General features: G+C 40.3%; 1 long non-coding RNA gene and 2 pseudogenes across 2 annotated transcripts; all 3 read right to left on the bottom strand.

The window, feature by feature from the left end:
• Window positions 1-3,053: 3,053 nt before the first annotated feature.
• Window positions 3,054-86,301, bottom strand: LOC134484046 (uncharacterized). 2 transcript variants are annotated; one of them, XR_015646942.1, is made up of 3 exons: window positions 86,190-86,301; window positions 7,820-7,932; window positions 3,054-3,310 (listed from the first exon to the last, which is right to left on the bottom strand). It is a non-coding gene; the product is annotated as an uncharacterized LOC134484046 (long non-coding RNA). The 2 variants fall into 2 exon arrangements; XR_015646943.1 differs by lacking the exon at window positions 86,190-86,301 and adding an exon at window positions 8,051-8,146.
• On the bottom strand, window positions 16,513-17,124 carry Rps9-ps3 (ribosomal protein S9, pseudogene 3; annotated as a pseudogene).
• Window positions 57,211-58,346, bottom strand: Akt2-ps1 (AKT serine/threonine kinase 2, pseudogene 1; annotated as a pseudogene).
• Window positions 86,302-121,896: the final 35,595 nt, after the last annotated feature.

Raw genomic sequence — 121,896 nt, 5'->3', positions numbered from 1 at the left:
CAGGAACTGCAACTGAACATTAACCTTAACAAAAATGTTGATAATTATCAAAGCCTTATTGAAGTTGAGTGATTGATTCCTTATACTACTCGTAGCAGTATAAGCCTCCCTAATTTTATGTACATTTGAAGTTTCCCATAATGTTAGAAAAGCTCAAAGCAAGCTTTGTTCTTACTGTTAAAGGAGGAACAGTGGGACAATAGGGGGAGAGGTCCAGGAAACTATATTGTTTAAGCTGGAGAATCAGAGGAATTTTCATGCAAAAATGTGAATTTAAACAGAAGCTAAACAGATATAAAGGGTAAGTAAGATTATATTCAAGTTCTGAAGGTCTTAAAGTTTTTATCACAAAACAGGGAGCTATTCTAATAGCTCGTTCTTAGGGGCTGTCAAGATCTCAATGAGACCAGCGGGAAATAGAGATTTTAAAAAGGCACCTGGAATTACTCTACCACCGGTGAGACTACAAGAAAACACTGTAGGCAAATCACTTCCCTCAAGGTGTTCATAGCCATTAGAACCTGTGAATACTGCAATCATATTTACATGATTAAAGCGAAATCTCGGGTATTATTAAGGATATGGACAGCAAGATAGGGAGATGGGACTAGATTATCCAAGTAGGCCCAATTTCATGATATCCTGAACCCCTAAAGGTAAAGAGAAAGAAAAAGACTGCAGAAAAGGAGAAATGGCAGAAGAGAAGTCGGAGAGACTAAAGTAGTATAGAGGATAACTATAAAGATGACAGAGAGTCTGCCTCTAGGAGCTAACTGTGGTCCTCAGCTGACAGCCAACATTGAAACAATCCTTAGTCTTACCAATGAAAGAGTTTGGGTTTGGAAAACAATCCAAAGAAACTCGAAAGCAAATCCTCCTTGAGCCTCCAAATAAGAGGCCAGATGGCTGATACCTTGATACTGGAAATCTGTTAGGGCAGTACACTCTTCTGGCACTAAAGAAACCTGAGAAAGTACACTCATATTTTAAGCTTCTAAATTTGTAGTGATTTGTTATACTAATAGGAAACTAAAACTATGTAACATTGTATTGGGTAGGTACATAAAATTTGAAGACACTTAAGGGAAAACTAAGAAGCTAATTGTAAATTATATTATATATTTTATACAGTTTTCAAGGCAACCCAATTAGGAGCTGGAAAACAAGTATAGCATGTTTTTGGGAGCACATATTAGGCACATTTTATGACTAAGATAAGAAAACAGGAAAGAAGAGACCTATTTGGCAGTGGGTAGGGGAGGCTATGCAAGTCAGTAATAGACTGCATTAAGCCTGGAATTGAGGAATTGAATTTAGTAGGAGACTATCTATTGGTGAAATTATCCAGTATTGCCTAGGTAAAAATCAACAAGAATGTTGAGCAACAGATGAATTTTCAAGAACCAGAATGTCTTGGTTGTATAAATTTCTCAAAAATAAATCTCACAAGAGATAGAGGGGTTTGCCAGGGAATCGAAAGACTGGGTCTGAAAGCAAAACGAAAGAAAGAAAAGAGAGGGTTAGAGGCGTACTTCATTGATAAAGTCTCAAAGGGTAAAGGGAACAGGCAAGGGAGAGAAAAGAAGGGGCAGGAAGGAAATGATTACATTGTGATTCAAAAGGTAGTAGCTATCAGGTCACATTCTGCTAATTATCCTCCAGTATCCGTTCTTGCCTTCTCAAAGTGCAGACGGTTCCCGACTTATGATAATTTGATTTAGGACTGCTGAAATTTATGATGATACAAAAGCTATATACATGGTTAAAGCCACACTTTGAATTTTACTTTTGTGTGTGTGTGCTGCTGAAGACTGAACTCAGGACCTTGCACACAACAGACAAGTACTTTATTACCCAGCTACTCCTGAATTTTTACTTTTGATTTTCTTTTTTTTTTAAAAGATTTTATTTTACTGTATATGAGTACACTGTAGTTGCCTTCAGACACACCAGAAGAGGGCATCAGATCTTATTACGGATGGTTGTGAGCCACCATGTGGTTGCTGGGATTTGAACTCAGGACCTCAGGAAGAGCAGTCGGTGCTCTTAACCACTGAGCCATCTCTCCAGCCCTACTTTTGATTTTCAAACTGATGTGGTATGATAGTCTTTTCTTATTCTGGGAAGTTTCCAGTCAGGATAAAACAACTGATACTTGTCAGCAATTTTTTAATGTTTTATTTTGTGTTGTCTACAAAAGGCCCAAGTGAGTTACTGAGTTTCTTGCTCTTAGTGAAAAGAGATGGTTTTTTTTTAATTCTCTAAAAACATTATTAACATACAAGTACTTTCATCTCTCTCTCTCTCTCTCTCTCTCTCTCTCTCTCTCTCTCTTTTCTTTCATGGACGGTGTTTTCTCTTGAGATGAAACTCAAAAAATTGGTCAGAATAAAGAGGGCAAGCCAGCATAGCTATTGTGTATGAGTGAGAACTTTCATGGTTGATTATCTCAACTGTTTCAAAGGATAAGAAGTGAACCTTGGGAGCTGTAGAGATGACTCAGCAGTTAATTAAGAACACTGGTTGCTCTTCCAGAACCCACATGGTGACTCACAACTGTTTGTAATTCCAGTTCCAGGGGATCTGACACCCACACATAGACATACATGGAAACTAAACAACAATGCACAGAAAATAAACAGGTAGGTAGGTAGATAGATAGATAGATAGATAGATAGATAGATAGATAGATAGATAGATAGATAGATAGATTTTTTTAAAAAAAGAAATGAATTTCTCTGTGTGGGTGAAGGTGTCTTCTGTTGATCCTGACAATCCGAGTTAGAACCCTAGAACCCATGTGCTAGAAGGAGAGAACCAACTGTATAGAGTTGTCTTCTGAGCTCCACATGTGCTGCGTACTGTGGTATGTTTCTGAACTTTTTGGCATCAAAACTGAAAAGATTTTTTGGTGACATGCTGATCAAATCAGAGGAATAAAGAAGTAAAAAGGTGAGACAAAGAGGGAAGTTATACATGAAACCCTAGGAAAGTACACAATAAAGAAAATGGTTATGATTTAAACAATGGACGCCATAAAGTCACACCATATGACAGATCTCACTTGGGAGGTTTATTAGGGATGGGGTACGCAGAGGTTGCCTCTGAGCAAGGGTGGAAAGAAAAAGAGCACAGGGCGAGGAGGGATTGGCCTTTTACAAGGTGATGTACAGGGAGAGGATATGTGACTCCTGGCAACAGTGGGAATGTGTTACATCTTGGCAGCTAGTGATGAAGTCTGCTGTTGCTGGGTCACTGGGGACAGGCGGTAGAAATGCCTGGTTGCTGACATTTACTTCTTAGTAGGAGCCTAGAGTGTTACAGAAAGTGAAGGTCAATTATAATAAGCTCTTCGTAAGTGTTGATAGGCAGATACAGGGTATTCTTGTTTATTATCAAGCTATACAGGCAAAACTTATCTTTCAGAAAAACAATATACCTGATCTGTCAGCAAATGCTAATAAGAAGAGATAAAAATTGATGGCTTTAGACTGTGTGATGGTAGCTCAAACCTTTAAACCCAGCACTTGGGAGGCAGAGGCAGGCGATTCTCTGAGTTTGAGGCCAGCCTGGACTACAGGGTGAGTTCCAGGACAGCGAACATTACATAGAGAAACCCTGTCTTGAAAAAAAAACAACAAAAAGAAAAGTAATGACCTTCTATCTACAGCATTCTCATCATCCAGAAAATGAATTTTACCTCAACACTTCCAATATTTTCTAGGCATAGTCTGCTTCCAGCTGATAATGTTAACAGTGAATGGCCATATAACTGTCCTATTTTTCACTTCAATCAATAAATTACATGAACTATCATGTATTATTATATTATACACATCTGTTATCATATTAATATATAAATAACATAGAATATATTTAATACAAGTTATTTCCCTTTCTTCCAGCAGTTATCAATTGCCAATAGCTCTTTAGTTAAGAGTGGGACTTTATGTGTACCTTCCCTCTCCATGATGGGATTGGCTATGGTTTGCAACACCTGCTCATACATGTTTATTGCTGGTCTATTCACAATAATTAGGAAAAGGTAATATTCTAGATGTTCTTCAATTGATGAATGGATTGGGAAAATGTGGTACATTTACACAATGGAATATTATTTAGCTGTTTAACAATCTCTTATCTCTTTTGTACATAAAGCCATGAACTTGGCTGTCTAGTAGCTCAGGCCCCTTTCTGTTAGTCTTTACAAAGTATGTCCCTCTTGATGGAGCAGGCTGGTGCCTCAGTTGAACCCAGGTGTCTCTCTTTTTGGCTTCCTTTTTTTTTCTTTTTTCTTTTTTTTCGGAGCTGGGGACCGAACCCAGGGCCTTGAGCTTGCTAGGCAAGCGCTCTACCACTGAGCCAAATCCCCAACCCCTTTCCTTTTTTTTCTGACCCTTTTTCTTTATCTATTTCAGGAAGGTTTCTTCACTCTTAGAGTGTTTAATATGCTCAATCTACATTTATACAATTAATTTTCTTGGCAAGAGTCTTTCCCTTGACTTATTTGTTTACAGTAATGCTAAGTTGACATTGTGGGCAGCTTCTTTTGCCATAGTGATATTTATGGGGCAGTTCCTTTTTGAACAGTACACATTTTCCTGATGTTTATAGTATCACCTTTCTTGTAGATTTATATACATGTGGCCAAAGGAACAACTCCATGTTTTCAAAAAGGCTTAGAGAATATCGAACATGTGCCTCTCCACTTTTCCCTTTGTACCTGTCATCTGATGAATTACTAGAAGATGGCTGCTATGGTTGAAAAAATTTATAGACAAGGATATCAATGTAAATGATGGTTAAATGGAACACATTAGTTCTAGCTATAATTTTTTTAACTTGTCAAAAGCAAGTATAACAAAATATCTACAATTCTGATTGACAGGAATAGAAAGTTTTACTATATTATTCTTTATTATTATGAAGCTTTTATTTTTATTTTATTTATCTACTTATGTATTTTTGTCTTCTTTTTCAAAGATTTACTTACTTATTTATTATATATAAGTACACACTGTATCTGTCTTCAGACACACCAGAAAAGGGCATCAGATCTCATTACAGATGGTTGTGAGCTACCATGTGGTTGCTGGAATTTGAACTCAGGACCTCTGGAAGACCAGTTAGTGCTCTTAACCACTGAGCCATCTCTCCAGCCTGTATTTTTGGCCTCTTGAGGCAGGGATTTTTAACATAGCCCTGGCTCTCCTGGAAATCACTACTTACACCAGGCTGACCTCAAACTCATAGAGATCCACTTGCTTCTGCCTCCAGATTACTGGGATTCAAAGTGTGGACTACCACACCCAAATCGTTCTGAAGCACTTAAAATAATATTTTAATGTATTCCTTAAGAACTTTATGCATATATACGATGTGTTTTAATTTTTTTCCACCCATCATTTTCCATTTCCAGCTCCCCTTAGGCCACTCTGTAGTAACAGTCTCCCCCCCACCCCCAACTTTTCTAAAGTTTTTACACTTCTCACAATTAAAAGGAAAGAGGAAGTTTGGCCTACTTCAAAGAAGAAGGGCAGCCTTAAGAGTGAACAGAAAGTGTGGTTTCTGCCTGGGTATGGAGATACTGTAATGACTACACTCTAGAGATGGACAATAAGTTCCTAAGATTTGAACCAGTCTGGACTATATTCTGGCCTCTGTATTCCGAGCTGGCCTGGGTATTATGGTGTAGCTCAGGATGGCCTTGAATTCAGTCTGGTACTCTAGCCTCAACCTTCTCAAGGTTGAGCCACCACATCTAGCTTCTCTGAATGTTTCTTTTTTCCTACCAAGTGGAAAATATACTGCAACTACTGTTCCTCAGCCTTGTCTAAGTCAACTGCCTTAATTTTGCTAATTCAGTACATTTTCAATGTTCTAACACCTAACTTCTGTTCATATTTTTCTGAATGACCTAAAAATACCCCTCATAATTTTATCCAGATCAGTAGTCAATCCAGAAATACATTTCATATGATTTTTATGTCCTTTAACATCTGCTTTAATCTAAGCGAACCAGCATTTTTAAGGATTCTGACTTAACAATTGTATCAAGCTAATCTTTCTGTGGGATATTCTATTTACTGCATTTCTTTGGTTGCCCCTTTGCCTCAGTTTTTTTTCTAAATTTTATACATGGGGCATTGGTCCTGAGAAAGTTCTATGAGCCCAATTTACTTTTGCACCTATTAGAAATTGGGACATATAATAATTTTACAGATGGACTAATTCTGTCTTGGAAGTCCTGCAGAAATGTCACTAATTCCAGTAGACAACAGCTCAGGATGTAATTTCTGCCTATGTCTCAGAGCGAGACCCTTCTAACTGAGACCGAACTCCAAAAGAAATTGAAAATGAAAGGATTGGGACTTAAATTGCTTCTAAAAAACTCCACAAGTAGGGAGAAATCATATTGCTCACGCTTTGAACATCCATCTATTACTTGAGACATATTTGTGCTGTAATTTGATCTGACTGCAACTTCTTTTTAGTTCCTTTGGACAACATGACTGCCCATAACTTAGAATAGGAAAATGGTGGAAAATAAACTCTATAGCCAAAGATACAGAAAAGAATTTGGAGTTTATTTAGCTAATGTTCTGTTGTGAACCAGAACTTCTGGAGGCAAAACAGAATTACTCAGTGTTGGTCGTAAGAGGAACAGTAGCTGGGCATGATGATGCATGACTTTAGCCCAGCAGAGGAAGCAGAAGTGGGTAGATCTCTGTAAATTCAAGGTCAGCCTTATCTACATAGTAAGTTCCAGGATAGTCACAACTATGTATAGAGACCCTGTCTCAAAAGCAAAGCCAAACAACCAATTAAACAACAACAACAACAGAACCAGGGACAGGGTTAGTATTGGGAGGATGCTTTCGTGGACGTAGACCCTGAACTGCCTTGTTGAACTCTTATCTATTCTTTTTTTTTTTAAATCTTTTTTTTTTCTTTTTTGGAGCTGGGGACCGAACTTGCTAGGCAAGCGCTCTACCACTGAGCTAAATCCCCAACCCACTCTTATCTATTTTTAATGCACAGAACTACATTGCTGAACTACCAGGAGTTTGCTTATTAAACTTAAGGTCAAGATGTAAAAAAAGAGTTTGAAAAGTATTAGAGGAACTATGGTTTCCCTGGTTGACTATTGTCTGTTCAAGTTTTATATTGTGAAAAACCCCATCTCTAGTGTTTCAGAATATGTCTGTATTTGGGAACAGGATCTCTAAAGAAGTGCTACCCAGATTGCAACTGTAGCCAGACCAACTCTGAAACCCCCTTGGCATTACACATCGAGGCAGGAGGCATAATATCAGGCACTTACAGCATCATGTCATTTGCAACACTCATAATCAATTAAATTCCTTACACTTGAATAGTCTATTTCCACACAATTGAAATCATCTTATGAAAAGAATCCGTTTGCCGAAATCAGGTCTACTATATAAAGAACATCATGAATCTGTTTATTTTAATAAGTATTATAAAGTCTTTTTCCAGAGCAAAAGCTCTTTGAACAGGATGCAGGTTTCCTGCATTGCTGAACACATGCAGCCGCAGGCACTGAATTAGATGGTGTGGGAAAACAGTGGGTAGACTTATAGTCTTTAATTTTACTATTCACAACAAAACAGATATCTACAAAGATTTTTCTTCAATAGAAACTCTCCCTGGAAATATGGTTCCTTTGGTGTTCTCAGAAGTAAGACAAGCCTTTAAAGGAAATACAGGCAGCTAGTAGTGTAGATCTTCGAGTACATAGAATTGGACTCTGTGTGATTTAAGCAGCAAAACAATTCATTATAAACGTGCTAAGTACCTTCAAGATCCAGTAGGCAGGCTAAAAATAGGCAGGTTTGCATCCAGGATCAGCACTCAAAGCATAATGCAGGACTGGTCTGGTGAGGGACCCACAGCAGCACCTTGGCGGCTCTGGAGCAGAGAGAGAGAGAAAAAAAAAATCAACTCTTGCTCTTTCCTCAGTTCTTTGCCCCTAACACTTAAAACAAAGTCTAGAGTGACTGGACTAGGTTAGGCCTCAGAACCCTACCCTGGGAGGAAATTGAATGAGGCACTTTTGTCTAAAGGGAGAGATGGGTTCTGCCACCTTCCAAGAATCACGATGGGAAAGTCCCCAACCAGAGGAAATAGGTTTAAGTAAACACCCAGAAATGAAATGAATAGTACATGACCTTTGCACAGGCTATTTTGTGTCATGTGGTACTAAATTCTTCATTGTTAACTCAGGGGGAACAGAGGAAAGCAGAATAGACTGAATCAGAGGTGAGGAAAGTAATAAAAAAGAAACAGAAGTTCTATTTTTTCCCAAGATCTTACTTTGCTGTGAGATCAGAGGAAACTAGAAAGGTCTAAAGAGCTCGGAAGCTGTACTGACCCTGTATAAGCCAGATAAAGCCATTGGTGGTATTTGAATACAGGCTAGAGACTACATAATGACTTGGGGGGAAATCTGCGGACAAATGAATAGTGGTGATGTGGAGAAAAGACATTTTAGGAGTGTTTTTCTTCTCATCAAGTTATTGCCTTTGATCATGAATATAACAGGGACAAATTCAGGCACCACTGCATATTTTCTATCAAGTCTACAGGAATTTTACTCAGTATCCTTTAAAAATGATTACATCTATTTGTGTGTGTGTGTGTGTGTGTGTGTGTGTGTGTGTGTGTGTGTGTGTGTGTGTTGAAAATGTGCACATGCTACTACATACAGATAGAAGTCAGAGGACAACACATGGGAGTTGTTTCTCTATACTGTGTGAGTCCCAGAGATAGAACTCTGGTCACCAGGCTTGGAAGAAAATGCCTTTACATACTGAACCGTCTCACTGGCCCTCACTCAGTATTCTACTACTCTTGAGTCCTACGGGCTAGCAAGTGCTGATTCTCATCTCAACAATATAAAGAAAAGGCAAGGGTAGCCATAACGTGGCTGAGTGCTGTTATGAAAACTAGAGTTCTATGAGCAATAACAAGACAGCTACTCCCTCGCATTTGGTAAGGGACTTAGGTTCCTCTAATGTACAATGTATAAACAGAAAATGAGACAAGACCAATAAAGTGAACCACCCAAATAATATCTGCACACAGACATTATTTAGGAAAACTATTTCTTGGGCTGGAGAGATGGCTCAGTGGTTAAGAGCACCGTCTGCTCTTCCAGAGGTCCTGAGTTCAATTCCCAGCAACCACATGGTGGCTCACAACCATCTGTAAAGAGATCTGATGCCCTTGTCTGGTGTATCTGAAGACAGTTACAGTGGACTTATATATAATAAATGAATAAATCTTTAAAAAAAAAGAAAACTATTTCTTTATATTAGTGAGGAGACGGAATACGCCCTGCTTTCTTCTAGAAGAGAAGGAAGGAACAGAGTCCTGTAGAGCTTTCTTTCTTCCTTCCTTCCTTCCTTCCTTTCTTTCTTTCTTTCTTTCTTTCTTTTCTTTTTTTTTTTTGAGCTTCGCTCAAATTTGAGGAATTTAGTATTTAAACTGAGAGTAAAGGAGCTGGTTAGTGAGTTTGAGTGAGGAGATAGCCAGTCACCTGTCAAAGTGTCCACCCACTCACAACCCTCTGAATTCCTGTGTAGCACCCTTGAACCAAACACCACAAGGAGGGAACCTGGATATAGTTGTGTAAAGAAAATGATTCTGGGTGACTGCTTTAATCTATCGTTCCATCTCCTTCCTTGCTGTTTTTGGTCCTGTTGTAATCACGTGTTTAGGAAAAGAGTCCTATCTCAGGACTATATTGGATGATGGTAGAATTTGAATAGTCAATCAGAAGTATGAATATACTCATTCTCCTTGCTAGTGGCTAGCTTAGGTGTGTGTGTGTGTGTGTGTGTGTGTGTGTGTGTGTGTGTGTGTGTGTATGTGTGTATGTCTGTGTGTCTGTGTGTGTGATTTTGTCTTAAGATCTGAAAAGAAGTCTTCTGAGAAACTTTTGGGAAAGATCTCTCTGAATAATAAAAAGAAATGTATGGGAAGGAACTTCCCTTATGCTGGCACTGTTATAGCTACCTTGCAACCAGGATGCTGTGAGCAGAGAAGATCAGGGAAGAAAAAAGAAGAAAAAGAAGAGGAAGAGGAGGAGGAAGAGAAGGAGAAAAACCCATATGCCTTTAATGGTACCATTTGACACTGATTCTGAAAGCACACAAGTTTTTTTTTTCTATTTCTAAAAGATGACCACTTTTTTTCTTCTTTCTCTTTGAGTGAAGTAGTGTGTGTGTGTGTGTGTGTGTGTGTGTGTGTGTGTGTGTGTGTGGTGTGCTAGTACATTGTAAGAGCTCAAATTGTGACATACGCATTGTGGGAAGAAGCTCTTAAGTACTTGCAGACTGAAAAAATGTGAAAACATTTACTGGTCCCTCAGGATCATGGAGGCTAGCTACACATCTGTTCAGTGGCCTGAAAACTGCCTGGATACCATATCATGAGGAGTAGTGACATGAGAAACATTAATTCGGACCACAGAACTAAATCTAGAACCACAGAAGATAAACCTCAAGTTCATTTAGTTCATGAATGGGAACATAGCCTTACTTGTGTCTTAGAACTTGTCATAGGAGCATCTGTTAATGCAGGAAAGAACAATTGTCTTGCAATGTATAGTAGAACCTTACCTTTTGCAACCCTTTTGCTCCATGAATGGAATCAATATACTTTCTGCTTCAAAACCTTGACTACATCATCTAGTTAATACATTAGATATAGAACCTGAAGAGTCACTTTCAGGTAACCCTAAATATCTACTGGTATCAGAAAGAAGCGCTCATATCTACATTTTGAAACAAAGATTGGGGTGTGCTAGTATATTAGACCTCTAACAACTGAAATGTAGGTCTCACAGCAAACCTTATAAAAATCAGTAGTGATGGGGTTGGGGATTTAGCTCAGTGGTAGAGCGCTTGCCTAGGAAGCGCAAGGCCCTGGGTTCGGTCCCCAGCTCTGAAAAAAAGAACCAAAAAAAAAAAAAAAGAACCAAAAAAAAATCAGTAGTGATGTGATTATTGAAATTATATTGCTGCATTGTATTATAGAGTGGTCACCCAAATATAGGACGTGCATATGATTATTACATCTAGATTATCATCAAAATTAAAATATGTTCTGATGAATCATGGAGAATTGAGGATACTTTTTGTTTGTTTTATGACAATCTTTTTTTTTTTTTTTTTTTAAATATTTTATTTATTTATTATATATTATGATTACACTGTTGCTATCTTCAGACACACCAGAAGAGGGCATCAGACTTGTTTCAGATGGTTGTGAGCCACCATGTGGTTGCTGGGATTTGAACTCAGGACCTTGGGAAGAGCAGTCGGTGCTCTTAACCACTGAGCCATCTCTCCAGCCCGTTTTATGACAATCTTGATATATAGTCCAGGCTGAACTTGAACTCACAATCTTCTTGTCTCCAACTACTGAATGTTGTGATTATTAGTTTATTTATATGGGTATCTTGGTTGCATGTAGAGCTGTGCATTATGTGTATGTCTGGTACCCTTGGAGGGCGAAAGAAGGTATTAGATCCTGTGGGACTGCAGTTACAGATGGTCTTGAGCTACCGTAGGGGTACTGGAAATTGAACCTGGGTCCTCCACAAGAGTAGGCTTAGCTGTTGAGCCAACTTTCCTGCCCCATGAATGTTTTTAAATCTAACATGAGCCCTAATTTGAAAAATATAGAGTCAAAAGAGTCTCAAAGGAGATTATTAATATGAGAGGAAATAATATTAAAACTACAGTTAGATTTCCCCTTTTTTGGAGCGTCTTTCTATGTAGTCCAGTCTGGCTTAGAACTTGTAATTCTCCTGTTTCAGTCTCCAAACGGTTGGTATTATAGGTGGGTGGGTATCATTACACCTGCCTTTAGGTCTACTTTTATTTGTTTTGTTTTGTTTTTTTTTGAGACATGGTCTCTCTACTAGCTCTGGCCCTCCTACAACTCACTGTGTAGACCAGGCTGGCCTCAAACTCACAGAGATCCACCTGTCTCTGTCTTCTTTCTGAGTGCTGGGATTAAAGGCATGCACTACCATGCCCAGCTAGACCTACATTTTCTTTTAAAAAATGATTTTGAACATAGGAGTGATGGTTCCATGTAGGCTTCATCTTATTATACTTGATCTTGTTATGTTTTGTTGTTATCTCTTAAAAGTCTGTTCTTTTCTAGTGAGAAACAGAAAGGGGGTGATTCCATAGTGAAGGGAAGGTAGGAAGGAACTTGGGGAAGTAGAAGAAGGGGAAACTTGGGTGGTGGCACACATCTTTAATCCTAGCATTTGGGAGACAGAGACAGGTGGATCTCTGAGTTAGAGGCCAGACTGGTCTACAGAGAAGAAAGGGAAACTATAATCAGGATATATTGTATGAGAAAAGAATCTATTTTTCGATAAAAGAAAAAAATGGAAAAAATTAATTTTTTAACAATACTAATAAAATTTTATCTACTTAGAAGCATTCAGATTGTCAACAAAACAGCCTCAATTTCTTTTTTCAATTACAGAGTGGTACTCAGCTAACAGAACAACAGTTATCTTTGTGTAAGCTGCATCAGAGACAACTGAAGATGAAAAACAAAACCCTCAAAAAACAAAAGAAAAAACCTTCTGCCCCATATATAACTAATTTGTGCTGTGCACCAACAAGAACCTGCTTTAAATTTCCATGCCAATTTACAACCCCCAGACTGTACCAGGCAAGGTTAGTGGCTATTGAAAATACCACCAGGACAGGGCTAGCTAAAGACACACTCCTTAGTGTGTTAGCTATACAAAAAGACACTGTACAGTTTAAAAACAAATCCTACACAGCCTTACATTTCAATTTTTTTCTTTAAAAGGAATGAGTTGTATACAAGGGGGTTAAATGCTTTATAGACAAGAAAAAACCTGCACTAGAGCCAAGTTAATTATCATCATCATCATCATCATCATCATCATCATCATCACCACCACCACCATCATCATCAATTTGAACTTCATCTTCATCTTCGTCTTCTTCCTTCTCATCTTCCTCTTCCTTCTTTTTCTTGCTCTTTTCAGCCTTGATCACACCATTTTTCACTGCATCAGGTTTTCCTTTAGCTCTGTAGGCAGCAACATCCTTCTCATATTTCTTCAGCTTGGTGGCTTTCTTCTCATAGGGCTGCTTGTCATCCGCGGCAGCGTTGTTCCACATCTCTCCTAGCTTCTTTGCAACATTATCAACAGATAAGCCAGGATGCTCGCCTTTGATTTTTGGGTGGTACTCAGAACAAGAAGGAGGAAGGAGGCCTCTTGGTGGATTGGGGTCCTTGAACTTCTTGTTGGTCTCCTACTTGGGCAGCGGGGGATGTAAGTTTTCGTTTCTTTATAATGAGCTTTGTCAGCCTTTGCCATATCTTCACATTTCCCCTTTTCTTTAGCAGACATGATCTTCTACATCTCTGAGCACTTCTTGGAGAACTCTGAGAAGTTGACAGAAGCATCCTGGCAGGTTTGCACAAAGAACAATATGAGGACATTTTGCCTCTCGGCTTCTTAGGATCTCCTTTGCCCATGTTTAGTTGATTTTCCTCCGCGAGGCACAGAGTCGCCCAGTGCTGGTCCAGCTCTTGCTTGCCCTGACTCTGTCCCTATGGAGCTCAATGCACTGCAATGGCCGTGTCTTGTTTTTGTTTTTGAGATGGGGTCTCAGTATGTATCCTTGGCTGTCCTGGAACTTACTATGTAAACCAGACTGGCCTCAAATGCAAAGAGATCTATATGTTTTTGCCTTCTGAGAGCTGGAGATAAAGGTTTGAGTCAGGGCCTGCATTGGTCTGCCCAAATGGAAGATTAGAGGTAAAAGAAGTGGAGGACTCATGCCTCCATCCTTAACCCAGAAGCTATCTCCAAACGATAACCATTTGCAAATGAAAAATTAGTTTTCCCCAAGGGAAACAAACCATTCTTAAGGGTAGGCCACATGCCTGGCAATGGCCAATACAAAATGAACTCAACAGCGTCTTTGGAGGTTGCCTCATAATGTTAATCAGGAAATTTTTTTAACCTTACAAGTTCTTTGCATATTTCTGTCTATGTACATTTCCTGTGCTTTTCCTTTGACTCTTTTTCTTGTTTTGTTGTTATATTATTCCAATTTGTTTGTTTTCATTTATGTCTTATTGGGTCTTATGTATTTTATTATTACTCCTTCTAAAGAATTCCTTCTCATTTGTTTTCTAAGAAAAGACAGAAAGCCTATGGATGGAAGAGTAGGTTGGGAGGGGACTGGAAGGTGTTGGAGGAGGGGTGTTGAAGTTAAGTTCTAGTTCTGCCTCTCAGCCACATGCTTCCAGAAATGAGACTCAGACTCAAATTATATTCACAAATATCTTGGCCATAGTAGCTAGGCTCTACTCTAACTAGGTCATAATTTTTTTAATTATTTATTTGTTTATTTTTATGTTATGAATATACCGTTTCTGTCTTCAGACACACTAGAGAGGCCATTTGACCCCACTATAGATGGTTGTGAGCCACCATGTAGTTGCTGGGGATTGAACTCAGGACCTTTAGAAGATCGGTCAGTGCTCTTAAATGCTGAGCCAATTCTCCAGCCTAATATCCATTTATTTTAACTTATATTTTGCCATGTAACTGATTACTGAGCTCAGGTACCAGGCAACCATCTTGTCACCTCTTTAAAAGGCTACTCTCTGTCTCCTTCTCTCCCATGATGCTTTCTTCTCCCAATGTCCCACCTCTACTTCCTGCCTAAGCCACAGGCCATAGACTTTTTAATTGACAGATGAGACATCCATACAATACACAAGATGGTCTCTCTACAATTCCCCACTTTAGTCCAATAAAAGGCTCCTTTTTCAGATATAAGTTAAATATAATTGTACCAATTATGAAAATTATAAGGGATAATATACATTTATAACATCCAGTCCATTATATCTGGCAATTTAGATAAAGTATTTTATCATCTATCTAATTTTGGTGAGTTAGAGTTTTGTATCTAAATTATTTTTCTTAACTTGTATTACCATCCTAAAAAACATCTTTTAAAATCCTAAACAACTTAAGTTTAATTGTGAGGATATAACTATCTAGTCTTCAATCCCATCAGAGATTTGAGAAGGAATAAATGTTTTTGAGTGTGCAAGAAGTACAGGAATGCAGCTTTCAAAAGTCATAGAAATGTTGGAGACAGCTTACTGCCTGGACAGTGCCCAATATGCCTTATACACTCTACAGATAATAGGTAGCTGGAGACAAGCAATGTTTGCTTGTTCAGATATGCTATAAAAAGCATCTGAGGTCCAGAAAGTGCAGCATTTAAAATCACTTTATTAATTTAAGATCTTTTTTGATGTTGAGACAGATCTCCACTTAACACTACCCCCTCTTCCACTTCAAAAAAAACATGAGTACAAGTGATCTTCATATGGAGTTACTTCAATTATGGCAAGATAGCCACTGTGCAAAAAAAAAAAATACCTTAACTTTTCTGCAGAAAAAAATGCCGTCCAGAAAGGACAAATGGATGCAAGATCATTGACTGCTAAGCTCTGCAAAAACAGGGTAAAGCCAGTCCTTCATAATTCCTGCTTCATTTAAGGTCTGTCAGATGTTTTGGGCCAGAAGGCTGAAGATAAATGCTCCAATGTTATAGAGGGGAAAGTGTAATCAGAATATATTGTATGAAAAGAATCTATTTTTCAATAAAAGTAAAGGTCACCATACCTAGCTTATTGTGGATAGTTCATGAATGTGGTTTCTCTGTCAACTGTAGAAGATATTAACTTGTTGATCATGTGGCTCTTACAGTCTTTTATTTTCTTTATTTAAAATTATTTTTATCTTATGTGCATTGATTTTTTTTGCCTACATGTTTGTGTGTATTAGGGTGTCAGATCTCCTGGAACTGGACTTACAGACAGCTGTGAACCTGGCTCTTACAAAAAATTTTTTTAAATAAAATTATTTTTACTTTATGTGCATTGATGTTTTCATGCATCTATGTCTGCGTGAGGGTGTCAGATGCCTTGGAATTGGAATTATAGCTGTGAGCTGCCATGTGCTGTGAATTGAGGTCCCAGGTCCTCTGGAAAAGCAGCCAGTGCTCTTAATCATTGAGCTATCTCTCCAGACTACGGATTGTATAATCTTTTGGTGCCCTCTTCCACAATGTTCATTGAGCCTTACATGTAGAGAATGTTTTATAAATAAATTCACCGGAACTGATAACTTTGCTTTTCATAGTGGTCTCATTCCTGCCTCATTCCTGATTTTAGTGGAATTGCTTCAAGTTCACCTCCATTTAGGATAATGCTGGTTGTGTGTTTGTCATACATAGCTGTTATTATGCTGAGGTATGGTCTCTCTAGTCCTAATCTCTAGGAATTTTATTCTGAAGGCATGTTGGATTTTTCTTTTTCTTTTTTTTAATCAACCCTCTTTCATTGGTCAACTGGAAAACTAGACAATCCTCCAATGCAACAAGGTATTAATTAATCCTCCTCCTCCTCATCAACAGCTCCAGCATCACCCTGGCCTTTCTTGGCATTCTTCCTCTTCACTCGGCCTGGGCGGTCACCACCATAAGGAGGCCTGGGTGGCCACACTATAAGGAGAACAGAGGGAGAAGTCAATGTGCTTCTGGGAGTCCAGACAAACAATGAAGGATGGGATGTTCATCACCTGCTTGTGGACCCTGATGTGACGTTGGCAGATGAGCTCACGGGCATGATGAATAGATTTGGTTAGGCCCAGCTCAAAGACCTGGGTCTGCAGCTGTCTCTCCAAGAAATCTCAATCTTCAGGCCCAGGATGTAATCCAGCTTCATCTTGCCCTCCCTCATCCAGCACCCCAAGGCGAACAAGTTGCTTCAATAGAGCACGTGTTCAAGCAGACACTGAGGATCCTTCTAGTCCAGCATCAACAGCTCTGGGGCAGCCTTATGGATCTTACACAGGGTAAATTTGACCCTCCACACCTCACGTTTGTTCCGTAGTCCATACTTTCCAATCAACTTTAGCTCCTGGTTGAGACACGATTTCTCGAAGGGTCTCTGTGGGGTCACATAGGTTTTGAGACAAACCAAGCTTCTGGAGACTGGCATGAAGACTTCACTAGGCCGCTGCACCTACGAACTCAGGTCCATGACAAAAAGAGCCACGTTGGAATTTTCAAAGTCCTTTTTTGCATATATTGAGATGATTGTGTGGTTTATTAAATTAATTGACTTGCTCTATTGAACCATTACCAAGCTAAATCAAGAACCACACGTACTCTAAAAAGACCAAATTTTCAAATTATAGGCATAGATGAGGGAGAAGACTCGCATATCAATGATGTAGACTATATGTTCAATGAGATCATAGAAGAAAGCCTCCCCCAAACTAAAAAAGCCATAACTATACAGTCACAAGAAGTACACAAAACATCAAATAGAAAAGAAGAGAAAAGAAATACTCCACAGCACAGTATTTTAGTTAGCATTCTACTGCTACAAAGAGGCACCAATGACCAAGACAACTTATAGAAGAAAGTATTTAATTGGGAGGATTGCTTGCCGTTTCATAGGGTGAATTCACGACCATCATGGCAGGAAGAAACATGGCAGCAGGCTGGCAAGCATGGTGCTGGAGCAGCAGCTAGGAGCTTACAACCTAATCTGCAAGCAGCAATTGTTGGAGGGAGAGACAGGCAGGCAGACAGACACAGGGGCTGGTGCAGAGAGACAGAGACAGACAGGCAGGTAGACAATGAGACAGAAACAAACAGAGAGACACAGAGAGAGGTAGAGAGGAACAGAGGCAGAAAGATTGGGCCTGGTATGGGTTTTTGAAACCTCAAAGTCCACCCCAGTGATCCAGCTCTTCCAATAAGGCCATACCTCCTAAACTAAACAATTAGGAAGGAAACATTCAAATATATGAGGCTATGGGGGCCATTCTTATCCAAACCAGCACACATAGGATAGTTAAAACACTAAGTATACATTACATAGAAAGCATATTGAAAGCTAAATGAGAAAAACACAAGTCACATATAAGGAAAAACCCATCAGAATAACATTTAATTTCTCATTAAACTCTAAAAGCTAGAAGGGCCTGAAATATTGCACTCCAAGTTCTAAAAGCCCATTACTGCCAACCTAAACTATTGTGCCTAATAAAACTATCTGTTGTAGTAGAAGGACAAAAAAAATGCTCCATTGTTCAAATAGGCTAAAAGAATTCCTGTGCAGCAGATCAACCCTAAACATAATACAAAAAGCAATACATTAGGGTAAACAAAGGAATAAACATAGCTAAGAGAATGTACAAAGAAAAAAAATGAATCCATAATTACTGAAACACAAAGCCTGACTGAGACAACAAAGCCACCACCAACAAAATGAGAGCAACTCACACATATCTTTCAATAATAACTTTAAATATAATGGCCTCAATTCTACGAATGAAAGATGCAGGCTGGCAACATGGATTAAGAAACAAAATCCATGTTTCTATTTTCTGTAATAAACTCACATCAAATCTAATGGTTGGCACCACCTTAAAATGAAAGAATGGAAAGAAATATTCCTTTTTAAAATGTATTCATTTAATGTATGAGTGCTCTGTTGCACATATATTGAAATGCCAGGAAAGGGCATCAGACCCCCTTATAGATAATTGTGAGCCACTATGTGGTTGCTGGGAATTGAACTCAAGACTTCTAGAGGAACAGCCAGTGCTCTTAACTGCTCAGCTATCTCAACAGCCTGAAAGACATATTCCTCATAAATGAGACCAAGAATCAAGTAGGCATCACCTGCCTAATGGCTGATCAAACTAAAACTAACCAGAAGAGATAAAGAGAGACATTTCATCCTAATCAAGGGAACAATTAACCAAGAGAACATAACTACTTGAAATATATATGCAATAAATTTGTCTGTACCCAAGTTCATACAAAGAGTACACTCGAATTAAAGACAAAGATTAATATTGACCCATTGATAGTAGGTGACTTAATATCCTACTTTTGGGCCAGGCAATGATGGTGAATACTTTCAATCCTAGCACTTTAGAGGCAGAGGCAAAAGGATCTCTGATTTTGAGGCCAGTCAGGTCCACAGAGTTCCAGGACAGCCAGAGCTATACAGAGAAACCCTGTCTTGATAAAGAAAGTAAATATCCTATTTTCTCCAATAGATATATTATCTGTACAAAAAATAAACAGAAATATCATAATTAAATGACATCATACATCAAATGGGCTTAACAGATATCTACATAATAAATTCTCTCATGAGTACAAGCAAACTTTTCTAAAACAAACCACATCCTGGGACACAAAACAAAACTTCACAAATTCAAAAGGACTTAAGTCTTATCTGACCATAATGCAGTAAAATTTATAATTGACAGTGCAAAAAAAGTCTAGTAAATATGCAAACTCATGGAGACTAAAAACTCATTCCTGAATGATGAGTGGGTCAAAGAAGAAACCAAGAACATTTTTTTTAAATTTTCTGGAACTAAATGAAAATGAAAACACACACACACACACACACACACACACACACACACACACACACACACACACATCTGGTACACATTGAAAGCAGTCTTATGAGGGAAATTTATTGCTTGAAGAGCCTACATTAAAAACCAGAAAGAGCACAAATAAATGACTTCATGAAACCAAGAATTTGGAAGAACAAGAACAAACCCAAATCCAGGAGATGGTAAGATTAAAAAAAAAAAAGCAGAGCTGGAATTAATTAATAGAAACAAAGAAAACAATCCAAAGAATCTCTCAATCGAGAACCATTTGAGATCTGCCTACCTCTGCCTCACGAGTGCTGGGAGTAAGCTGTACACCACTGAGCTTAGAATTGTTTGCAGGTATTTTATTTTTGAGAAAATTTATGTCTACGTTCATGGACATTGATCTGTAATTTTCTTATTTGTTATTGTGACTTTTATTCTTTTACGTTTACTGATTTTTTACTTATTTTCCAAGGTCCTAAAAGTGCATCATCAAGTCATTACCTTTAGATCTTTCTGAATTTTTAATATAGACATAGATGGAGTTAGGAGCTTCCCTCTAAGGCCTGCTTTCATTGCATCTCATAAATTTTTAGGAAGAATGTGGGAGTTTGGAGCCGAGTTCAAGAAGTTCTGGAATGCTGTAATCAGAACTTAATAGGTCATTCTGCTGTAAATTTGGAAGACCAGAAGAAATGAGGATATGAGGATGATTTGACTCATGAAATTTCAGAGAACAACTGTCCACAGTATCTTCACTAAGAGGGTCTTACCTTTAAGTTCTAGGGGGCAATTAAGGGCACTAGCAACAGCCTGTAGTGTTTGGAGGATTTCATGGACTCCTGTGACCAATAAGTCAAAGGGAGACTACATATTTTGCACCAGGGTTTTCCTTAGATAGCCAATGGATCTTCTGGGGAGCATTATTCTCCTGTATGGTTTAATTTCATTTAAACTATATGTAAATATAATTTATATATGTATACATTATATGCATTTTAAGTAAGCTTGCAAAATATCATGTTTCCTTATGGCTTTATCAAATAACCTTAATGTTATTTATTTCTCTTTCTTCCCTCTCTCACTTTATTATCCTTCCTCAGTTCTTCGCAGTTACAATACCTCCCCTGTTATTCTCATTACCAACCTTATAGCACCTGACTCCTACTATTCTCTTTCCTAGAGCTCATTTCCCCACTCCCAACTCTATAGTCCCCTTCTTCTTTCCTGGCTTCTTTGGCTACTTGAGGTTACATATTGACTGCTAAAGATTTTGAGCTGGAATGCACAAGCAAGAGAGAACACATGTTATTTGTCTTCTAGATCTGGGTTATCTCCCTCAGAATAATATTTCCAGTTCCATGAATTTACCTGAAGACTTCATTTTTTTACATCTGAATAGAATTGTGTTGTGTATATGTACATGTTTTCTTTATCCAGTTGTCAGTCAAAGGGCATTTTGTTGTTACAATTTGTTAGCTGTATTTACTGAGCAAGTAATTGTGGAGTAGAATAATGGATCCCTTGGGTTTAAGCCAAGGTATGTTATAGTCACATTGCATGGTAGCTCTATTTTTAACTTTTTGAGACTTCTCCACATTGGTTTTTGCATCATACTATACTTGGCCCTGAAATTGTTCATGTATTGTTGTAGCTGACCTCTGGGATAAATGGGTGAGGAATCTTTTTTTTTTTTTAAATACTGTTAGTATCTTTTCTCTAATTTTTAAAAAAGAGTATTTTTAGATTTCATTTTTGCTGATTTATAGATATGTGTGTCTGTGTCCATGTATGTCATGCCTGCCTGCCTGCCTGCCTGCCTGCCTGCCTGCCTGTCTTCAGTAACCATCAAAAGGTTTCAAATCCTTTGGAACTGGAGTTATAGGTGCTTATGAAAGAACTAACAGAAAATTAATGTGTTTTCTGGAATAACAACAAGTGCTCTTATGTACAAACCCATTGTTCCAGCCCACAAGTCTTCTCTCTTGATCAATTATGTGAGAAGACTGAACACCCTGTCCTCTCAGATGACCAGTATTGGTGTTTTGTAATCTCAGCTTTTGTGTATTAAATTCTCCCGTATTGTCTTGCCACTTATTTCATTCTTTGTTCTTTTTGTAATTTTCTAGCCTCTTAACTCTAACAGATTTTTTATTTCTTTTTTAATTGGATATATTATATTTACATTTCAAATGTTATTTCCTTTCCTGTTTTTTTTTTTTTCTTTTTTCTTTTTTTCGGAGCTGGGGACCGAACCCAGGGCCTTGCGCTTCCTAGGCAAGCGCTCTACCACTGAGCTAAATCCCCAACCCCCCTTTCCTGGTTTTCTGTCCATAAGCCCCCTATTCCATGCCCCATTCCCCCTCTTCTATAAGGATGTTCCCCCTCCCCAACCAACCCTCCTTCCCGCCCTGACATTCCTCTACATTAGGGGTTCCAGCCTTGGCAGGTCCAAGAACTTCTCCTCCCATTGGTGCCCAATACATATGCAGCTGGAACCATGGGTCTGTCCATGTGTATGCTTTGGATGGTGGTTTAGTCCCTGGGAGCTCTGGTTGTTGGTGTTGATGTTCTTATGGGGTTGAAAGCCCCTTCAGCTGCTTCTATCCCTTCTCTATCTCTTCCAATGGGGACCCTGTTCTCAATTCATTGGTTTTCTGCTAGCATTCACCTCTGTATCTGTCATGCTCTGGCTGAGTCTCTCAGGAGACAGCTAGATCAGGCTCCTGTCAGCATGCACTTCTTGGCATCAGCAATATTGTCTAGGTTTGGTGGCTGTATTGTAAATGGGCTGGATCCCAAGGTGGGGCAGGCCCTGAATGGCCATTCCTTCAGTCTCTGCTCCAAGTTTTGTGTCCATATCACTTCCTATGATATTTTTATTCATCCTTTTAAGAATGACTGAAGCATCTGCACTTTGGTCGTCCTTCTTCTTGAGCTTCATGTGGTCTGTGGATTGTTTCTTGGGTAATTTGAGCTTTTGGGCTAATATCCAATTATCAGTGAGTGCATACCATGTGTTCTTTTTTTTATGATTGGGTTACCTCACTCAGGATATTTTCTAGTTCCATCCATTTGCCTGTAAATTTGTTTCATGAACAAATGTCATTCTTTTTCTTTTTTTAAAATTTTTATTAGATATATTTCTTTACTTACATTTCAAATGTTATTCTCCTTCCTGGTTTCCTGTCCATAAGGTCATTGCTTTTCATAGCTGAGTAGTACTCCATTGTATGGATGTACCACACTATCTGTTCTCATTCTTCTGTTGTAGGGCATCTGGGTTCTGTTGATTCTTTGTATAGTTCTTTTTGTTTTTACTTGGTTGATTTCAGTCCTGAGTTTGATTATTTCCTGCCTTCTACTCCTCTTGGGTGTATTTGCTTCTTTTTTGTTCTAGAGCTTTCAGATGGGCTGTCAAGCAGCTAATGTATGCTCTCTCCAGTTTCTTTTTGGAGATAATCAGAGCTGTGGTGCTTTTCTCTTAGCATTGCTTTCACTGTGTCCCATAAGTTTGGGTATGTTGTTCCTTCATTGTCATTAAATACTATGCTCTCTACAATTTCTTTTTGGAGGCACTCACAGCTATAAGTTTTCCTCTTAGCACTCTTTCACTGTGTCTCTTAAGTTTAGGCATGTTGGGTCTTCATTGTCATTAAATTCTAAAAGGTCTTTAATTTTTTTCTTTATTTCTTCCTTGACCAAGTTATTGAGTAGAGCGTTGTTCAACTTCCATGTATATGTGGGTTTTCTGTCATTTTTTTGTTGTTATTGAAGACCAGCCTTAGTCCATGGTGATCTGATAGGATGCATGGGGTTATTTCAATCTTCTTACATCTGTTGAGGCCTGCTTTGTGACCAATTATATGGTCAATTTTGGAGAAGGTACCATGAGGTGCTGAGAAGAAGGTATTTTTTTGTTGTTGTTGTTTTAAGATGAAGTGTTCTATAATTATCTGTTAAATCCATTTGGTTCAGAACTTCTGTTAGTTTCTCTATGTCTCTGTTCAGTTTCTGTCCATTGATGAGAGTGGGGTGTTGAAGTTTTCCACTATTATTGTGTGAGGTGCAATGTGTGCTTTGAGCTTTAGTGAAGTTTCTTTTATGTATGTAGGTGCCCTTGTATTTGGAGCATAGATATTTAGGATTGAGAGTTCGTCTTGGTGGATTTTTTTTAATGAATATGAAGTGTCCTTCCTTATCTTTTTTTATAACTTTTGGTTGAATATTTTATTCAATATTAGAATGTCTACTCCCCTCTCTCCGCCCCGGGTCGCAGTCGCTAGTGCTGAGTTTGGGCTCAGCAAGCCTAAAGCAAAAAAGAGAAAAAGCTTAAAAAAAATTTAAAAAAGCCTCAAAAAACCTTAAAAAAAAGAAAAGAAGAATAGAATGTTTACTCCAGCTTGTTTCTTGGGACCATTTGCTTGGAAAATTGTTTTCCAGCCTTTTACTCTGAAGTAGTGTTTGTCTTTGTCACTGGGGTATGTTTCCTGTATGCAAGAAAATGCTGGGTCCTCTTTACATATCCAGTCTGTTAATCTATGTCTTCTTATTGGGGAATTGAGTCCATTGATGTTAAGAGATATTAAGGAATAGTGATTGTTGTTTCCTGTCATTTTTGTTGTTAGAGGTGGAATTATGTTTGTGTGGCTCTCTTTTTTTTGTGTTTGTTGCAAGAAGTTACTCTCTTGCCTTTTCTACAGCGTAGTTTCCTTCCTTGTGTTGGGCTTTTCCATCTATTATCCTTTGTAGGACTGGATTTGTAGAAAGATATTGTGTTAATTTGGTTTTGACATGGAATATCTTGGTTTCTCCATCTATGTTAATTGAGAATTTTGCTGGATATAGTAGCTTGGGCTGGCATTTGTGTTTTCTTGGGGTCTCTGTGACATTTTCCCAGGATCTTCTAGCTTTCATAGTCTCTGTTGAGAAGTCTGGTATGATTCTGATAGGTCTGCCTTTATATGTTACTTGACCTTTTTCCCTTACTGCTTTTAATATTCTTTCTTTGTTTTGTGCATTTGGTGTTTTGACTATTATGTGACGGGAGGAGTTTCTTTTCTGGTCCAATCTATTTGGAGTTCTGTAGGCTTCTTGTATTTAAACGGCATCTCTTTCTTTAGGTTAGGGAAGTTTTCTTCTATAATTTTGTTGAATATATTTACTGTCCCTTTAGGTTGGGAATCTTTGCTCTCTTCTACACATATTATCCTTAGGTTTGGCCTTCTCATTTTGTCCTGGATGTTTTGGGTTAGGAGCTTTTTGTGTTTTACATTTTCTTTGATGGTTGTACCAATGCTTTCTCTAGTATCATCTGCCCCTGAGATTCTTCTGTCTCTTGTCTTCTGTTGGTGATGCTTGTGTCTATGACTCCTAATCTCTTTCCTAGGTTTTCTATCTCCAGGGTTGTCTTGTTTTGTGCTTTCTTTATTGTTTCTATTTCCATTTTTAAATCCTGGATGATTTTGTTCTATTCCTTCACCTGTTTGGTTGTGTTTTTCTGTAATTCTTTAAGGGATTTTCGTGTTTCTTCTTTAAGGGCTTCTACCTGTTTACCTGTGTTGTCCCGTATTTCTTTAAGGGAGTTATTTATGTTCTTCTTAAAATCCTGTATCGTCATCATGAGATGTGATTTTGAATCCAAATCTTGCTTGTCCAGTGTGTTTGGATATCCAGTATTTGCTCTGGTGTGAGAGCTGGGCTCTGATGATGCTGAGTAGTCTTGGTTTCAGGTTGTCTCTGGTGTTAGCTGGTCTTGCTGTCTCTGACAGTGTCTTGACACTACTGTAAGCCTGTATGTCAGCACTCCTGAAGACCTATTTTCTTACAGCTGGATCTGAGTCCAGAGAGCTGTGGGACCGGTTAAGCTCCAGGCACAGGAAGAAACCGGAAGGGTCCTGTTCCAGCCTGCTCCTGGGTTTGTGTGTCCTGAGGCCTTCAGTTGGGTCACTTGGAGCAGAAGAGTTGGTCTTACCTCTGCTCTCAGGTGTGTCAGCGCTCTTTAAACTCTGGGCGCAGGCAGAAACTGGAAGGGTCCTGCCCCTGACTGCTTCAAGCTTCCTGTGCCCAGAGGCCACTAGGCAAGTTCCTCTTAGGCCAGGAATGTGAGCAGATGTGGCAGTCTCTCCTGAGCTCTCAGGAATTTCCATACTTCTGAGAGTCCAGCTCTTTCCCCCAGGGGATTTGTGTACAGAGGACTGTGGGACCCGCTCAGTTCCAGGCACTGGCAGAAAACCGAATGGTCCTGTCCCAAACTGTTCCTGGGCTTGTGTGTCCTGAGGCCTGTAGGTTCCTAACATAGATTTCAATGTCCAAGATTAATCGTTTGGAATGACAGTTCATATCATTTTAACGCATGACATTTTATTATTATAAAGCATACATCTTTTCTGGGTGGGGATATAGCTCACTAATCACAAAGCTCTAGGTTCAATATACCACAGTACGGAATAAGAAAAAGCCTTTACTTGCTGGAGTAGTCTATTTCAGCTACTTGTGAGATTGATGAAGTAAGATCTTGTTGAAAACCTGCCTATGTAAGTTAGACATTGCCTCAAAATTAAAAAAGCAAACAAACAAAAAATGAGGACTGGGCCTGTAGGTCAGTAGCAGTGAACATGGTAAGTTCAAGGCACTGGGGTCAATGAACATTATGGCAAAGAAAAAATTATAATATTGACCATAGCTTCTTTGTCCTATAAATTATTCCATGATGTAGTTTTAAAATTTCATATGACCAATGTGGAATTGCATACCTTTAATCTCAGCATTCAGTAGGCAGAGACAGATGGATCTATTTTAGTTCAAGGACAGCCTGGTCTATCTACATAGCAAGTTCCAGAACAGGCAGGACTACATAGTAAGCATAATAAAACCTATCTCAAGAAAAACAAGCAAACAAAATAAAACAAAACAAGAAATAATCCTTCTGTAGATCTGTAGAATGCAGTTCAATGGTAGACCACTTTACTATTGTGGTCTAGGTCCTGAGTTCACTCATTTAACATGACAGAAATAGAAGAAATCTGGGCACAGAGGCACATTGGTGATATCCAAACCACTGTAAGTTCTAGGCTAGACTTGTTTACAGTGTGAGTTCTGAAGGAAAGCCAGGGCTAGACAGAGAAACCCTGTCTCAAGAAATAATAAATAAATAAACAAATAAATAAATAGAAGTTCTTATATCCAAGCTTTTTCTAATTTTTAAACTGATTCCTAACTAAACTAAATAGTGGCAAGGAAAGTGATTTGCGTGATAAATCCTTTACATTTTGCTAGCACTGACTTCAGAGTATAGTGTTGGGCCAATTTACTAAATGATCATGTGAGGCTGAAAATAATGTATATTTTCCAGTGGTCCAATGCAAAACTCACTGCAGTCAGAGCATTAACTGTAATGTTCAGTTTTGCATTTCTTACTGCTTTCTTGCCTATATTCCTAGGTGCTCAACTTATAATTAAAAATTGTATCACCCATAATTTTTCTGCTATGACTATACATTACACTTATTCTTTTTGCTCTTTCCAGGTTTGCCAGTTTTTTGTTTTATATATTTTGAAACTAATGTTACTAGAAGCAAACAAGTTTAACAATATCTGTCTTCTTTGTGAACCAAACCTTTTAACATCTTGTCTTGGTTTCCTTTGAGTGTAATGTCTTCTGTTGCTATAAATGAATACCACAGACTGATCAATTTGTTAGGAAGGCAGTATCTTTTCTCGGTATTCTTTCTTTTCATTTAAATATAGTTATATCATTTCCCTTTCTTCTTCCCAATCTCTGCCATGTCTTCCCTTACTTACTACCTCTAAAATTCATGACCTAGAAAAAGAGATGTGTTTGCATCATGGGTTTGAGAGTTAGGAAGTTCAAGACTGGGCAGCCAGATGTCATAAGGTCCTTCTTGCCCTTCTTGCCAGTATAGAGCCTGATGGCACGGTAACCCACTTTGCTTCTTGTCTTATAAAGCTATAGACCCATTGAGTTAGGGAATCCCACACATTGGCTCACTTAACCATAGTTATATGTGACAGGACCCACTTTTTTTTTTTTCCGGAGCTGGGGACTGAACCCAGGGCCTTGTGCTTGCTAGGCAAGCGCTCTACCACTGAGCTAAATCCCCAACCCTGAGGGCCCACTTTCAAGTACTGTAGTTATACTAAATTCAAACCTGCATTAAACTTCCATCTTCTTATCAGGGTGTGTGTGGCACATGCCTTTAATTTCAGCACTCGGGAGGCAGAAGCAGGCTGGCCTCTCAATTCAAGGCCAGTCTGGCCTACAGAGTGAGTTCCTGAATTCAAGGCCAATCTGGCCTACAGAGTGAGTTCCAGGACAGCTAGGGCTACACAGAGAAACTCTGTCTCAAAAAATCAATCAAAACAAATTAGGAAAAATAAATCCTCATCTTGTTTCATAACAGAGTTTAAACCTTACCACAAGTTTTGGTGGTGATATCCAAATCATATTAGATACCTTTTTTTTTGTTTTAGAATTTATCTTCTATGATAGTGGCTGCAGCTGTAGCTCGGTTTGTAGAGTGTTCTCCTCGTTTCTATGAAGCTGTGAGTTTGATCCCAGCACAGGAGGTGAGGCAGGATAAGCAGTTTATTGGCTACAGAGTGGTGACACAGAACATGTGGAAATAACAAAACAGTGTCTGGTTTGATCTAAGGCCCACTCCATGAGATGGAACCAATATCTGATCCCCTCCATACACACTCATGCACAAACATAAATATTACCTGCTAAACTCATTTTTGTTGTTTGTGTATATCTGGTTTCAGGGCTGACCACTTTACATTAGATAACCAATCAGGGGGCTCATCCCTAGGAGAGGTTAATTCTCTCTCTCCCAGCAGTCATTAATTACCCTATAGTTCTTTGTCTAGGGGTGGGATACCCTCTCCCTGTGAAAATTTCCCTCTTAGTGTTTAGCATGTCTATTGATATTGATATTGTTCCAATCTTGTTTATGCAGCCATTTCTATTTTGTTTTGTTTGGTTTGGTTTGGTCTTGTTCAAGACAAAGTCTCTTTATGTAACCCTGCTTGTCCTGGAACTCACTATGTAGTCCATGCTGGCCTTGAACTCACGGAGATACACTAGTGCAGCTATTCCTAGGAGAGACTATTTCACAGCTATCTCCCTGTTATTCTATCCCTTACAATTCTTACTCCCTCAATGTTCACTGGGCCATAGATGCAGGAGCTGGGATGTTGAAGTATTTACTGGGGATGGGATCCCAATGATCCTTTGATCCATGTATTAAGTTCAGGGTAAATATTAAATAGTAGGATTCCTTAAGGATTTGTCCCTTATCTCTCTTCCTTCTTTATTGACATCCCTCCCCCTCCCTAGGTGGAACCCTCTCCCAGTTTTTCAATTTCATACTTCATATCACCTGTATTCCTTTCTGAAATGTCCTGCTCCAACCCTACCTATGGCTCCTTTATGCTTTCCTCTTTTATGTAGTTATTCATGTTGTATACTCCCTTCTGAAGATTTGGATCTAAGAACTGCAGATGACAGAGAACATGTGGCATTTGTCTTTATAGATCCAGGTTACCTTACTCATTATAATATTTCCCAGGTCCATCTATTTAGATGAAAATGTCATGATTGTTCACTTGTCAGATGAAGACATTTCAGTTCTTTTCATCTTCTGGCTATTATTACTAGACATCTAGCAATGACCATGACTGAATGAATAATTGTGTAGTAGGACAGTGAATCATTTGGGTGTAGGCCAATGAGTGACATATCTAGGTCACATAGCTTTTTGAGACTTCTCCACACTGATTTCCAGTATTATGTTATGTTTTGCACTACAATTGTACATGTATAACTGACCTTGTGGTAATGGTTGTACATACTTCATTCTTAATACTGTTTGTGTTTCCCCTCTTGGCAGCAGGCACCTTTTCCAACTGAACCACCTAGCTGGCCCACAAGTGGACTTTTTGATTTGTTCTTTAATTCACTTTTCAACTATTTTGTTGAGAATTTTGCATGAATCTTCATCAAGGAGATTTGTCCATATGCAAATATATGGGATTTAATAGAATGGCGTAGAAGCTGTGGTCCAGCTCGTCCAGCAATGGCTGTTTCCCAGAGGAAAGGCCAAGAATTTGACAGTTCTTAAGTTCATAAGGCTGGGTGTCTTATCAGCCCCAATCTGATACTGGAGTGGTGGTGAATTCCCAGAGAGCTGAGCTACTCGTGTTTAGCCTATGTTGGAATCTTGAAGTAGATTTTGATGCTAGAGAAGGAATGTCTCAGCAGCAAGACAGAAGAGCTTGCCACCAAGAATGAAGGCAAGCAGGCAAAAAGCAAAAGCTCCCCTCTTTCATAAAAGGACATCTTCCATGTCCTTTTATGTGGGCTTCAACCAGAATGCATGGCCCAGATTTTGGGTGGATCTTCCAACTGCATATGATCCAATTAATAAATTATCTCACTAGCACACTGACACAAGCATGCCCAGCTGCTTAGGTTTTATTTGATTCCAGATGTAGCAAAATTGACAACAAATGTTGGTCATCACAAGTCAACCCATTGTCAACTTGACATAGATTCACATCTTATGTCATACTTATTTCCAAACAAAAACAATAACCAGGTCATTATTCTGCTATGATATAACTATCCCACATACAACTGTAAATTACATATTTTAGATGGTGGCAATATCCCTTGAGGAATGCTTAGTCTTTCGGCATCTCATAACTTAATATAATGACCACTGGTCTTATCTCAGATAAATTATACATACATATAAAGAAATAGAGGAAAGGAAACAAATATCTGCTTAATATATGTACAGACACATGTAGTTTTTGCAACTGGTTATGTGGCCTTAGCTGGTATTTATAAGTACCTTCTTCTACTACTCATTCTGTATTTCCTCCACCCTCAGCAGGTCTAGGCTCTTTCCCTTTAGGACTGTCCATACCTTCATTCCTGAAGAGTCTTTGCCCTTTGTCATCTTGCCTTGATTAGCATGTTTAATCACAGGACATAGTAGCACCAAGAGATGTTCTAAAGGATCTCCTGCACTCCAGACATAAGTCATCGTTCTTTTTGCTTCCATCGAGGAGAATCAGTCCAATTTCCCCATGGTAATCCTGGGCTCACTGCCCCTCTCCTGATCACCCCCTCCCACAATCCTTTCCCCATACTATCTTCCCTTCTCCTCTGAGCATACTGGTCCCCCTGGGTATCCCTCCATCCTGGCACATCAAGTCTCTGCAGGGCTAGGCGATAATATCCTCTCTCACTGAGGCCAGAAAAGGCAGTCCAGCTAGAAGAACGTATCCCCTGACAAGCAATAGCTTTTGGGATAGTCCCCATGCCAGTTGTTCAGGACCCACATGAAAACCAAGCTGCCCATCTGCTACATATGTACAGGGAGGACTAAGTCCAGCCAATATATGTTCTTTGGTTGGTGGTTCCATCTCTGAGAGCTCTAAGGGTCCAGGTTATTTGACTCTGTTGGTCTTCCTGTGGAATTCCTATCCCCTTAGGGGCCCTGCAATCCTTCCTCCTATTCTTCCTGAAGAGTCCCCAAGCTTCACCCACTTTGGCTGTGGTTGTCTGAATCTGTCTGAGTCAGCTGATGGGTGGAGCCTCTCAGAGGCAGCCATGCTAGACTTCTGTCTGCAAACATAACAGAGTATAACTAATAGTGTCAAGGATTGGTGTTTGCCCACAGGATGGGTCTCAAGTTCGGCCGGTGATTGGTTGGCCATTCCTTCAGTCTCTTCCATCCTCTGTCCCTGCATTTCTTGTAGACAGGATAAACTTTGGGTTAAAAGTTGTGTGGGTGGCTTGGTGTCCCTATCACTCCACTGAGGTTCCTGACTGGCTACAGGAGGTGGCCTCTTTGGGTTCCATATCCCCACTGCTGTGAGTCACAGATAAGGTCACCCCCATTGATTCTTTTTTTTTCTTTTTTTCGGAGCTGGGGACTGAACCCAGGGCCTTGTGCTTGCTAGGCAAGCGCTCTACCACTGAGCTAAATCCCCAGCCCCCACATTGATTCTTGGACACCTCCCTTATCCCAGCCTCTGTCTAGTTCTGGAGATGCTCCCTTACCCCTTGCTGTCAGTTGCAGATTTCCATTCATTTTCATGGCCATCTGGCCATGTCTCCTGTCCCTCCCCACACCTGATCTTGAATACCCCCATTCTCCTCCCTATTCCTTCTCTCATCCAGTTCCCTTTCTCCATCTGCCTCTTATGACTATTTTATTCTCCCTTCTAAATGAGATTCAAGCATTCTCGCTTGTGCCTTCCTTCTTGTTTAGCTTCTTTGGGTCTGTGGAGTATAACATGGTACCTGTTTATGGCTAATGTCCACTTATAAGTGGGGACATACCATGCATGTCTTTTTGGGACTAGGTCATCTCACTCAGGAGGATATTCTGAAGTTACCATCCATTTGCCTGAAAATTCCATGATGTCTTTGTTTTTAATAGCTGAATAGTGTTCGATTGTGTAGATGTATCACATATTCTTTATTCATACTTCAGTTGAGGGACCACTTCCATTTGATAATGGATTACTACTGTCTGGTTTGATAAATCAAGAAATACCCAGCTCACTATGGACAGCTCAGGTCACATAGTAACTCGGTGACTCATTGTCAAATGCTCAGTTTTCCCTAAGACCCAATAGAAGGCCAAGAGCTATCTCTCAAAGGGAAGATAGTTGTCTGCAGATGCATTGCTCCATAATCCCAAAGTTCTCTGTGATTTACCTATAGTATCTTGCCTAAGGCTCCAAAGAGTATCTTTCTTTGCCATTGACACCTCGAGTACCATTGGATCTGTTGGATCATATGGTTCAACTGATATAACAGCTTTCACAACTGCCTGAGCCTGTTGAAGAGCCTTTTCCTGTTCTAGGCCCCACGCAGAGCTAGCAACTTTATGAATCATTTGGTATATGGGCCAGAGTGACACACCCAAGTGAGGAATGTGCCGCCTCCAGACTCTGAATAGGCCCAGTAAGCATTGTGTTACATTCTTGGTGGTGGGAGGGGCCAGTTGCAGTAACGTCTCCTTTACTTTACAAGGAATGTCTCTGCATGCCCTACACCACTGAGCTTTTAGAAGTTTCAATTCAAGAGAGAAGTTTCTAAAATTTTGGTTGGATTTTATTTCTTACCCTAATATGCATACCAACCAGTCTAAAGTGGTTGCTATCTTCCGCTCATTTTCTTCAATCAGCATAATGTCACTAATGTAATGGACCAGTGTGGTATTTTATGTAAGAGACTGATGATAAAGTTTCCTCAGAACTAAGATATGACACAAGGCTTGAGGGTTAATATCCCCTTGTGGTAAAACTGTAAAGGTGTACCGCTGGCCTTGCTAGCTGAAATGAATTTGCTTCTGGTCCTTATGGACAGGTACTGAGAAAAAGGAATTTGCTAGATCAATAATAGCTGCATACCATGTGCCAGGAGATTTGTTAATCTGTTCAAGTAAGGATTACACGTCTGTCACAACAACAGCATTGCCTTGCCTTGATTAAATTTCTAATAGTCCACTATCATTCTCCACAATCTACTTGTCTTCTGCACAGGCCAAACAAGAGTGTTAAAGGGAGATATGGTGATAATTATTAATTTCATGAAAGAAATACTATTATATATAAAACAATAGATTGACCCTCAACACAGTGATAGCAATTTCAACACCCCAATCACCAGTAGATAAGTCACCTGGAAACAAACTAAACAGAAAAACTCTGGGATTAAATTACATCATAAATCAAATGGACCTAATGGATTTCTACAGAGCATTCTACCCAAACATTAAAGAATAGACTTTCGGGGCTGGAGAGATGGCTCAGCGGTTAAGAGCACCCGACTACCCTTCCAGAGGTCCTGAGTTCAATTCCCAGCAACCACATGGTGGCTCACAACCATCTGTAAAGAGATCCGATGCCCTCTTCTGGTGTATATGAAGACAGCTACAGTGTACTTATATATAATAAATGAATAAATCTTTAAAAAAAAAAGAAGAATAGACTTTCTTCTCAGCAGTCTATAGAACTTTCTCCAAAACTAGCCACATGTTAAAATACAAAACAAGATTCAACAGATATAGAACCTGAAATAAATCCTGGCATTGTATCTGACTACAGTGGAGTAAAGATGGATATTTAAACAACAATAGAAAATACAAAAAGTATACAAACTACTGGAAACTAAAGAAAGTACTATTAAGTAATAACTCACAGAAGGAAGAAATAAGTTAAAAAATTCTCATAATGGAATTAAAATGGAAATACAACACAATAAAATTTGTAGTACACAGCGAAGGTGGTCCTAAGAGGAAAGTTTATAGCACTAAGTGCCTACAGCAAAGACTTTTGAGAGATTTCAAAATAATAAATTAAGGATGCATATGAATACCTTGGACAAACAAGAGCAAATAACATCCCAAAAACAGAAGCTGGGAAGAGATAATCAAAATCAGTACCAAACTAAATGAAATATAAACAAACCATACAAGGAATCAATGAAACAGTTGATTCTTTAAATGGTTTAACAAGATTAACAAACCTTTCCTAAACTAACTAAAAGAGAGAATCCAAATTAATTAAAACTGGGGACAAAAGAGAAACATTTCAACAGACACTGAGAAAATTCAGAGATTTATATTGTCATCTTTAATAATCTGTATTCCATCAAACTGGATGGAATTTAAATCTAAAAGTAATGAATGAACCTCTAGAGATGCATGGCCTACTAAAGCTAAACCAAGATGAAATAAACAGTTGAAAGAGACTCATGACATCAAATGATATAGAAGTAGTAATTGAAAAAAAAATCTCTCAACTAAAAAGCACAGAACCAGAAGGATCCAACTCAGAATTTTATCAGACCCTCAAAGAACTGACATCACTACTCCTCAAATTATTACACAAAATAGAAAAGTTCCAAGTTCTTTTTTATGAAGCCAGTGACATGCTGACACAAAACCCAGACAGACACAAAAATAACATTATCAGCTGTATCTCTGATGAGCACAAAAATTCTGAGTAAATACTTGCAAACCAAATTCAAGAACACATTTAAAAGAGTATTTACCATGATCATTTCAGTTTCATCCCAGAGATGCAGGAATGGTTCAACATATGGACATTAATAAATATAATTTACCACATAAAAAGACTCAAAGACACAAACCACATGATTATCTCACTGGATGGAGAAAAGACTTTTGACAAAAATCAATCATCACTTCATGATAAAAATCCCCAGATAATCTGGGAATACAAGGGACATAGTTCAACCTAATAAAGGCAACTATGTAGCAAACCTAAAACCAACATCATGCTAAATATAGAAAAATGAAAATAATTTCTACTAAAATTAGAACAAGTCAAGGATGTCTACTTTCTCCCCTCTTGTTTAACATATTACTGAAAGTCTTTATTTTTTTGTACAATATATTTTGATCATATCGTTCTTCCTGCTGCCTGCAAATCCAGATGTAGAACTCTCGTTATTTTTCTAGAACCATGTCTGCTTTCATGACACCACGCTTCCTGCTATGATGATAATAGACTAAGAACCTTTTAACTGTAAGCCAGCTCCAATTAAATGTTTTCCTTTATAAGAGTTGCTGTGGGCAAAGTGTCTCATTGCAGCAATAGAAACCCTAAGACAGAAGTTGATAACAGGGATTGGGCTACTGCTGTGAGAAGCCTGAATGTGCTTTGTTTGGAGGAATGTGGCCTTTGGATTAGATAAGCAGTTGAATGCTTTAAGTGCACCTTAATGGGTTGTACTAGTAGAAGCACTGAATACAATGGAGCTAGGAGGGGATTTGAATTGTGGGGCTTGGCTCAAGAGGTTTCAGAAGAGAAGAATAATATTATGTGGCCTAGACACTCTTCTTGTGATATTTTGGCAAATAATGTGGCTACTTTTTGCTCTTGTCCAAAAAAAAATCTGCCAGAGGCTAAATTGAATTTAGTTGGAAATTAATAGCCCTGGCAGAGAAAATTTCAAAACAGCCTAGTAGTATATGTTGTGTTGCTTGGTTATCAGTGGTTACACTTATGCAGATCTAAAATGAAAAGGATCAAGCTGAACAAGGAAGAATAAAAAATGCACAGTTTGAAGAGAAAAGGACCATCAGAAAAAGATTTAAAGAAAACTCTGGTCCTAAAGGGAATAAAGGGAGTGGTGACCTCAGGGCAAGACCTCACCTAGCTAAGCAGCCAACTTGTGAAAGAGAAAGAAAAGTTTAGGGCTGGATGTGGTGGTGCACTCCTTTAGTCCCAGCAGTGAGGAGGCAGAAACAGGCAGCTCTTTGGGTTCAAGGCAAGCCTAGTGAACAGATCGAATTTCAGGACAGCCAAGCTTGGGCAATGAAAGACACTATCGAAGCCAGAAAGTTGATGAAAATGTATTTGAACGAGGGGGCCATGTTCCATGCCAGCAAGCAAAACCTTATCAGCTTTGGTCAGTCAGGTGGCTTTGCATCAAGGATACAAGAAAGGGACTATGGAATCTCTATGACTAAGAAAAGCCTCTCAGGCCAGGCATGTTTCAGGGGTGTCCCTGGCATGGAGGCCTACAGAGGCTATGACAGTAAAGCTTGGATTGCTTTCAAGATCCCAAAATGTTAGAAATGCCAGAGTCATGGGATACCTGCTAAGAAGAGGTGCAGGGAGTAGAAGCAGCCCAAGAGAATGAAGTGTTTTGAAGGCAACAAAGCTAAAAGGAATTGGAGATCTGAAGAGAGCTTTGATATCAGACATGGAGATGCATAGTTTGGAGTTTGCCCAGCTAGTTTTCAATCTTTCTTGGGTCCAATATTTCCTTCCTTCCTGTTTGGAATGGTAATGTATATTCTGTGCCATTATATATTGGAAGTATGTGATCTGCTTTTTTTTTTTTTTACTTTTTAAATTACTTTTTTATTAAAAAGCCTATGTCTACACATAATTGCCTCTTTTTTTATTTTTGATTTGCTTTTAATTGGTGAATAGTATTTTATGTTTTGAGTACAAATGTGATATTAAATACATGCACATATTGTCAAATAATCAAACCATGTATCTATTACCTCATGCATTTTTCATTTCTTTGTGAAATTCCAAGTTCTCATAAGTAATTTTTCTTAGTTGAAATGTCTGAAACATAATCAGAATATATTCTATATGCACCTTGTGCTTTGAAGAATATTCTGTATCTGGATTTTTTTCCTACTGGAGAAGCCATTGTAAGTGTGAGCAAGATGGACACATCAATATTAACTCTTTTTTTTTTTTTTTTTTTTTTTACAGTTCTGTTACTCTTGTGGTACCTGGCACCATTTTTTTTTAAATTAGCTTCTCAATCATCATCTGGAAAGAAAACATTCTGAGCAACATCATAAAAAACAGCTCTGATAAAGCACGGTCACTACTACGTACCATAAAGCAGGTACAAGCTATTTTACATCCACAGGGGTATGATACAGTACTGTCCTACATCTATAATACTAGAGGATACAATTTAAAAGGCATTATTTGAGACTTGATTCTACTTTTCCAGCAGAGGGCCCAAAGGATGGTGTGACACAGCTTTGTAAAGAAACATACTCTAGACAGGATTTCCTTTCACTAGTGGCACACTTCTAAGGATTCATTCTCTCCATGAATGTCAGCTAAAACCGTTATTAAAAAAATGAAATATCCCTAGAACAAAACCGTATAACCACCGGATTCACATGAAGATGACCTAGTGGAGACAAGCTGGACCTCACCTTACCAACAAGCTATCAAATCTGTTATGTTTAAACAGTGAGACCTCCAAGGAAGGAGATGCCAAGTAGTGCTTCAAAGCTTCGGACCACAATCAAACACAGCATCCTTTTCAACAGAAGCAGAAGCTCATCTGAATATGCTCATGGATGCTGACATCAACATTTAATCATCTCCTCACTCATCCAGGAAGAGGGGGAGATCAGTTACTACTGTACTTTATTGTGTTCAACCAAATCACCATGTTACAAAAATAGCAAGCTGCCATAATAAAAAATAAGGCTCCTCTATCCAGCACCAGATAGCATCATTTTACTTTCAAGCCTAGAAATTGCACACTTGTATATAAACCAATCGAAGATGAGGATTGAGAGTTCATCTTGGTGGATTTTTCCTTTGATGAATATGAAGTGTCCTTCCTTATCTTTTTTGATGACTTTTAATTGAAAATTGATTTTATTTGATATTAGAATGGCTACTCCAGCTTGCTTCTTCTGACCATTTGCTTGGAAAGTTGTTTTCCAGCCTTTCACTCTGAGGTAGTGTCTGTCTTTGTCTATGAGGTGTGTTTCCTGTAGGCAGCAGAATGCAGGGTCCTCATTGCGTATCCAGTTTGTTAATCTATGTCTTTTTCTTGGGGAGTTGAGGCCATTGATGTTGAGAGATATTAAGGAATAGTGATTATTGCTTCCTGTTATATTCATATTTGGATGTGAGGTTATGTTTGTGTGCTTTCATTCTCTTTGTTTTGTTGCCAAGCCGATTAGTTTCTTGCTTCTTCTAGGGTATAGCTTGCCTCCTTATGTTGGGCTTTACCCTTTATTATCCTTTGTAGTGCTGGATTTGTAGAAAGATATTGTGTAAATTTGGTTTTGTCATGGAATATCTTGGTTTCTCCATCTATGTTAATTGAGAGTTTTGCAGGATACAGTAACCTGGGCTGGCATTTGTGTTCTCTTAGGGTCTGTATGACATCTGTCCAGGATCTTCTGGCCTTCATAGTTTCTGGCGAAAAGTCTGGTGTGATTCTGATAGGTCTGCCTTTATATGTTACTTGACCTTTTTCCCTTACTGCTTTTAATATTCTTTCTTTATTTTGTGCGTTTGGTGTTTTGACAATTATGTGACGGGAGGTGTTTCTTTTCTGGTCCAATCTATTTGGAGTTCTGTAGGCTTCTTGTATGCCTATGGGTATCTCTTTTTTTAGGTTAGGGAAGTTTTCTTCTATGATTTTGTTGAAGATATTTACTGGTCCTTTGAGCTGGGAGTCTTCACTCTCTTCTATACCTATTATGCTTAGGTTTGATCTTCTCATTGAGTCCTGGATTTCCTGTATGTTTTGGACCAGTAGCTTTTTCTGCTTTACATTATCTTTGACAGTTGAGTCAATGATTTCTATGGAATCTTCTGCTCCCGAGATTCTCTCTTCCATCTCTTGTATTCTGTTGGTGAAGCTTGTATCTACAGCTCCTTGTCTTTTCTTTTGATTTTCTATGTCCAGGGTTGTTTCCATGTGTTCTTTCTTGATTGCTTCTATTTCCATTTTTAATTCCTTCAACTGTTTGATTGTGTTTTCCTGGAATTCTTTCAGGGATTTTTGCGATTCCTCTCTGTAGGCTTCTACTTGTTCTCTAAGGGAGTTTTTTATGTCTTTCTTGAAGTCCTCCAGCATCATGATCAAATATGATTTTGAAACTAGATCTTGCTTTTCTGGTGTGTTTGGATATTCCGTGTTTGCTTTGGTGGGAGAATTGGGCTCCGATGATGCCATGTAGTCTTGGTTTCTGTTGCTTGGGTTCCTGCGCTTGCCTCTCGCCATCAGATTATCTCTAGTGTTACTTTGTTCTGCTATTTCTGACCGTGGCTAGACTGTCCTATAAGCCTGTGTGTCAGGAGTGCTGTAGACCTGTTTTCCTGTTTTCTTTCAGCCAGTTACGGGGACAGAGTGTTCTGCTTTCGGGCGTGTAGTTTTTCCTCTCTACAGGTCTTCAGCTGTTCCTGTGGGCCTCTGTCTTGAGTTCACCAGGCAGGTTTCTTGCAGGGGAAAAGTTGGTCCTACCTGTGGTTCCAAGGCTCAAGTTTGCTCGTGGGGTACTGCCTAAGTCCTCTCCGCGGCGGCAGCAACCGGGAAGATCTGTGCCGCTCTTTCCGGGAGCCTCCGTGCACCAGGGTTCCAGATGACGTTTGGTGTTTTCCTCTGGCGTCTGGATGTGCACAGAGTGCAGTCTCTTCTGGTTTCCCAGGCGTGTCTGCCTCTCTGAAGGTTTAGCTCTCCCTCCCACGGGATTTGGGTGCAGAGAACTGTTTATCTGGTCTGTTTCCTTCAGGTTCCGGCGGTGTCTCAGGCGCAGGGATCCTGCCGCTCCTGGGCCCTCCCCTACGGGAACCCAGAGGCCTTATACAGTTGCCTCTTGGGCCAGGGATGTGGGCAGGGGTGGGCAGTGTTGGTGGTCTCCTCTGCTCTGCAGCCTCAGGAGTGCCCACCTAATCAGGCGGTGAGGTCTCTCTCCCACGGGGTTTGGGAGCAGAGAGCTGCTGCGGGCCGGGATCCACGGGTCGTGATCTGCTTTTTTAATTTGATTTTGATTTTTACAGGGGATTATAGTTAATGTATTGCCATGTGTACTGTCTGGTTTTGTCTGTCAATTTGACACAAGCTGGAGTTATCACAAAGAAAGGAGCCTCCCTTGAGAAAATGCCTCCATGAGATCCAGTTCTAAGGCATCTTCTCAGTGATCAAGGAGGGGAGGGCCCCTTGGGGGTGGTACCATCCCCGGCCTGTAGTCTTGGGTTCTTTAAGAGAGCAAGCTGAGCAAGCCAGGAGAAGCATGCCAGTAAGTAACATCCATCCATGGTCTGCAGTGGCTCACTTGCTGTTCCTGCTGCCTGCTGATGAAGATGTATAACCCCCAGCTACCTCTCCAGCACTATGTCTGCCTGAGGTGCCACCATGCTTCTTCCCACCATGGACAAAACCTGTGAATTGTAATCTATCTCCAATTAAATGTTGTCCTTCATTAGAGTTGCTATGGTCATAGTATCTCACCACAGCAATAAAACCACCACTAAGACAAAGGGTAAAAGGAAAATAATGGGATTATTATTAGTGTTGAATGTGGAGGAAGATTAGAAGGCAGAGGGGGGCATACAGGGAGGGAAAACTATCATTAACATTTTTTGAAAGAGATTGTGAAAATATGTGTATACACACATATGCAAAAGAGTTCAAATGGAGTCATGGTGAAACAGGTTGATAATTATCCTATTAAAAATTATCAAAAGGATAGCAAATCAAAGCCTAGTGCCAGGAATGGGCTATCCTGTTTGAAGTTGGTAGCCAGTTGGTCCTACAGTTACTCAAATGATACAAGCTTTTGTCAGTGGAGTTGATTACATTCCTGAATTTGTCAACAGGGCCTATTGTTAAAGACATCACATACTTGAGCCATAGGGCGTGAAGAAATCGAGCTGGTACTCTACTGGAAGTTTCATTCCTATTTCATAGTACTGAAAGCTGAGTAGAAAAGGAATCACAAACCTTGCTCAAATGTGAAACTTCTGAGGCAATAAATGATCATTCTGGAAAGACATGTTCACTGGTGCCATAATGGCCCAGAATTATGGGAGTAACCAAGAACTTTCTGACTATATTTAAGGCCTGGAACCTGTGGCTAGACAGGTCATATGCCATAGATGAGAACCTGCTACTATTATTCTGCTAATGGACACACTAATAAACTAATTCCTAATGATACATCTTTAAACCCCTAGATTAGTGCTTCTGTCATCCCTCATCGAAGAAACTTTTTCTTGTAGTCAATGATTAATATAGATACCCACAACCAATCAGGGTGCAGAAAACAAGATGACCAGGGAAACCTGAGCCAATAAGTGAGACATCTATGTCACATTCCCTCCTCCTAACGTTCAAGGATCATTGTGGAGAGGTGGAAAGATTGTGAGATCCAGAAGAATGAGAAAACTGTAAGAAAACAGTGTTTGCTGGCTATAACTGGACCATTTCACATATAAAATCACAGCAGTTGAGACAGCTTGCACAAAACTTATTGAAGCTTAAGCCTGACAAATTCCAGCTTGGAAAATAGAGGCGGGTGGGTGGAGAGATGGCTCAGAGGTTGAGCGAAGTGACAACCTTTCCAGAGGTCCTGAGTTCAATTCTCAACAACTACTTGATGGCTTATAACCATCTGTAATGAGGTCTGGCATCCTTTCCTGGAATGCAGGCATACATGCAGGCCTAATACTGTGTACATGATAAATAAATAAATCTTAAAGAAAAGAAAAGAACAGAAAAGAAAAATAAAGGTGTGAACTCCCACACCTAGATATGTCAAAGTTTTTGTCTTCTCTCATTGCAGTAGGTACCTTTTCCAACTGAGCCTTCTAGCTGGGTTTTGTGACTGGGTTGGTGTCCCATGCCTCACACTCTGAGGTAGGCAGAAGTCTTGAGTATTCACAGAGCCTTCCAGGTCAGATGGCAGTATTTACCCATCTGGAATATGAGGCTACCAAATTAATTCTCTAAACCTAACTGTATGATGTTGAAAGCTATGACTAGGTCTCATGCTATTGGTAGTCTAGTCACAATTGTTAGATAACCATCAGAACAGGTTGTGTTGTGACAGGAAATATAGGTTGTCCATTACATTCAGTAATTTGTTGTCTTCACATTTATTTCAGTCCTGGTATTCAAGCTGTGGGTCCTGGTACATGTTAAGTGAGCACTGTACCAGTAAGCTACAATCCTAGCTAAAGATTTTAATATCAATAACAACATACTAATCTATTGGATTTAATATTGTCCCCCTTAGAATGAAAAAGCTCTATTGTTTTGCTTATAGAAGTTTTCTGGTAAAAAAAAATTAGAGGCATTTTCCACAAATGCAGTGCCTTTTTGAAGACTGAAAATTGGCCTCTAACAAACATGGTATGCAGTCACTTATAAGTAAATATTAGTCATTAAATACAGGATAACAATGTTACAATTTACAGACTTAAAGAAGCTATGTAATAAGCAAGGACCAAGGGAGGATGCTTGAATCTCACTCAGAAGTGGAAATAAAATAGTTATTCAAGGTGGAGGGAGGGAGGGACCTAAGTGGGAGAGGGGATGATTAGGGGAACGAGGTGGAAAGAGGGGTGGGGTAGAGGTAGAGATCTGGGAAAGGGAACTGGAATCCATGTTGGAGGGGCATCTCTGGGTTGAGCTAGAAATCTAGGACAATAGAAACTTCCAGGACTCTATGAGGATGACCCTAGCTAAGACTCTGAGCAATAGGGGATATGAACCTGAAATGGCCACCTCCCATAACCAGGTAAGACATACAATGGAGGGATGGGACACCAACCCAACCACAAAACCTTTGACCCATAATTTGTCCTGCCTACAAGATGTGCATGGACAAAGTTGGAGCAGAAATTGAGGGTATTGCCAACTAATGACTGGCCCAACTTGAGACCCATGCTATGAGAGGGAGCCTATCCCTGACACTATTAATGATATTGTGCTATACATTCAGACAGAAGCCTAGTATAACTGTCATCTGGGAGGCTTCATACAGCAGCTGATGGAAACACATACAGAGACCCACAGTCAAAAATCAGGTGGAGCTCAGGGAATTTTGTAGGAGAGGGGGAAGAAGAATTGAGGAACCAGAGAGGTCAAAGAAACCAGAAAAAAAAAACTACAGAATCAACAGACCTGTGGGTCCTATAGAGACCCACAGAGTTTGAACCACTAACAAGAGAGCATGCATGAGATGGACCTAGGCCCTCTACACATATGTAACAGTTGTATAACTTGGTCTTCATGTGGGACATCTAACAGCAGGAGCAGAGGTTGTCTCTTACTCTGTTGCCTGACTTTAGATCTCTTTTCTTTAACTGGGCTGCCTTGTCTAGCCTCAATAGAAGATCTGAGTAGTGCTACTGCAAGTTGATATGCCAAGTCAGGTTGATATCCATAGGAGGTCTCCCTTTCTGCCCAGAGGATGGGAGGAGGATGGGAGGAGTTGAGGTGAGAGGGATGGACTGAGAGGAAAAGAGAGAGAAGCTGTGATGGGGATGCAAAATAAATAAATAAATTAATTAATTAGTGGGAAAAAAGAAAATAGGTCTCTGAAAATTGGGTTTTAAAATATCCAAACTTACTGAATAATACAGCTATTTTATTAGAGTATTAGAAAATTGGAATATTTTTAAACAAAACTTGCTTTAAGTAAAATAAGAGGTATGGATAAGTAAGCCATCATAACTAAAACATGATTAAAAAAAAAGACATCATCCTCATTTGCAGGTTTCTAAAGCTGACATCATTATGATTCTTACCATTTACAACATTATATAAAAGATAAATTCTACACACAAAGACGGCAGCAATCTGGGACAGGACACTTCCAGTTTCTGCCTGTGCCTGGAGCTGAACCGCTCTTACAGCCTTCTGTACCCAAATGCCATGGAGAAGAGAGCTGGACTCTCAGATGTTGGACAATCCTGAGAGCTCAGGGGAGACTGCCTCTTCTGTTCACATTCCTGGACTAGGAGGAACCCACCTAGAGCCCTCTGGACATAGGAACCTAGGAGCAGTAGGGGCAGGGCACTTCCTGTTTCTTCCTGCAAAGCCAGTCGCCAGGAGCATCAACATACCAGAGAGCAGAGGTAAGACCTAGACTTCTGCTCCAAGCGTCCTTCCTGGTGGCCTCAGGACACATAAAGGCGGAAGTCGTCTGGGACAGGACACTTCCGGTTTCGGCCTGTACCAGGAGCTGAACCATACCCACAGCTCTCTGCACCCAAATCCCGAGGTGGAGAGAGCTGGACTCTCAGAAGTACAGATATTCCTGAGAGCTCAGGGGACACCACCACCTCTGCTCACATTCCTGGCCCAAAAGGAACCTGCCTAGTGCCTCTGGATACAGGAACCTAGGAGCAGTCAGGGGCAGGAAACTCCTCGTTTCTGCCTGAGCCCAGAACTAAAGTCAGTTGCCTGGAGCACTGACATACCTGAGAGTAGAGGTAAGTCCAACTCTTCTATTCCAAGTGACCCACCTGCAGGCCTCAGAACACACAAACCCAGGAGCAGCTCTCTGTTCCCAGATCTGGCTGAAAGAAAACAGGTCTATAGGAGTGCTGACACACAGGCCTACAGGAGGGTCAAGGCACTGTCAGAGTCAGCAAGACAGCACCAGAGACAACCTGATAGTGAGAGGCAAGAACAGGAAACTAAGCAACAGAAACCAAGACTACTTGGCACAATCAGAGCCCAGTTCTCCCAACAAAGAAAATACTGGAAAATACACATCAGAAAAGCAAGCCTTGGATTTAAAATCACATCCTCTGATGATGATAGAGGACTTTAAGAAGGACATAAATAACTCCCTTAAAGAAATACAGGACAATGGCCTTTCCTTCAGTCTCTGCTCCAAACTTTGTCTCCATATCCTCTCCTACAAATATTTTGTTCCCCCTTTTAAGAAGGACTGAAGCACCGGAAGTTAGGGACACTGGAGCTGCAGGTCCCCTGTGCTCCAGACACTGCCGGGACCTGAAGGGACCAGATCAACAGTTCTCTGTACCCAAATCCCGTGGGAGGGGGAGCTAAACCTTCAGAGAGGGAGACACGCCTGGGAAGCCAGAAGAGACTACACTCTGCCCACATTTCTGACTCCAGAGGAAAACATCTAGTGCCATCTGGGAACCCTGTGAATGGGGGCTCCCAGAAAAGGCGGCTCAGGCCATCCTGGTTGCCGCCCTCATGGAGAGCTCAAAAGCAACACCCCATGAGCAAACTTGAGCCTCGGGACCACAGGTAAGACCAACTTTTCTGCTCCAAGCAACCTGCTTGGTGAACTCAGGACACAGGCCCACAGGAACAGCTGAAGGCCAGGAGACAGGAAAGACTACACACTTGAAAGCAGAACACTCTGTTCCCATAACTGGCTGAAAGAAAACAGGAAAACAGGTCTACAGCACTCCTGACACACAGGCTTATAGGGCAGTCTAGCCATGGCCAGAAAGAGCAGAACAAAGTAACACTAGAGATAATCTGATGGTGAGAGGCAAGCGCAGGAACCCAAGCAACAGAAACCAAGACTACATGGCACCATCGGAGCCCAATTCTCCCACCAAAGCAAACACTGAATATCCAAACACACCAGAAAAGCAAGATCTAGATTTAAAATCATATTTGATCATGATGCTGGAGGACTTCAAGAAAGACGTGAAGAACTCCCTTAGAGAAACGCAGGAAAACATAAATAAACAAGTAGAAGCCTATACAGAGGAATCACAAAAATCCCTGAAAGAATTCCAGGAAAACATAATCAAACAGTTGAAGGAATTAAAAATGGAAATAGAAGCAATGAAGAAAGAACACATGGAAACAACGCTGGATATAGAAAACGAAAGGAAGAGACAAGGAGCTGTAGATACAAGCTTCACCAAGAGAATACAAGAGATGGAAGAGAGAATCTCAGGAGCAGAAGATTCCATAGAAATCATCGACACAACTGTCAAAGATAATGTAAAACGGAAAAAGCTACTGGTCCAAAAGATACAGGAAATCCAGAACTCAATGAGAAGATCAAACCTAAGGTTAATAGGTATAGAAGAGAGTGAAGACTCCCAGCTCAAAGGACCAGTAAATATGTTCAACAAAATCATAGAAGAGGAGGCTGAAGAGATGGCTCAGTGGTTAGGAGCACTGACTGCTCTTCCCGAGATACTGAGTTCAAATCCCAGTAACTACATGGTGGCTCACAACAATTTGCAATGATATCCGATGCCCTCATCTGGTGTGTCTGAAGAAAGCGACATACTCACATACATAAAATAAATAAATCTTTTAAAAAAAATCATAGAAGAAAACTTCCCTAACCTAAAGAAAGAGATGCCCATAAAAATACAAGAAGCCTACAGAACTCCAAATAGATTGGACCAGAAAAGAAATACCTCCCGTCACATAATAGTCAAAACACCAAATGCACAAAACAAAGAATATTAAAAGCAGTAAGGGAAAAAGGTCAAGTAACATATAAAGGCAGACCTATCAGAATCATACCAGACTTCTCGCCAGAGACTATGAAAGCCAGAAGATCCTGGACAGATGTCATACAGACCCTAAGAGAACACAAATGCCAGCCCAGGTTACTGTATCCTGCAAAACTCTCAACTAACAAAGATGGAGAAACCAAGATATTCCATGACAAAACCAAATTTACACAATATCTTTCTACAGACCCAACAAAGAAAGAAAACTTCAGACCAATTTCCCTTATGAATATCGACGCAAAAATACTCAATAAAATTCTGGCAAACCGAATCCAAGAGCACATCAAAACAATCATCCACCATGATCAAGTAGGCTTCATCCCAGGCATGCAGGGATGGTTTAATATACAGAAAACCATCAACGTGATCCATTATATAAACAAACTGAAAGAACAAAACCACATGATCATTTCATTAGATGCTGAGAAAGCATTTGACAAAATTCAACACCCCTTCATGATAAAAGTCCTGGAAAGAATAGGAATTCAAGGCCCATACCTAAACATAGTAAAAGCCATATACAGCAAACCAGTTGCTAACATTAAACTAAATGGAGAGAAACTTGAAGCAATCCCACTAAAATCAGGGACTAGACAAGGCTGCCCACTCTCTCCCTACTTATTCAATATAGTTCTTGAAGTTCTAGCCAGAGCAATCAGACAACAAAAGGAGGTCAAGGGGATACAGATCGGAAAAGAAGAAGTCAAAATATCACTTTTTGCAGATGATATAATAGTATATTTAAGTGATCCCAAAAGTTCCACCAGAGAACTACTAAAGCTGATAGACAACTTCAGTAAAGTGGCTGAGTATAAAATTAACTCAAATAAATCAGTAGCCTTCCTCTACACAAAAGAGAAACAAGCTGAGACAGAAATTAGGGAAATGACACCCCTCATCATAGTCCCAAATAATATAAAATATCTCGGTGTGACTTTAACCAAGCAAGTGAAAGATCTGTACAATAAGAACTTCAAGTCTCTGAAAAAAGAAATTGAAGAATATCTCAGAAGATGGAAAGATCTCCCTTGCTCATGGATTGACAGGATTAATATAGTAAAAATGGCCATTTTACCAAAAGCAATATAGAGATTCAAGGAAATCCCCATCAAAATACCAATCCAATTCTTCATAGAGATACAAAGAACAATTTGCAAATTCATTTGGAATGACAAAAAACCCAGGATAGCTAAAACTATCCTCAACAATAAAAGGACTTCAGGGGGAATCACCATCCCTGAACTCAAGCAGTATTACAGAGCAATAGTGATAAAAACTGCATGGTATTGGTACAGAGATAGACAGATAGACCAATGGAACAGAATTGAAGACCCAGAAATGAACCCACACACCTATGGGCACTTGATTTTTTTTTAAATATTTATTTTATTTATATGTATACACTGTAACTGTTTTCAGACATACCAGAAGAGGGCATCAGATCCCATTACAGATGGTTGTGAGCCACCATGTCGTTCCTGGGAATTGAACTCAGGACCTCTGAAGAGAAGTCAGTGCTCTTAACCACTGAACCATCTCTCCAGCCTCCTGGTCACTTGATTTTTAACAAAGGAGCCAAAACCATCAAATGGAAAAAAAGATAGCATTTTCAGCAAATGGTGCTGGTTCAACTGGAGGTCAACATGTAGAAGAATGCAGATCGATCCATGCTTATCACCCTGTACAAAGCTTAAGTCCAAGTGGATCAAGGACCTCCACATCAAACCAGATACACTCAAACTAATAGAAGAAAAACTAGGGCAGCATCTCGAACACATGGGCACTGGAAAAAATTTCCTGAACAAAACACCAATGGCTTATGCTCTAAGATCAAGAATCGACAAATGGGATCTCATAAAACTGCAAAGCTTCTGTAAGGCAAAGGACACTGTGGTTAGGACAAAATGGCAACCAACACATTGGGAAAAGATCGTTACCAATCCTACAACAGATAGAGGCCTTATATCCAAAATATACAAAGAACTCAAGAAGTTAGACCGCAGGGAGACAAATAACCCTATTAAAAAATGGGGTTCAGAGCTAAACAAAGAATTCACAGCTGAGGAATGCCGAATGGCTGAGAAACACCTAAAGAAATGTTCAACATCTTTAGTCATAAGGGAAATGCAAATCAAAACAACCCTGAGATTTCACCTCACACCAGTGAGAATGGGTAAGATCAAAAACTCAGGTGACAGCAGATGCTGGCGAGGATGTGGAGAAAGAGGAACACTCCTCCATTGTTGGTGGGATTGCAGACTGGTACAGCCATTCTGGAAATCAGTCTGGGGGTTCCTCAGAAAATTGGACATTGAACTACCTGAGGATCCAGCTATACCTCTCTTGGGCATATACCCAAAAGATGCCCCAACATATAAAAAAGACACGTGCTCCACTATGTTCATAGCAGCCTTATTTATAATAGCCAGAAGCTGGAAAGAACCCAGATGCCCTTCAACAGAGGAATGGATACAGAAAATGTGGTACATCTACACAATGGAATACTACTCAGCTATCAAAAACAATGACTTTATGAAATTCGTAGGCAAATGGTCGGACTGGAAAATATCATCCTGAGTGAGGTAACCCAATCACAGGAAAACACACATGGTATGCACTCATTGATAAGTGGGTATTAGCCCAAATGCTTGAATTACCCTAGATGCCTAGAACAAACGAAACTCAAGACGGATGATCAAAATGTGAATGCTTCACTCCTTCTTCAAAAGGGGAACAAGAATACCCTTGGCAGGGAATAGAGAGGCAAAGATTAAAACAGACACAGAAGGAACACCCATTCAGAGCCTGCCCTACATGTGGCCCATACATATACAGCCATCCAATTAGACAAGATGGATGAAGCAAAGAAGTGCAGGCCGACAGGAGCCGGATGTAGATCTCTCCTGAGAGACACAGCCAGAATACAGCAAACACAGATGCGTATGCCAGCAGCAAACCACTGAATTGAGACTAGGACCCCCGTTGAAGGAATCAGAGAAAGAACTGGAAGAGCTTGAAGGGGCTCGAGACCCCATATGTACAACAATGCCAAGCAACCAGAGCCTCCAGCGACTAAGCCACGACCTAAAGACTATACATGGACTGACCCTGGACTCTGACCTCATAGGTAGCAATGAATATCCTAGTAAGAACACCAGTGGAAGGGGAAGCCCTGGGTCCTGCTAAGACTGAACCCCCAGTGAACTAGATTGTTGGGGGGAGGGCGACAAGGGGGGGAGGATGGGGAGGGGAACACCCATAAAGAAGGGGAGGGGGGAGGGGGTTGTTTGCCCGGAAACCGGGAAGGGAATAACACTCGAAATGTATATAAGAAATACTCAAGTTAATAAAAAAAAAAAGAAAAGTGGACATTGAACTACCTGAGGACCCAGCTATACCTCTCCTGGGCATATCCCCAAAAGATGCTCCAACATACAACAAAGACACGTGCTCCACTATGTTCATAGCAGCCTTATTTATAATAGCCAGAAGCTGGAAAGAACCCAGATGCCCTTCAACAGAGGAATGGAGACAGAAAATGTGGTACATCTATACAATTTCATATTACTCAGCTATCAAAAACAATGACTTCATGAAATTCACAGGCAAATGGATCGACCTAGAAAATACCATCCTGAGTGAGCTAACCCAATCACAGAAAAACACACATGGTATGCACTCATTGATAAGTGGCTATTAGCTCTAATGCTCAAATTACCCAAGATGCACAGACCACATGAAACTCAAAAAGGATGACCAAAATGCAGATGCTTCACTCCTTTAAAAGGGGAACAAAAATATCCATAGGAGGAGATAGGGAGGCAAAGTTTGGAGCAAAGACTGAAGGAACGGCCATTCAGAGCCTGCCCCACATTTGGCCCATATATATACAGCCACCAAAAACTAGATAAGATGGATGAAGATAAGAAGTGCATGCTGAGAGGAACCGGATATAGATCTCTCTTGACAGATGGAGCCAGAACATGTCAAATACAGAGGCGAATGCTAGTAGCAAACCACTGGACTGAGAACAGGACCCCCGTTGAAGGAATCAGAGAAAGAACTGGAAGAGCTTGAAGGGGTTCGAGACCCCATATGTACAACAATGCCAAGCAACCAGAGCTTCCAGGGACTAAACCACTACCTAAAGACTATACATGGCGGGTTGGGGATTTAGCTCAGTGGTAGATCGCTTGCCTAGGAAGTGCAAGGCCCTGGGTTCGGTCCCCAGCTCCAAAGGAAAAAAAAAAGACTATACATGGACTGACCTTGGGCTTCAATTGCATATGTAGCAGTGAATATCCTTGTTGGGGCATCAGTGGAAGGGGAAGCCCTTGGTCCTGCCAAGGTTGCACACCCTGTAGGGGATTACTGGGTGGGTATTGGGGGGACGATAGGGAGGGGAACACCCATATAGAAAGGGAGAGGGAGGGGTTAGGGGGCTGATGGACAGGAATCCGGGAAAGGGAATAACATTTGAAATATAAATAAGAAATACTCAATTTAATAAAAATTGAAGAAAAAGATTATGACCCCCACTAACCACTCCTGAGAATATACTCAAGAGATATTTGCATATCTGTGTTTATCACTTCTTTAAAATGAAAGTTTAAGGAAAATGGATGGAACTGGGAAATATCATACAAAGTAAGATAAGCCAGGCCTAGAAATACAAATATCGTATGTGGATTCAAAACTATTGATTTTTATGTTTGACTTGGCGTACCTGATGATGGGGGAGAGGAAGAATCGTTCATAAAGGAGGGAAATGGCAGAACACAGGCAATGTTGAAGCACAAATGGGAAATTAGGGAGTGTTTTTTTTTTAAAGATTTATTTATTTTATGTACAGCATTCTGCCTGCATATGTGATTACAGGCCAGAAGAGGGCACCAGATCTCATTACAGATGGTTGTGAGCCACCATGTGGTTGCTGGGAATTGAACTCAGGACCTCTGGAAGAGCAGTCAGTGCTCTTAACCACTGAGCCATCTCTCCAGCCCATAGGGAGTGTTTTAGTTTAGTTTCTATCACTGTGGTGAAGACAAACTTGGGGAGAAACGGGTTTACTTAGTTTATACTTCTGCCTCACAGTTCATCATTAGGGGAAGTCAGGGCAATAATTCAAGTAAGAATCTAAAGGTGGAAACTGAAGCAGAGGCTACAGAGGCTTGCACTCCATTGCTTTTTTAGTTACCTTTATCATAGCCTCAAGGCCATGTGGGCCTCCAATCAGGCCCACATCAGCCACCAATCAAGCAAACACCCTATAGCTTTCCTTATAGCTCAGTCTCATAGAAGCATCTTCTCAATCAAGGTTTCCTCTTCTGAAATGTTATGTTAAGTTGACAAAAAAAATTCACTAGCACAGGGGGCTTTAAAAGGTTTGATAGGAGATGGAGGCAGGTGACGAGGGAGAGGAAGAGGTAAGGGATAAGTCAATGAAAACTAAGGCTTTATAATCTTTATGATATACACTACTTTGCAAGCTAATTTAAAATATACATTAAAAACAAAGCCCGATGGAGTTTAAATACAGGAACACTGCAAATGGAGAGAATCCTGCTCCCAGAAAACACGGGTTATTAAAAAAAAGGAATCTCAGTGTCAGGCATGGTATACTTTCTTATGAGTTGTGCACCTTAATTAACATAGGCTATTGCCAGCGCAATTCACCATAACTACATAGTAAGACCCTATTGCTGAACAGTTTGACTAAAGGATATAGAAAAATCAATCCAGAACTAACCAGGAAGCTTCCTCCCTTCTGGCTAGCATTCATAGTGCTGGAAGGTACTATGAATTAGCTTTGCAAAGGCAGGCATTACTTTTTCTAAAGGCTTTTGTGTTAATTATCTCTCCTCTATTCTATCCTCATGCTCTCCATCACAATTAAACCTTTCTTGTTTCATTATTTTCCTTTAACTCTTTATACCATTGCATTTTATTTTCCCCCATAAGAGCCCATGATCCCTTACTAACTGCCTGATCTCTATGGGTATTCCAAATAACATACACATGTCTGAAGATCTAAAGCTAACTACGGTAAGTAAGAGAAAGCATGCAGAATTCATCTCTCTGGGTCTCGATTATCTCACTCTGAAATATTGTTTCCAGCTCCATCCATTTACCTGTGAAATTTGTAATCTCTTTGACAGGGTACCTCTAAGTAGTCCTTGTTCTGGAGCTTGTTATGTAGACCAGACTGACCTTGAACTCAATAGAAATCCCCCTGCCTTTGCCTCCTGAGTATTGGGATTAAAGAAGTGTTACTCGTGAAATGTTCTTATATATCCATTAATTTTAAGAAATAATTTTGTTGAAGACAACAACCTTTGTTGACAGCTCAAGTAGCTTGCCAAGCCTGGGGTATATCTAAAAGCTATCCTGGTTTTTAGGTTGCCTATAAGCAGAGTGATGTTATACTGATTTTTCTGTCTTAATAGGCGATTTGACATATATCTATTATATGTTTTAATATAGTTTCTTGGCTGTGTAGTTTGAAATTTTGGATGTGCTGTGGAAAGGGTTTTAATCTTGCCCTGTCTACTTGGAACTCTAAACGAGTCTTGTGTTTGGATGCCCATTTTTTTTCCTCTAGGTTTGTGAATTTCTTGTTAATTTTATTATCTTGTCTCTTGTCTCTGCACAGTATTATATTTGACCTCTCAAATACATCCCCAAGTTCCTGGAAGTTTTTTGTCATGTTTGTTAATTTTCCTTTTTTATATGTTAATAATGTACTATTGTATAGACCTTGTCTTCCTCCAAATTCCTTCTTCTGCTTGGTTTTGTCTGTTGGTTCTACTTTTCACTGTGTTTTTATTTAATTGGTTGACTCTTGTTTCTAGCATTTCTGTTCAGTTCCTTTTCAGAGTCTCAATTTCATTTTTGATATTTTCCCCTGTGTTTGAAGATTTCTCCTATAAATTAGGAAGCATTTCATTCATTTTGCTACCTATCTCTTTTGCATCCTGAATTGATTTTCTTACTTTACTCATCTGTTTGTTTGACTCTTCTATATGGTCATTGATTTAAAAAAAATGATTCATGGGCTGGAGAGATGGCTCAGTGGTTAAGAACACTACTCTTCCAGAGGTCTTGAGCTCAAATCCCAGCAACTACATGGTGGCTCACAACCATCTGTAATGGGATCTGATATACTCCTCTTTTGGTGTGTCTGAAGACAGCTACTGTGGGATCATATTCATAAAATAAATAAATATTTTAAAAAATGATTCATTTTATTTTAAATATGTCTCTCTGGGTTATGTGCATGAGTTTGGGTGCCTGCAGAGGCCCGAAGAGGACATCAGACCCCTGGATCTGATGGCAGTTGTGAGCCACCTGACATGGGTACTGGGAATTGAAGTAGGGTCCTCTGGAAGAACAGCAAATGCTTTTACTTTTGGAGGCATCTCTCCCACAAATCACTGATTATCTTTTTTTTTTTTTTGGTTCTTTTTTTTTCGGAGCTGGGGACCGAACCCAGGGCCTTGCGCTTCCTAGGCAAGCGCTCTACCACTGAGCTAAATCCCCAGCCCCCTGATTACCTTTTAAAGTAGGATTCAACTATTTTTCTGGCACTTCATTGTCTTTGGTTTCTAGCATTTTAGGAGCTATCAAGGTGTTTTAGTGGGCCAATGTCTCACAGTTTTGTTTCTTTCTTGTGTTTTACACATCTCTTGGGATGAAGATTTCCTCCAGTTTTTTTTTTAAATCTTTTCTTTCCCATTTTATGTATGTATGTATGTATGTATGTATGTATGTATGTATGTATGTATGTATGTATGTATGTATCTATCTATCTATGTATCTATGTATCTATGTATGTATCTATGTATGTATGTATGTATGTATGTATCTATCTATCTATCTATCTATCTATCTATCTATCTATCTATCTATCGTTGTTGTTTTGTCCTCCTTGTGAATTATCTTTATTTCATTTTATGTTTCTTATTTCTTCTCTTCAGAGGTGAAACCAAATACAGTAGCTATAAATGGATGCTTTCAACCTTTATGGTAGATTTTAGAAGGTTGCTTTCAATCTCTTTATCTGCTGCTTTTAGTAAATGATACATTGTTCTGGGTCAGGGGCATGGAATGATTCATATCTTAAGATTACAGCTAAGCATTAGCTTAGGTTGTAAAAGTTGATTACATGGGAAATCCAGGACTAGCAGGATTGGTTGCTACATTGTTCTCTTAAAGGCACATTATATATACAAATGAGATGAGTACACAGCAAGATAGCAGTCTTAAGAGACCTCAAGTGTATTATTAACTTCAGCTATGAGGTCCAGCAAAAGTTCCCGTCTCCTAGAATGCAAGATCTATTTTCAGAATATTGTATCACCACACTTTCATTTTAGAAACAAGAGCTATTGTTTTTCTGTCTTAACTTTCTTTTCATCCAGTCTCACAGACGCAGACTCCAACTGACTGTCTTACTTAAACTTTTCTAGTCCCCTGATATTTTAATACATCTTTCTATGTCTCTCCTCAAATTTGCTAATGGATTGTGTTGCATGGCTAAGGTCTCCGATGTGAGGTACACACTTGTAATTGTAATCACTTTTTTGGTGACGTAACATCTTTTTTTAAAAAAAGAAATTTTATTTATTTTATGTATGTGAGTACACTGTCGCTGTCTTCACACACACTAGAAGAGGGCATCAGATCCCATTACAGATGGTTGTTAGCCACCATGTGGTTGCTGGGAATTGAACTCAAGATCTCTGAAAGAACAGTCAGTGCTCTTAACCACTAAGCCATCTCTCTGGCCCCAATACCCTTATTTCATAATGCCTTTTTTGTCTCTTTTTCCAGTTTTTAAGTGAAAAATCTTTTTGTTGGTATAAAAGTAGCTATTTACTCTCTTTTGGTTTTCATTTGCATTGAATTTATTTTTATATTTTTACAACCTTTCACTTTATGGTTGTCTTTAAAGTGCTAGTCTTTTGTAGGTATATAAGTATCATTTATATATACATATGCATGCATACGTGCCACATGTATGCTTGGTAGCCATAGAGGCCAATTCCTGGGCATTGGATTCCCCAGAACTAGTGTTACAGAGTCAGTTGCCATGTGGGTGCTGGGAACCAAACCCTGAGTCCTCTGCAAGAGCAGCAAGGGCTCTTAACTGCTGAGCCATCTCTCCACTGTACCTAGTCTTGTTGCACCTTGTTATACCCTGTTTGGTTGAGATCCCTAGGAGGCCTGCTCTTTTTTGAAGGGAAAAGGAAGAGCAGTGGATCTAGAGGAAAGGTAAAGTGGGGGAGGGTCCAGGAGGTGGGGAGGGGAGGCTGCTGTTGGAATGTATTGTAATGAGAGGAAAATAAAGGAAGGAAAAGAAAAAGAAAAACGGCATTCAATTAAAATAGTACAATTTTCTTGAAGTGTTATTATCTCCAGCCTATTACACTTTGTATTAGTAGAATAACAAGTAGTACGCCGAGACTTTAAAGTCATACTTGCACCAATTTCTTTTGAAATGCGTGTCTTTATTACTTGTACCATACAAATACGAGGAGTAAGGAAAGGCCAATAGGGATGGGAGAAAACTCTCAGATAAAGAGACACGCATAAAAAGAAAAAAGCAGACGACCCCCATAAACATCCCCTGCCACCCCACCCTTCCTTTCTGAAATCCGCCTATTCTGGAGGTGTGGTGGGAGAGCAAAACCAGGAAAACTCATTTCAAAACATCCAGAGAGATTGAGGAGGGAGAGACATGGCCAGAGCAGCAGGCAAATCGCTGCACTTGCTGCCCCGCATGGGATCAGACACTCAGGCTGGGTTTGGAGCCCAAGCCCACTCACATAAGTGCTGCAGACAGCTGTGGGCACCAGCATCCCAGGAGCCTGAGATGCTCACTGCTAAGCCAGGGTGCACACTCGCACCCATAGCACTGACACAACTCTCACTCAAACATTCGCTTTAAGGCCCCAGAACAGGGGCTCTGGAGATGAGGCGGCCTCCACCCCACTGTGTATCAGAGACACCTGTCCCCATCTCTGTCCCCTCTCAGACCCCAGTCAAGTCCAAGGGACCCAATACTGTCTGGGTGTGAGATGTGTAACAGCCAAGGTTGGCCTCCCTCTGCTCCAGGCAGAGAATGGAGCCATCCAAAGGGGCCCAGAGGGAGGCAATGCTGGCTAGAAGGAAGCCCTGGTAAGGCACTGGGCTGTGGGCAGGAGGGCTGCCCCGGAATGTTCCTCCTGCTTTATCGAGAATCAAGAGAGCAGCTTGGGAGGAAGACGCAGGTGCAGGAGGCAGTTCCTGCTCCTGGATCCCCCATGAGGACACCAGGACTTGGTTCCATTTTCCATGGAACCGAACCCAGATGCCTCAGCTTCCAAAGGCTTCTGCCTGTCCCTGGACATTATTGCTTTTCTGCCCCAGGTGGGGTGGCAGCAGGTAGACTGCCCAGATGACAACATAGAAGGCAGCTGGGGTGCTGGGGGTGGGGGCAACTTTTAGATGTGTTCTCCGCTGGCTTGCCTCCAAATCTAGGTGACTCCATGGCTCCCCACTTTACCCTTTTGAAGGCTGGTGGTGATTAATGACCTCACTCTCCATCCTCCCAACAGCCTGTCCTTGGGCAAGTCCCCAGCACTCTTCTGGGAACAGAGGAGAGGGTCGCCAGGACCGCTAAGTCTGAGCAAGAACTGAAGAAGAAACTGGGTATGAGATGAGGGCACAGGGAAGGGAACACAAACCAAAAGGCAAAGTAAAGTTTTGTTTTGTTTTTTTAAAGCTACCCAGGCAGTGGATGAGGGCCATGCTTATGTCCTGTGGTGGCAGAGGGCTTCTCACTCTCAGATGCTGGCTGAGTAGGAGAACTGGGGGAAGTGTGTCTGCTGGTCTAGTTCCAGCGAGCCCAGGCTGTCATATCGCTCTGGGGGTGTGATTGTGATGGACTGGGCGGTGAATTCATCATCGAAGTACCTTGTGTCCACTTCGGAAGTGACCTGAGGTTCGAAGGGTGGCAGGAACTTTTCTTGTACCACATCCTGCCAGTTGGTGCTGAGGAAGAACCTATGCTCCATGCCTTCTGTTGCATCACTGGAACCTCCACCGAGCCTCTGCTTAGGGCCCTTCTTCAGTAGCCCAGCCAGCAGGGATTGGCCTCTGACCCAAGTGTGTGTGGGAAGCAGATCTCCATAAGGATGAGCTCGAAGAGGCGCTCATGGTCCTGGTTGTAGAAGGGCAGGTGGCAGCACCAGTCCACTCCACGTCCGTGGTCATTGTCCTCTAACACCTCAGGCGCCAAGTACTCTGGGGTACCACAGAAGGTTTTCATGGTGGCCCCATCACTGATGCCCTCTTTGCACAAGCCAAAGCCAGCGATCTTGATGTGGCTATCTTTGTCCAGTATAAGGTCTTTCAGCTTGATGTCATGGTACACCCCATCCCTTGAGTGCAAATACTCCAGAGCTGACACAGTCTCCATAAAGGTGCATCCGATCCTCCGTGAAGACTCGCTCCCTAGAGAGGTGAAAAAGCAGCTCATCCCTGTTGGTATGCTCCATCACAAAGCATAGGCAGTCATGGGTCTGGAAGGCATACTTCAGGGCTGTAAAGAAAGAGGGCCTGGTATCCTGCAAGACCCGCTCTCCTTGACTGTGTGGACGACTTCATTCTTTGCAATGAAGACTTCCTTCTGCAGGATCTTCATGGCATAATAGCGGCCAGTGGCCTTTTCTCAAACTAGAATGACTTTGTTGAAGGTGACCTTGCCGAGGAGTTTGAGATAATTGAAGTCACTGGGGGAGCCATACTTATGATCCATGGCATTCTCACCTGGCACTGCTAGCCATCTGGATAGCTCGTATCCACTCTTCCCTCTCATCTGGAGAGGCTACATGGAAGGTCCTCTCGATGACTGTGGTTCACTGCAGGCAGTATATGACAAAGGTCGTGGGCTCTCATTCTTCATCAGCTGGCATTCTGCTATAGAGAAACTGTTGGGGGGCGGGGGGGGGGGCTCGGGACTCTCCTTATACCCAATGAAAGATCCATCACTCTTCAGAAGGAAGTACCAAGGCCTCTAGGTCTTGATGTATTTACGTTTGTGGAGCTGAGCTCATTCCTGCTCCTTATTTATTAACTGGCAACTGCCGGCAGCAGTGATGTCTTCTCAGAGTCAGGCCCAAAGGCTACTGCTCCCGAGCGCGCTGTCCCTCCTCCCAGTGAGACCCCCACCCCGCCCACTCCATAATTGCACCAATTTGAAGGGAATAAAATTATCACTGATTTATTATCATTTTACAATTTACCACGTTTATTATGTATTTCTCTTTTAACGAGGAACACATGATAGGTCTTTTAAGATAGATAAACCTCATTACTGCCATTTTGAAAATTATTTTGTTTGCTTTGTAAATTGTTGGTTACTTTCTTGCTTTTCCTTTTTGCCTAGTTTTTTTTCTAGTAATATGCTTTAGTACCTTACGTTTTACTTTTTGGTATTTGTTATAAAATTTTGATTTGTAATTATTGAGGCTTATATAAAGTATCTAATAGGGGACTGGAAAGATGGCTCAGAGGTTAAGAGCTTTTATTGTTCTTCCAGTTCCATGCACCTACATCACGTAGCTCACAATCCTTTAAAAACGTAACTCCAGAGGATATGGTGCCTCTGGCTTCTGCAGTCTCCTACACTCACATAGTGTGCAGACACACACCCCTATATATTATTAAAACAATAAAAGTAAATACATTTTTTCAAAATCCAAGTTGTAACAAGAGAGTTTAATCTTGTAATTTCAATTGCATGAAAACATTTTTATTTCATTCCCCCCACATATGCTTTGGTGTTAAAATTTACATATTTAAAAAAGAAAAGAAAAATTACATATTTTATATTGTATTTCCCTTAACAAATCATGATAACTAGCATTATTCTAAATAGTTTTAGTCTTTATATTAAAAATATTTATTTATATGTCCATTATAATATTTGAATATTTTTGAACTGGGTAATGAACTTACTATAACCATTGTACTGTATTTTAAATATTTTGTATGCTCATACTATTTGGCACCATTTTCTTTCAGCTTGACACATTCCCTTTAGAATTTTTTCTTTTCTCTTTCTTTTTTCAATACAAGGTTTCTCTGTGTAGTCTTGGCTATCCTGGAACTTGCTCTGTAGACCAGCTTGGCCTCAGAATCAATCTGCCTGCCTCTGCCTCCTGAGTGCTGGGATTAAAGGTGTCATGCACCCCGCCCTGCCCCCTTCTTTAGCATTTTTAATAAGTTAGGCATGCATTCCTCAAGCTTTTCTTTGGGAAAATCTTTTCCTTGCATTCATTTACTTTCCTTGCCAGCACACACTCTCCAAGCCTGTATTAGTCACTTTTCTCTTTTGAAGAAATAACCTGACTAAAATAATTCAAGAAAGAAAGAACTTTCGAGCTACAGTTTGAAGGGACACTGTCCATCCTGGTAGGGAAGGCACGGTGGTGAGAGTGTGAATGAATAGTTCCCATGCCTGCTTCCTCCCACAGCCAGGAAGCAGGGCTGATCACTAGTGCTTAGCTGGCTTTCTCATTTCCGCCCATCTTAGTCCCTCTGGGGACCTAGCTCAAGAAAAGTGTTGCCCATGATCATGCTTATCTTCTTTGGAACACCCTTACAGACATATTTAAATCTGTGCCTTATTAATGCTCTAGGTGTTTCCTAATCCAATCAAGTGTGTGAGTGTATGTGTGTGTGGGGGTATATATTTGTGTGGTACATGCACTTACGGAATGTCTTCTCATTTCACTTTCCACTTTCTTTTTGGAGGCATGATCTCTCATTGTGCTGGTTAGTTTTTGAGAACTTCACACAAACTAGAGTCACTTGTGAAGAGGGGACCTCTCCTGAGGAATAGCCTCTATCATAATAATCCATAGGCATGTCTTTGGGTCATTTTGTTTTTAATTAATGATTAATGTGAAGGGATCTAGTCCATTTTGGGCAGTGCCATTCAGGACAGGTTGTCCTAGGTTGTATACAAAAGCAACCTGAAAAAGCCAGGAAAAGTGAGCCAGGAAGCAGAATTCCTCTTCGGTCTCTGCTTCAGTTCCTGCCTCCAGAGTCCTGACTTGAAGTCTTGCCTTAGCTTAAAGTCCGACATGACTCTTAAGCTGTAAGATGAAATAAACTGTTTCTTCTCCAATTTGCTTTTTTGGTTATGGCATTTATCACAACAACAGAGAAGTAAACTATGACACTCAATGAATCTGGAACTCACCAAATTAACAACATTAGCTGACCAGCAAATACATCCATAGACTCCATGATGGGATTACACAGATGTGCCACCAAGCTAGCATTTTAATTATTTTTAACATGAGTTGTTAGCTAGGATCTGGAATCAGGACCTTCATCTTGTATGCCAAATACTTTACCAATTAAGACATTGTCTTAGGGTTTCTATTGCTGTGGCAAAACATCATGACCCAAAGCAACTTGGGGAGAAAAGGGTTTGTTTGACTTACACTTCCACATCACAGCCCTGAGGCTAAACCTGTACTAATGGCCTCTCATGGTACAAGCTTTAGTCAGTCTCTATGACCTCTTCATGCCTTCAAATCTAGTACCATGTGGGAAATATCACGTTACCAAGTTTGGCTGCCACCATGAGGTACAGTATTGTCCCTTTAGCTTCTATGTGCTGACCCTGAGGAAATCCCAGATTTACTATCCTCAGTGATGGTGACCTCTTTTTTTTTTTTCTTTTTTCTTTTTTTCGGAGCTGGGAACCGAACCCAGGGCCTTGCGCTTGCTAGGCAAGCGCTCTACCACTGAGCTAAATCCCCAACCCCTGGTGACCTCTTTTTAATCACCACCAATTTCTCAACTCCAGGTAGTGAGCATCAACGTCAAACATCCTAGCAATGCAGAGATTTTACTTCAGTGCTGCTGGTCTCTTGTTAATCAAGGGTGAATTTTCAGCCCCAGCTAGTCACTCTTTTTTTTTTTTTATTCACAATATTACTCAAATGTCCCTGTACAGTCTTTGCTTCCCTTGGAAATGTCATAGGTAGGCATCCATTGTCTGAGTTGCTCTCAGCATTATCTTACAAGATCCCATAGAGCACCCCATTAAGCTCTGAGAACAATGGCTTTTTCAGAACAGTTCTTTCCAAAACAAAACAATTGTTTGCTACAGCAATATTCCAGGATCCTAGTACCAATTTCTGTCTTAGTAAGGGTTTCTATTGCTGTGGAAAGCAAAACAAAACAAAACCAAACATGACCAAAAGCCATTTAGGGAGGAATGGATTTATTTGGCTTACACTCCCACATCACAGGTCATTATCAAAACCAGGACAGGAATCCAGAGGCTAAAACTGAAGCAGCAACCATAGAGAAATGCTGCTTACTGGCTTGCTCAACCTACATTCTTATCCAACACAGGACCACCTGCCCAGGAACAGCATTGCTCACCGTGAGCTGGGCACTCCCCCATCAGTCATTAATCAAGACAACGATCCACAAGCTTCCCATAGGCCACTCTTATGGAGGCATTTTCTCAGATAAGATTCCCTGTTTCCAGATATGACTGGATTTGCGTCAAGTTGATGAAAACCAACCAGCACTTCCATCTCCCCCGCCTCTCTGTTGCATTTTATATCTCCTTCATTGTATATATTCTTAATGTCCAGAATTTTTGTCTTATCCTTAAAACCCGGTGCTTTCTTTTTGGGTCTTTTCGTTTTTGCTATTATTGAGTCACTTCTCTGCTTTCTCTTAGAACTTGATGTTTGATGAACAATGATTTTTAGATTTTCAATCTTTACAGATTAAATTTCAATCTAATTGGTGTTTTGGTGAGTTCATGTTTCCTTGATGTTTTCTGTTCCTTCAAGTCCTGTCTGCTGTTTCCAAAGGAGAAGTCAAATCCTCTAGGTGTTACTGATTGGTTTTGAGAGGGAAACAACTTCACCGCTCAGTCCATCTAGGAATTCCTAAAATCTTTCTGACCTTTACTTTAGATATGCCGGCTCATGCTGATTGGTTCTTATCTGAAGATAATTTTTAACCATGTATGCTTTTTCTTGATTGTGGATGCCCGAACTAGTTCTCAAGAGATTCTTAACTCTCACACACAGCCATAACATGGAACCCTTAAATGCTTAAGTTTGTGTGCTTTCTCCAAATCTTACAGAGCTGACCTGGCTGTGTGAGGCATCTTTGCCATCCATGGAGTGCATGGGATCTGGCCTAGGAAGTCTAATACATGAAGAACATTTGGGATATCCTTGGGTTATCAGGAATTATCTGAAGGTAAGCTATTCCAGAAAGTTTAAGATTTTACTTTCTCATGCAACCCAAGTAGAGTATTTAGTCTTTATGGCTTCTTTATCTTGCTCTCAGCAAGTTCTAACCTCTTTGATGCATTATTACACTAATAATATGGATAATGCAATAAAGCAGTGAATATCTTGAATGGCATCTTGAAAAACGGGAGATGCCAGGCATTTTAACTCATTTTATTCTTATCACAGAGAGGAATTGCATTATCAAAAGGTCTGTCTTGTTTTGACCTATTCTACAATATGTGGAGTGAGATTAATAAAGTGATAAGCTTTTTTTTAGCCTCTTAATGCATCTATGCTTAGATTTTCTGACCCAGTTGTACAGCAGAACATCTTTGTGGACTTTGTGCTCCTACCAGAGCAGTGCTGGAGAACTCACCCTGGTGATACAGATAAGGGAAATCTGGTGGGCTGACAAGTTCAGCTTCCACACAGGGTCAGATCCAGGGCTCTGAATTGGCCCAGGCCAACATCTATATTATCTGTGAAAGGTTGGGACATATAAAAGGGCCAGTCTTGCTGTTCCAAAGCTGTAAGATTTCCATGACACAGGGCAACAACAGGATAACTGGGAGGAATCCCAGTGAAGTTCCAATATTGATGGTGTCACAGAAACAAGAGATCTTGAACCAGATCAATATAGAAATGAACATTTGCAAGTGAAGATGTGTGGACAGAGGGATATACTGTGGGACGTACTGTGACATACTACAGCTTCCACAATGAGATATTTTCTTATGCTTTTTTGTTGTTGTTTGTTTATTTGTTTTTGTGTATGTGCTCATGTGTTTTATTTGAGAGGGTTGCAAAGGTGAAGGATGAATATGAGGGAATGGGGAGATGTATGATGTAAAAATCATAAGGACTCAATAAGAAGCTAAAAAAACCAAATAACCCAATTTTTAAAATGGGGTATAGATCTAAACAGAGAATTCTCAACAGAGGAAACTCAAATGGGTGAGAAACAAAGAAATGTTCAACATTCTTAGCCACCAGGAAAATGCAAATCAAACATACTTCAAGATCCCATCTTATACGTGTCAGAATGGCTAAGATCAACAACACAGCGACAGCTCATGTTGAGGAGGATGTGGAGCAAGGGGAACACTCCTCCATTGCTGGGAGGGTATGCCACTATGGAAATCAGCATAGCAGTTTCCCAGAAAGTTGGAAATCAAGCTACCTCAAGATCAGCTATACCATTCTTGGGTGTACCCCAAGAATATGCCATCCTATCACAAGGACACATGCTCGACTATGTTCATTGTGGTTTTATTCATAATAGCCAATTATTGGACACAACCTAGATGTCCATCAAAAGAAGACTGGATAAAAAAAAGGTGGCATATTTACACAATGTAGTATCACTCTGCAGTTAAAAAAATGACAACATGAAATTTCCAGGCAAGTGGATGGGACTAGAAAGAAAATCATCCTATCAGTATGAGGTAATCAAACCCAGAAAGACAGATATAATATGTATTCACTGATAGATATTAGCTGTTAAGTAAATGATAATAAAGCTATAATCCAGAGACCCAGAGGGGTTAGATAAGGAAAAGGGGTCTAGATGGGTTGCATGTATTTCCCTTGGAGGGGTAATGGAATAGATTTTACAGGTGGACTAGGGGACTATGGAGGATAGGAGCTGGGGAATCAGGTAGAGCAGATGGGGTGGACACAAACCCAGCTGCAAAAACTTTGACCTACAATCTGTCCCGCTTTCAAAATATGTTAGGGCAATATCCAAAATATATAAAGAACTCAAGAAACTAGATATCAACAAAATAAATATAGAGTTAACTAACATTATAAACCAAATTAACTTAACAGATATTTGCCAAATATTCTGCCTAAATACAAAAGAATATACCCTTTTCTCTGCACCTCACAGAACTTTCTCCAAATTTGACCACAAAGCAAATCTCAATAGATAAATTGAAATAGCTCCCTGAGTCCTATCAGACCACATGGATTAAAGCTGGACATCGACACAAACAACAGAAAGCCTTCACACTCATGGAAACTGAACATCTCTACTCAATAACACTGGGTCAAAGAAGAAATAAAGAAGAAAACCAAAGATTTTCTAGAATTCAATAAAAATGAAGGCACAACATACACAAATTTATGGAACATAATGAAAAGAAGTGCTAAGAGGAGAGTTGATAGCACTAAGTGCCTTCATAAAGAAATTGGAGAGATCATGCACTAGCAACTTAATGGCACACCTGAAAGCTTTAGAGCAAAAAGAAACAAACACATCCAAGAGAAATAGACAGCAGGATATAGTCAAACTCCAGGATGAAATCAACCAACTAGAAACAGAGTACATTCCAAAGAATCAACAAAACTAAGAGCTGGCTCTTTGAGAAAATCAACAAGACAGATAAACCCTTAGTCAAACTAACTAAGGGTAAAGAGAGAGCATCCAAATTAACACAATTAGAAATGAAAAGGGGGACATGACAACAGACACTGAAGAAGGAGAGGGAGTGGGGGGGAAGACTGTGGGAGGGGGGACAGGGAGGGGGACAGTGAGCAGGATGTAAAGTGAATTAATGATAAAAAGAATTGCAATAAGTACATACAGTAGTGTGTGCTTTACACTTCAGGCTCTGGTCTTGTAGGGATGCATATATCTTTAGAGTTTGGAAGACCCTTAGTTTCCCATGTTAATGTCATTGAGAGCCATGCCCCACCTCCTGCTCTGCAGGCTGTGCATACTGGTCTCTCTGTCCAGAGAATTTTAGCAATTAAACAGAATTATCATTTTGATAAGTTTTTTATTGTGTGTTTAAATATTATACTGCCTTCCTCAGCCTCTGCAGGTAGAACCATGCAGGAAGTTACTACAGCACTGTGGCATTTACAAAGGCATGCTTTTAAAAACTAAGGTTAGCAAATGTCTAGATCTTATCTGTTACTGTATTCTCATTTTAAGATGCTTTATTTACCCTATATCATAGTTTAAAATAATTGTTAACAAACATTTAATTTCTGGTTAAAGAAAAAAAACATACACAGAGGAAATCCAAAAGATCATTAGGTCTTACTTCAAAAACCTGTACAACACAAAAATGGGAAAATCTAAATGAAATGGACAATTTCTTGTTATATACCACTTACCAAAGTCAAATCAAGATCAGGTAAACAATTTAAATAGACATATAACCCCTAATAAAATAGAAGCAGTCATTTAAAGTCTCCCAACCAAAATAAGCTCAGGGCTGGATTGTTTGTATTGCAAAATTCTACAAGACTTTCAAAGGAGAGTTAACGCCAACACTCCTCACCATATTTCACAAAATAGAAACATAAGGAATATTGCACAACTCATTTTATGAGGCCACAGTTACCCTGACACCCAAATCACATAAAAATACTCAACAGCCTGAATTACAGACCAAATTCCTTATAAATACAGATGCAAAAATAATAAAATACTTGCAAACTGAATCTAAGGACACATAAAAAAGATCATTCATAGTGATAAATAGGCTTCATCCTAGAGATGCAGGGATGGTTCAACATATGAAAATCAGTGAATGTAACCCACCACGAAAACATACTGAAAGAAACAAACCACATGATCATTTCATTAGATTCCAAAGAAGCCTTTGGCAAAAATCTAACAACCCTTCTTGATAAAAGTCCTAAAGAGATCAGGGATACAGGGGACACACCTAACTATAATAAAGGGAATTACAGCAAACCTGTAGCCGACATCAAATTAAATGGAACGAAATCCAAAGCAATTCTAGTAAAAATCAAGAACAAGACAAGGTTGTCCACTATTTCTTTATCTATTTGATACAGTACTTGAAGTTTTAGCTAGAATAATAAGTAACTGAAGGAGCTCAAGAGGATACAAATTGGAAAGGAAGAAGTTAAAGTATTGTTATCTGTAATATGTTGCAGTATGATAATATTCATAAGTGAGCCTAAAATTTCTACTAGGGAGTTCCTACAGCTGATAGACACTTTCAGCAAAGTGGCTTGATACAAGACTAACTTAAAAAAAAATCAGCCACCCTGCTATATACAAATGGAAAATGGACTAAGTAAGAAATCAGAGAAACAACACCCTTCACAATAGCTTCGAATAAGATAAAATATTTTGGGATAACTCTAACTAAGCAAGTGAAAGACTTGCATGATGAAAACTTCAAGTCTTTGAAGAACGAAATTGAGGAAGACTTCAGAAGATGGAAAGATCTTCCATGGACATGTATTGATAGAATTAGCTAGTAAAAATGGCAATCCTACATACCAAAAGCAATCTACAAATTCAACACAATCCCCATCAAAATGCCAACATAATTCTTCACAGACATTGAACGGAAAATCTTAACTTCATATGGAAACATAAAACCCCAGATAATTAAAACAATCCTGAGCAATAAAAGAACTGCTGGAGGTCTCACCATTCCTGATTCCAAATTGAAGTATAGAACAGAACAATAGTAATAAAAACCACATGGTACTGCCATGAAAACAGACAGGTTGCTCGATGAAATTGAATTAAATATTCAACCATAAATTCATATACCTATGGATACCCAGATTTTTGATTAACAATCCAGATATTGACATTGGAAAAAAAAGCATCTTCAACAAGAGCTGCGATCTAACTGATGTCTGCGTGTAGGAGAACACAAATGGATCCATATTTATGACCTTACACAAAATTCAAGTCCAAATGGATCAAAGACATCAACATAAAACCAGACACACTGGCCATGATAAAAGAGAAAATGGGTAATAACCTTGAACTTATGGGAGATACTTTCCTGAACAGAACACTAATAGCACAGGCATTATGATCAACAATTAATAAATGGAACTCCGTGAAACTGAAAAACATCTGAAAGGCAAAGGACACCATCATGCAGACAAAGTGGCAGCCTACAGAATAGGAAACGATTTTCACCAACTCCATATCCAATAGAAGAATAATATTCAAAATATATTAAAAACTCAAGAAATTAGGTGTTTAAAACCTAGTTTTAAAATGGGGTATAGATTTAAATAGAGAATTCTCAACGAAGACTAATAGCCAAGAATCACTTAAAGTAATGTTCAACATCTTTAGTCATCAGGGAAATGCAAATCATACCTACTTTGAGACTCCGCCTTACACGGGTCAGAATGGCTATGATCAGCAACACAAACAATAACTCATGCTGGAGAGGATATAGAGCAAAGGGAACACTCCTCCATTGCTCATGGGAGTGCAAACTTGTACAGTCACTATGGAAATCAGTATGATGGTTCCTCAGAGAGCTGAACATACTTCAAGATCCAGCTCTACACACTCTTAGGCATACATCCAGAGAACGCTCCATCTTAACACAAGGACACTTGTTCAAGTACAGTCATAGCAGCTTCATTCATAATAGCCAGTTATTGAGAACAACCTAGATGTCCTTCAACTGAAGAATGGGTAAAGAAAACATGGTATATTGACACAATAGAGTATCATTCTGCAATTTTTAAATAATGACCACGTGAAATCTTTAGGCAAATTGATGCAAGTAGAAAAAAAATCATCCTGAGTGAGGTAACTTAGATGCAGAAAGACAAATATGGTATTTATGTATAATTGGATATTAACTCTAAAGTAAATGATAATCAAGCTATAGTCCAGACACCCAGAGAGGTTAGGTAAAGAGGAGGGCTATGACAAGTGGGAGAGCATGGGATGAGGAAATAGATTCTACAGGTGGACAATGGGCAGGTGGAATGGTCACATTGTGAGGACAAACAGCTAGAATTGGGTGGCATTTAGGTGATGGTGGTGTGGAAACCTAGTGCACTGGAAACTTCCTGGGAACTATGAGAATGACCCTCGTGAAGACCCCTAGTAATGAAGGACATGGAATTGAATTGGCCATTTGTAGCCAAGCAAGGCCTCTAGTGATAAAACTGGGTTACATTTGGATGAGCTGTTGGCCAAGGAGGTCCTGAGGAATGAGATCCATAAACAACCCAGTTTGATGCTAGGACAGAAGATCACTTTCTGAAAATTGATGGCGGGGTCTGATTTCCAAGGACAATTTCCTCACAGTTCACTGAAAGTAGAAAGGGTGAGGTGGTGAAGGCTTGGAGCCTTCACCCCTATTTCTAGCCTTTTTGGTGCAAGAGGTTACTCTGCAGGCTTTAGAAATAAAACCTTGGACACCAACCCAGCCAAAAAAACCTTCCACCTACAATCTGTCCTGCAAGCAAAATATGCTGGGGCAATGGTGGCACAGATCTTGTGGGAATGACCAACCAATGTTTGGTATAATTTGAAGCCCACGCCATGAAAGAGTCCATGCCCTACACCTCCTGGATGGCCAGGAACTGGAGACTGGACGTCTCAAAGACCTAGGGTAGAACCAAATACAACTGGCAAAAAAAATCAATGCAATATAATTCCTCAAGATATTCTTCTATACTCATAGATCAATGCTGTGTCCTATCATCATCAGAGAGGCTTCCTCTAGCAGCAGATGGGAGTGGGTACAGAGACCCACAACCAGATATTATGCAGAGAGTCTAAATCAGAGTCTCCATAGGGTTACTCCTCTTGGATATTGGGAAACCCTGTGGAAGAGGGGGAGGAAAGGTAGGAGTCAGAGTGGAGAGAGAACACCAGGAGAATGTAGCCTACCCAATCAGCTAAGCAGGGCTCATCTGGGCTCACAAGGAATGAACCTGCAAGCATGGCCCACGTGGGTTTGCACCAGGTCCTCTATGTAAAAAATGTTGTGTCTGTGAGTTTGGTGTCGTGGGACTCCTAACAGTGCAAGCGGGTATGTCTCTGACTTGTCTGTCTGCTCCTGAGACTCTTCTTCCTATTGGCTTGCCCTGGGGCTTTCATCTTGTCTTATTGTATCTTATTTTGTCCTATTTGGCTGTCTTCTCTTGGAGGCCTGATCTTTTCTAAAGAGGAAATGGAGGGGGATTGTATCTGGAGGCACAGAGGAGGTTGAGGGGAGCTAGGAGGAGTGGAGGGAGGGGAAACTGGTTGAGATGTATTGTGTAAGGGAATACTATTTTCAAGGAAAATAGATAGATAAATGAAAATAAATAACCTAGTTAAAATGGGGTAAAAATCTAAAAGGGAATTCTCAAAAAAGGAAACTCAAATGACCAGGAAACAAAGAAATGTTCAACATCCTTAGCCAACAGGGAAATGCAAATCAAAACTACTTTGAGATTTTATCTTATATCTGTCAGAATGGCTAAGATTAACTACATAAGTGACAGCTCATGCTGGTGAGGATGTGGAATAAGGGAACTCTCATCCATTGCTTGTGGGAGTGCAAACTTGTACAGCCACAATGGAAATCAGTGTGGTAGTTACTCAAGAAGATGGGAATTGATCTATCTCAACATCTAGCTATCCCAGTCTTGGGCATATGCCTAAAAATCACTTCATTCTACCAGAGAGACACTTGTTTAACTGACTTAATTGGTGTTCTGTTCATTTTAAAAAAATATTCCTTATTTAATGTATATGAATACACTGTAGCTATCTTCAGACACACCAGAGGGCATCAGATCCCATTACAGATGGTTGTGAGCCACCATGTGGTTGCTGGGAATTGAACTCAGGACCTCTGGAAGAGCAGTCAGTGCTCCTAACCGCTGAACCATCTCTCCAGCCCTGGTGTTCTGTTCATAATAGAGAGAAACTGGAAACAACCTAGAGGCCTTCAACAGAACAATAAAGAAGATGTAGCACATTTATACAAGAGAGAATTATGAAGCTATTAAAAAAGAAAATATGAATTTTTCCAGGTAAATGGATGGAACTAGAAAGAAGTCATCTCGATTGAGGTAACCCAGACCCCAAAAGATAAATATGGTATATATTTGCTTATATGTTGATATTAGTTGTTAAGGCAATAATAGTCAAGCTATAATCCATAGAACTATAGATGATAGGTAAGGTACTGGAGGTAGATCAGATAAATCTCCCTCGTAAAGGAAAATAAAATAGATGTTATAAATTGATGGGAAACTGGAACGAGAGGATTAAGTGGATTTGGGGAAGGAGAGGAGGGTTGTGGGAGTGAATACAGGGAGAGACAGCTAAAATTAATGGCCATTTGAGGGCTAGTATAGAAAGGTAATACAGTAGAAACTAAAAAATATATACATATATGAAAGCAATCTAAATAAAAATCATCAAATACAGAGCCTCAATGAAGTCCAGTGGTAACCCCTAAACAACCCAGACTATTGCCAAGACTATAGGTTGCTGTCCACAAACTGATGGCAAGGCCCCATTGCTGAAGGCCACACCTACCCAACTCATTGAACACAGGGAAATTGAGCTGATACCTACATAGGATCTTTGTCTCTATGTGCTAGTGTCTTTGCTACTAGAGGGTACTCTGCAGGCTACCAAAAGAGAAACATAAACACTAAAGCAACCACAAACCCTTTATGCACAATGGTGGACTATCTATAAGATATGCTAATGCAATGGTGGCACAAAGCTTGTGGGAATAACCAACCAATATCTGGTTTGACTGAAGGCTCTCTCTAGGAGTTGGAATACTGCTTGGATGACTAAAAACCTGAGACTAGCCCAGGAACTTAGGGTATAACCAGATACTAATGTTATATTAAACGAATGTGCCAATAAAACGGCTCCTAATGCATTCTGCTATACTCATAGGTTCGTGTCTTGCTGAGCCATCATTACAGAAGCTTCCTCCTGCAGTAGATGGGAACAAATACAGAGACCACAGCCAGACATTGTGAAGAGAGTAAGAGACCTAGAAATTCTCAGTCCTAAATGAGGTATCTCCATCAAATTCCTTCCCTCAGGCCTCAAGGAACTCCACAGGAGAGGAGGCAGAAAGAGCCAGAGAGGGCAGAGGATGCTGGGAAAACGAGGCCCTTTATCTAAATCAACAGGATTAATGCAGATATGAACTCACAGAGACTTAGGCAGCAAGCACGGGTCCTGCACGGGTCTGCACCAGATTAGGTCCTAGAGCTGTAAGGAGAAGTGGATACCCCCTCCTCTGCAATCCCCCTGCCATTTTTAACCCAGAAGCAATAATCGATAACCACTTGCAAATGTAAATTTAGTTTTTTCACTGGGCTCTCAGCAGGCGAAAACCATTATAATAAAGGGTAGGCTACATGCCCAGCAGCAGATGCCAACAGAAAACTAACTCACTGGCATCTTCGGAGGTTCCTTGTCACTTAATGTTGTGTTAGGGCTCTTCCTTGTTTGAAAACATTTTTTATATTCTTATTTTATCTTTCATTTTCATTTTATTTATATGTCTTTTGTTTCTCTTTATACCCTATAGGTAAAGGGAGAAAAGAGAAAGCCAGCTGGAATATCAGCATCATCTGTCTGTGGGTGCAATGTGAGCCACCACCTTGTTCTTTTGCTACTACATCTTCCCTGTACCTTCACACTGTGAGCCAAATAAATCCTCTCATCTTAAATTGTGTTTGTTGGGTATTTTGCCACAGCATTGAGAAAAGTGGCTAATACAGACATCCCTACGTGTGATTGAAGGGGTTACAGGGAAGCGGTATGTGACCAGAATATGTGTGCTTTTGAAGGGCATCAATGGCCAAGACAGTTGAAGCAATATTGCCATGGGAGGCTCTATCTTGGCAGTCAGGACAGAGGCCTAAAGAGATCTATAGTCTCAATCTTAGAACTTCTTTGTGATGCCCAGGTTGTTTTAAACCACTCTGGGTCCTAGTTTCCCCTAGGAACAACACCACCAAAAAGGCAGGCATGTATTGTGGGGGAAAATGGACAAATTGCTCTCAAGAGCTTATTTACTCCAGGTTATACAGTTCCGCCTCACAAGTGCTTTAAAGAAAAGGTGTGTGTGTGGGGGATTGTGCCCTGAAGAGCCTAGCAGACTCGGGATCCATCCTTTCTACTTGAACACTACCTCCCTTCTGGCCTGTGCCTTCTGCAGGGGCAGATCATTAGATTGCCCCCCTGAAGACCCCACAGTCTGAAAGCCTCCTGGGAGATCTGCTACAGCCAGGAACACAGGACTCCCAGGAGACCTGCAACAACCCAGGAACACAGGAAGCAGGTTCCAGATAGAGACACCCGGACCACTTAACACCAGAGATAAGCAGATGGTGAGAGGCAAGCACAAGACCATAAGTAACAGAAGTCAGTATACTTTGGCACCTAATTCTCCCACCACAGCAAGCTCTGGATACCCCAACACACCTGAAAACCAGGATGCTGACCTAAAATACTATCTCATGAAGATAATACAGTCCTCTAAGAAGGATATAAATAACTCACTGAAAGAAATACAAGAAAACACAGGTAGACACCCGCGGATCCCGGCCCGCAGCCGCTCTCTGCTCCCAGATCCGGTGAGAGAGAGACCCAACCGCCTGGTCAGGTGGGCACTCCTGAGGCTGCAGAGCGGAAGAGACCACCAACACTGCTCACCCCTGCCCACATCCCTGGCCCAAGAGGAAACTGTATAAGGCCTCTGGGCTCCCGTGGGGGAGGGCCCAGGAGCAGCAGGACACCTGCCTGAGACACCACCGGAACCTGAAAGAAACAGACCGGATAAACAGTTCTCTGCACCCAAATCCCGTGGGAGGGAGAGCTAAACCTTCAGAGAGGCAGACAAGCCTGGGAAACCAGAAGAGACTGCTCCCTGCACACACATCTCGGACGCCAGAGGAAAAAGCCAAAGACCATCTGGAACCCTGGTGCACTGAAGCTCCCGGAAGGGGCGGCACAGGTCTTCCTGGTTGCTGCCGCTGCAGAGAGCCCCTGGGCAGCACCCCACAAGCGAACCTGAGCCTCGGGACCACAGGTAAGACCAAATTTTCTGCTGCAAGAAAGCTGCCTGGTGAGCTTGGGACACACGGAAGCAGAATTTCTCTAGGACCAGGCACGTTCTGTGTTTACCGGAAGTCCCACACCCGCGGATCCCGGCCCGCAGCAGCTCTCTGCTCCCAGACCCGGTGAGAGAGAGACCCAACCGCCTGGTCAGGTGGCCACTCCTGAGGCTGCAGAGCGGAAGAGACCACCAACACTGCTCACCCCTGCCCACATCCCTGGCCCAAGAGGAAACTGTATAAGGCCTCTGGGCTCCCGTGGGGGAGGGCCCAGGAGCGGCAGGACCCCTGCCTGAGACACCGCCGGAACCTGAAAGAAACAGACCGGATAAACAGTTCTCTGCACCCAAATCCCGTGGGAGGGAGAGCTAAACCTTCAGAGGCAGACAAGCCTGGGAAACCAGAAGAGACTGTTCCCTGCACACACATCTCGGACGCCAGAGGAAAAAGCCAAAGACCATCTGGAACCCTGGTGCACTGAAGCTCCCGGAAGGGGCAGCACAGGTCTTCCTGGTTGCTGCCGCTGCAGAGAGCCCGTGGGCAGTACCCCACGAGCGAACTTGAGCCTCAGGACCACAGGTAAGACCAAATTTTCTGCTGCAAGAAAGCTGCCTGGTGAACTCAAGACACAGGCCCACAGGAACAGCTGAAGACCTGTAGAGAGGAAAAACTACACGCCAGAAAGCAGAACACTCTGTCCCCATAACTGACTGAAAGAGAGGAAAACAGGTCTACAGCACTCCTGACACACAGGCTTATAGGACAGTCTAGCCACTGTCAGAAATAGCAGAACAAAGTAACACTAGAGATAATCTGATGGCGAGAGGCAAGCGCAGGAACACAAGCAACAAAAACCAAGACTACATGGCATCATCGGAGCCCAATTCTCTCACCAAAGCAAACACGGAATATCCAAACACACCAGAAAAGCAAGATCTAGTTTCAAAATCATATTTGATCATGATGCTGGAGGACTTCAAGAAAGACATGAAGAACTCCCTTAGAGAACAAGTAGAAGCCTACAGAGAGGAATCTCAAAAATGCCTGAAAGAATCGCAAAAATCCCTGAAAGAATTCCAGGAAAACATAAATAAACAAGTAGAAGCCCATAGAGAGGAGACACAAAAATCCCTGAAAGAATTCCAGGAAAACACAATCAAACAGTTGAAGGAATTAAAAATGGAAATAGAAGCAATCAAGAAAGAACACATGGAAACAACCCTGGATATAGAAAACCAAAAGAAGAGACAAGGAGCTGTAGATACAAGCTTCACCAACAGAATACAAGAGATGGAAGAGAGAATCTCAGGAGCACAAGATTCCATAGAAATCATTGACTCAACTGTCAAAGATAATGTAAAGCGGAAAAAGCTACTGGTCCAAAACATACAGGAAATCCAGGACTCGATGAGAAGATCAAACCTAAGGATAATAGGTATAGAAGAGAGTGAAGACTCCCAGCTCAAAGGACCAGTAAATATCTTCAACAAAATCATAGAAGAAAACTTCCCTAACCTAAAAAAAGAGATACCCATAGACATACAAGAAGCCTACAGAACTCCAAATAGATTGGACCAGAAAAGAAACACCTCCCGTCACATAATTGTCAAAACACCAAACGAACAAAATAAAGAAAGAATATTAAAAGCAGTAAGGGAAAAAGGTCAAGTAACATATAAAGGGAGACCTATCAGAATCACACCAGACTTCTCGCCAGAAACTATGAAGGCCAGAAGATCCTGGACTGATGTCATACAGACCCTAAGAGAACACAAATGCCAGCCCAGGTTACTGTATCCAGCAAAACTCTCAATTAACATAGATGGAGAAACCAAGATATTCCATGACAAAACCAAATTTACACAATATCTTACTACAAATCCAGCACTACAAAGGATAATAAATGGTAAAGCCCAACATAAGGAGGCAAGCTATACCCTAGAAGAAGCAAGAAACTAATCGTCTTGGCAACAAAACAAAGAGAATGAAAGCACACAAACATAACCTCACATCCAAATATGAATATAAAGGGAAACAATAATCACTATTCCTTAATATCTCTCAATATCAATGGCCTCAACTCCCCAATAAAAAGACATAGATTAACAAACTGGATACGCAACGAGGACCCTGCATTCTGCTGCCTAAAGGAAACACACCTCAGACACAAAGACAGACACTACCTCAGAGTGAAAGGCTGGAAAACAACTTTCCAAGCAAATGGTCAGAAGAAGCAAGCTGGAGTAGCCATTCTAATATCAAATAAAATCAATTTCCAACTAAAAGTCATCAAAAAAGATAAGGAAGGACACTTCATATTCATCAAAGGAAAAATCCACCAAGATGAACTCTCAATCCTAAATATCTATGGCCCAAATACAAGGGCACCTACATATGTAAAAGAAACCTTACTAAAGCTCAAAACACACATTGCACCTCACACAATAATAGTGGGAGATTTCAACACCCCACTCTCATCAATGGACAGATCATGGAAACAGAAATTAAACAGTGATGTCGACAGACTAAGAGAAGTCATGAGCCAAATGGACTTAACGGATATTTATAGAACATTCTATCCTAAAGCAAAAGGATATACCTTCTTCTCAGCTCCTCATGGTACTTTCTCCAAAATTGACCATATAATTGGTCAAAAAACGGGCCTCAACAGGTACAGAAAGATAGAAAAAATCCCATGCGTGCTATCGGACCACCACGGCCTAAAACTGGTCTTCAATAACAATAAGGGAAGAATGCCCACATATACGTGGAAATTGAACAATGCTCTACTCAATGATAACCTGGTCAAGGAAGAAATAAAGAAAGAAATTAAAAACTTTTTAGAATTTAATGAAAATGAAGATACAACATACTCAAACTTATGGGACACAATGAAAGCTGTGCTAAGAGGAAAACTCATAGCGCTGAGTGACTTCAGAAAGAAACAGGAAAGAGCATATGTCAGCAGCTTGACAGCACACCTAAAAGCTCTAGAACAAAAAGAAGCAAATACACCCAGGAGGAGTAGAAGGCAGGAAATAATCAAACTCAGAGCTGAAATCAACCAAGTAGAAACAAAAAGGACCATAGAAAGAATCAACAGAACCAAAAGTTGGTTCTTTGAGAAAATCAACAAGATAGATAAACCCTTAGCCAGACTAATGAGAGGACACAGAGAGTGCGTCCAAATTAACAAAATCAGAAATGAAAAGGGAGACATAACTACAGAGCCAGAAGAAATTCAAAAAATCATCAGATCTTACTATAAAAACCTATATTCAACAAAATTTGAAAATCTTCAGGAAATGGACAATTTCCTAGACAGATACCAGGTATCGAAGTTAAATCAGGAACAGATAAACCAGTTAAACAACCCCATAACTCCTAAGGAAATAGAAGCAGTCATTAAAGGTCTCCCAACCAAAAAGAGCCCAGGTCCAGACGGGTTTAGTGCAGAATTCTATCAAACCTTCATAGAAGACCTCATACCAATATTATCCAAACTATTCCACAAAATTGAAACAGATGGAGCCCTACCGAATTCCTTCTACGAAGCCACAATTACTCTTATACCTAAACCACACAAAGACACAACAAAGAAAGAGAACTTCAGACCAATTTCCCTTATGAATATCGACGCAAAAATACTCAATAAAATTCTGGCAAACCGAATTCAAGAGCACATCAAAACAATCATCCACCATGATCAAGTAGGCTTCATCCCAGGCATGCAGGGATGGTTTAATATACGGAAAACCATCAACGTGATCCATTATATAAACAAACTGAAAGAACAGAACCACATGATCATTTCATTAGATGCTGAGAAAGCATTTGACAAAATTCAACACCCCTTCATGATAAAAGTCCTGGAAAGAATAGGAATTCAAGGCCCATACCTAAACATAGTAAAAGCCATATACAGCAAACCAGTTGCTAACATTAAACTAAATGGAGAGAAACTTGAAGCAATCCCACTAAAATCAGGGACTAGACAAGGCTGCCCACTCTCTCCCTACTTATTCAATATAGTTCTTGAAGTTCTAGCCAGAGCAATCAGACAACAAAAGGAGATCAAAGGGATACAGATCGGAAAAGAAGAGGTCAAAATATCACTATTTGCAGATGACATGATAGTATATTTAAGTGATCCCAACAGCTCCACCAGAGAACTACTAAAGCTGATAAACAACTTCAGCAAAGTGGCTGGGTATAAAATTAACTCAAATAAATCAGTTGCCTTCCTCTATACAAAAGAGAAACAATCCGAAAAAGAAATTAGGGAAACGACACCCTTCATAATAGACCCAAATAATATAAAGTACCTCGGTGTGACTTTAACCAAGCAAGTAAACGATCTGTACAATAAAAACTTCAAGACACTGAGGAAAGAAATTGAAGAAGACCTCAGAAGATGGAAAGATCTCCCATGCTCATGGATTGGCAGGATTAATATAGTAAAAATGGCCATTTTACCAAAAGCAATCTACAGATTCAATGCAATCCCCATCAAAATACCAATCCATTTCTTCAAAGAGTTAGCCAGAACAATTTGCAAATTCATCTGGAATAACAAAAAACCCAGGATAGCTAAAGCTATCCTCAACAATAAAAGGACTTCAGGGGGAATCACTACCCCTGAACTCAAGCAGTATTACAGAGCAATAGTGATAAAAACTGCATGGTATTGGTACAGAGACAGACAGATAGACCAATGGAATAGAATTGAAGACCCAGAAATGAACCCACACACCTATGGTCACTTGATTTTTGACAAAGGAGCCAAAACCATCCAATGGAAAAAAAGATAGCATTTTTGCAAATGGTGCTGGTTCAACTGGAGGGCAACATGTAGAAGAATGCAGATCGATCCATGCTTATCACCCTGTACAAAGCTTAAGTCCAAGTGGATCAAGGACCTCCACATCAAACCAGACACACTCAAACTAATAGAAGAAAAACTAGGGAAGCATCTGGAACACATGGGCACTGGAAAAAATTTCCTGAACAAAACACCAATGGCTTATGCTCTAAGATCAAGAATCAACAAATGGGATCTCATAAAACTGCAAAGCTTCTGTAAGGCAAAGGACACTGTGGTTAGGACAAAACGGCAACCAACAGATTGGGAAAAGATCTTTACCAATCCTACAACAGATAGAGGCCTTATATCCAAAATATACAAAGAACTCAAGAAGTTAGACCGCAGGGAAACAAATAACCCTATTAAAAAATGGGGTTCAGAGCTAAACAAAGAATTCACAGCTGAGGAATGCCGAATGGCTGAGAAACACCTAAAGAAATGTTCAACATCTTTAGTCATAAGGGAAATGCAAATCAAAACAACCCTGAGATTTCACCTCACACTGTGCGATTGGCTAAGATCAAAAACTCAGGTGACAGCAGATGCTGGCGAGGATGTGGAGAAAGAGGAACACTCCTCCGTTGTTGGTGGGATTGCAGACTGGTAAAACCATTCTGGAAATCAGTCTGGAGGTTCCTCAGAAAATTGGACATTGAACTGCCTGAGGATCCAGCTATACCTCTCTTGGGCATATACCCAAAAGATGCCTCAACATATAAAAGAGACACGTGCTCCACTATGTTCATCGCAGCCTTATTTATAATAGCCAGAAACTGGAAAGAACCCAGATGCCCTTCAACAGAGGAATGGATACAGAAAATGTGGTACATCTACACAATGGAATATTACTCAGCTATCAAAAACAACGAGTTTATGAAATTCGTAGGCAAATGGTTGGAACTGGAAAACATCATCCTGAGTGAGCTAACCCAATCACAGAAAGACATACATGGTATGCACTCATTGATAAGTGGCTATTAGCCCAAATGCTTGAATTACCCTAGATCCCTAGAACAAACGAAACTCAAGACGGATGATCAAAATGTGAATGCTTCACTCCTTCTTTAAATGAGGAAAAAGAATACCCTTGGCAGGGAAGGGAGAGGCAAAGATTAAATCAGAGACTTAAGGAACACCCATTCAGAGCCTGCCCCACATGTGGCCCATACATATACAGCCACCCAATTAGACAAGATGGATGAAGCAAAGAAGTGCAGACCGACAGGAGCCGGATGTAGATCGCTCCTGAGAGACACAGCCAGAATACAGCAAATACAGAGGCGAATGCCAGCAGCAAACCACTAAACTGAGAGTAGGTCCCCTATTGAAGGAATCAGAGAAAGAACTGGAAGAGCTTGAAGGGGCTCGAGACCCCAAAAGTACAACAATGCCAAGCAACCAGAGCTTCCAGGGACTAAGCCACTACCTAAAGACTATACATGGACTGACCCTGGACTCTGACCCCATAGGTAGCAATGAATATCCTAGTAAGAGCACCAGTGGAAGGGGAAGCCCTGGGTCCTGCTAAGACTGAACCCCCAGTGAACTAGTCTATGGGGGGAGGGCGGCAATGGGGGGAGGGTTGGGAGGGGAACACCCATAAGGAAGGGGAGGGGGGAGGGGGATGTTTGCCCGGAAACCGGGAAAGGGAATAACACTCGAAATGTATATAAGAAATACTCAAGTTAATAAAAAAAAAAAAAAAAGAAAACCCAGAAAAAAAAAAAAGAAAACACAGGTAAACAGGTAGAAACACTTAAAGAGGAAACAAATAAATCCCTTAAAGAAATACAGGAAAACACAATAAAACAGGTGAAGGAATTGAAGAAAGTGGTCCAAAACCTAAAAATGGAAGTAGAAACAATAAAGAAAACACAAATGGAGGCAATTGTGGAAATGGAAAACCTAGTAAAGAGGTCAGGAACTACAGATGCAACAACAGAATACAAGAGATAGAATCTCAGGTGTAGAAGATACCTTAGAAAATATAAACACAATGGTCAAAGAAAATTCAAAACATAAAAAACTCCTAACCAAGACCAAACCTAAGAATAATAGGAATAGAAGAGAGAGATTCCCAGCTCAAAGGACCAGAAAACATCTTCGACAAACTCATAGAAGAAAACTTCCCCAACCTAAAGAGAGGGCCACAAATGTACAAGAAACCTATAGAATGCCAAATAGATTGGACCAGAAAAGAAACTCCTCCCGTCACATAATAGTCAAAACACCAAACACACAAAATAAAGAAAGAATATTAAAAGCAGTAAGGGGAAAAGGTCCAGTAACATATAAAGGCAGACCTATCAGAATCACACCAGACTGCTCACCAGAGACTATGAAAGCCAGAAGATCCTGGACAGATGTCATACAGACCCCAAGAGAACAAAAATGCCAGCCCAGGCTACTATACCCTGCAAAACTCTCAATTGTCATAGATGGAGAAACCAAAATATTCCATGACAAAAGCAAATTTAAACAGTATCTATATACCAATACATCCCTACAGAGGATTCCAAAAGGAAAACAACACAAGGAGGGTACCTACACCAAAGGGAAAAAACAAAAACAAGAAATTAATCATCTCACAACAAAACCAAAAGGAGAGAATCACATATACATAAAGCCACCTACAACAACAAACATAACAGGAGCTAACAATCATCTGTCTTTAATATCTCTCAATATCAACAGACTCAGTTCCCTAATAAAAATACACAAGCTAACAAACTGGATATTGAAGCAGGATCCAGCATTTTGCTGCAGCAAGAAACACACTTCAATGACAAAGACAGACACGACCTCAAAGCAAAAGGCTGGAAAAAAAGACTTCCAAGTAAATACTCCCAAGAAACAAGAGGGAGTTGCCATTCTAATAGCCAATAAAATAGACTTTCAACCAAAAAGTTAATTGGGATGGGGAAGGACACTTCATATTTATCAAAGGAAAAATTCATCAAGAGAAAGTCTCAATTCTGAACATCTATGCCCCAAATGCTAGGGCATCCACACTCATAAAAGAAACTTTACTAAAGCCCAAAACACACATTGAACCCCCAACACAATAGTGGGAGAATTCAACACCCCAGTCTCACCAATGGACAGGTCATTGAAACAAAACTAAACAGAGACACAGTGAAACTAATATAGGTTATGAGCCAAATGGATTTATCAGATATATACAAAACATTTCACCCTAAAAATGAATAAACCTTCTTAGCACCTCATGGTACCTTCTCCAAAATTAACTATATAATTGGTCACAAACAAGCCTCAGTAGATACAAGAAGATTGAAATTATCCCATGCATCCTATCAGATCACATGGACTAAGGCTAGACTTCAACAACAACAACAACAACAACAACAACAACAACAACAACAACAACAACAACACCCCAGAAAACCCACATACTCATGGAAACTGAAACACTCTACTCAACAATAACTTTGTCAGGGAAGAAATAAAGAAAAAAATTAAAGACTTCCTCGAATTCAATGAAAATGATGACACAGCACACCCAAACTTAGGGGCTACAATGCAACAAGCGATAAGAGGAAAATTCATAGCACTAAGTTCTCTCCTAAAGAAATTGGAGGGCTCCTATACTACATAACCAAGAGGAGTAGATGGCAGGAAATAGTCAACACAGGGCCTAAATCAACCAAAGAGAAACAAAGAGAACTATACAAAGAATCAACAAATCCAAAATCTGGTTCATTGTGAAAATCAACAGGATATGTAAACCCCTAGCTAAAGGGTCCAGAGAATTATCAGAGTCAGAAATGAAAGGAGAGACATAACAACAGAAACTAAGGAAATTCAAAGAAACATCAGATCCTACTATAAAAGCCTATATTCTACAAAACTGGGAAATCTGGATTAAATGGATGATTTTCTAGACAGATACCAGGTACTAAAGTTAAATCAAGAGCAGGTAAACTATCTAAACAGTCCCATATCCCATAAGGAAATAGAAGTCATTAAAAACATCCCAACCAAAAAAAAAAAAAAAAAAAAAAAAGCTCAGGGCCAGATGGCTTTAGTGCAGAATTATACCAGACCTTCAAAGAAGACCTAATACCAATATTTTTCAAATGATTCCATAAAATAGAAACAGAAAGAACACTACCTAATTCATTCTATGAAACTGCAATTACTCTGATACCTAAACCACACAAAGACCCAACAAAGACAGAGAACTTCAGACCAATTTCCCTTATGAATATCGACGCAAAAATACTCAATAAAATTCTGGCAAACCGAATCCAAGAGCACATCAAAACAATCATCCACCATGATCAAGTAGGCTTCATCCCAGGCATGCAGGGATGGTTTAATATACGGAAAACCATCAACATAATCCATTATATAAACAAACTGAAAGAACAAAACCACATGATCATTTCATTAGATGCTGAGAAAGCATTTGACAAAATCCAACACCGCTTCGTGTTAATAGTATTGGAGAGATCAGGAATTCTATGCCCATACCTAAGCACAATGAAAGAAACATACAGTAAAACAACAGCCAATATCAATTTAAATGGAGAGATACTGAAAGCAATCTCACTAAAATCAGGGACAAGACAAGGATGCCCACTCTCCCCGTATTTATTCAGTACTCAAAGTTCTAGCTAGAGAAATAAGAACAAAAGGAGATCAAGGGGATACATATTGGCAAAGAAGAAGTCAAAGTATCACTATTTATTTGCAGGTGATATGATAGTATACATAAGCCACCCCTAAAATTCCACCAGAGAACTTCTACACTGATAAACAACTTCAGCAAAGTGACTGGATATAAAATTAACTCAAGCAAATCAGTAGGCTTCCTTTATACAAATGATAAACAGGCTGAGAGAGAAAATAGTGAAACAGCACCCTTCACAATAGCCACAAATAATATAAAATACCTTGGTGTGACTCTAACCAAGCAAGTGAAAGATCTTTTATGACAAGAACTTCAAGTCTCTCAGGAAAGAAATCGAAGAAGACCTCAGAAAATGGAGAGATCTCCCATGCTCATGGATTGGCAGAATTAACAGTAAAAATGGCCACACTACCAAAAGCAATCTACAGATCAAAATTCCAATACAATTCTTCACAGACATGGAAATTCCAACACAATTCTTCACAGACATGGAAAGAGCAATTCTCAATTTCATATGGAAAAACGCCACCACCACCACCACCACCACCACCACCACCACCACCACCACCACCACCACCAACACCACCCAAGGATATCAAAAACAATTCTTAACAATAAAAGAACTTCTAAGGAATCACCATCCCTCACTTCAACTTGTACTAATTACAGAGCAACCGTGACTAAAAACTGCATGGTATTGGTACAGAGACAGACAAATTGATGAATGGAGTAGAATTGAAGACCCAGAAATAAAACCACATAATTATGGACACTTGATCTTTGACAAAGAAGCAAAAAATATACAATAGAAAAAAGAAAGAATCTTCAATAAGTGGTGCTGGTCTAACTGGTAGTTGGTATATAGAAAAATAAAAATAAATCCATATTTGTCACCTTGCACAAAGCTCAATTCCAATTGGATCAAGGACCTCAACATAAAACCAGATACACTGAATCTAATAGAAAAGAAAGTGGGAAAGAGCCTTGAACTTATTGCACGGGGAGGGTGTTGTAAACAGAACCCCAATGGCTCAGGCTCTAAGAACAAGAATTGATAAATGGGACCTCATGAAACTGAAAAGCTACTGTAAGGCAAAGGACACCGTCATTAGGGCAAATTGGCAACTTACAGATTGGAAAAAAAAAAACCTTCACTAACCATACATCTGATAGAGGGCTAATATCCAAAATATATAAAAAAGAACTGAAAAGCTAACCTCCAAAAAAACAAAAAATCCAATTAAAAAATGGGGTATAGAGCTAAACAGAGAATTTACAACAGAGGAATCTGGAGTCGCCAGAGAAGCACTTAAAGAAGTGTTCAAACTCCTTAGTCATCAGGGAAATGCAAGTTAAAAGGACCCTGAGATTCTACCTTATACTAATTAGAATAGCTAAGATCAAAAACTCAGGGGACAGCACACATTGGTGAGGATGTGAAGAAAGAGGAACACTCCTCCATTGCTGGTGGGATTGCAAACTAGTACAACCTCTCTGGAAATCAGTCTGGAGGTTCCTCAGAAAATTGGACATTGCACTACTTGAGGACCCAGCTATACCTCTCTTGGGCATATACCCAATAGATGCTCCAACATACAACAAAGACACATGCTCCACTATGTTCATAGCAGCCTTATTTATAATAGCCAGAAGCTGGAAAAGAACCCAGATGCCCTTCAACAGAGGAATGGATATAGAAAATGTGGTACATTTACAGAATGGAGTACTACTCAGCTATTAAAAACAATGACTTTATGAAATTCATAGGCAAATGGATGGAACTAGAAAAATATCCTGAGTGAGATAACTCAGACCCCAAAGGACATAGACCCCAAAGGACATACATGGTATGTACTCACTAATAAGTGGATATTAGTCAAAACAGTACGGAATACCCAAGATACAATCCATAGAACTCACAAAGGGTTAATGAGCTGATGGGCCCAAGTGAGGATGCCTCAATTCCACTTAGAGGGAGAAGAAAGCAATCACAGGAGGGAGAGGGAGGGAGGGACCTGGGTTGGAGAGGGGAAGGAGAGGGGGAAAGGGAACAGGATCAGGTACAGGGAGGTGGGAACAGGAGAGAAGCATTGAAGACCAGCAGAAAGAATGGCAACAGGCAACCTCTGGAGGTGAGAGGTTGGGGAACTCTCTAGAAAGTACCAGAGACTCTCAGGATGCAAAAGAAGGGACCTTAGATAAACTGTCCTACAGTGGGGAGAGGGACCCTGTAGAGTTCACCTCCAGCAGAAAGACAGGCCATCAAGTGGAGGGATGGAGTTGCCATCCCACAGTCAAAAACTCTAACCCAGAACTGTTCCTGTCTAAAAGAACTGAAGGAACAAAAAAATGAAGAAGAGTTTGAGGGAAAGGTGGTCCAGTGACAAGGCCCAACTTGGTATTCATTTCAAGGGGAGGCTCCAAGGCCTGACACTATTACTGATGCTATGGTGTACTTACAGACAGGAGCATGGCTGTCCTCTGAGAGGCATTACCAGCAGTTGACTGAGACAAATGCGGATACTTAGACCCAACAAATGGATGGAAGTCAGGGACCCTGTAGTTGAGTAGGGAAAGGCTGGAGGAAGCTGAGGAGGAGGGAGACCCCATAGGAAAACCAGCAATCCCAAATAACCCAGACCCCTGAGATCTCACAGACACTGAGCCACCACTCAGGGATCATGCACTAGCTGGTTCAAGGCCCCAGAGGACTGACTGATCTGGCCTCAGTGGAAGAAGAGGTGCCTAACCCTAGAGAGACTTGAGGCCCCAGGGAGTGGGGATGCCTGGGGGAAGGGGTATAAGGCAGCAGGGTGGAAAGACATCTTTTTGGAGACAGGGGGTCGGGAGAGGGGGGGAAGATGGGATGAGGAACTGTGGGAGGATGGACCAGAAAAGGAAGGAGGTGAGGTTAACGAATGGATTGTGACAAAATAAAAGTAAAAAAAGGGGGGGGGGGAGAACGGTGCTAGTACTCTCTCTGTCTCTGACTTGTTTTGTGGCCTTGAGCCAGCTGCTGGACCTCTCTCAGCCTATTTCCACATCTGAAATACCAGGAGATTGGGGAGGAGAGGCCCCGACATCCCATGATTCTCCCCAGAGGATGCTCACCCTCTTCTGCAGCTGAAAAGCTTTGGGCAAATCAGAGGAAAGTGAGCCACTGGTCACAGATGAACCCTTTTCCAAATCTTCTGTCTTCTCCCACTGCCCTCCCCGCCCCACTGTCAGGAGCTTGCAGCACTGGCTCGCTCGCCAAACGTGTTGCCATGACAACGGGTTACAAATAACTCAGATGCCTGCAAAGATTTTAACCCAAGAGCTGCTGGCTGCTGGGCCAAGGGTTTCTTGCTCCTTTCCCAGACCCAGACTAAGGGAACAATGCCCAGGAATTCTTTAGGATCAATTCTCTCCCCTGATGACAGGCCTGCCAAGGTTCCTCAGTGTCACAAGAATAAGACCTGGCAATCCAGGTCCTCTGAAAACCTGATTCAAATCTTTCCTATCTTATTTCCCATTCTCCCCCATTAAGAAATGATCGCTCCTATTTTTGACAGCTGCTGTCTGACAGGCCTGGTGTTGGATGCTTTATATGCAATATCTATGAAAATCTCCCCCAAACTTCTATTAAGTAGAAGGTATTGTCCCGCCTGAGACTATACGCTGCCTGAGACATTTACAGTGAGGATGGAGGCTTTTGGATATAAGGAACTCAAACTCAAATCCCTAAGATTCCCAAACCCAGGCATTTTGTCTTGCCCATGGTTCAAAAAATGTAGGCCTACATAATTTGTATATCCAAATAAAACCATGGACAAGTAAAACTCTATATCCTAACATTTAGTTAAGAAGATAGAAATACAGCTGGGCACAGCGACACATGTCCGTAATCCCAGCTACTCAGGAGGCTGAGATAGAACGATCCAGTGCCAGCCTAGATAATTTAGTGAGATCCTGCCTCAAAAACTGCTTTGGGCATAGTGGCAAATGCCTTCAATTCTAGCACTCCTGAGATAGAGTCAGAGGCAAGTGGATCTCAGAGTTTGAGGCCAACTTGGTCTACACAGCGATTTTCATGCTATCCAAACTATAGAGTGAGACCCAATATCAAGCAAAAAATATACTTAAAACTGAATTCAAGAATACATTAAAAACACCATTCATCATGAGTAAATTGACTTCATTCCATACATGCCATGAAATGGCCCAAATATATCCAAATAAATAAATATAATAAACTACATAACTGGACTAAAAGAGAAATCTCATGGCCATTCCAATAAATAAGAAAATTCCTTTGACAAAGTCCACTCCATTCATGATAAAAGACCCCAAAACAGGCTGGAGAGGTTTCTCAGTAGTTAATGGCATCTGTTGATTTTACAGAGAACCTGATTTCAGTTCCCAGCACCTATATGGTATCTCACAATAATCCACAACTCCAATTTCATGGGATTTTTATACTCTCTTCTGACCTCTGTAAGTTTCAAGCATGAAGATGGTAAACATACAGACATACAGGCAAGATATACTTCTGCATAAAAAAATACATAAATCTTAAAGTAATTTAAGATTCCAGGACACTAAAGACTGGGGAACATGCCATTAAAAGCTATATAGATAAATTTACAGTAAATATCTTGATAATTGAAGGAAACCTCAAAGCATCCCCATTAAGATCATGAATAAGACAAAAGAAGAGATGCTTTTAAACTCTTCTAAAGAACCTAGCATTCACACCTAGGCCCACATCCCTGGTCCAAGGGGAAACTGCACATTGCCTCTGGACAGAGACATATAGGAACAGACAGCCTGGTCTGCGCCCAGGACCGAACTGATCTTGCCAAACAGCTCCCTGCAACCAAATCCCATGGGTGAGAGAGCTGGACCCTCAGAAGTGTGGACACTCCTGAGAAGTCAGAGGAGACTACCCTCTACCCACAGTCCAGACTCAAGAGGGAATCATATAGTGCCAACTGTGCCCGCTGGGTGCAAGGACCTAGGAGCAATCAGGGGCAGGACCTTTTGATTCCTGCCCGCTCCTAGAGCTGGAAGACAGTCTCCAGGAGTGCCTCCACAGCTGAGAAAAGAGCACCTGTTCTCAGGAAAGGCTGAAAGAAAACAGGAAAACAGTTCTACAGGAGTACTGACACAGAGGCCTATAGCAGGGCCAAGTCACATGCAGAAACAGCAAGACAAGCAAACACCAGAGACAACCCAATGACTAGAGGCAAGTGCAGGAAATTAATCAACAGAAACAAAGACTACTTGGCATCATCAGAGCCCAGTTGCCCCACCAAAGAAAATACTGGATATCCAAACACACCAGAAAAGCAAGATTTAGATTTGAAATCACATTTTTTTTGATAATGATGGAGGACATAAAGACATAAAGAACTCCCTTAGAGAAATGCAGAAAAGCACAAGTAAACAAGTAGAAGCCCTTAGAAAGGAAACACAAAAATCACTGAAAGAATTACAGGAAAAACAACTGAAAAGGTGAAGGAATTGAAAATGGAAATAAAAACAATAAAGAAAGCATAAAGGGAGACAACCCTGGATATAGAAAACGAAGGAAGAGACAAGGAGCCATAGACACAAGCATCACCAACAGAATACAAAAGATAGAAGAGAGAATCTCAGGGGCAGAAAATACCATAGAAAACATCAACACAACTGTCAAAGACAATGTAAAATGCAAAAAGCTCCTAGCCCAAAACATACAGGAAATTCAGGACACAATGAGAAGATCAAACCTAAGGATAATAGGTATAGAAGAAAGTGAAGACTCCCAACTTAATGGGCCAGTAAATATATATCAACAAAATTATAGAAGAAAACTTCCCTAACCTAAAGAAAGAGATGCCCATAAACATACAAGAAGCCTACAGAACTCCAAATAGATTGGACCAGAAGAGAAATTCCTCCTGTCACATAATAGTTAAAACAGCAAATGCACGAAATAGAGAAAGAATATTAAAAGCAGTAAGGGGAAAAGGTCAAGTGACATATAAAGGCAGAGCCATAAGAATCACACCAGACTTCTCACCAGAGACTATGAAAGCCAGAAGATCCTGGACAGATGTCATACAGACCCTAAGAGACACAAATGATAGCCCAAGTTACTGTATCCGGCAACACTCTCAATTAACATAGATGGAGGAACCAAGATATTCCATGACAAAACCAAATTTACACAATATCTTTCTACAAATCCAATGCTACAAAGGATAATAGATGGAAACCTCCAACACAAGGAGAGAAACTACACCATACAGAAAGCAAGAATATAATTTCCTTGCAATGAAACCAAAAGAGAGACAAATAAACATAATTCCACCTCTAACAATGAAAATAACAGGAAGCCATAATCACTATTCCTTAATATCTCTCAACATCAACGGACTCAATTCCTCAATAAAAAGACATGGACTAACAGACTGGATATGTAAAGAGGACCCAGCATTTTGCTGCATGCAGGAAAAACACCTCAGAGACAAAGACAGATACTACCTTAGAGTAAATGGCTGGAAAACAATTTTACAAGCAAATGGCCCGAAGAAACAAGCTGGAGTTGCCATTCTAATATCAAATAAAATTGACTTTCAACCAAGAGACATTAAAAAAGATAAGAAAGGACACTTCATATTCATCAAAGGAAAAATCCACCAAGGTGAACTCTCAATCCTAAATGTCTATGCTCCAAATGCAAGGGCACCTACATTCATAAAAGAAACCTTACTAAAGCTCAAAGCACACATTGCACCTCACACTATAATAGTAGGAGATTTCAAAACCTCACTCTCATCAATGGACAGATCATGGAAACAGAAATTAAACAGAGATGTAGAGAAACTTACAGAAGACATGAACCAATTGGATTTAACAGATATTTATAGAACATTCCATCCTAAAACAAAAGGACATACCTTCTTCTCAGCACCTCATGGAACCTTCTCCAAAATTGGCCATATAATCGTTCACCAAAAAGGCCTCAACAGATACAGGAAGATGGAAATAATCCCATGAATCGTATCAGATCACCATGCACTAAGACTGGTCTTCAACAACAACAATAGTGACAGTAAGCCCATATAGATATGGAAGTTGAACCATGCTCTACTCCATGACAACTTGGTCAAGGAAGAAATGAAGAAAGAAATTAAAGACTTCTTAGAATTTAATGAAAATGAAGATACAACATTCCCAAACTTATGGGACACAATGAAAGTGGTACTAAGAGTAAAACTCGTAGCTCTGAGTGCCTGCAAAAAGAAACAGGAGAGAGCATATGGCAGCAGCTTGAGAGCACACCTTAAAGCTCTAGAACAAAAAGAAATAAATAAACCCAAGAGGCAGGAAATAATCGAACTCAGGGCTCAAATCAACCAAGTAGAAACAAAAAGGACTATACAAAGAATAAAAAAAACAAAAACCAAAACAAAAAACCACCACCACCACCAACAACAACAACAAAAAAACCCCCAAAAACAAAAAAACAAAAAAACCCCCCAAACAAACAGGGGCTAGTTCTTTGAGAAAATCAACAAGATGGATAAACCCTTAGCCAGACTAACAAGAGGACACAGAGAGTGTGTCCAAATTAACAAAATCAAAAATGAAAAGGGAGACATAACAACAGAGCCAGAGGAAATTAAAAAAAACCATCAGATCCTACTACAAAAGCCTATATTCAACAAAACTTGAAAATCTGGAGCAAATGGACAATTTCCTAGACAGATACCAGGTACCAAAGTTAAATCAGGAACAGATAAACCATTTAAACAACCTCATAACTCCTAAAGAAATAGAAGCACTCATTAAAAGTCTCCCAACCATAAAGAGCCCAGGTCCAGATGGATTCAGTGCAGAATTCTATCAGACCTTCATAGAAGACCTCATACCAATACTATCCAAACTATTCCACAAAATTGAAACAGACAGAGCCCTACCGAAATCCTATGAAGCCACAATTACTCGTATACCAAAAACCACACAAAGACCCAACAAAAAAAGAGAATTCAGACCAATTTCTCTTCTGAATACTGATGCAAAAATACTCAATAAAATTCTTGCAAACCGAATCCAAGAACACATCAAAACAATCATCCATCGTGATCAAGTAGGCTTCATCCCAGGGATGCAGGGATGGTTTAATATACGAAAATCCATCAATGTAATCCACTATATAAACAAACTCAAAGATAAGAACCACATGGTCATTTCATTAGATGCTGAGAAAGCATTTGACAAAATTCAACACCCTTTCATGATAAAAGTCCTGGAAAGAATAGGAATTCAAGGCCCATATCGAATCATAGTAAAAGCAATATACAGCAAACCAGTAGCTAACATCAAACTAAATGGAGAGAAACTTGAAGCAATCCCACTAAAATCAGGGATTAGACAAGGCTGCCCACTCTCTCCCTACTTATTCAATATAGTACTCAAAGTCCTAGCCAGAGCAATCAGACAGCGAAAGGAGGTCAAAGGGATACAAATTGGAAGGGAAGAAATCAAAATATCACTATTTGCAGATGATATAATAGTATACTTAAGTGACCCCAAAAGTTCCACCAGAGAACTACTTAACTTGAGAAACAACTTCAGCAAAGTGTTGGGGTATAAAATTAACTCAAACAAATCAGTAGCCTTCCTCTACTCAAAGGATAACAGGCTGAGAAAGAAATTAAGGAAATGACACCCTTCACAATAGTCCCAAATAACATAAAATATCTTGGTGTGACTTTAACCAAGCAAGTGAAAGATCTGTATGACAAGAACTTCAAATCTCTGGAGAAAGAAATTGAGGAAGATCTCAGAAGATGGAAAGATCTCCCATGCTCATGGAGTGGCAGGATTAATATAGTAAAAATGGCTATTTTGCCAGAAGCAATCTACAGATTCAATGCAATCCCCATCAAAATTCCTACTCAATTCTTTATAGAGATAGAAAGAGCAATTTGCAAATTCATTTGTAATATCAAAAAACCCAGGACAGCGAAAACTATCCTCAACAATAAAAGGACTTCTGGGGGGAATCACCATCCCTGACTTCAAGCAGGATTACAGAGCAATAGTGATTAAAAACTGTATGGTATTGGTACAGAGACAGGCAGGTAGATCAGTGGAACAGAATTGAAGAACCAGAAATGAACCCACACACCTATAGTCATTTGATCTTTGAAAAAGGAGCTAAAACCATCCAATGGAAGAAAGATAGCATTTTCAACAAATGGTGCTGGTTCAACTGGAGGTCAGCATGTAGAAGAATGCAGATTGATCCATTCTTATCATCATGTACAGAGCTTAAGTCCAAGTGGATCAAGGACCCCCACATCAAACCAGATACAATCAACCTAATAAAAGAAAAAGCGGGGAAGAGTCTCGAATACATGGGCACTGGGGAAAATTTCCTGAACAAAACACCAATGGCTAATGCTCTAAGATCAAGAGTCGACAAATGGGACCTCATAAAATTGCAAAGCTTTTGTAAGGCAAAGGACACTGTCATTAGGACAAAACGGCAACCAACAGATTGGGAAAAGATCTTTACCAATCCTATATCTGATAGAGGGCCAATGTCCAAAATATAGAAAGAACTCATGAAGTTAGACTACAGAGCCAAATCAGCCTATTAAAAATGGGGTACAGAGATAAACAAAACATTCTCAGCTGAGGATTATCGAATGGCCAACAAGCACCTAAAGAAATGTTCAACATCCTTAGTCATCAGGGAAATGCAAATCAAAACAATCCTGAGATCCCACCCCACACCAGTCAGAATGTAAATAATAAATAAAAAATATAATAAAAAATAATAAATAAAAAATGTAAGATAAAAAACTCAGGTGACAGCAGATGCTGGCGAGGATGTGGAGTTAGAGAAACACTGCTCCATTGTTGGTGGGATTGCAAACTGGTACAACCATTCTGGAAATCAGTCTGGAGGTTCCTCAGAAAATTGCACATTACATTACCTGAAGACCCAGTTATACCTCTCTTGGGCATATACCCAAAAGATGCTCCAATATACAAGAAAGACACATGCTCCACTATGTTCATAGCAGCCTTATTTATAATAGCCAGAAGCTGGAAAGAACCCAGATGTTCTTCAACAGAGGAATGGATACAGAAAATGTGGTACATTTACAGAATGGAGTACTACTCAGCTATCAAAAACAATGACTTCGTCCACAGCTCCCTGCTCCCAAACCCCGTGGGAGAGAGAGCTCACCACCCGGACAGGTGGGCACTCCTGAGACTGCAGAGCAGGAGAGGCCACCAATACTGCCCAATCTTGCCCACATCCCTGGCTCAAGAGGAAACTGTATAGGGCCTCTGGGAACCGGAAGATAGGGGCACTCAAGTGGCAGGTCCCCTGCGGTCCAGACACTGCCTGGACCTGAAGGGACCTGATCAACAGCTCCCTGCACCCAAATCCCATGAGAGGGAGAGCTAAACCTTCAGAGGGGCAGACACGCGTGGGAAGCCAGAAGAGACTACACTCTGACCACACTTCTGACTCCAGAGGAAAACACCTAATACCATCTGGGAACCCTGTGCCCAGGGGCCCAGGGAAAAGGAGGCACAGGCCCTCCTGATTGCCACCCTCACAGAGAGCTAAAAGGTAGGCCCCCAGGAGCCACTTCAGCTATGGGACCACAGGTAAGACCAACTTTTCTGCTCTAAGTGACCTGCCTGGTGGACTCAGGACACATGCCCACAGGAACTGCTGAAGACCAGTAGACAGGAAACACTACACGCGTGAGAGCAGAACACTCTGTTCCCATAACTGGCTGAAAGAAAACAGGAAAACAATTCTACAGCACTCCTGACACACAGGCCTATAGGACGGTCTAGTCACTGTCAGAAATAGCAGAACAAGGTAACACCAGAGACAACCTGATGGCGAGAGGCAAGCGCAGGAACCCAAGCAACAGAAACCAAGACTACATGGCATCATCAGAGCCCAATTCTCCCACCAAAGCAAACACTGAATATCCAAACACACCAGAAAGCAAGATCTAGATTTAAAATCACATTTGATCATGATGATGGAGGACTTTAAGAAAGACTTAAGAACTCCGTTAGAGAAAAGCAGGAAAACATAAATAAACAAATAAAAGCCTAGAGAGAGGCATCACAAAAATCCCTGAAAGACTTCCAGGAAAACACAATCAAACAGGTGAAGGAATTAAAAATGGAAATAGAAGCACTAAAGAAAGCACAAAGGGAGACAACCCTGGATATAGAAAACGAAAGGAAGAGACAAGGAGCCGTAGATACAAGCATCACCAAGAGAATACAAGAGATAGAAGAGAGAATCTCAGGAGCAGAAGATTCCATAGAAATCATGGATACAACTGTCAAAGATAATGTAAAACGGAAAAAGCTACTGGTCCAAAAGATACAGGAAATCCAGGACTCAATGAGAAGATCAAACCTAAGGATAATAGGTATAGAAGAGAATGAAGATTCCCAGCTCAAAGGTCAACAAAATCATAGAAGAAAACTTCCCTAACCTAAAGAAAGAGATGCCCATAAAAATACAAGAAGCCTACAGAACTCCAAATAGATGGGACCAGAAAAGAAACACCTCCCGTCACATAATAGTCAAAACACCAAATGCCCAAAACAAAGAAAGAATATTAAAAGCAGTAAGGGAAAAGGGTCCAATAACATACAAAGGCAGACCTATCAGAATCACACCAGACTTCTCACCAGAGACTAAGAAAGACAGAAGATCCTGGACAGATGTCATACAGACCCTAAGAGAAAACAACTGCCAGCCCAGGTTACTGTATCCAGCAAAACTCTCAATTAACATAGATTGAGAAACTAATATATTCCATGACAAAACCAAATTTACACAATATCTTTCTACAAATCTAGCCCTACAAAGGATAATGAATGGTAAAGCCCAACATAAGGAGGCAAGGTACACCCCAGAAAAAGCAAGAAACTAATGGTCTTGGCAACAAAACAAAGAGAAGAAAAGCACACAAACATAATCTCACATCCAAATATGAATATAACAGGAAGCAACAATCACTATTCCTTAATATCTATCAACATCAATGGACACAATTCCCCAGTAAAAAAACATAGACTAACAAACTGGATACGCAATGAGGACCCTGCATTCTGCTGCCTACAGGAAGTACACCTCAGAGACAAAGACAGATACTACCTCAGAGTGAAAGGCTGGAAAACAACTTTGCAAGCAAATGGTCTGAAGAAGCAAGCTGGAATAGCCATTCTAATATCGAATAAAATAAAATTGATTTTCAACCAAAAGTCATCAAAAAAGATAAGGAAGGACACTTCATATTCATCAAAGGAAAAAATCCACCAAGATGAACTCTCAATGCTAAATATCTATGCTCCAAATACAAGGGCACCTACATACATAAAAGAAACCTTACTAAAGCTCAAAGCACACATTGCACCTCACACAATAATAGTAGGAGATTACAACACCCCACTCTCATCAATGGACAGATCATGGAAACAGAAATTAAACAGAGACATAGACAGACTAAGAGAAGTCATGAACCAAATGGACTTAACATATTTATAGAACATTCTATTCTAAAACCAAAGGATATACCTTCTTCTCACCACCTCATTGTACTTTCTCCAAAATTGACCATACAATTGGTCATAAAACAGGCCTCAATAGATACAGAAAGATAGAAATAATCCCATGTACCCTATCAGACCACCACAGGCTAAAGCTGGTCTTTAATAACAATAAGGGAAGAATAAATGCCCACATATACGTGGAAGTTGAACAATGCTCTAGTCAACGATAACCTGGTCAAGGAAGAAATAAAGAAAGAAATTAAAGACTTCCTAGAATTTAATGAAAATGAAGGTACAACATACCCAAACTTATGGGACACAATGAAGTGCTAAGAGGAAAACTCATAGCGCTGAGTGCCTGTAGAAAGAAACAGGAGAGAGCATATGTCAGCAGCACCGAAAAGCTCTAGAACAAAAAGAAGAAAATACACCCAGGAGGAGTAGAAGGCAGGAGATAATCAAACTCAGAGCTGAAATCAACCAAGTAGAAACAAAAAGGACCATAGAAAGAATCAACAGAACCAAAAGTTGGTTCTTTGAGAAAATCAACGAGATAGATAAACCCTTAGCCAGACTAACAAGAGGACACAGAGAGTGTGTCCAAATTAACAAAATCAGAAATGAAAAGGGAGACATAACTACAGATTCAGAGGAAATTCAAAAAGTAATCAGATCCTACGACAAAAGTCTATATTCAACAAAACTTGAAAATCTTCAGGAAATGGACAATTTCCTAGACAGATACTAGGTACCAAAGTTAAATCATGAACAGATAAACCATTTAAACAACCCCATAACTCCTAAAGAAATTGAAGCAGTCATTAAAGGTCTCCCAACCAAAAAGAGCCCAGGTCCAGACGGGTTTAGTGCAGAATTCTATCAAACCTTCATAGAAGACCTCATACCAATATTATCCAAACTATTCCACAAAATTGAAACAGATGGAGCCCTACCGAATTCCTTCTATGCAGCCACAATTACTCTTACACCTGAACCACACAAAGACCCGACAAAGAAATAGAACTTCAGACCAATTTCCCTTATGAATATTGATGCAAAAATACTCAATAAAATTCTGGTAAACCAGATCCAAGAGCACATCAAAACAATCATCCATCATGATCAAGTACTCTTCATCCCAGTCTTGCAGGGATCGTTTATTATACAGAAAACCGTCAACGTAATCCAGTATATAAGCAAACCTAAAGATAAAAACCACATGATCATTTCATTAGATCCCTTCATGACAAATGTCCTGGACAGAATAGGAAGTCAAGGCCCATACCTAATCATAGTAAAAGCCATATACAGCAAATCAGTAGCTAACATCAAACTAAATGGAAAGAACTTGAAGCAATCCCACTAAAATCAGGGACTAGACAAGGTCCCCCCCCTCCCTATTTATTCAATATAGTTCTTGAAATTCTAGCCAGAGCAGTCAGACAACAAAAGGAGATCAAAGGGATGCAGATTGGAAAAAATATCACTATTTGCAGATGATATGATGGTATATTTAAGTGATCCCAAAAGTTCCACCAGAGAACTACTAAACCTGATAAACACCTTCAGCAAAGTGGCTGGGTATAAAATTAACTCAAATAAATCAGTAGCCTTCCTCTACACAAAAGAGAAACAAGCCAAGAAAGAAATTAGGGAAACGATACCCTTCATAGTAGTCCCAAATAATATAAAATACCTCGGTGTGACTTTAAAGAAGCAAGTGAAAGATCTGTACGATAAGAACTTCAAGCCTCTGAAGAAAGAAATTGATGAAGATCTCAGAAGATGGAAAGATCTCCCATGCTCATGGATTGGCAAGATTAATATAGTAAAAATGGCCATTTTACCAAAAGCGAGCTACAGATTCAAGGAAATCCCCATCAAAATACCAATCCAATTCTTCATAGAGTTAGCCAGAACAATTTGCAAATTCATCTGGAATAACAAAAAACCCAGGATAGCTAAAACTATCCTCAACAATAAAAGGACTTCAGGGGGAATCACTATCCCTGAACTCAAGCAGTATTACAGAGCAGTAGTGGTAAAAACTGCATGGTATTGGTACAGAGACAGACAGATATACTAGTGGAATAGAATTGAAGACCCAGAAATGAACCCACACACCTATAGTCACTTCATTTTTGACAAAGAAGCCAAAACCATCCAATGGAAAAAGGATAACATTTTCAGCAAATGGTGCTGGTTCAACTGGAGGTCAGCATGTAGAAGATCCATGTTTATCACACTTTACAAAGCTTAAGTCCAAGTGCATCAAGGACCTCCACATCAAACCAGATACACTCAAACTAATAGAAGAAAAAGAGGGGAAGCATCTTGAACACAGGCGGGCTGGAGAAAATTTCCTGAACAAAACACCAATGGCTTATGCTCTAAGATCAAGAATCGACAAATGGGATCTCATAAATCTGCAAGGCTTCTACTGTAAGGCAAGACACTTTGTTTAGGACAAAATGGCAACCAACAGATTGGGAAAAGATCTTTACCAATCCTACAACAGATAGAGGCCTTATATCCAGAATATACAAAGAACTCAAGAAGTTAGACCGCAGGGAGACAAATAACCCTATTAAAAATGGGGTTCAGAGGTAAACAAAGAATTCACAGCTGAGGAATGCCGAATGGCTGAGAAGCACCTAAAGAAATGTTCAACATCTTTAGTCATAAGGGAAATGCAAATCAAAACAACCCTAAGATTCTACCTCACACCAGTGAGAATGGCTAAGATCAAAAACTCAGGCGACAGCAGTTGCTGGCGAGGATGTGGAGAAAGAGGAACACTCCTCCATTGTTGGTGGGATTGCAGACTGGTACAACCATTCTGGAAATCAGTCTGGAGGTTTCTCAGAAAATTGGACATTGAACTATCTGAGGACCCAGCTATACCTCTCTTGGGCATATACCCAAAAGATGCCCCAACATATAACAAAGACACATGTTCCACTATGTTCATAGCAGCCTTATTTATAATAGCCAGAAGCTGGAAAGAACCCAGATGCCCTTCAACAGAGGAATGGATACAGAAAATGTGGTACATCTACACAATGGAATATTACTCAGCTATCAAAAACAATGGCTTTATGAAATTCATAGGCAAATTGTTGGAACTGGAAATATCATCCTGAGTGAGGTAACCCAATCACAGTAAAACACACATGGTATGCATTCATTGATAAGTGGCTTTTAACCCAAATGCTTGAATTACCCTAGATGCATAGAACACATGAAACTCAAGAAGGATGACCAAAATGCTAATGCTTCACTCCTTCTTGAAAAGGGGAACAAGAATACCCTTGGGAGGGAATAGGGAGGCAAAGTTTAGAACAGAGGCAGAAGGAACACCCATTCAGAGCCTGCCCCACATGTGGCCCATACATATACAGTCACCAAACTAGATAAGATGGATGAAGCAAACAAGTGCAGGCAGACAGGAACCGCATGTAGATCTCTCCTGAGAGACACAGCCAGAATACAGCAAATACATAGCCGAATGCCAGCAGCAAACCACTGAACTGAGAACGGGACCCCTGTTCAAGGAATCAGAGAAAGGACTGAAAGAGATTGAAGGGGCTCGAGACCCCATATGAACAACAATGCCAAGCAACCAGAGCTTCCAGGGACTAAGCCACTACCCAAAGACTATACATGGACTGACCCTGGTCTCCCACCTCATAGGTAGCAATGAATAGCCTAGTAAGAGCACCAGTGGAAGGGGCAGCCCTTGGTCCTGCCAAGACTGAACCCCCAGTGAACGGGATTGTTGGGGGGACGGCGGTAATGGGGGGAGGATGGGGAGAGGAACACCCATAGAGAAGGGGAGGGGGACGGGCTAGGGGGATGTTGGCCTGGAAACCGGGAAAGGGAATAACAATCGAAATCTTATTAGAAACACCCAATTTAATAAAGATGAAAAAAAAAGGAAAAGAACCCCCCACATGCCCTTTGTGTAAATATTGTATAGACCAATGAGACAAGGGGCCAAAAGGCAGGCTTTGCACTCTGACTCTATCTTCAGCTTAGCATTCCAGCAATATACCATATGGCTCCAACTGCTTGATTATTCCTTATGGCAGAATCTCTGTTCCCTCTCCCAGCAGAAGCTGGTCAGGTATAGAGCTTGGACTAAAGAAGAGAAAGTGACTGTACATTTATTTTTTACTTCCCCCCTGTTTTAATTTCCCCAAATATTTCACAATATTAATATTTCATTGCTCTCTTCTTTATACAGCAAATACATGACACAGTTGTACAGAAAAAAAATGGTGATGTTTGATGGGCTGATTACTACCCATTGTGAGGTTCAAGGTTGTGACCATCAACACCTTATTGAATTTTAACGTGATGTGAAGTCATTACAGTTACTCTGTCCAATGTGCTAACATTTAATATAATGTATTAAAGAAACTAGTAAATTAAAAAAAAACAACAAAAAAACAATGACTTCATGAAATCCATAGGCAAATGGATGGAACTGGAAAATATCATCCTGAGTGAGGTTACTCAATCACAGAAAAACACAAATGATATGCACTCATTGATAAGTGGATATTAGCTCAAATGCTCGAATTACCCAAGATGCAATCTACAGACCACAGGAAGCTCAAGAAAAAGGATGACCAAAATGCAGATGCTCCCACTCCTTCTTAAAAGGGGGAAAATATTCATAGGAGGCGATATGGAAGCAAAGCAAGGAATGGCCATTCAGAGCCTGACACACATGTGGCCCATACATATACAGCCACCAAAACTAGATAAGATTGATGAAGCTATAAGCAAAACTAGATAAGATTGATGATGCATGCGGAAAGGGACTGGATATAGATCTCTCCTGAGAGACACATCCACAGCATGTCCAGTACAGAGGTCAATGCTAGCAGCAAACCACTGAACTGAGAATAGAACCCCCTTGGGGGGAATTAGAGGAAGAATTGAAAGAGTTGAAGGAGCTTGCAACCCCATAAAAACAACAATGCCGTCTCTGCACCCAAATCCCGTGGGAGGGAGAGCTAAACCTTCAGAGAGGCAGACAAGCCTGGGAAACCAGAAGAGACTGCTCCCTGCACACACATCTCGGACGCCAGAGGAAAAAGCCAAAGACCATCTGGAACCCTGGTGCACTGAAGCTCCCGGAAGGGGCGGCACAGGTCTTCCTGGTTGCTGCCGCTGCAGAGAGCCCCTGGGCAGCACCCCACGAGCGAACCTGAGCCTCGGGACCACAGGTAAGACCAAATTTTCTGCTGCAAGAAAGCTGCCTGGTGAACTCAAGACACAGGCCCACAGGAACAGCTGAAGACCTGTAGAGAGGAAAAACTACACACCCGAAAGCAGAACAAACTGTCCCCATAACTGACTGAAAGAGAGGAAAACAGGTCTACAGCACTCCTGACACACAGGCTTATAGGACAGTCTAGCCACTGTCAGAAATAGCACAACAAAGTAACACTAGAGATAATCTGATGGCGAGAGGCAAGCGCAGGAACCCAAGCAACAGAAACCAAGACTACATGCCATCATCGGAGCCCAATTCTCCCACCAAAACAAACATGGAATATCCAAACACACCAGAAAAGCAAGATCTAGTTTCAAAATCATATTTGATCATGATGCTGGAGGACTTCAAGAAAGACATGAACACACTTAGGGAAACACAGGAAAACATTAATAAACAAGTAGAAGCCTACAGAGAGGAATCGCAAAAATCCCTGAAAGAATTCCAGGAAAACACAATCAAACAGTTGAAGGAATTAAAAATGGAAATAGAAGCAATCAAGAAAGAACACATGGAAACAACCCTGGATATAGAAAACCAAAAGAAGAGACAAGGAGCTGTAGATACAAGCTTCACCAACAGAATACAAGAGATGGAAGAGAGAATCTCAGGAGCACAAGATTCCATAGAAATCATTGACTCAACTGTCAAAGATAATGTAAAGCGGAAAAAGCTACTGGTCCAAAACATACAGGAAATCCAGGACTCAATGAGAAGATCAAACCTAAGGATAATAGGTATAGAAGAGAGTGAAGACTCCCAGCTCAAAGGACCAGTAAATATCTTCAACAAAATCATAGAAGAAAACTTCCCTAACCTAAAAAAAGAGATACCCATAGGCATACAAGAAGCCTACAGAACTCCAAATAGATTGGACCAGAAAAGAAACACCTCCCGTCACATAATTGTCAAAACACCAAACGCACAAAATAAAGAAAGAATATTAAAAGCAGTAAGGGAAAAAGGTCAAGTAACATATAAAGGGAGACCTATCAGAATCACACCAGACTTCTCGCGAGAAACTATGAAGGCCAGAAGATCCTGGACTGATGTCATACAGACCCTAAGAGAACACAAATGCCAGCCCAGGTTACTGTATCCAGCAAAACTCTCAATTAACATTGATGGAGAAACCAAGATATTACATGACAAAACCAAATTTACACAATATCTTTCTACAAATCCAGCACTACAAAGGATAATAAATGGTAAAGCCCAACATAAGGAGGCAAGCTATACCCTAGAAGAAGCAAGAAACTAATCGTCTTGGCAACAAAACAAAGAGAATGAAAGCACACAAACATAACCTCACATCCAAATATGAATATAAAGGGAAACAATAATCACTATTCCTTAATATCTCTCAATATCAATGGCCTCAACTCCCCAATAAAAAGACATAGATTAACAAACTGGATATGCAACGAGGACCCTGCATTCTGCTGCCTACAGGAAACACACCTCAGACACAAAGACAGACACTACCTCAGAGTGAAAGGCTGGAAAACAACTTTCCAAGCAAATGGTCAGAAGAAGCAAGCTGGAGTAGCCATTCTAATATCAAATAAAATCAATTTCCAACTAAAAGTCATCAAAAAAGATAAGGAAGGACACTTCATATTCATCAAAGGAAAAATCCACCAAGATGAACTCTCAATCCTAAATATCTATGCCCCAAATACAAGGGCACCTACATATGTAAAAGAAACCTTACTAAAGCTCAAAACACACATTGCACCTCACACAATAATAGTGGGAGATTTCAACACCCCACTCTCATCAATGGACAGATCATGGAAACAGAAATTAAACAGTGATGTCGACAGACTAAGAGAAGTCATGAGCCAAATGGACTTAACGGATATTTATAGAACATTCTATCCTAAAGCAAAAGGATATACCTTCTTCTCAGCTCCTCATGGTACTTTCTCCAAAATTGACCATATAATTGGTCAAAAAACGGGCCTCAACAGGTACAGAAAGATAGAAATAATCCCATGCGTGCTATCGGACCACCACGGCCTAAAACTGGTCTTCAATAACAATAAGGGAAGAATGCCCACATATACGTGGAAATTGAACAATGCTCTACTCAATGATAACCTGGTCAAGGAAGAAATAAAGAAAGAAATTAAAAACTTTTTAGAATTTAATGAAAATGAAGATACAACATACTCAAACTTATGGGACACAATGAAAGCTGTGCTAAGAGGAAAACTCATAGCGCTGAGTGCCTGCAGAAAGAAACAGGAAAGAGCATATGTCAGCAGCTTGACAGCACACCTAAAAGCTCTAGAACAAAAAGAAGCAAATACACCCAGGAGGAGTAGAAGGCAGGAAATAATCAAACTCAGAGCTGAAATCAACCAAGTAGAAACAAAGAGGACCATAGAAAGAATCAACAAAACCAAAAGTTGGTTCTTTGAGAAAATCAACAAGATAGATAAACCCTTAGCCAGACTAACGAGAGGACACAGAGAGTGCGTCCAAATTAACAAAATCAGAAATGAAAAGGGAGACATAACTACAGAGCCAGAAGAAATTCAAAAAATCATCAGATCTTACTATAAAAACCTATATTCAACATAATTTGAAAATCTTCAGGAAATGGACAATTTCCTAGACAGATACCAGGTATCGAAGTTAAATCAGGAACAGATAAATCAGTTAAACAACCCCATAACTCCTAAGGAAATAGAAGCAGTCATTAAAGGTCTCCCAACCAAAAAGAGCCCAGGTCCAGACGGGTTTAGTGCAGAATTCTATCAAACCTTCATAGAAGACCTCATACCAATATTATCCAAACTATTCCACAAAATTGAAACAGATGGAGCCCTACCGAATTCCTTCTACGAAGCCACAATTACTCTTATACCTAAACCACACAAAGACACAACAAAGAAAGAGAACTTCAGACCAATTTCCCTTATGAATATCGACGCAAAAATACTCAATAAAATTCTGGCAAACCGAATTCAAGAGCACATCAAAACAATCATCCACCATGATCAAGTAGGCTTCATCCCAGGCATGCAGGGATGGTTTAATATACGGAAAACCATCAACGTGATCCATTATATAAACAAACTGAAAGAACAGAACCACATGATCATTTCATTAGATGCTGAGAAAGCATTTGACAAAATTCAACACCCCTTCATGATAAAAGTCCTGGAAAGAATAGGAATTCAAGGCCCATACCTAAACATAGTAAAAGCCATATACAGCAAACAAGTTGCTAACATTAAACTAAATGGAGAGAAACTTGAAGCAATCCTACTAAAATCAGGGAATAGACAAGGCTGCCCACTCTCTCCCTACTTATTCAATATAGTTCTTGAAGTTCTAGCCAGAGCAATCAGACAACAAAAGGAGATCAAAGGGATACAGATCGGAAAAGAAGAGGTCAAAATATCACTATTTGCAGATGACATGATAGTATATTTAAGTGATCCCAAAAGTTCCACCAGAGAACTACTAAAGCTGATAAACAACTTCAGCAAAGTGGCTGGGTATAAAATTAACTCAAATAAATCAGTTGCCTTCCTCTACACAAAAGAGAAACAAGCCGAGAAAGAAATTAGGGAAACGACACCCTTCATAATAGACCCAAATAATATAAAGTACCTCGGTGTGACTTTAACCAAGCAAGTAAAAGATCTGTACAATAAGAACTTCAAGACACTGAGGAAAGAAATTGAAGAAGACCTCAGAAGATGGAAAGATCTCCCATGCTCATGGATTGGCAGGATTAATATAGTAAAAATGGCCATTTTACCAAAAGCAATCTACAGATTCAATGCAATCCCCATCAAAATACCAATCCAATTCTTCAAAGAGTTAGCCAGAACAATTTGCAAATTCATCTGGAATAACAAAAAACCCAGGATAGCTAAAGCTATCCTCAACAATAAAAGGACTTCAGGGGGAATCACTACCCCTGAACTCAAGCAGTATTACAGAGCAACAGTGATAAAAACTGCATGGTATTGGTACAGAGACAGACAGATAGACCAATGGAATAGAATTGAAGACCCAGAAATGAACCCACACACCTATGGTCACTTGATTTTTGACAAAGGAGCCAAAACCATCCAATGGAAAAAAGATAGCATTTTCAGCAAATGGTGCTGGTTCAACTGGAGGGCAACATGTAGAAGAATGCAGATCGATCCATGCTTATCACCCTGTACAAAGCTTAAGTCCAAGTGGATCAAGGACCTCTACATCAAACCAGACACACTCAAACTAATAGAAGAAAAACTAGGGAAGCATCTGGAACACATGGGCACTGGAAAAAATTTCCTGAACAAAACACCAATGGCTTATGCTCTAAGATCAAGAATCGACAAATGGGATCTCATAAAACTGCAAAGCTTCTGTAAGGCAAAGGACACTGTGGTTAGGACAAAACGGCAACCAACAGATTGGGAAAAGATCTTTACCAATCCTACAACAGATAGAGGCCTTATATCCAAAATATACAAAGAACTCAAGAAGTTAGACCGCAGGGAGTCAAATAACCCTATTAAAAATGGGGTTCAGAGCTAAACAAAGAATTCACAGCTGAGGAATGCCAAATGGCTGAGAAACACCTAAAGAAATGTTCAACATCTTTAGTCATAAGGGAAATGCAAATCAAAACAACCCTGAGATTTCACCTCACACTGTGCGATTGGCTAAGATCAAAAACTCAGGTGACAGCAGATGCTGGCGAGGATGTGGAGAAAGAGGAACACTCCTCCATTGTTGGTGGGATTGCAGACTGGTAAAACCATTCTGGAAATCAGTCTGGAGGTTCCTCAGAAAATTGGACATTGAACTGCCTGAGGATCCAGCTATACCTCTCTTGGGCATATACCCAAAAGATGCCTCAACATATAAAAGAGACACGTGCTCCACTATGTTCATCGCAGCCTTATTTATAATAGCCAGAAAATGGAAAGAACCCAGATGCCCTTCAACAGAGGAATGGATACAGAAAATGTGGTACATCTACACAATGGAATATTACTCAGCTATCAAAAACAACGACTTTATGAAATTCGTAGGCAAATGGTTGGAACTGGAATATATCATCCTGAGTGAGCTAACCCAAACACAGAAAGACATACATGGTATGCACTCATTGATAAGTGGCTATTAGCCCAAATGCTTGAATTACCCTAGATCCCCAGAACAAACGAAACTCAAGACGGATGATCAAAATGTGAATGCTTCACTCCTTCTTTAAATGAGGAAAAAGAATAACCTTGGCAGGGAAGGGAGAGGCAAAGATTAAAACAGAGACTGAAGGAACACCCATTCAGAGCCTGCCCCACATGTGGCCCATACATATACAGCCACCCAATTAGACAAGATGGTGAAGCAAAGAAGTGCAGACCGACAGGAGCCGGATGTAGATCTCTCCTGAGAGACACAGCCAGAATACAGCAAATACAGAGGCGAATGCCAGCAGCAAACCACTGAACTGAGAACGGGACCCCTGTTCAAGGAATCAGAGAAAGGACTGAAAGAGATTGAAGGGGCTCGAGACCCCATATGAACAACAATGCCAAGCAACCAGAGCTTCCAGGGACTAAGCCACTACCCAAAGACTATACATGGACTGACCCTGGTCTCCCACCTCATAGGTAGCAATGAATAGCCTAGTAAGAGCACCAGTGGAAGGGGAAGCCCTGGGTCCTGCTAAGACTGAACCCTCAGTGAACTAGTCTATGAGGGGAGGGCGGCAATGGGGGGAGGGTTGGGAGGGGAACACCCATAAGGAAGGGGAGGGGGGAGGGGGATGTTTGCCCGGAAACCGGGAAAGGTAATAACACTCGAAATGTATATAAGAAATACTCAAGTTAATAAAAAAAAAACAGCAATGCCAACCAACCAGAGCTTCCAGGGACTAAACCACTACCGAAAGAGTATACATGGACTGACCCAGGGCTCCAACTGCATATATAGGAGAGAATAGCCTTGTTGGGGCACCAGTGAAGGGAAGCCCTTGGTCTTGCCAAGGTTAGACCCCCAGTGCAGGGTAATATGGGGGAGGACACTAAGGAGGATGTATAGGGGGAATACCCGTATGGGGGGAGGAGGAGGGGAGGGAATGGGGGCTTATGGACAGGAAACCGGGAAGAGGAATAACCTTTGAAATGTAAGTAAAGAAATATATAATAAAATTTTTTTAAAAAGGTAAAAAAAAGTACCTAGCATTCATATTTGATATAGTGCTTAAAGTTGTAGCTAGAGACATTCAGAGAAGGGGAGGGGAATGGGGGAGGGTTTCTGTGTGGGGAGAAAAGGGAGGGAGGGCAGTGTTTGAGATGTAAATAAAGAAATATTAAGGGGTTGAGGATTTAGCTCAGTGGTAGAGCACTTGCCTAGCAAGCCCAAGACCCTGGGTTAGGTCCTCAGCTCTGAAAAAAAAAAAGAAAGAAAGAAGAAATATTAATTAAAAAAGAAAGTGACAAAATGAAAAAGGGATATAAATAGGAAAGGAAGTCGGCAAAATAACTTCATTTGCAGTTGATAAAATTCTACATGTATAAGAGACCGTAAAAAGACTCCACCAGAAAATTTCTAGAGCTGATAAACTCTTGCAGCAAAATGCTATGACATGAAAGTAATACACAAAAATCAGTAGCTTTCCTGTATACTGGTAGTAAAAGAAATTAAAGAAACAATGACATTCACAGTAGACAGACACACAAATACACACACACACACACACACACACACACACACACACACACACACACACAACCTGGGAAGAAACATAACAAGGAAGTGAAAGATCTCTATAATGAAAACCTTAGAATAGTGAAGCTGAGAAAGACACTAAAAAATTGAAAGCACCCCTATGCTCATGATCAAAATGAATGCAAAAACTGTCATCCTACCAAGAGCAATCTATGATTCAATATTATCTCAATCAAAATTCTAGTAATGATTCTTCAGAGAAATGTAAGAATTCAAAAATTCATATCGAAGAACAATATGGTCTTGTGGGTAGATATGGGCTTTTGTTTGTTTGTTTTGTTTTGGGGTTTCTGTTTTCCTCTTCAGTTGAAAGGATTCCTTTGAGCATTTCCTGAAGAGTCAGTTTAATAGTCACAAGTTTAGTTTTCTTTCTTTTTGTTTGTTTGTTTAAATTATGACAGTCAGTTTTCCTGGGTATAGTAGTTTGGATTACCAGTTCTTGTCATTCAGAACTTGAAATACATAATCCCAAGGCCATCCGCCTTTTAAATTTTTTAGTTCAGTAATCTGCTGTTATTCTTTTATTTTATTTTATTTTATTTTATTTTTTAACTCGAGTATTTCTTATTTACATTTCGAGTGTTATTCCCTTTCCTGGTTTACGGGCCAACATCCCCCTAATCCCTCCCCCTCCCCTTCTGTATGGGTGTTCCCCTCCCCATCCTCCCCCCATTGCCGCCCTCCCCTCAACAATCACATTCAGTCTTAGCAGGACCCAGGGCTTCCCCTTACACTGATGATCTTACTAGGATATTCAATGCTACCTATGAGGTCAGAGTCCAGGGTCAGTCCATGTATAGTCTTTAGGTAGTGGCTTAGTCTCTGGAAGCTCTGGTCGCTTGGCATTGTTGTTCATATGGGGTCTCGAGCCCCTTCAAGCACTTCCAATTCTTTCTCTGATTCCTTCAACGGGGGCCCTGTTCTCAGTTCAGTGATTTGTTGCTGGCATTCGCCTCTGTATTTGTTGTATTCTTGCTGTGTCTCTCAGGAGAGATCTACATGCGGTTCCTGTCTGCTTGCACTTCTTTGCTTCATCCATCTTGTCTAATTGGGTGACTGTATATGTATGGGCCACATGTGGGGCAGGCTCTGAATGGGTGTTCCTTCTGTCTCTGTTTTAATCTTTGCCTCTCTATTCCCTCCCAAGGGTATTCTTGTTCCCCTTTTAAAGAAGGAGTGAAGCATTCACATTTTGATCATCCGTCTTGAGTTTCATGTGTTCTAGGCATCTAGGGTAATTCAAGCATTTGGGCTAATAGCCACTTATCAATGAGTGCATACCATGTGTGTTTCTCTGTGATTGGGTTACCTCACTCAGGATGATATTTTCCAGTTCCAACCATTTGCCTACAAATTTCAGAAAGTCATTGTTTTTGATAGCTGAGTAATATTCCATTGTGTAGATGTACCACATTTTCTGTATCCATTCCTCTGTTGAAGGGCATCTGGGTTCTTTCCATTTTCTGGCTATTATAAATAAGGCTGCGATGAACATACTGGAGCACGTGTCTTTTTTATATGTTGGGGCATCTTTTGGGTATATGCCCAAGAGAGGTATGGCTGGATCCTCAGGCAGTTCAATGTCCAATTATCTGAGGAACCTCCAGACTGATTTCCAGAATGGTTGTAACAGTTTGCAGTCCCACCAACAATGGAGGAGTGTTCCTCTTTCTCCGCATCCTCGCCAGCATATGCTGTCACCTGAGTTTTTGATCTTAGCCATTCTCACTGGTGTGAGGTGAAATCTCAGGGTTGTTTTGATTTGCATTTCCCTTATGACTAAAGATGTTGAACATTTCTTTAGGTGTTTCTCAGCCATTCGGCATTCCTCAGCTGTGAATTCTTTGTTTAGCTCTGAACCCCATTTTTAATAGGGTTATTTGTCTCCCTGCGGTCTAACTTCTTGAGTTCTTTGTATATTTTGGATATAAGGCCTCTATCTGTTGTAGGATTGGTAAAGATCTTTTCCCAATCTGTTGGTTGCCGTTTTGTCCTAACCACAGTGTCCTTTGCCTTACAGAAGCTTTGCAGTTTTATGAGATCCCATTTGTCGATTCTTGATCTTAGAGCATAAGCCATTGGTGTTTTGTTCAGGAAATTTTTTCCAGTGCCCATGTGTTCCAGATGCTTCCCTAGTTTTTCTTCTATTAGTTTGAGTGTATCTGGTTTGATGTGGAGGTCCTTGATCCACTTGGACTTAAGCTTTGTACAGGGTGATAAGCATGGATCGATCTGCATTCTTCTACATGTTGACTTCCAGTTGAACCAGCACCATTTGCTGAAAATGCTATCTTTTTTCCATTGGATGGTTTTGGCTCCTTTGTCAAAAATCAAGTGCCCATAGGTGTGTGGGTTCATTTCTGGGTCTTCAATTCTGTCCCATTGGTCTATCTGTCTGTCTCTGTACCAATACCATGCAGTTTTTATCACTATTGCTCTGTAATACTGCTTGAGTTCAGGGATAGTGATTCCCCCTGAAGTCCTTTTATTGTTGAGGATAGTTTTAGCTATCCTGGGTTTTTTGTTATTCCAGATGAATTTGCAAATTGTTCTGGCTAACTCTTTGAAGAAATGGATTGGTATTTTGATGGGGATTGCATTGAATCTGTAGATCGCTTTTGGTAAAATAGCCATTTTTACTATATTAATCCTGCCAATCCATGAGCATGGGAGATCTTTCCATCTTCTGAGGTCTTCTTCAATTTCTTTCTTCAGAGTCTTGAAGTTCTTATTGTACAGATCGTTTACTTGCTTGGTTAAAGTCACACCGAGGTACTTTATATTATTTGGGTCTATTATGAAGGGTGTCGTTTCCCTGATTTCTTTCTCGGCTTGTTTCTCTTTTGTGTAGAGGAAGGCTACTGATTTATTTGAGTTAATTTTATACTCAGCCACTTTACTGACGTTGTCTATCAGCTTTAGTAGTTCTCTGGTGGAACTTTTGGGATCACTTAAATATACTACTATTATATCATCTGCAAAAAGTGATATTTTGACTTCTTCTTTTCCGATCTGTATCCCCTTGACCTCCTTTTGTTGTCTGATTGCTCTGGCTAGAACTTCAAGAACTATATTGAATAAGTAGGGAGAGAATGGGCAACCTTGTCTAGTCCCTGATTTTAGAGGGATTGCTTCAAGTTTCTCTCCATTTAGTTTAATGTTAGCAACTGGTTTGCTGTATATGGCTTTTACTATGTTTAGTTATGGGCCTTGAATTCCTATTCTTTCCAGGACTTTTATCATGAAGGGGTGTTGAATTTTGTCAAATGCTTTCTCAGCACCTAATGAAATGATCATGTGGTTTTGTTCTTTCAGTTTGTTTATATAATGGATCACGTTGATGGTTTTCCGTATATTAAACCATCCCTGCATGCCTGGGATGAAGCCTACTTGATCATGGTGGATGATTGTTTTGATGTGCTCTTGGATTCGGTTTGCCAGAATTTTATTGAATATTTTTGCATCGATATTCATAAGGGAAATTGGTCTGAAGTTCTCTTTCTTTGTTGCGTCTTTGTGTGGTTTAGGTATAAGAGTAATTGTGGCTTCATAGAAGGAATTCGGTAGTGCTCCATCTGTTTCAATTTTGTGGAATAGTTTGGATAGTATTGGTATGAGGTCTTCTATGAAGGTCTGATAGAATTCTGCACTAAACCTGTCTGGACCTGGGCTCTTTTTGGATGGGAGACCTTTAATGACTGCTTCTATTTCCTTAGGAGTTATGGGGTTGTTTAACTGGTTTATCTGTTCCTGATTTAACTTCGGTACCTGGTATCTGTCTAGGAAATTGTCCATTTCCTGCAGATTTTCAAGTTTTGTTGAATATAGGCTTTTATAGTAAGATCTGATGAATTTTTGAATTTCTTCTGGCTCTGTAGTTATGTCTCCCTTTTCATTTCTGATTTTGTTAATTTGGACACACTCTCTGTGTCCTCTCGTTAGTCTGGCTAAGGATTTATCTATCTTGTTGATTTTCTCAAAGAACCAACTTTTGGTTCTGTTGATTCTTTCTATGGTCCTTTTTGTTTCTACTCGGTTGATTTCAGCTCTGAGTTTGATTATTTCCTGCCTTCTACTCCTCCTGAGTGTATTTGCTTCTTTTTGTTCTAAAGCTTTTAGGTGTGCTGTCAAGCTGCTGACATATGCTCTTTCCTGTTTCTTTCTGCAGGCACTCAGCGCTATGAGTTTTCCTCTTAGCACAGCTTTCATTGTGTCCCATAAGTTTGGGTATGTTGTACCTTCATTTTCATTAAATTATAAAGTCTTTAATTTCTTTCTTTATTTCTTCCTTGACCAGGTTATCATTGAGTAGAGCACTGTTCAATTTCCACGTGTATGTGGGCATTCTTCCCTTATTGTTATTGAAGACCATCTTTAGGCCGTGGTGGTCGGATAGCACGCATGGGATTATTTCTACCTTTCTGTACCTGTTGAGGCCCGTTTTTTGGCCAATTATATGGTCAATTTTGGAGAAAGCACCATGAGAAGGTATATCCTTTTGCTTTAGGATAGAATATTCTGTAAATATCTGTTAAGTCCATTTGGCTCATGACTTCTCTTAGTCTGTCTACGTCTCTGTTTAATTTCTGTTTACATGATCTGTCCATTGATGAGAGTGGGGTGTTGAAATCTCCCACTATTATTGTGTGAGGTGCAATGTGTGTTTTGAGCTTTAGTAAGGTTTCTTTTACGTATGTAGGTGCCCTTGTATTTGGGGCATAGATATTTAGGATTGAGAGTTCATCTTGGTGGATTTTTCCTTTGATGAATATGAAGTGTCCTTCCTTATCTTTTTTGATGACTTTTAGTTGAAAATTGATTTTATTTGATATTAGAATGGCTACTCCAGCTTGCTTCTTCTGATCATTTGCTTGGAAAGTTGTTTTCCAGCCTTTCACTCTGAGGTAGTTTCTGTCTTTGTCTCTGAGGTGTGTTTCCTGTAGGCAGCAGAATGCAGGGTCCTCGTTGCGTATCCAGTTTGTTAATCTATGTCTTTTTATTGGGGAGTTGAGGCCATTGATGTTGAGAGATATTAAGGAAAAGTGATTATTGCTTCCTGTTATATTCATATTTGGATATGAGGTTATGTTTGTGTGCTTTCATTCTCTTTGTTTTGTTGCCAAGACGATTAGTTTCTTGCTTCTTCTAGGGTATAGCTTGCCTCCTTATGTTGGGCTTTACCATTTATTATCCTTTGTAGTGCTGGATTTGTAGAAAGATATTGTGTAAATTTGGTTTTGTCATGGAATATCTTGGTTTCTCCATCTATGTTAATTGAGAGTTTTGCAGGATACAGTAACCTGGGCTGGCAGTTGTGTTCTCTTAGGGTCTGTATCACATCTGTCCAGGATCTTCTGGCTTTCATAGTCTCTGGCGAAAAGTCTGGTGTGATTCTGATAGGTCTGCCTGTATATGTTACTGGACCTTTTTCTCTTACGCTTTTAATATTCTTTCTTTATTTTGTGCATTTGGTGTTTTGACTATTATCTGACGGGAGGAGTTTCTTTTCTGGTCCAATCTATTTGGAGTTCTGTAGGCTTCTTGTATGCTTATGGGTATCTCTTTCTTTAGGTTAGGGAAGTTTTCTTCTATGATTTTGTTGAAGATATTTACTGGTCCTTTGAGCTGGGAGTCTTCACTCTCTTCTATACCTATTATCCTTAGGTTTTATCTCCTCATTGAGTCCTGGATTTCCTGTATCTTTTGGACCAGTAGTTTTTTCTGCTTTACATTATCTTTGACAGTTGAGTCGATGATTTCTATGGAATCTTCTGCTCCAGAGATTCTCTCTTCTATCTCTTGTATTCTGTTGGTGAAGCTTGTATCCACGGCTCCTTGTCTCTTCTTTTGGTTTTCTATATCCAGGGTTCTTTCCATGTGTTCTTTCTTGATTGCTTCTATTTCCATTTTTAATTCCTTCAACTGTTTGATTGTGTTTTCCTGGAATTCTTTCAGGGATTTTTGTGATTCCTCTCTGTAGGCTTCTACTTGTTTATTTATGTTTTCCTGTGTTTCTCTAAGGGAGTTCTTCATGTCTTTCTTGAAGTCCTCCAGCATCATGATCAAATGTGATTTTGAAACTAGATCTTGCTTTTCTGGTGTGTTTGGATATTCCGTGTTTGCTTTGGTGGGAGAATTGGGCTCTGATGATGATGCCATGTAGTCTTGGTTTCTGTTGCTTGGATTCCTGTGTTCGCCTCTCGTCATCAGATTATCTCTAGTGTTACTAGATGACAGTGGCTAGACTGTCCTATAAGCCTGTGTGTCAGGGGTGCTGTAGACCTGTTTTCCTGTTTTCTTTCAGCCAGTTATGGGAACAGAGTGTTCTGCTTTCAGGCGTGTAGTTTTTCCTATCTACAGGTCTTCAGCTGTAACATAGTTCCTGTGGGCTTGTGTCCTGAGTTCACTAGGCAGGTCGCTTGGAGTAGGAAGGTTTGTCTTACCTGTGGTCCCAAGGCTCAAGCTTGCTCGTGGGGTGTTGCTTAGGAGCTCTCCGCGGCGGCAGCAACCAGGAAGATCTGCGCCGCCCTTTCCGGGAGCTTCTGTGCACCAGGGTTCCAGATGGCATTTGGTGTTTTCCTTTGGAGTCAGAGATGTGGGCAGAGTGCAGTCTCTTCTGATTTCCCAGGCGTGTCTGCCTCTCTGTAGGTTTAGCTCTCCCTCCCACGGGATTTGGGTGCAGAGAACTGTTTATCCGGTCTGTTTCCTTCAGGTTCAGGCGGTGTCTCAGACGCAGCGGACCTGCTGCTCCTGGGTCCTCCTCTATGGGAACCCAGAGGCCGTATACAGTTTCCTCTTGGGCCAGGGATGTGGGCAGGGGTGGGCAGTGTTGGTGGTCTCTTCCACTCTGCAGCCTCAGGAGTGCCCACCTGTCCAGGTGGTGAGGGCTCTCTCCCACGGGGTTTGGGAGCAGAGAGCTGCTGCGGGCAGGGATCCGCGGGTTTGGGACTCCTGATAAACACCGGAAGTGCCTGGTGCTAGAGGAATTTTGCCTCTGTGTGTCCTGAGTTCACCAGGCAGGTCGCTTGCAGCAGGTAGGTTTGTCTTACCTGTGGTCCCGAGGTTCAAGTTTGCTCGTGGGGTGTTGCTTATGAGCTCTCCGCAGCGGCCTCTGCTGTTATTCTGATGGACCTACCTTTATAAGTGACTTCGTGTTTCTCTTTTGCTCTTTTGTTTTCAACATACTTTCTTCGTTTTGTGTATTTCGCATTTTCATTAAACTATGATGAGGAGTGGTTCTTTTCTAGTCTTGTCTGTTTGGTATCCTAAATGCCCAATATGTATGTATGTATGTATGTATGTATGTATGTATGTATGTATGTATGTGTGTATATATATATATATATATATATATATATATTTGTATGTATGTTTTCAGGGATGACTAGTTTATATGTTCTTCCCTGGGTAAGACTATTTCTCCCATTCTCAGCATTCCTAGTTGCCTATAGTTGTTTGTGTACGGTCAAAGCCTCATTGGCCTTCCCCATCTACTTTAGCATGTCTAATGCTCTTGTCCTTGTTTAGTTCTTGTCATGTCGGAAAGACTTTATGACTATAGATTTTTACATTCCTAGGAAATACACTATCACAGCAAACTCCACAATTTTCTGGCTCCTACAATCTTTCCACATCCTCTTTCTCTGACCCTTAGTGCAGGAGTTCTTTGTAGATGTATCCATTAGGACTGAACACAACTCTGCATTTTCATTGGCTGTGATTTTCTGCAATAGTGTCTGTTGCAAAGAGAAATTTCCTTGATGATGGGTGAGGACTAAACTTACCCATGGGTATAAGAACAAATAGTTAGAAGGTAGTTAGGGGTTATACTAGTTTAGTAAAGTGGTGGTTGTAGGTTCTCTTCCAAGATACATAGCCTTCAGTAGCCTTGGGTTTCCAGAGGTTTATGGCTAGACATGATTTCCCTTTTGTTGGTCATAAGTTCAATAAGAGAGCTGTTGGTTACTGCCAAAGTATTCATTCCAGTACTGCATCCTTAGGGTTATTGTGCAAGGGTACTCAGAACTGGCTAGGATTATTGGTTGCTTTCTTCCTTTGGAAGCTTCATGACACCTTTTGACATTATAAAAGTTAGTCCTCAGGGAGGGGACTTTCAGGTCAGTTCAGTTTCAGCTCATCATCTGTTGTGTAGTATTTACCTGGATATTTAAACATTCCATTCTGTGGAGAAGTTCCTTAAACCAAAAGATAAAGATCTCTAAATAACTTCAGGAAGTTTCTGAAACTAACTAGATTCACTAGACCCCTCTTTCTCAGAGTAATTGATTAAGCCTGCTGAGAGTCACTCTCCTAGACAAGTCAGGTTGCAAAGAAAACTCTGGGGCCTGACTAGATAGCTGCCTGGATGAAGCAGAAGACAGCCAAGTTGATTGGAAGAAGTTTCTACCAAATGATTGACATGCAAAGGACATTCTTAAATCGGTTGAGCTGCCTTCAGGCTGTGCAGTGTTCCCAGCTTTTGTGAGTTGTCACCTGTGCTTTGGTGATGCAGTTGTCTTTGAGTCATTTCTGCTTCTGTAACTTGTCACCTGTTGGAAAATTGTTCAAGAATGGAGTCATGTGAGGGGAATTCTGAACACTTGAGAGAACACTCCAAGAAAACAAGAGTCTTGTAACCTTGGTTTCTTCAAAACACAGAATTATTCTTAGGCTGTGTTTTCATGGTCCTTCTAGGTATAATGGGTAAAAGTGAGTTTACTTCAAATTACTCATTATTGATTGCTGTTTTTATTCAATTGTAATTCTTGGGGTTGGGGATTTAGCTCAGTGGTAGAGCACTTGCCTAGCAAGCACAAGGCCCTGGGTTTGGTTCCCAGCTCCGAAAAAAAGAAAAAAAAAAGAATTCTTATATGTCTCCCTAGAATGACATGTTTTTGTTATGTGGCTTGTCCTTGTGATTGTCTACAGCTTCAACTCATGAGAACTTTACCCATATGATTTCTTTTAACCTTCAGAGTATAAATTGACTGATGCTCTAAATAAAGTTGGCTATTACATGAAACTTTAGTCTGCCTCATTTATACGCTCCATACTCCCATGTCCTACCACCTCTAGACCAGTGACACTCACCCATATTCCTGTAAGTAGTCTCAATAAAGTTAGAACTTTTGTGGCATCTGTACTTTTTTCTGTCATGTGCTCCTATCTGGGGTGAGTAGAGGTGTGTGTTGTATCTCCCCAGGAAAAGTCTTGTCATACAACAGGGCCCTGTGCCTGAGGTGCACAGTGACCCTGCAATAGGGAGTTATCTTCCACCTCTAGGGGACAATCAAGAGAAATAGCAATAGCATATGATGTTTTGGGAGGCTCTTGAATAGTTCTGACCAACAACTCAAAAGAAGGCTTCTCATGGCAGATGTTGGAGTTTTAGACAGCTTTGGCTCTTAGAGGGAGCATTGTCAGTCCAGATGAGAAAATTTTATTCAAACTATACATGTATATTTATACACAGACTTATATGCATTATAAGGTTTTGGGGTGGTAGTAGATAGTCAATGGTGAGATTCTTCATGACTTTTCCAGATACCCTTAGTGTTATTTTACTCTCTGTCTTCTTCATCTGTATTTATCTCCCTAGCTGCTAACTAGAGATCCCCATTTTTCTTATTTCTCTAAATATATCAGTAGAACCCTGCTAGTCCCCTTCCTGTTGCTCCCCAAACCCCTTCTCCAGCAATGGTTACTTTTCACTTTCTTGGTTTCTGCAGTTACTCTAGGCTGTGTACTCACATCTGATGATTTAGAACTGGGAGCCTCAGATGAGGGAGAACATATGTTTGTCTTTCTGGTAATGCATTACCTCACACAATATGATCTTTCCTAGTTCCACCCCTTTACCTACAAAGGTCATAATTTCACTTTTCTTTCTAAATAAATTTTATCTAATATTGTATATGTCATGTGTTTTGATTTTTTTTTTGGTTTTTTTTTTTTGGTTCTTTTTTTCGGAGCTGGGGACCAACCCCAGGGCCTTGTGCTTCCTAGGCAAGTGCTCTACCACTGAGCTAAATCCCCAACCCCTAATATTTTTTTTTGGTTCTTTTTTTTATGTGTTTTGATTATATTTGCTCCCTACTCCTTCTAACTCCTCCCAGATCCACTCCTTTCTCTTTATGCCCTCCAACTTCCTGTCCTCCTTTTAAAAATAATAACTCATCAAGTCCAATTTGTTCTGCCTATATATTCCTAGGTATGAGGCTAGCCATTGGAGTTTACTTGACTTATCAAGAGCCACACTCTTAAAGAAAACTGACTTTTCATTCACCCGAAGCCATCAAATGTGGATAGCTCCCCTGTTAGGAAGCAGGGCTCATTGAGCCTCTCTCTCATCCAAGCTAGAATGTTAACTCATTTAATATTGTAGATGTTTTGTGCAAGTAGCCACAGCTGCTATGAATTCATGAGCACAGTGGTCCTGTCATGGCCACGAGATCCAGTTTTGCTCTTGTATCTTTCAACCACTGCCTGTTACAGTCTTCCTGCTCCTCTCCTGAGAAGGTCTTTAAACCTTAGTTAGGGCATTGTTAAAGATGTCCCTTTGTGGCTGAGCATTCCTATGACACTTGTCTCTGTACTTTGACCAGTTGTGAGTTTCTGGGTTAAACATTATTCACTGCACAATATATAGTGATAGAATTCTTTTGAAAACATTTCTCTATGCCTTTCAAATTAGGCACTTCTCCTTCTATGCCTATTATCTGTAGACTTGGTCTTTTCATAATGTGATATGTATCTTAGAACTTATCCCTACCTTCTTATTATTTTATCTTTTGCTTGTTAGATTGTTCCAGTTTGTCGACCTTGTCTTCAAGCTCAGATATTCTGACTTCTTGATCCAATTTGTTGGTGACAATTCCAACAGACCTATTTAATTTGTTTTGTCATGTTTTTCATTCGCAGAATTTCAAAATGGCCTTTGCTCTTCAGTGTTTGTCTTCGTTGAGTTCTTTGATATCTTGCATGGCCCCTTATGTCATTCAGCTGTTTAAGTTCTCAACCAGAAGCTTATTTTGTTCTTTGCTTTCCTTGAACATATTCATGCTCATCATTTTGAATTCTGTCAGGAATTTCATGCATGTAACTCACTCTCATTAAATGCCATTACTGTAGAATTAGTAAATTTTGGAAGAGTTATGTTGTCTTGGATCTTGTGCACCTTATGCTACTGTGCTGCGATTTTTGGATCTAGTGTAATTTCTTTGCTTGGGCTACTTTTTTTTTATCAGTTATATTCTTTCAGTCAGAGTATTTTCAATGTTCAAAAAGGAGTTGATGTGGTAAAATAGAATTTGTACTTCAGAAAATCGTTCCTTAGCTATTAGCAGCTGATAGCTGCTAGAGGAGGAGAATCATTTCTCTTTGAGGGTATGGCTACTTATGTGTTTCCCATGCTCCAGTGGATGGCCCCACACTCATGCACATATGGGAACACTAATTGAACTAAGTGGGTTATCCACTCTCTTAGTTAGGGTTACTCTTGCTGTTATGAAACACCATGACCAAAGAAATTTGGAGAGGAAAGGGCATACTTGACTTATACTTCCACATGACTATACCATTATCCATCACTGAAGGAAGTCAGGACAGGAATTCAAACAGGGCAGGGACCTGGGGACAGGGGCTGATGCAGAGGCCATGGAGAGGTGCTGCTTACTGACTTGCTCATCATGGCTTGCTCAGTCTGTTTTCTGATAGAATCCAGAACCCCACCAGCCCAAGGATGGCACCATCCACAATGGGCTGGAACTTCCTGCATCAGCCACTAATTAAGAAAAATTTCCTACAGGCTTCTTACAGTCCAATTTTATGAAGGCATTTTCTCAGTTGAGATCCCTTCCTTTCAGATAACTCTAGCTTATTTCAAGTTGACATAAAACTAGCCAGCATAACCCTTTACCAAACAGAAAGACATGAAGTTGGGAAAGGAGGTGTTGGAGAGTAAGAGAGGGTGTTGCATGGTGCAAATGGGGGTGAATATGAACATATTTAATTGTCCAACTGTATGAAATTCTCAATGAGTAAAATAAAAAATAATAATTCTGGGCTCGAATATAGCTCAGAAATTAAGAACACTAACTCCTCTTCCAGAGGACCTGAATTAGGTTCCCAGCCCCCATATCAGGTTACTCACACTCACTTATCACTCAAACTCCAGGAGATCTGACACATTATTTTGACTTCTGAGCACACTTTCATACATGTGGCATACTCCAACACTATATGTGAGCATGTGTGTGTGTGTGTGTGTGTGTGAGTAGTGTTTTAAAAGAACTCTGCTTATGTAAGTGTATATGTATATGGTATTATATATAATATTTTATAAATATATGATAACAAATACATAATAATGTATTATAATAATACATATAAATATTTTTAAAGACATAGTTCCTCCGTATAACAGGTCAAAATGCCTGGTATAAACTTTATATTATTCCTTGAGTAAGATATTAACTCTGAGAGCAATAGCTCCTTGACATTACCCCTATGCAGCTGTCATGTTAACCAACTAATGACAGTGACCCATTTGACTTCAGTAAAATGACGATAAACATCCAAGGACAATTTTTTTTGCTAATAATATTAGGAGGAGATGGGGAAGTAGAATGGATAAAAATAATGATTAAATATTACATCAATTTTAAAAATAAAAAAAACATGAGGGGAAAGTTAGGATACAGTTAGGGTCCACAGATTTTTAGAGATTATTAAAATTATGAAAGGTGTCTTAGGGCCTCCATCTACACCCAGAGCTAAGGGTGTCCCACAGCCCTCCAGACCCAAAACCTGCATGGAGAGAGCTGATCTCCCAGGAGTATTCTCATTCTTAAGTCCATAGGTGAGACCCAACTTTCACTCCACTAACTGTCCTAAGAGGGACCCGCCATGAGCCCACAGGTCACAGGAACCACCAAGCGGCCTGGATCAAAATTCTTCAGGTCTCCACCTTCACCCAGAGCTAAGGCTGTCTCACAGCTCTCCGTACCCAAAGCATAGCCAGAGAGAGCTGATCTCCAGGAGTGCTCTCACTCCTAAGATCACAGGCTCACAGCCCCACAGGAGGGACAAGCTCCAGTCACAGACAGCAAGACCAACTAACATCAGAGATAACCAAATGATGAGAGGCAAGTACAAGAACCTAAGCAATAGAAACCAAGACTACTTGACATCATCAGAACCCAGTTCTCCCACCACAGCAAGTTCTGGATACCCCAAGACACCAGAAAAACAAGATTTGGATTTAAAATCATATCTCATGATGATGATAGAGGACTTTAAGAAGGACATAAATAACTCCCTTAAAGAAATACAGGATAACACAGATAAACAAGTAGAAGCCCTTAAAGAGGAAACACAAAAATACCTTAAAGAATTACAGGAAAACACAACCAAACAGGTGAAAAAATTGAACAAAACCATCCAGGATCTAAAAATGGAAATAGAAACAAGAAAGAAAGCACAAAGGGAGACAACACTGGAGATAGAAAACCTAGGAAAGAGATCAGGAGTCATAGACACAAGTATCACCAACAGAATACAAAAGATTGTAGAGAGAATCTCAGGGGCAGAAGATTCCATAGAAAACATTGACACAATAGTAAAAGAAAATGCAAAGAGCAAAAAGCTCCTAACCCAAAACATCCAGGGAACCCAAGACACAATGAGAAGTCCAAACCTAAGCATAATGGGCATAGAGCAGAGCAAAGATTCACAACTTAAAGGGCCAGTAAATATCTTCAACAAAAGTTTAGAAGAAAACTTCCCTAACCTAAAGAAAGAGATGCCCATAAACATACAAGAAGCCTTCAGAACTCTAAATAGATTGGACCAGAAGAGAAATTCCTCCTGTCACATAATAGTCAAAACACCAAACACACAAAACAAAGAAAGAATATTAAAAGCAGTAAGGGGAAAAGGTCAAATAACATATAAAGGCAGACCTATAAGAATTACACCAGACTTCTCACCAGAGACTATGAAAGCCAGAAGATCCTGGGCAGATGCCATCCAGACCCTATGAGAACACAACTGCCAGCCCAGGTTACTGTATCCAGCAAAACTCTAAATTAACATAGATGGAGACACCAAGATATTCCATGACAAAGCCAATTAACACAGTATCTTTCTACAAATCCAGCCCTACAAAGGATAATAGATGGAAAACTCCAAAAC

Source organism: Rattus norvegicus, chromosome X (genome assembly GCF_021556685.1).
Source record: "Rattus norvegicus strain SHRSP/BbbUtx chromosome X, alternate assembly SHRSP_T2T, whole genome shotgun sequence".
Lineage (NCBI taxonomy): Eukaryota > Metazoa > Chordata > Mammalia > Rodentia > Muridae > Rattus > Rattus norvegicus.
This window is presented reverse-complemented; position numbering and strand designations above follow the sequence as displayed.